Source organism: Gorilla gorilla, chromosome 17, assembly GCF_029281585.2.
Source record: "Gorilla gorilla gorilla isolate KB3781 chromosome 17, NHGRI_mGorGor1-v2.1_pri, whole genome shotgun sequence".
Classification (NCBI taxonomy): domain Eukaryota; kingdom Metazoa; phylum Chordata; class Mammalia; order Primates; family Hominidae; genus Gorilla; species Gorilla gorilla.
Window position 1 is genome coordinate 30906247 of NC_073241.2, and position 121731 is coordinate 31027977.

Sequence of the window (121731 nt, forward strand, 5' to 3'; positions counted from 1 at the left end):
CCCCCGACTGCCTGCCAGTTGGCTTTGTTGCTGACATTGTAGCTCACGATAGCTCACCCAACCCGCCCCCTGCATCGGCCAGTGTAGCAGCTAATAATGCCCCTAACACCCCACCACCCGCCGCTGGCAGTGCACGATGGCACACACAACCTGCCTCCAACCCCCCGCCACCTTAGGCAGTGTAGACTCTGATAGCGCAGCAAACCTGCCCCACTGCCAGCAATTCAACACCTGATAGTGCCACCCACCAGCCCCCCGCGGCAGGCAGTGCAGCTCCAAAAGCACACCAAACCCGCTCCCCCACCACCCCGCAAGCGGGCAGTGCGGCCGCAGAGAGCGCACCTACCCTGCCACCTTTCTACTACTCTAACAGAGATGCAGTCTCCGTCGCCACCACCAACCGCAGCCAGGCGAGCCACGGTGGCCAAGGCTCCAGCCGCCAGCGTTGGGCACGGTCCCCACCTTCTCCTAGACCTCGAGTAAAGAGGGTGGTTAGTGCCAAAAGGAAAAAAGGATGGCGAGCCGGAGAAGGCATTGCATAGAGACGGTGAGGAAAAGATGTTGGGAAAAAAAAATTGGGGGGTAGATGGAGGGGGAAAAACAGGGTGGTGAACAGGAGGGAGAGAAGGTTTCACAGAAAGATGGTGGGGAAAAAGTTTTTGGGTAGATGGAAGGGGGTAAGAGAGGGTTGTGAGGGGGGAACGGGGATGAGCAGGAAGGAGAGAAGGTTTGCAAAAATATGGTGGGGAGAGAAGAAAGGGAAAGAAGACTGTGGGTAAAAAGATTTTGAGTAGATGGAGGGAGGAAAAGGGTGACAAGTGGGAGGAGAAAAGAGGTTGCAGAGAGGGAGGGGGAAGAGAGAGTGGCGAGCAGGAGGGAGAGAAGGTTTTGCGAAAAGACAGTGAGGAGAGAAGCTTTTGGGTAGATGGAGCGGGGAAAGAGGGTGGCCAGTGGGAGAAGGGTAAAGAGGGTGCCGAGCGGGAAAGAGAAAAGGTTTTGCGAAAAGATGTTAGGCAGAAAAGAAAGTGTAGAAAGAAAAGACAGTGGGTAAAAAGTGTTTGGGTAGATGGAGGGGGAAAGGAGGGTGGCAAGCGGGAGGAGAATAGAAAGTGTGGCCAGAGGAAGTGGGGAAAGAGGACTGGGAAAAAGGCGATGGGGAAAATACTTTGGGGTAGATGGAGGGCAAAAAGAGGGTGGCAAGCAGGATAGAGGAAGAAGAGGGCGAGTGGGAAGAGGGGAAGGCTTTGTGAAAAGATGGCAGGGAAAAATTGGGGAGGTAGATGGGTTAAAAGAGCGTGGTGAGCAGGAGTAGAGAAGAGGCTTTGCAAAAAGACAGCGGGAAAATGTTTTTGGGTAGATGGAGGAAGAAAAAGGGTGGCGAGAGAGGGAGCCAAAGACGGTCGGGAAAAAAATTCCTCCTGTTACTGATTTTTTAATACTCTTCCACTCCGGTCAGAAAAAATAATTGATATGATTTCAGGTACATCCCTGTGGGTCTCAGAGCCGCCCCCTCCTTGTCTGCAAAGAAGGAGGTGCGGTACCCACCCCGGGGACCCCCTCCATCCTTGGGTCACTCAGCGTGCGAGTCAGCTTGGCCTTCTCCTTCACAGACAAGTGGCATTGTCACAAGAGAGCGTGGGCCATTCAGAGGACTCTCACCCTCATGAGGCTGGCATTGCGTGACACCGCGTTGGAGCCAGAGGCAACCTCAAAACGCATGGGCCCTGCTTCCCTCTTCTCAGAAATGAGGAGAACCTCTGGTAGAGATGACTTTTGGGGGCTCACTGGGTCGGTGCAGGAGGGGTGTCTGGGGCCGAGGTGGGACCCGGCTCTCAGGAGCCTCTTTACACTTCAGGTTGTCTGTGCCGAGCAGATCCTGGGCTGTTGAATCATGGTAGGCAAACCACAGAACGATCTTTTGGGGTGAAACTTCAGGCTTTGTTCACTCACTGGCGTCGTCAAACCACACCTGCAAAGAGCTGGCAAACTATTCCCTAAGCACAGAAATCCTCACGCTTATTTGCGGCCATTCCGAGACCTGCAGGTGGCTAGGGAGAGAGCCATAAGGTATTTCTTGTGGCGGGGGCGGGGGGCCCTCCCTGGCATTCCCAGGGCTGCCCCCAGGACCTGGAATCAAGCAGGAGAAAGAAGGACATAACCGAGAGAAGGCTTCCTCTCCGTGAGGCCGTGGAGTCCGGCCCCGGAGGAAAATAAACTTCTTAATACGATTGAGATCAACAGACAGGGCTTTTCTCTGTGATACATTTAAGCAAATTGAATGCAATTACCTCAATTGAATTCAGAGCAAGGCCTGCCCTGACCTTCCGCTGAAGCGTTCTGCCCGCTCGGAGAGCAGGCTGGGGCACACATGACATCATTTGGACAATTTGCACATATTTATACAATTTGTCATGATGCCGTCTGCACAGGCTGGAGGCTGCGAGGTTTGCCTCCAGCACCGCTGTGAAATCAGGCCTGTGAGAATCACGTGCTGGACATATCTCTTGTGTGTGCTATTTACTTCGAATTCAAGTGTACCTAGTCACTAGTGGGGGGAGTGGGTTGGATGTGTCTGTGTGTGTGTGTGTGTGTGTGTGTGTGTGTGTGGTGAGCAGAAGATGCAAATCCGTTGATACAAATCAACAAGCAATATTATGGTATAAGGGAGGGAAACAAAGCCAGCAGGTGCTATAATACATGTCAAAAAAAATCTCTTTTATGCTTATGCCACTGTAAGACAACAGACAGCTGTGTAGAGGTGTGGCTTCAGCGACTGCCGAGGAAGGGTTATTTGCAGGTACAGCCATGGGATGTCAGAGGTGTCTCTATTCTGACCTCAGGCACTGAGGTCCTGCCCACGAATGGCGTGGTAGCGTGGGGAATATTCGAAGGAAAACAGAGAGATGTCTGGATGATCTGTTTTGTTGCAGGAAGCAAACCAGCATGATGCAGGCAGCCTGAACTGAGAAAAGGAGGTTTCCGGATTTCCAAAGACACACTGAGTTCGCTGACATGTATCAGGGAGAAAAGCTCATTCAGGGATCTCCGCCGTATTACAAATTTTAATTTCTCCTGGCGTGGGAGTTCACAGCAGCCTTATGGAGGGAAATTCCTCCAAGCCTGCGTGTCATAAACTGAACTACAGGGTTTAGGGTCCTCAGGCTGCCCAGGGATGCTGGAGGTCCACAGGTCAACTGCAGGGAGATGGATTCCCCAAATGAGCAAGAGGGTTCTGATACTCAGGAAATAGATTAGTAGCTCCAGGCAGGTGTGGCTTCATGACCGTAAGGAAATGGAAGCAAAGAGTTGTTGGGCATGTAGAACTTTCATTTCTTGCACATTTATTCAGAGACAGAGCGTATGCATTTTTGGTAGAAAATTCAATATTGCTGTTGATCTCAAATTCAAGTGTAGCTGGGCAAACATGCATACAGCTGTTTACCTTGAATTCAAGTGTACCTGGGCTGCTGTTTACTTTGAATTCAAGTGTATCTGGGCATGCATGCATACTGCTGTTCACCTCGAATTCAAGTGTAGCTGAGCACACATCTGTTCTCCTGTTTATCTTGAATTCAAGTGTTATCTGGGCATGCCTCGTGCTCTGTTCACCTTGAAGTCAAGTGTACCTGAGCACGCATCTGTTCTGCTGTTTACCTTGAATTCAAGTGTAGCTGAGCACACATCTGTTCTGCTGTTTATCTCGAATTCAAGTGTATCTGGGCATGCATCGTGCTGATGTTTACCTCGAACTCAAGTGTAGCTGGGCACACATCGTGCTGCCGTTCACCTTGAATTCAAGTGTACCTGAGCATGCATCCATACTGCTGTTTATCTCAAATTCAAGTGTACCTGGGCACGCATCTTTTCTGCTGTTTATCTCGAATTCAAGTGTAGCTGGGCACGCATGCATACTGCTGTTCACCTCGAATTCAAGTGTACCTGAGCACGCATCTGTTTTGCTGTTTCATCTCCAACTCAAATGTACCTGAGCATGCATCTGTTCTGCTGTTTACCTCGAATTCCACTGTACCTGGGTACGCAAGCCATACTTTTATTGGTTAACTAGAACAATTTGTAAAGCAAACTATCATCATTTTCCCCAAGTTGTAACCCTTGGCAAATCATTTCCCCCAAGTTTCAACTTTGTTGAAATGGAAGCTAAGAAATTCCACACAATGTATATATTCCTGGTAAAGTTTGCCCAGTACCTGAGCCAGCACCTAGGGAGGTAAGAGCAGACAGTGGAGGTTGGGGTACAGACAGATTTGGGTGACCCAGACCAAATCTGATCTTCTAGAACCAAGAAATCCCACAGAGACAGGACAAATTGGCCCGTTTGGGGCCAGCATCCTGTGGGATCCCAGACGCTTATGTTATGTGTATTTTAACACAATTTTAAAAATTGGAAAATAAAACAAAACACCTAGAGCCATGATCTCTAAGGCCATATGTGTTCTGCCCCTATTACTCCTCACTTATTCCATTTCAGCCCCACTGGCCTTTTTCTGGCTCCTCAGACATGCCAAGCACTCCCTGCCTCAGGGTCTTTGCAGTGTCTGTTGCCCTCACATGGAATGCTCTTCCCACAGATCTCTCTATGACTCTCTCTCTCTCACTTGCTCTTCTCTAATGTCTCTTTTTCAGTGAGGCCTTTCCTGATCACCCTACAGAAAAGCACCCAGAAATATTCTCTATTCCTTTTCCTTGCCTTGTCTTGGTAGCCCTTGCTCCTTGCTGACATACAGAAAGAATATGTGTTTATGCAATGGTGAATGTGATGACCACAGATTTTTCCCCAGCCCTGTTCTAGGAAGAGACTGGGAAATGGGTCATTCTTGTCCCCTGTTCCAATTCTCTCCTTCTATAATGGCTTATTTTTCCTTTTTAATGTTCTAACCTAATGTCGAGCAATTTCAGTTGATTTTTTCATAAGCTGGAAGGCCCATGAAATCTTTCTATGGCCATTATTTTCTCAAACACCGCAGTGTATTTTTTCAGTGTTTTCCATATATAATGATATTCCTAGGAATATCTCCTTGGCCTTCCTATCTAAATTCACCCAATGTGGTGTTCTTCATATTTCAAGTGAATTCAATACTGCCTTCATAATTGTTGGCCCCTTTAAACTTTTATTGTCCCTGATAGGTAGGTGCTCATCTTATTGGTTAAATGAATGATTTTGGCAATTTTGCTTTTTAAATTATTTTTATTTTTATTTTGAGACAGGGTCTCAGTCTGTTGCCCAGGCTGGAGTGCAGTGACGTTATCTCAGCTCACTGCAGCCTCGACATCCCAGGCTCAAGCAATCTTCCCACCTCAGCCTCCCAAGTAGTTGGGATTACAGACATGTGCCACAGCACTCCACTAATTTTTTTTCTATTTTTGTAGAGACAGGATCTTGTTATGTTTCCCAGGCTGGTCTGTAACTCATACACTCAAGTAATCAGCCCATCTGGGTCTCCCAAAGTGCTGGGATTGCAGGCTTCAGCCACAATGCCCAGCCTAAAATGTCTTTTTGATAGAGTGATTTTGAAGATTAAGCAGGCTAGTGGGTCAAGCACGTAGTACAACATTTGAAGCCCAAAGGCAGGGAGTGTGAGCCCCAGGTGGTGGTGGCAGGGATGAAAGGAGAAGCAGGAGGCAATGGGGAATGAGACACTTGAGACTGGAACTCAGGGCTCTTCAGAGAGAGAAGCTTCCAGGTCCTGGAGAAGGGGCGAGACCCATGCGAGTCCCCTGGACGCTCAAAAGGAAGGGCCAGGTTTCCCTGACACAGCGGGCTCCGTGGTCTCCTCCCCTCCTTTTCACCTCAGGAGGGAGGGAAAGAGGGGAAGAGAAGGTCCTGCAGAGGAGGCAGGATGGCCGGTTGAGGGGGGCCTTGGGCGCTTTTTCCCAAGGGCTGCCTCCTGCGGCTGCCCCAGGGGCTTCCTTGAATAAGAATTCCCTGCTCACCCGCTGAGAGCCAGGGTGGGTCCTCTGTCCCTCACCATGAAGTTCAATGAGTATTGGAGAGTCCCCATGAGGTGAAGGGGCTTCAGCCCAACCATTGGTCCCTGCTGCACTCACTCTTCAAGAAGGACCACCAGCTGCCTGATGGTGAGCATGGAGCAGGTCTGAGTGGACCAGACTAGGGCCAAGAAACACACAAAATTGAAACACAAAGAAATACAAAACATGAACAGACCAATAACAAATAATGAGATCAAAGCTGTAATAAAAAGTCTCCCAGTAAAGAAAAGCCCCAATATTCTATGGCTTCACTACTGAATTCTAACAAATATTTAAAGAACTAACACCAATCCTACTGAAACTATTCCACAAAATAGAGATGGGGAATACTTCCAAACTCATTCTATAACACCAGAATTACCTTTATACCAAAATCAAAGACACTTTAAAAAAAGAAAACTACAATATCTCCAATTAATATTGATGCAAAAATCCTCAACAAAATGCTAGCAAACCTTTAAGCAATACATTAAAAATATCATTCTTCATGATCATGTGTGATTTATCACACCCTTGTGATTTATCACAAGGATGCAAGAATGGTTGCAAATCAATCCAAATGATACATCACATCAACAAAATGAAGGAAAAGATTATATAATCATTTAAATTAAGGCATTTTAAAAAAAGCATTTGCTAAAATTCAACATCCCATCATGATTAAAAACCCTCAAAAACCTGGGTAGAGAAAGAACATTATTAACATAATAAAAGCCATATATGACATACCCACAGCTAGTATCATACTGACAAGGGAAACACTGAAATCCCCTTCTCTAAGATCTGGAACATGACCAGGATGCCCACTTTCACCACTGTTATTCATAGTACTGGAAGTCCTAGCAAAAGCAATCAGACAAGAGAGAGAAATAAAGGGCATCTAAAGGGAAGAAGACAAATTATCCTTGTTTTGCAGATGATATAATCTTATATTTGTAAAAACCCTGAAGACTACACAAAAACTACTAGAACTGATAAATTCAGTAGAGTTTCTGGATACAAATCAATATATAAAAATCAGTAGCTTTTTTTTTTTTTTTTGAGACAGAGTCTCGCTCTGTCACCCAGGCTGGAGTGCAGTGGTGCAATCTTGGCTCACTGCAAGCTCCGCCTCCTGGATTCACATCATTCTCCTGCCTCAGCCTCCCAAGGAGCTGGGGCTACAGGCACCCACCATCACACCTGGCTAACTTTTTTTGTATTTTTAGTAGAGACGGGGTTTCATCGTGTTAGCCAGTATGGTCTCGATCTCCTGACCTCGTGATCTGCCCACCTCACCTTCCCAAAGTGCTGGGATTACAGGCATCAGCCACCACGCCCAGCAGGAATCAGTAACATTTCTATATGCCAAGAGTGAACAATCTGAAAAAGAATTTAAAAAGAAATACCATTTATCACAGCCACAAATAGAACTAAATACATAGAAATCAACCAAAGAAGTAAAGGATTTCTACAACAAAAACTATAACACAATCATAAAATAATTTGAAGACACAAAAATTGAAAGATATTCCATGTTCATGGATCGATAGTGTTAGTATGTTAAAATGTCTATATTACCCAAAGCAATTCACAGATTAAATGCAGGAATCACATTAACTGACTTCAAATTATATTACAAAGCTATAGTAACTGTAGCAGCCTGGTACTGGCATAAAAATAGACACATAAACCAATGGAATTGAACAGATAACCCAGAAAAAAATTTTATACATTTTCACTGAACTCATTTTCAACAAATGTGCCAAGAACTTAAATTAGGGAAAAGACAATCTCTTCAATAAATCATGCTTGGAAAACTGGATATCTACATGCAAAAGAATGAAATTATAACCCCAACTCTTGCCATATACAAAAGTCAAATCAAAATGGATTAAATACTGAAATCTAAGACCTCAAATTAAAAAACTACTGCAAGAAAACATTGGGGAAAGTCTCTCCAGGTCTTGGCAAAAATGTCTTGAGTAATACCTGACAAGCACAGGCAACGAAAGCAAATATGGACAAATGAAGTTACATCAAGTTAAAAATCTTCTGCATGTCAAAGGAAATGATCAATAAAGTGAGGAAACAACCCACAGAATAGGAGAACATATTTGCAAACTATTCACCTGACAAAGGATGAATAACTAGAACAGATAAGCAGCTCAAACTACTGTATAGCAAAAAAATCTAGTAATCTGATCTTTAAAATGGGCAAAATATTTCAATAAACATTTCTTAAAAGAAGGCATATGAATTGCAAGCAGTTATATTATCAGAAACATGCAAATCAAAACTACAATGAGATATCATCTTACCCCAGTTAAAATGAATTTTGTCCAAAAGTCAGGCAACAGCAAATGCTAGTGAGAATGTGGAGAAATGGGAAGCTTGGTACTCTGTTGGTGGAAATGTAAATTAGTACAACCACTATGGAAAACAGCTTGGAGGTTTCTCATAAAACTAAACTAGAGCTTCCATATAATCCAGCAATTTCACTGCTAAGCATATACTCACAAGAAAGGAACTCAGTATGTTGAAAAGATGTCTACATTCCCATGTTTGTTGCAGCATTGTTGAAAATAGCCAAGATTTGGAAGCAACATAAGTGTCAATCAACAGATGAATGGATAAAGAAAATGTAGTATGTATACACAGTGGAGCCAGAAAAAAAGAATGAGATTCTGTCATTTTTAACAACATGGATGAGGGTTATTATGTTAAATGAAATAAGCCAGGCACAGAAAGACAAACTTTGCATGTTCTCACTTATTTATGGGCGCTAAGGATCCCACTGAGTTGAACTCAACGGAGATAGAGAGTAGAAGGATGGTTACCAGAGGCTGAGAAGCATAGTAGGGGGGCAGTTTGGTAGGGCCATGGAGGGAAGTGAGGATGGCTAATGGGTACAAGAAATAGTTAAAAAGAATGAATAAGAGGTAGAGGTACTATTTGATTGCACAACAGGGTATTTGTGCTGATAGCACAACAGTAGTATTTGTACTGATAACACAGTTTGTACTGGTAGCACAACAGTAGTACTTGATACCACAACACTGCAATTGTCAATAATTGACAATTATTATAATCAATAATAATTTAGTTGTACCTTTTAAAATAACTGAAATCATATAATTCAATTTTTGTAATACAGAGTAAATGCTTGAGGAGATGGATACCCCATTTACCATGCTGTGATTGTTACACGTTGCATGCCTGTATCAAAGTATCTCATGTACCCCATTTATACACACAACTACTGTATACCCACAAAAAATAAAAATAAATGTGATATAATAATCAGGTATGGTTTTGCTGGGGTATATATTACATTGTTGTGTTTTGCCTAGTCTATAGGATTACGGGGAATAGCTGTGGTAAATTCCCACAGAGGCAGTTGCAAAACTCCCTACACTTCTCTCTCCCATTTGCACTTTAGTTTGTTAAAATCTGCTAAAGCTGTTTCTAATTCACTACTTTGTAGCATTCTTTGGCTTTGTTTTGGAGGACTAGTAAATCAGTTAGCTAATATTGGTTTGAAAACCCTGAATCATAGGTCTTAAGCATTATTTGGAATTCCTTGGCAAACCTAAGGTGTCTTGAGTCAGATCAGGAAGTCCAAACATCAGAGCACTTAATTCGGACTTGGTGTAAAGTGTATATCTTATGTTTGAACCCACTCTTCCTGTGGGTTTTGTTTTAAAAGAAATGACTACTATTTTGTCTTCTGTAGCTATTTCTGGACCCTTTGTGGTTTAAGAAGGAATACAGGGAGGAGAAAGAGAAAAAAAAGAAATCATCCAGGCAAGGAAGTTTAGAAAGCAGAGGTTTAGGAGAAGAAAAAGAAGAGACAGTTTCTGGCAGCTTCCTGATTTTAGAAGCTGATTTTGCTACTTTTCTTTAATTCTGAGGTAGTTTCAAATATTTTGTTGTTACCTTTCTGGAAAGAAATAAGTTTGTCGTTTCTACTTTTGGATGTTTTTAGGTGCCAGCTAAAATACAACCCTCATTTATTTTCCTTGATGCGGAAACCTAACTTCTCTAATTTAGCATACGAGAAGACCAGTTTGGGAATATTTAAATTTCTTCACTTTGGGAACCTTAGATGTTGGTCGTCCTTAGTAAAATCCTCCCTTTACATAAATGTTTGCAAGAAGAGGTGCTGTAATTATCACACATAAAACCAGCTGGGGTGCCCAAAGGGGGACACTCTCCTTGCCTGTCCTCGATTTTAGAGATTTTTTTTCTCATTTTTCTTTAAAAGGAGTAGTTGAACTGTGGCTTGTCATTTGGTTAGAGGATCAGAGTGTGCAGATTGTGGATGAGACTCCATGGTGTCTATCACTGAGTCATTTCTGTCCTCTTGTATCTCCCAGTTTCTCTGTCTTGGCGTTTATCACCTCCAGGGAGATGCAAATCAAAACAATACCAGACATTACCTTATCTTAAGTAGAATGGCTATAATCAAAATGACAAAAGAGAACAAGTGTTGGCAAGGATGTGGAATAAAGGGAACTCTTATAAACTGTTGGTTTGAATACAAATTAATACAGCCACTATGAAAAACAAGTATGGAAGTTTCTCAACCTAAAATGGAACTACTGTATGTTCCAGCAATTCCACAACTAGGCATATAGCCAAAAGAAATAAAATCAGTATGTTAAAGAGATAGCTACACTCCCATGTTTATTACAGCACTATTGACAATGGCCAAGATATGGAATCAATCACAGTGCCCATCAAAGAATAAATGGATAAGACAACATGGTATGTAAACATAATGAAATACTATTTGGCCACAAATATATGGCATAATAAAATAAATGGCAGAATACAATTCTGCCATTTAAGACAACATAGATGAACCTGAAGGACATTATGTTAAGTGAAATAAGCCAGACATAGAGAGACAAATAACACAGGAATTTATTAAATGTGGAATCTAAACAAGCTTATCTCTTAGAAGTAGAGAGTAGAATGGTGGTTACCAGAGCCTGCGGTGGTTAGTGGGGAGGACAGGATGGAAAGATGTTGGTCAAAGGAAACATAATTATTATTAGATAGAAGCAATATATTTTACAAGATCTGTTATGCAGCACGGCAGCCATACTTAATTATGATATATTGCAGTCCTGAAAAATGAAAAGGTAGTTGATGTTAAGTGTTGTCACCACAAAAAACAAAAACTTTTAGATCATGCATTTGTTAATTAGCTAGATTTAATCATTTTATAATCTATATGTAATTCAAAACATACATAATAAACTTACACAATGTTATTTTCAATTAAAAACAAATTTTAAAATTATGCTTAAAAAATTTTTTATTCAAGCTAGAATTTGAATATAGCTAAATATCTTCAATAAATAAGAAAAATTAAAATAATTTCAAAAATTAAAACTAAGAGATTTGCTTGCCAATAGGAGCTGCGTAAGAGTGTACTCAAGAAGAAAATAACATTTTCCTGTATAAAGGTAAAATTAAAATGAAGGGGTGAGAGACAGACCTTGAGAATACAAAATCATAGTGGACATTGAATTGAGGAAAGCACAAAGTTCTTGGCACCAAAAAATTAAAAGATATTGAGATATTATAAAAGTACAATTCACATGTTTTATTTAAATCAGAAAGAAAATTATGTGCTTTTTGTATAATTTATTTGATTACAAAGAAATAATTTTTAGAAAATTTTATCACCAACTTGTTAAAAATAGATGGCACTTCCATTGCAACTTTTGCAGAATATTGATGATTCTTTTATCAGATCTGATTAGCACCAGAGGACTGACAGTGGCATGGGCATTGACCAAAAACTTGTGGACACCATAGGTGACAGGGCCAATTACCCATAACAGCATTGCGGATGATGAGAGGATGAAGTCCACTGAGTACATCAGCACAAAGAAATTCACCAGCATCAGGATGGTCTTGGTGGCCATTTTCACTAGAGAGGTCCTTAATATAAGGCTGCTGCTGTGAAAGTGCTGGGAGTGCCTCTGATGCCTGGACAAAAGAATGACCATGTATATAATTGAGAGCAGCGTGATTCCTATGAAGAAGGTATCTCTGGATAATGACAGCATAAGAAATAGCGCCCTGATGAGGACATTCATTGGGAAAAATGTGCAATATTTGCTGATATTCAAAATCATCTGGGTCATTGGAATAACCTACAGTGTAGATTATCATGTCACTACTGAAAGACAAATTGCTAAACCAAAAAACGAATAAGCCCAGGATATCGTATTTTGTAAATTTATGTTTAAATCTCACCAACCAGGAGGTGCTGGGGCTGATGGTAATGGCCTGGAGCATGCTCAGGAGGCAGGTGGTGCAGATTGAGAGGCCCCTCATCACCTTGTGCAAATAGAAGAAAGCTTTAGGCTGGGCGCGGTGGCTCACGCCTGTAATCCCAGCACTTTGGGAGGCCGAGGCTGGTGGATCACGAGGTCAGGAGATCAAGACCATCCTGGCTAACATGGTGAAACCCCGTCTCTACTAAAAAATACAAAAAAAATTAGCCGGGCGTTGTGGCAGTCGCCTGTAGTCCCAGCCACATGGGAGGCTGAGGCAGGAGAATGGCGTGAACCCGGGAGGTGGAGCTTGCAGTGAGCTGAGGTCGTGCCACTGCACTCCAGCCTGGGCAACAGAGTGAGACTCCATCTCCAAAAAAAAAAGAAAAGAAAGCTTTACATCTAAAGTTATTCTGAAAATTCAGTGACTCAAACATGTCTGGAGACAAAAACTCCATTGCAGTGAAGAGCATTACTAGGTGGACAAAGGCCAAATGACAGGTGACCAGGTCATGGGTCTTAGGCCTGTGATCCTGAAAGAATGTAAAAATGTGGAAGAGAAGATGGAAGATGTTGGCTGAGATTCTAATGCTAGCTTGACAATTAAAGGCATTTTTAAAAGATAACATAAGTGAAAACTGTGTTCATCCTAATGGCATAGAAGAAACATATTTTGTAGATCTGAAAAAAAATGACTTCATATCATCAATGTTCTTTCTTCAGTGTTTGAAATTATTACCATCATTATTATTTTTATTTTACTCACTTATTCTTGATTAACCTTGACGCTAAATTCTTGATAATATACCCCCTGCACTCTTTTCTAAGCCAAATAATTATATATATATATATATAATTATTACTCTCTATATATAATGAATACATTTACAATCATGCCTGTATAGGGTGCACACTATCTATATTCCTAATGCCCTTTGCCCTCCATCTTTAGAAATCAATTTTTGTTATTTTGTGTTCTCTCATTTTATTTTTAGCACCCAATTCAGTGACAGGCATATAAAATGAATCACATTTGCACAGTTGAATTGAATAAAATGTATGCTAAAGTGGAAAGACTCACTAAAGCAAACAATTAAAAATATATCCAATTGAGTCTTTCTCATGATCTATCACTTTGATACGGTTTATTCTTCACTCTTCCATGGTTTTTGATGCTTATGATTCTACTGGGCCCACCATGATAATTCATAATAGTCTTCTTATTTTTCATCAGCATATCAGCAATTTTGATCCCATTTGCAACCTTATATTCTCTTTGCCATGAATTGTAATGTATTTCCAGCATCTAATATCTTTTTTAGGGAGTGGGGAACATTATTCTGTTTATCCAAACCCTAATTAACTGTATGTCTTAGAAATGGTCCTGGTGCTTTCCCAGTTTATTTCACATCCCAGAGACTTACCATGTGAACTCTCTTCATCTCAGAACAAAATTTTTAATATTTGCCTCTCAGTTATCAACAAGATAAACACTACTTTTAATCATTTTATTTCAACCGAGGTTGCATTAAAATAGTCACACATGGTTCTTTTTCCTGAGACTTTACTTGATACAGGAATGTCAGTCTCCAATGAGAAAGATAATGCCTCTCAAGTTTTCTTGGGATATCCTCAATACCATAATACCTTGTAAAATTTTGCAGAACAATTTTGCAGTTGCCGTTTCATGTTATTTGGCCAGGATTCAGGTATCATTGTATCATTTTGCTTTAATCCATGGGTAAAAACAATTTATCTTCATGCATGAAATATAAAAAACAGTAAATTAGCACAGATTTGGGGGTGTATGAAGGTGTGTCTGGTTATATATTCAAAGTCATTTATCATTACACTGTCCCCTAAATAAAAATATGAAAGGCAATGCAAACATCTTGACACTTAGTATTCTTGTCTAATAAACACAAGTGACTGAGGTAAAAAATATTACTCTAAAACCACCAGATATGTTTGATTTTATAAAGGAAATATCATCTAGGTGATTAAATGGTTATTACTCTCTCTATAAAACTTTAGTAAGTGAATCCATGTATCATAAATGTCAGAATCAAACAATGAAAAGTTCCCACCAACATGTGTCTGCACCATCAGCATGGTTGAGTTCTGCTGTTAAGTTGAAATCAGAAAAAAAAAAAAAAAAAAACAAGGGGAGGCACCAAGATGGCCAAATAGGAACAGCTCTGGTCTACGGCTTCCAGCACTATCAACACAGAAGACAGATGATTTCTGCATTTCCAACTGAAGTACCTGGAACTGGTTGGACGGTGGGTGTAGCCCACGGAGAGGGTGAGCTGAAGCAGGGTGGGGCATCACCTCATTCAGGAAGTACAAGGGGTTGGGGGATTTCCCTTTCCTAGTCAAGGGAAGCCATGACAGATGGTACCTGGAAAATTGGGACACTTCCACCCTAATACTGCGCTTTTCCAACAGTCTTAGCAAATGTCACACAAGGAGATTATATCCCGCACCTGGCTCGGAGGATCACACGCCCATGGAGCCTTGCTCACTGCTAGCGCAGCGGTCTGAGATCGAACTGGGAGGCAGCAGACAGGCTGGGGGAGGGGCATCCGCCATTGCTGAGGCTTGACTAGGTAAACAAAGCTACCGGGAAGCTTGAACTGGGTGGAGCCCACCACAACTCAACGAGGACTGCCTGCCTCTGTAGACTCCATCTCTAGGGGCAGGGCATAGCTGAACAAAAGGCAGCAGAAACTTTCTACAGCAGAAGTTTCTACAGCCTTAAACTTCCCTGTCTGACAGCTCTGAAGAGAGCAGTGGTTCCCACAGAATGGAGTTTAAGCTCTGAGAATGGACAGACTGCCTCCTCAAGTGTGTCCCTGACCCCCAAGTAGCCTGAGAGACACCTCCCAGTAGGGGTCAACTGACACCTCATACAGCCAGGTGCCCCTCTGAGACAGAACTTCCAGAGGAAGGATCAGGCAGCAACATTTGCTGTTCTGCAATATTTGCTGTTCTGAAGCCTCTGCCAATGATACCCAGGCAAACAGGGTCTGGAGGGGACCTCCAGCAAACTCCAACAGACCTGCAGCTGAGGAATCTGTTAGAAGGAAAACTAACAAGCAAAAGCAATAGCATCAACATCAACAAAAAGGACATCCACACCAAAACCCCATCTGTAGGTCACCATCATCAAAGACCAAAGGTAGATAAAATGACAAAGATGGAGAGAAACCAGAGCAGAGAAGCTGAAAAGTCTAAAAACCACCGCACCTCTTCTCCTCCAAAGTGTCACAGCTCCTCCACAGCAATGGGACAAAGCTGGATGGAGAATGACTTTGATGAGTTGACAGAAGTAGGCTTCAGAAGGTTGGTAATAACAAACTTCTCCAAGCTAAAGGAGGATGTTCGAACCCATCGCAAGGAAGCTAAAAACCTTGAAAAAAGATTAGATGAATGGCTAACTGGAATAAACGGCATAGAGAAGACCTTAAATGACCAAATGGAGGTGAAAACAATGGCACAAGAACTACGTGACACACGCACAAGCTTCAGTAGCCGATTTGATCAAGTGGAAGAAAGGGGATCAGTGATTGAAGGTCAAATGAATGAAATGAAGTGAGAAGAGAAATTTAGAGAAAAAAGAGTAAAAAGAAATGGACAAAGCCTCCAAGAAATATGGGGCTATGTGAAAAGACCAAATCTACTTATGATTGGTGTACCTGAAATTGACGGGGAGAATGGAACTAAGCTGGAAAACACTCTTCAGGATATTATCCAGGAAAACTTCCACAACTTAGCAAGGCAGGCCAACATTCAAATTCGGGAAATACAGAGAACACCACAAAGATACTCTATGAGAAGAGCAACCCTGAGACACAGAATTGTCAGATTCACCAAGGTTGAAATGAAGGAAAAAAGGTTAAGGGCAGCCAGAGGGAAAGGTCGGGTTACCCACAAAGGGAAGCCCATCAGACTAACAGCGGATCTTTCAGCAGAAACTCTACAAGCCAGAAGAGAGTGGGGGCCAATATTCAACATTCTTAGTGAAAAGAATTTTCAACACAGAACTTCATATCCAACCAAACTAAGCTTCATAAGTGAAGGAGAAAGAAAATCCTTTATAGACAAGCAAATGCTGAGAGATTTTGTCACCACCAGGCCTGCTCTACAAGAGCTCCTGAAGGAAGCAGTAAACACGGAAAGAACAACCAGTACCAGCCACTGCAAAAACATGCCAAATTGTAAAGACCATCGATGCTAGGAAGAAACTGCATCAACTAATGGGCAAAATAACCAGCTAACATCATAATGACAGGATCAAATTCACACGTAACAATATTAACCTTAAATGTAAATGGGCTAAATGTTGCAATTAAAAGACACAGACTGGCAAATTGGATAAAGAGTCAAGACCCATCAGTGTGCTGTATTCAGGAGACCCATCTGACATGCAGAGACATATATAGGTTCAAAATAAAGGGATGGAGGAAGATCTACCAAGCAAATGGAAAACAAAAAAAAACAGGGGTTGCAATCCTAGTCTCAGGAAAAACAGACTTTAAGCCAACAAAGATCAAAAGAGACATAGAAGGCCATTACATAATGGTAAAGGGATCAATTCAACAAGAAGAGCTAACTATCCTAAATATATATGCACCCAATACAGGAGCACACAGATTCACAAAGCCAATCCTTAGAGATGTACAAAGAGACTTAGACTCCCACACAATAATAATGGGTGATTTTAACACCCCATTGTCAACATTAGACAGATCAACGAGACAGAAAGTTAACAAGGATATCCAGGATTTGAACTCAGCTCTGCACCAAGTGGACCTAACAGACATCTACAGAACTCTGTACCCCAAATCAACAGAATATACATTCTTCTCAGCACCCCATCTCACTTATACTTAAATTGACCACATAGTTAGAAGGAAAGCACTACGCACCAAATGTAAAAGAACAGAAATCACAACAAACTGTCTCTCAGACAACAGTGCAATCAAATTAGAACTCAGGATTAAGAAACTCACTCAAAACGGCCCAACTACATGGAAACTGAACAACCTGCTCCTGAATGACTACTGGGTACATAATGAAATGAAGGCAGAAATAAAGATGCTCTTTGAAACCAAAGAGAAAAAAGACACAACATACCAGAATCTCTGGGACACATATAGAGCAGTGTGTAGAGGGAAATTTATAGCACTAAATGCCCACAAGAGAGATCAGGAAAGATTGAAAATCGATACCCTAACATCACAACTAAAAGAACTAGAGAAGCAAGAGCAAACACATACAAAAGCTAGCAGAAGGCAAGAAATAACTAAGATCAGAGCAGAACTGAAGGAAATAGAGACACAAAAAGCCTTCAAAAAATCAATGAATCCAGGAGCTAGTTTTTTGCAAAGATCGACAAAATAGATCGACCACTAGCAACACTAATAAAGAAGGAAAGAGAGAAGAATCAAATAAACACAATAAAAAATGATAAAGGGGATATCACCACCGATCCCACAGAAATACAAACTACCATCAGAGAATACTATAAACACCTCTATACAATAAACTAGAAAATCTAGAAGAAATGGATAAATTCCTCGACACATACACCCTCACAAGACTAAACAAGGAAGAACTTTAATCCTTGAATAGACCAATAACAGGCTCTGAAATTGAGGCAATAATTAATAGCCTACCAACCAAAAAATGTCCAGGACCACATGGATTCACAGCCAAATTTGACCAGAGGTACAAAGAGGAGCTGGTACCATTCCTTCTGAAACTATTCCAATCAATAGAAAAAGAGGGAATCCTCCCTAACTCATTTTATGAGGCCAGCATCATCCTGATAACAAAGCCTGACAGAGACACAACAAAAAAAGAGAATTTTAGACCAATATCCCTGATGAACATTGATGCAAAAATCCTCAATAAAATACTGGCAAACCAAATCCAGCATCACATCAAAAAGCTTATCCACCAAGATCAAGTTGGCTTCATCCCTGGGATGCAAGGCTTGTTCAGCATATGCAAATCAACACACATAATCCAGCATATATACAGAACCAATGAAAAAACCACATGATTATCTCAATAGATGCAGGAAAGGCCTTTGACAAAATTCAACAACGTTTCATGCTAAAAACTCTCAATAAATTAGTTATTGATGGGACATATCTCAAAATAATAAGAGCTATCTATAACAAACCCACAGCCAATATCATACTGAATGGACAAAAACTGGAAGCATTCCCTTTGAAAACTGGCACAAGACAGGGATGCCCTCTCTCACCACTCTTATTCAACATAGTGTTGCAAGTTCTGGCCAGGGCAATCAGGCAGGAGAAAGAAATAAAGGGCATTCAATCAGGAAAAGAGGAAGTCAAATTGTCCCTGTTTGCAGATGACATGACTGTATATCTAGAAAACCCCATCATCTCAGCCCAAAATCTCCTTAAACTGATAAGCAACTTCAGCAAAGTCTCAGGATACAAAATCAATGTGCAAAAATCACAAGCATTCTTATACACCAATAAAAGACAAACAGCGAGCCAATTCATGAGTGAACTCCCATTCACAATTGCTTCAAAGAGAATAAAATACCTAGGAATCCAACTTACAAGGGACGTGAAGGACCTCTTCAAAGAGAACTACGAACTACTGCTCAATGAAATAAAAGAGGATACAAAGAAATGGAAGAACATTCCATGCTCATGGGTAGGAAGAATCAATATTGTGAAAATGGCCATACTGCCCAAGGTAATTTATAGATTCAATGCCATCCCCATCAAGCTACCAATGACTTTCTTCACAGAATTGGAAAAAACTACTTTAAAGTTCATATGGAACCAAAGAAGAGCCTGCATTGCCAAGTCGATCTTAAGCCAAAAGGACAAAGCTGGAAGCATCACGCTACCTGACTTCAAACTATACTACAAGGCTACAGTAACCAAAACAGCATGGTACTGGTACCAAAACAGAGATATAATCCAATGGAACAGAACAGAGCCCTCAGAATTAATGCCGCATATCTACAACCATCTGATCTTTGACAAACCTGACAAAAACAAGCAATGGGGAAAGGATTCCCTATTTAATAAATGGCGCAGGGAAAACTGGCTAGCCATATGTAGAAAGCTGAAACTGGATCCCTTCCTTACACCTTATACAAAAAGTAATTCAAGATGGATTAAAGACTTACATGTTAGACCTAAAACCATAAAAACCCTAGAAGAAAACCTAGGCAATACCATTCAGGACATAGGCGTGGGCAAGGACTTCATGTCTAAAACACCAAAAGCAATGGCAACAAAAGCCAAAATTGACAAATGGGATCTAATTAAACTAAAGAACTTCTGCACAGCAAAAGAAACCACCATCAGAGTGAACAAGCAACCTACAGAATGGGAGAAAATTTTTGCAACCTACTCATCTGACAAAAGGCTAATATCCAGAATCTACAATGAACTCCAACAAATTTACAAGAAAAAACAACCCCATCAACAAGTGGGCGAAGGATATGAACAGACACTTGTCAAAAGAAGACATTTATTCAGCCAAAAAACACATGAAAAAATGCTCATCATCACTGGCCATCAGAGAAATGCGAATCAAAACCACAATGAGATACCATCTCACACCAGTTAGAATGGCGATCATTAAAAAGTCAGGAAACAACAGGTGCTGGAGAGGATGTGGAGAAATAGGAACACTTTTACACTGTTGGTGGGACAGTAAACTAGTTCAACCATTGTGGAAGTCAGTGTGGCCATTCCTCAGGGATCTAGAACTAGAAATACCATTTGACCCAGCCATGCCATTACTGGATATATACCCAAAGGATTATAAATCACGCTGCTATAAAGACACATGCACACGTATGTTAATTGCGGCACTATTCACAATAGCAAAGACTTGGAACCAACCCAAATGTCCAACAATGATAGACTGGATGAAGGAAATGTGGCACATATACACCATGGAATACTATGCAGCCATAAAAAATGATGAGTTCATGTCCTTTATAGGGACATGGATGAAGCTGGAAACCATCATTCTCAGCAAACTATCGTAAGGACAAAAAACCAAACACCACATGTTCTCACTCATAGGTGGGAATTGAACAATAAGAACACATGGACACAGGAAGGGGAACATCACACACCGGGGACTGTTGTGGGGTGGGGGGAGCAGGGAGGGATAGCATTAGGAGATATATCTAATGCTAAATGACAAGTTAATGGGTGCAGCACACCAACATGCCACATGTATACATATGTAACAAACCTGCACGTTGTGCACATGTACCCTGAAACTTAGAAAAGTATAATAATAATAATACATTTTAAAAAAGAGAATTTCTTTGTTAGTTTTCATCACAATGATTGATCTGTCTAAAGCTGTCAGTGGGATGTTCAAATCCCCCACTATTTTTTTTTAAATTATACTTTAAATTTTAGGATACATGTGCGCAACGTGCAGGTTAGTTACATATGTATACACATGCCATGTTGGTGTGCTGCACCCAGTAACTCGCCCCCACTATTATTGTGTGGCTGTCTAAGTCTTTTTGTACGTTTAGAAGTATTTGTTTTATGAATCAGAGTGCCCTAATGTTGGATGCCTATATTTTCAGGATTTTTATGTCTTCTTGTTGAACTAAATGCTTCATCATTATGTAATGCCTTTTATTTGTTTTTTTTTTTTTTACTGTTGTTGGTTTAAAGTCTGTTTTATATGACATAGCAATAGCAACCTCTGGTCTTTTTGTTTTTCATTTGTATGAGAGATCTTTCTCCAACCCTTTCCTTTCATCCCATGGATGGCATTACATATTAGATAGGTCTCTTGAAGATAGTATATGGTTGAGTCTTCCAACTTACCACTCTGTCCCTCTTAAGTGGGGTGTTTGGACCATTTACATTCAAGGTTAATATCGATATGTGAGATTTATATCTTGTCATTGTTTTGTTAGCTGGTTGTTTTGTAGATTCAACTGTGTAGTTGCTTTACATGGTCTTTGGGCTATGTATTTAAGTGTGTTTTATGTTAGCAGGTTTTATTTTTCATTTCCCTAAAGAACCTCTTGTAAGGCTAGTGTAATGATAACAAATTCTCTTAGCATTTTCTTGCCGGGAAAGGATTTTATTTCTTCTTTGCTTATGAAGCTTAGTTTGGCAGGATATGAAATTATTGGTTGGAATTTATTTTCTTTAAGGATGCTGAAAATAGGCTCCTAAGATTTTAAGGATTGTAAGGTTTCTGCTGATAGGTCCACTGTTAGCCTAATAGAGTTCCCCTCGAAAGTGACCTGACCCTTTCCTCTAACTCCTGTTGAGGCTTTTATTTTCATGTTGACCTTGGAGAATCTGATAACTGTGTCTTGGTGATTGTTGTCCTGTATAGTACTTCACAAAGGTACTCTAAATTTCTTGAATTGGCATGTTGGCCACTCTAATGTGATTGAGGATATTTTTGTGTGGATTATATGCCCAACAACTTTTCCAATTTTTTTTTTTTTAGATGGAGTCTCGCTGTGTCCCCCAGGCTGGAGTTCAATGGCACAACCTTGGCTCACTGCAACCTCCACCTCCCAGGTTCAAGCAATTATGCTGCCTCAGCCTCCCAAGTAGTTGGGACTACAGGCATGCACCACCACACCTGGCTAATTACATACTTTTAGTAGAGACTGGGTTGCTACATGTTGGTCAGGCTGGTCTCGAACTCCCAACCTCAGGTGATCAGCCTGCCTCAGCCTCCCAAAGTGCTGGGATTAGAGGCATGAGCCACCATGCCCAGCCTGTTTTAACTCTTTGATTATCTGAATCTTCCAATTCCCCCCAACCACCAGTGAATTATTTCTGCTAATTATTTTTTGTTTTTGAAAAGAGAATGATGAAAACCCACCCTGTTCCAGTGGGAGAGTACAGGAATTCCCTGGAAAGACTCTGGCTTAGAGCCCTCAGACCAGAGTTTAGGTCCAGGGGTCCACTTGGTGACTCAGGAGAAACCCTGGACCCCACCTCAAGGAATCTTGGATCCCCTGGTGGGGGTCTCAGAAGCAGGAGGCTGCTGGGCCACAGCAGGGACAAGGCTTTCTCCGGCACCCCCATGCAAGGTTCCTCCATAGAAAGAAATCATGTTGCCCGTTGCACAGCAGGCATGCCATCCCTGGCCTCTGAGACCCCCAGGGGACATCCCCGCTCTGCCAACTGTGTGAATACACTCTACCTCCCAGCCTCTGCCATGTCACAGATGACTTGAGGCTTCAGATAAGTGACTCCCTAGAGTCACATGGGCCTATGCTTGGGTCCCAGCCTCTTCTATGACCCTTGAGGTGGCTCTCAGCACAGGAGGCTGATTTCTAGGCCTCTATGTGCTGTTCTGTGAATGGGACAGGTAACAGACCTCTATGGCAGGCATGAAATGCAAAGCGCCCACCACAACGCCTGGCAACAAACTCTCAGGAAATTCAGGTCATTCTCTGGAAGTGGCCACAGATGCTTCTCAGAACCCCAACCCCTGGCACTGCTCCAGCCCATGCTGGACCCTTCATCATCCAGGTGTCCCAGGCCCACAAGTATCTGACACCTCAGGTGGCACTTGTGGCCCACTGTGTGACCCTAAGCATACCTCCATGTTCTCTGGGCTGAGTCTGAGCCGCCACAGCTCTGCAGAGCCCAGGCTGTGGGCTCCAGCCCCTGACCTCCAGCTTGACTTACTAAATGTAATCTCCAGGGCTAATTTTAATCCTGGGCAGGAATTGGACACATTCCCATGGCTAGGATGAGTCCCTGGAGGCTGGAGATGACACCATCCCACAGGACCCAGTGCGAAGATAATCCCCCAAATGACCCCTATGCCTGTGGTCTCATGAGAGCAGGGACTGGGGCTGAGCTTGGGCCTGAGTCTCTTGAGCATAGAAGGCTCAACTAAGCCCCTTCTCAATCTGTCTCAATTTTAGTTATAGGGACACTATGGCTAGTGCAGAGGTCACGTAACAGGGGAACCCCGAGAGGCAGGAAGTTGGGGGCCTTTCTGGACTGATGTCCTACAGCTGAGACAGGAAGTGAATTCCATGCAGAAGAAACAGCAGTTACAAGGATCCCAAGGGGGAGAGAAACAGCAGTGAGGTTGGAGTGGGTGGGGAGGGCAAGAGGCCACAGAGGCTGGGCCACACTGGGCCTTCTGAGCTGCAGGAGGCTCTGGGTTTTAGTCTAAGAGCAAAGACGAGCTATGAGAGGGTTTTGAGGAGAGAAGGGATGGGGCTGATTTATCATTTTAACACGCAGCTCATGGCTACCATGGAAAGCAGGACTATCAGGGCTGGGGTGGAGATGGCAGGAGGCTGGAGATGAGGTCAGGGCTGTGTCCATCTGAGCAGAGCCTGTGGCGGTACCCTCTCTGTGCTGGTCTGTACCTCACACTGTAAGTCACTGGATCCCACGGCTTATTTGGCCCTCCAGAACATCAGGAGGTCCCCCACCAACTCTGGTGCGAGGTGACAGGTGCAGATGAGTTGATGCGGGGCTTAACTCTCCTGACCCCCTATGACACTGGAACTCTGCTAATCCCATCACCAAAGAACCAAGCTGTCCCCTACTCTGCCCCTGAGAGATCAAGCTCTAATCATGGCCTCCCTTGCTCACACATTCTCCATGGTTCCACATTGGCCTTGTAAGAAAATTTCTGCATCCAGCCTGACATTCAAACACCTTGCCCTAATCAGCTCCTGCCTACTTCTCTCTATCTTTGACAAATATTTCTGTCTAGAAGGTCCTTTTTTCCCTTCTTCACCTAGCCAACTCCTATTCACACTTCAGAACTCAGCTCAGGTCAGACGAGGTGGTTCATGCCTGTAATTCCAGCACACTGAGAGGCCAAGACAGGAGGATTACTTGAACCCAGGAGTTTGAGACCAGCCTGAACAACATGATGCAACCCCATCTCTACAAAAAATACAAAAATTAGCTGTGTGTGGTGGCATGTGCCTGTAGTCCCACCCTGAAGTAGGAGGATCAATTGAGCATGGAAGGTCAAGACTGCAGTGAACAGTGATTGTGCCACTGCATTTTAGACTGAGCTACAGAGAAAAAAAAAACTCAGCTCAAGAACAAGCATTCCTCCAAGAAGCCCTCCCTGTTGTTCCTCTGGAATCCCACAGTCCCCATCCTTCCCCTGTAGTTCTGACCCCATGGGGCTGGCAGTAGATATATCCAACTTTGTCTCCCCTAGACTAGACAGCCCTCTAGATCAGGCCTAGGAGTGGACAGTAAAATTTAGAGAGTGCAACAGGTGAAGAGAGACGTGACTGACTCCCTCCTCTTTAGCTTCCCTTGACAGCTTCCTCTCAGACTGCCCCAGCTGATATCCTGCCCAGAAACACACATGCTTGCAAATCCAGCCACTAACCATTGACCTGTCTTGGACTCAAGTGTGAAGAGCCAGCCAAGGAATGCAGACCTGGAAGCCTAGGGTGTATGTGTGTGTATTTGTAGTCAAGTGACAATCCCACCCAAGCTCCAGACAGACCCTGGCGGCCCATTCTGCAGATGTTGGTGAGGTTGGTATTTCTGTGGAGGTGTCAGCAAAGGTTGAATGTGCCAGGCATGAGGCAAAGGCCAAGGTTTAGGGGGACTTCTACACACCCACCTGCCCCCTTGCCTTGTCCAGCCAGAAAGCAGAGAGCAGTGGCATCTGCCCAGCACAGAGGCAGATGGGTGGATCCACTCACCCGAGGATAGAGCAGGGAAGATGGGACAGGAGAAATCCAACAGGGCTTCTCAGGGGAGGAGGCGTGTAGTTTGGCTTAGATACAGAGGCTAGACAGGGGCCTGAGCAGATGAGTAGGGGACTGGGCATTTGAAGCCAAGAGTCTTGCACCTCCCTACCCCTTTCTTTGCACCCTCATACTCGAGCATTTATTAGCAACTTGTGCTAACCACTGAGCTAAGCTGACCTCCAAGTAATTAGAAAGCTTAAGTAAACCAACATCTGTAGATGAGAAAGGTGAATGAGGACCTACTGTTACACAGGCAAGGTAATTTGAGGCTGCAATGAGCTATGAGCAACTGTGTTCCAGCCTGGGAGACAGAAAGTAAAAAAATAGTAATAACGGAAAGTATACATCAATCTCAACTTTTTTTAAAAAGGCAGATGGTTTTACAGTTGTTTTATCAAAACTCAAAGAACAGGAAAGCCCAAATTATTTCAACAAAGTCGGACCTTTTAAACAGATGATAGCTGCCCAAGTCATTTTTATGAAACTTCTTTATATCAAAACCTAAGTCTAAAAAGAGAAAAGTGTTGACCTTGATACGGGCTGTGTTAGGCAGAGATTTCAATGAAGTCCTCTCTGAAGAGGTGACATTTGATCTGAGACCTGAAGCACCAGAAAGAGGCAGCCAAGCCAGGAAGAGGCAGGAATGGGAAGGTCTAGGGAAAGACTGGTCCTGGCAGGCGGAACTACAGTGGCAAAGGCCCAGCGGTGATCAGGAGCTTGGCATTTGGAAAAATAAAGAGTGTGTGTGACTGGACAGCGTGAGCAAGTGGGCAGAGGAGGGGATTGTGATAGGGTGTGCACTGGTCAGGCCACCTAGGTGCTGGAGTCCACAGTGAGAAGCATGGGCTTGACTCTGAGGGCAAAGGAGAGCCACGGAGAGTTTGGGTAAAGGGGAAAGTTGGCATTTAATTTTATAGCTTTTTGAAGTTTGTTTTGTTTTCTTAGAAACAATGTCTCAGTCTGTTACCCAAAATGGGGTGCAGCTCAAAATATTTTCCAATTTATCTTGTGATTTTTTTTTTATCCAATGATTTAGAGGTGGGTTGTTAAATTTTCACATATTTTCAGATGTCCAATATTTCCTACTGTTGTTAGTTTCTAATTCTGTTTCAGTCAGATAACTTACTTGTTTTCCCTGTCTCTCCTGTCTTCTGATCCTGTTTTTCCATTGACTACCATTTTTAAAAGAAACTTATTTCAGTGTGTCATTTACAATCCTATTTTAATTTTTTGCTCTATCTCTGAAGTGGTTGTTCCAGGGATTATAATGTGCTTTTCCATTTTTCCAACGAATGAAGAACGAAGTGATCGACTTCTTGCCTCTGCTGGGGCTCTGAAGCGCTGCCCCGAGGCGGTGGATGGAGGGTGTCAGGCGTGACATCAAGAGCTCTGCAGCCAGGGCCTGGGGCAACCTCCCGCTCCACCTCCCCGGAGCCTCGCAGCCAGCATCCCCAGCGGCCCGTGCGCCCCAGCCAGGCGGGACCTCAGCGCTGTGGCGGCCGCAGACCTCACCTGGGCAGGCCCCGGGCTGCATGCGGACCGCCGGGCGCCCAGGACCCTAGAGGCAACCAGCGGTCTGGATCCGCACAGCGGCCCTGGGGAATGGATGGTGTACAGGGGACAAAGCTACACATGTCTTTCATTTTGGAGTGGGGAAAAAAGAAAAAACGGAAATGAAAGATAGAAAATGTGTGGGCTCTCCATCCTTTCCTTTGCTCCTGAGCGCTCTCTGGGGTGAGGGGCTCAGCAAGCTTCAAGAGGTGGCCGAGATTCCCCCACCTCGCCCCCAGATCCCTGGGAGAGGTCAGCACGGCCCCTCCCGTGGGTGTCACAGAGACCGATGCGGGTCCCGCTCCCCGGGAAGGAGTGGGTCTGGGTCCAGTCCGCACGACCCCCTCGCGGACGCTGACGCAGAATGGAGTTGAGGTGGGGGCAGCGCTGGACCCCAGGGTCCCTGCCTGCCTCCTGGGGAGCCCGGCGACCCAGGCAGCCCTGGTGAGGCCGCAGGAGTCTGGGCCCTAGCGACGCCCCCGGGATCCCACAGGACGAATGTAGACGGTGAGGCCAAGGACGTCCTGCTGCCCTCGGGACTGTCCCTCCAGCCCCCAGCTTTCCGTGGCTATTGGGCCCCCTCTGCAGAGAGGCAGGGGAGCCCACCCTGGATCCTGAGGCGCCGAGCTTGAGGGACCCCAGAGCTGCAACCAGGCCGCTTTCTTTGCGGATGTGAAGCTGAGGTCCCGAGGAGGGCAGGGGCAGGTCCCGGGCGCTCATCAGGCAAAGGGAGCCGATTTAGGGGCTGGGGTCACAGGAGGGGCTTCTGCGACCTCTAGGGCCCTAGTGCCCGGGAGGATGAGAGACTGGGGGCCTTTCGTCCACCCCTGGGGCTGGGCAGACGCTCAGCCTGTGCAACCCGAAGCTGCTTCTGCCCAGTCCCAGCCGCGGCCCCTTTAAGAGGGGGTGGTGCTTCAGCCTGGCGCCAGGGACGCTGCCAGCACGCAGGCCCCGACGGAAGCCGAGACTGCGCTTCGTGCGAGGCCTGGGCAGCATCGGCGGCGTGGTCAGAGCGAGTCTCGGAGAAGATGTGGTGGCTTCCGTTTGTTGGTGGAGGAGGTGGCAGGCCTCGGCGGTAAGTGGAGGGGGATGAACCCCACCTGGAACCCTCTGGGTCTCCCTACTCCTTCTCGGCCGCTCCCTGCTTTCGGGCCCTGACTTCTAAGTGGGCACCTGGGCCCGAGTCATCAGCGTTGGGGCGGTTGTGGGATCCTGGCCTCGGCAGCGTCCACACCCCCGCGGGGAAGGCTATGCCCCTGTCCGACCCGTGTCCAGCCTATAGGAGGGCCCTGGCCCAGAGCCGGCGGTGAAGCGCTGGGCTGGGTCCTTCCGAGCCCCACGGGCCTCTGAGCTGGGGTGTAGGGTTATTTTTTATGCCTCAGGACCTTTAGAAAGAGACCTCGCTAGAGCAGGGGACATCTGTAGTTTCAATTCTTTGAGGAGTTTCCAGCTATTTAACTGTTTTCCATGGTGTGTACCCTAATTTTCATTTCCACCTACAGTGTATGAGTTCCCCGTTCTCCAAAACCAAACCCCCATTCCAATTTGTTTTTGTTTTTGTTATTTTGAGACGGAGTCTTTCTCTGTCTCCAAGGCTGGAGTGCAGTGGCGCCATCTCGGCTCACAGCAACCTCCACCTCCCGGTTTCAAGGAATTCTCCTGTCTCAGCCTCCTGTGTAGCTGGGGCTACAGGCGCCCGCCACCACGCCCGGCTAATTTTTGTATTTTTATTTTTAGTAGAGAGGGGGTTGCACGATATTTGTCAGGCTGATCTGAAACTCGTGACCTCAGGTGATCCGCCCGCCTTGGCCTCCCAAAGTGCTGGGATTACAGGCGTGAGCCACGGCTCCCAGCCCCTCCTATTTTTAAAAAATTTGTCTAGGAATATTCAATAAGTGTGAGATTATCTGCTTGTGGTTTTGAATTACAGTATTCTAATGAATAGTTAATTTTGAGGACCTTATCTCTTATCTGTTGTTCAATTTTATATCTGTGCAGAATTGTCTGTTCAGGTTATTTGTGAAATATTAGATTGGATTCTTTTTCTACTTTGTAGTGTTTTTTGTGTACACGTTAGTTGACAACTCCTCGTGAATTACATGATTGCCTGAAATTTTTGCGTAATCTATGGGATGCTTTTTTATTTGGAAAGTAGTTTTCTTTGCTATGCAGAAACTTTTCACGTTGATGTAGTCCCATATGCTTTTTTTTTTTTTTTTGCGTTTTATGCGTGTCATAATGGTCACCCATATTAGAAAATATGCATCAGTAACAAAGCATTTAATTTTCAATGAGGTTTTTCTTCCAGGGTGTTTGTTTCTTTTCCTCTTTGCAAAGGTTAGCAGAGATTCAAGTGACCTAAAATATATGCTCAACCTGTGTTTTACTTAAAAACATTTTGTGGTTTATGGTATTTTGTTTTGGCCTTCAGTTGATTGGGGTGCGGTTGATTTTCATACATCGTGTAAAATAAGGGTCCTGTTTCTGGCTTTTGCATCCGGATATCATTTTTCTCAAAGGTATTCATTGATCAGACTCTGCCTTCCACGTTGTGGTGTTCTTTATCAAAGTCAGTTGACTGTGTCCATATTTGTGTTGTTTTTGTCCTCCCTGTTTTTGTCCATAGTTCTAGATATTTCTTTTTATGCAAGTACCATATATCTACTGCATAACTACAACTTGGCAATTTAATTTGATATCAAGGATTGTGGGTTCTCACTTTGATTGTATTTCTCAGGATTCCTTTAGATATTCATTGCTTTTGTGGTTCCCTGTGATTTTTAGCACTATGTATTTATTTCTGTTAATTTTTTTACAACATAAAGGGCCATAATTAGGGGTACATTTTTATACATATAAATTGGGTAATGATCAAATCAGGGTACTTAGGATCTCTATTCCCTCATACAGGTATTATTTTTGTGTAAAGAGAACATTCAAAATTCTCCTTGCTCTTTAGAAAAATGTAATACGGTTAAGTCCAGTCACCAGGCTGAGGAGAACACTCAGATTTATTCCTTCAATGTTAAGATAACTTTGTTTCCATAACCAATCCTTCTCCATTCCCCTTCTGTCTCCCAGACTCTGGTAACCAATATTGTGCTTTCTACTTCCTTAAGATAAACATCTTAAGATTTCACATGCGTGGTATCATGCAGAGTTTGTCTTTCTAGGCCTAGCTCATCACATTTAACATAATGTTTTCCAGGTTCATCTGGGTTGCTCTAAATGACACTGTTTGATTATTCTGATAGCCGAAGAATATTCCCCAGTGTATGTATGTGAGAGTTTCTTGATCTCTTTATCTGTGGGTGAACAGGTAGGTTGAATGTATAGCCAGTAGTGGGACTGCTAGATGGTATGGTATTTCTTTTTTTTCCTATTATTTGCAGGACCCCCAACTGTTTTTTATAGTGTTAATACCAATTTACATTTCCACAAACAGTCCCCCTTTCTGGAAATTCATACCAGGAATTTTCTTTTTAAATATTTTAATCTTTTTGTGATGTTCATTCTAGTTGGAGTGAGATAAGATCTGAGTGTGGTTTTGATCTACATTTTTCTCATGAGTAGTAATGTTAACCACGTTTTTATAAATGTTGAATCTGTTTTCTGTCTTCTTTGCACAAATATCTACTCAGGTTATTTGCCCAATTTTGGTCTGGTTATTTCTCTGTTGTTTTGGTTTTTTGCCGGCTGTTCGTGTTACTGGCTTGTGCCTTTTCAAAAGTAACCTGTTATCCACTGTATGTTTGCCCAAACTTTTCTTATAAGTTTTAGTATGCCTTTTCATTTTGTTCGTTGTTTCTTTCCTTTTTTGGGCACAAATTCTTCGGTTTGATGTGGCCCCACATGTGTATAATTTCTTGGTTAGTGTGCTACTGGTTACTAATCAAGAAAAAAAAAATCACTGCCAAAGCAGTCCATTGTCAGTGATTTTTCCCTTGTATTTTTGTTACTTTTTGCAAACCATGAGCATACATCCAAGTTTCCCTAAATATACACACACTCGAGGTTGTGTTTATAAGAGCTTTATGGTTGCAAGTCTTGTGAATTATTTCTGTATTATTTAGTACCACACTTTTTGTATTATTTAGTACACTAAATATATTTTGTATTATTTAGTATAAATACAAAATAATACAAAATAAAAATATTTTTTATTATTTAATACACACTATTTGTATTATTTAGTACCACACTTTTTGCAAACTGTGAGCATACATCCAAGTTTCCCTAAATATACATACACTCGAGGTTGTGTTTATAAGAGATGTATGGTTGCAAGTTTTGTGAATAATCTTTAATCCTTTTGAGTTAAAGTGTTTTTTTTTTGGTACCACAAGAGTCCTGTATTATTTAGTACAACAAGAGTCCTGTATTATTCTTTTGCATATGGATATCTAGTTTTGGAAACCTTCCCCATTGTGTTGTGTTGGTAGTGTTTCGAAAAATGTGTTCACTCTGTGTAAATTTGTGTTTATTATTGAGCGCCCTCATTTTGCTCACTGGTCTGTGTTTCTCTGTGTATGCCAGTAACATATGGGTTGGTTAACTAGGGATTTTCGTTTAATTAGAGCTCAGGGAGTGTGACGCAGCCCATATGGTTTGTATTTCTCAGGATTGCTTTAGAAATTCAGGGTGTTTCATATTCCCACATAAATTTTGGCATTGTTTCTTTGTATTTCTTAAAACACTATTTGCTGTATACTAAGTGTATATAAGTAGAGGGTACAAGGAAGATTTCGATACATATATATGTTGAGTAATGAAAAAATCAGGTTATTTAGCATCTCTTCACCTCATAGTTACTACTTTTTGAGTGGTGACAACATTCAGAATCTTTCCTTCTAGCTACTTTGAAATATATGATACATTTTTATTAAGGCTAGTCACTCTGCTGTAGAATAGAAGACCAGAATTGATTACTGTCATCTAAGAGTAACTTTGTACCCATTACTGATTCCTTCCCAGACCCTCTCCACCTCCCCAGCAGCCTCTGGTAATCCCTATTGAACTTTCTACTTCTAGGAGATAAAGCTTTTTTCAGTCTACATGTCTGAGATCACGTGGCATGGGACTTTCTCTACCAGGCTCATTTGTTGGACCTGATGTTCTCCAGGTTTCTTCATGTGGCTGCAGATGGCAGGATTTCCCAAAGCTTTATGGCTGAAACATATTCCGTGGTGTATCTGTATGGCAGTTTCTTCATCCCTGCAGCTGTGTACGGACAGGTAGGTTGGTTTTGTACCTTGGCCACAGTTCGGAGTGCTTTAGTACCCATGGGAAGGCGGGTAACTCTCTTCAACCTAGGGATTTCAAGTGCTTTAATTGTGGAACCAGTGATGGGGCTTCTAGCTGACATGGTAGTTGTACTGTGAATTTTTTCAGGAGCCTCTAGCTGTTTTTCATAGTGTGTATACTAATTTACATCCCCACCAATAGCATTTAAGAGGTTTCTCTTCTGTAAGTCTACACTGGCTGTCACCTTTAAAAATTTGTGTTTTGTTTGTTTTTGGTAGTATTCATTCTGAGTGGAATGAGATGGACTGTTAGTGTGGTTTTTGTGGACATTTTTGTGAGGATTGGTGATGTCGAGAAAGTTATTTGAGAAATCCCCACATCGTTTTCCGTGGTGTCTGAACTAGTTTGCATTTCTACCAACAGCAGACCAGCATCCTCTCCTCCTCTGCCTCGCTGGCATTCATTCTTGTGGACTGTGTCATAATTGTCATTCTGACCAGTGTGAAATACTATCTCATGGGCCTTTTGCTTTGCATTTCTCTGATGATTACTGAGGTAGAAAAATGTCCTGTCCGTTGGTTGCTATAAACCTTCCTTTGAGATGTGTGTTTTCATGCCCTTTGCCCTTTCTTCACTGAGTTTTCGTTTTGCTGATTTATTTGCTTAACATTTTTGAGGTAGATCCTGGATATCAGACTTCATGAGATGCATACGTGGGGACATTTTCTCCCATTGTGTAGGCTTTCTGTTTACTCTGTTGGTAATTTCTTCTGCTGTTCAGCAGCTCTTTTGTATATTAGGTCCCACTTGTCAATAATTGTTTTAGTTGCACTTGCTTTTGGGGACTTAGGCATATCCATGCTGTGCCAAATCCTCTGTCAGAAAGTGTATTTCCTAGGTTCCCTTGCAGGCTTTTAATAGTTTGAGGTCTTGCATTTACAGCTTTCATTCATCTTGAGTTAATTTCTGTACATGGTGAGACACAGGGGCCCACAGTTTTTCTTCTGCAACTGGCTAGCCATTTTATCCCAGCACCATCTATTGAGAGGAGGGAGTTCTTTCTCCAAAGCTTGTTTGTGTGGCTTTTGTTGAAGATCAAGAAACAGTGTCAACCTGGTGTTTGATGTCCAATGTTCACCAGGCTCCAGGTGGACACCTCTAGAAATAGATCTTTACAGATGAGAATCTGGAACTGGTTTGCTGACCTGTTTTAGTCAGAATGAATTCCTGACCTTCTTGTCAGGAGGAGACAGAAACCTGATCATCTGTAGTGTACGGTGGTATTGCGATTACTTAAATCATCAAATGTAGTTATCGGGAATGATGTGTTTTTTCAAGTGGTATATGAGAGGTAAAATTGCTATTGTAGTTGACTGTTGCAGTTATAATTTTGTCAACATGGTCTGTAAGAGTGCAATGGAGTCGGCCCGGCGCAGTGGCTCACGCCTGTAATCCTAGTACTTTGGGAGGCCAAGGCGGGCCGATCATGAGGTCAGGAGATGGAGACCATCCTGGCTAACACAGTGAGACCCCGTCTCTACTAAAAATACAAAAAATTAGCCACGCGTGGTGGCACACGCCTGTAGTCCCAGCTACTCGGGAGGCTGAGGCAGGAGAATGGCATGAACCTAGAAGGCAGAGCTTGCAGTGAGCCGAGATTGTGCCACTGCACTCCAGCCTGGGCGACAGAGCAAGACTCCATCTCAAAAAAAAAAAAAAAGGAGTGCAATGGAAAGCTGGTACAAAATGAACATTGTTTAAAGACCAAAACAACCACACTACTTTGCTAATCCCTATCAGCTAAAGCCTAGAGAATATATGAGGCATAGGTTTACATGGTGTTTGACTAAGGCATGCAGAATATAATCTTGACATAGGCTAAGTTTATCAACATGGATACATAGAGCTTCTGAAGTTAAAGTCTTAGCCCAGGAAGTTAGAAGGGGTGCTCAAGTTTGTCTGACAGAAACTGTGAATCTACACTGGCCTGCTTATTTTGAGGTTGTGTTGCCAGAGCTTTCCTAGCATAATAAAGAGAGGTGCATACAAAGGAATAGGAATAGTAGGAGGTGGGGGTAAAAATATCAGGTGTGATCCACATGCCAAGCCGACCCCCACTGTGTCCCACAGGAAGCCCCAGAAGATATTTCTCTAAGAAATCAAGGATTCGTTTTTTGGGGAGGGCTGCTGGCATGCTTGAAAAGTACTGTGACGGCTGAATTTTGTGGGCTTGGGGAGATTGAGGGTTCTCTGATTTCAAGGGGAATGATGTGATCCTAGAGTTGCAAAGAACAAGTGACAGTGGAGGCGCTTATGCTTTGTGACTGCACTAGAGACAAGGAAGGCACAACTAGAATAATGGGGAGCGGGAATGGAGTGGCCAACAGAATATCTGACTGTTAGGGATCTTTGATGAAGGCTGATTCTCAGGGAGTGAACTAGATCAGTGACCAACCATTTGTCTTTATATAACTGGCTAATGTGGATGGATTCTAATAAAGGGACTACTTACAGCACAGCAGGAAAGACACAAAGGAACCAGACAGAAGAGTGTAAGTAGTAAGGGGCCAAGCAGTCACCTGACTAGAGACAGTGCCAGCTTGCCAAGAAGGCCCCAGACAGAAGCTGTGATCTTCAGCAAAGGGACACAGTCTGCCTGTGCTGACCCTGCAGAGGCAGAGGTGGGGGATAAACACACTCTTCTCTCACCTATCTTCTGTCACCCCCTCCATTAGCTGAACCCCAGTAAAAGCATGAGGGTAAGGGAGATCTCTGCAGTATCCAATTCAGGTGAGTCTCCTAAGGAAAAAAGCAGAACGTAGAAAAATTAAGAGTGGGTCTAGGGAATAAAATAGAGATATGCACCGGAGTATGATGATGTGTCTGGGAAAGAATATACAAATACTTTTAAAATTACTAGACAATAAACCTGAGATGACACTAATACAGGTAAATCTCATTTAATGGTAACATATTCCAAGAAATGCATCATTACGTGATTTTGTGGCTGTGCGGACACCATAGAGTGTAGTTTATACAAACCTAGACAGTGTAGCCTACTACATACCTAGGCTATATCGTACAGCCTATTGCTCCTGGGCTACACACCTGTGCAGCATGTCACTGTGCTGAATACAGTAGGCCAGTAGTCCCCAACACCCAAACCATGGACCAGCACCGGTTCGTGTCCTGTTAGGAACTGGGCACAAAGCAGGAGATGAGTGGCTGGCCAGCCGAGCATTACTGCCTGAGCTCCACCTCCTATCAGATCAGCAGCAGCATTAGACCTTCACAGGAGCGCAAACCCTATTGTGAACTGCACATACAAGGGATCTAGGTTGTGTTCTCCTTATAAGAATCTAACTAGGCTGGGTGCTGTGGCTCACGCCTGTAATCCCAACACTCTGGGAGGCCGAGGCAGGTGGATCACAAGGTCAAGACAATCCTGGCCAACATGGAAACCCCGTCTCTACTAAGAATACAAAAATTAGCTGGGTGTGGTGGCGCATGCCTGTAGTCCCAGCTACTCAGGGGGCTGAGGCAGGAGAATCACTTGAATCCGGGAAGCAGAGGTTGCAGTGAGCCGAGATTGTGCCACTGCACTCCAGCCTGGCGACAGTGGGAGACTCAATCTAAAAAAAAAAAAAGAAAAAATAGAATCTAATGCCTGATGATCTGATGATCTGAGGTGGAACAGTTTCAGCCCAAAGCCATCCCCACTCCGTGGAAAAATTATCTTTCACAAAACCAGTCCCTGGTGTCAAAACTTTGGGGACCACTGCTGTAGGCAGTTATATCACAATAGTAATATCTAAACATGGAAAAGATACAGTAAAAACATAGTACATTGGCAGACCGAGGCGGGCGGATCACCTGAGGTCAGAAGTTCGAGACCAGCCTGACCAACATGGAGAAACTCCATCTGTACTAAAAATACAAAATTAGCTGGGCGTGCTGGCGTGGGCCTGTAATCCCAGCTACTCGTTAGGCTGAGGCAGGAGAGTCACTTGAACCCCAGAGGCAGAGGTTGCAGTGAGCCAAGATCGTACCATTGCACTCCAGCCTGGGCAACAAAATAAAACTCTTTCTCAAAAAAAAGAAAGAAAGAAAAAAATATATATATATTACAAAAGTTAGAGAGAGTGGTACACCAGTATAGGACACTTAGCATGAACAGAGGTTGCAGGACTGGCAGTTGCTCTGATGGGTCAGTGAGTACTTGGTGAGTGAATGCGAAGGCCTAGGATATTACTGTACATAACTATAGACTTTATATGCACTGTACACTTAGGCTACACTAAATGTATTTAAAATTTTTCTTTCTTTAACAAGTTCATCTTAGCTTATTGTAACTTTATAAACTTTTAATTTTTTTAACTTTTTGATTCTTATAATAACACATCTTAAAACAAAAACACATTGAACAGCTGTACAGAAATACTTTATATCCTTATTCGATAAGCTTTATTTATTTTTATTTTTTATGTTTTAAACTTTTTTGTATTAAAAACATACAAACACACACACTAGCTTAGCCCTGTAAGGGTCAGGATAATCAATATCACTGTCTTCCATCTCCAAATCTTGTCCCAGTGAAAGGTCTTCAGGGTCTTCAAGGGCAATAACATACATGCAGCTGTCATCTTCTATGATAACAAGGCTTTCTTCTGGAAGAACTCCTGAAAGACCTTCCCGACGCTGTTTTATAGTTATTTTTAATGAGTAGAAGTACTACACTCTAAAATATGAATAAAATGTATAGTATTGTAAATACTGTTGATCCTTGAACAGTGCAAGGGTTAGGGGACCAGCTCCTGTGCAGTTGAAAATCCATATATAACTCTGGGCTATCCCCAAACTTAACTACTAATAGCCTATTAACTGCAAGCTTTGCTGATCAAATAAACAATTAATGCATACTTTGTTAATTGTATACTGTATTCTTATAATAAAGAGAAAAGAAAATTCTATTAAGAAAATCATAAGGAGGAGAAAATATGTTTACTGTTCATTAAGTGAAAGCGGATCATCATAAAGGTCTTCGTCTGCATATTCATGTTGAGCAGCCTGAGGAAGAGAAGAGAAGTTGATCCTATTGTCTAAGGGGTGGGAGAAGCAGAAGGAAATTTGCATATAAGTGAACTTGTGCATTTCAAATCCATGCTGTTCAAAGAGCAACTGTACATAAACTAGTCACATGGTCATTTATTATCATTACCAAGTATGACATATGGTACATAATTAGATGTGCTAACCTTTAATGCCACTGACAAATGTAGTGGGTTTGCTTATACCAGCCTCACTGCAAACACATGAGTAATGCGTTGTGCTATGATGTCATCATGGCCACAGTGTTACTAGATGGTAAGAATTTTTCAGCTCTGTTATCTTAAGCGACCACCATTGTTTGCAGTATAGCATTTACCAAAAAACCATTATGCCACACAGGATCATATTTGGGGCTTTTAGTGTCCCCTGTCCCCAAGATCCTTCTATTCAAAATGTGAGCTCATGCATGGTTTAAAATTTGTGATGCTGTGCAGTGGACACATGGGGGATTGACATATTTTTTTCTTTACTTTTGAATAGTTGGATTTTTTTTTTTTCAAGACAGAGTCTCACTCTGTCGCCCAGGCTGGAGTGCAGTGGCGCGATCTCAGCTCACTGCAAGCTCGCAAGCTCTACCTTCTGGGTTCATGCCATTCTCCTGCCTCAGCCTCCTGAGTAGCTGGGACTACAGGTGCCCACCACCAGGCCCAGCTAATTTTTTATATTTTTAGTCGAGACTGGATTTCACCGTATTAGCCACGATGTTCTTGATCTCCTGACCTCGTGATCTGCCCACCTTGGCCTTCCAAAGTGCTGGGATTACAGATGTGAGCCACCACGCCCAGCCGAAGATGACTTGTTAAAATAGACACAAAGTATGAAAATACTTGTAGCCCAAGTAAATTCTTATTAGAGGGAATCCACTGAAGAGGAGTAATCATATGCATACAATGACATGTTATATAATAGATGTTAGTCAGCTGATACTTGTTCAATGGGCTCATGGACAAATGCACATAATATTAAGGTTAGAAGGTATTCACGACTTTACATAATCAAATTGTATCTGGACCAATGTAGAACAACTAAGGCTAATATGACAGCCTTCCCTCAGGGGCTACCCAGTCAACTTGCAGATTGACGACATTGAAACCCATCCCTCAGGGATTTTGTTCTCACCGAAATAGACACTTATTCTGGGTACGAACTCACCCCTTACATTTGCAATTGTTCTGCTGGTACTACCATGAGTGAACTTAAATAATTTGTTATTCACCATCATGATATCCCATACAACATTGTTTTTGACTAAGGAATTCATTTCACTGCAAAAAAAAATAGGGTATTAGGCTCATGTTTGTGCAATTCATTGGATTTACAACATAATCCCCATCACCTAGAAGAATCTGACATGATGGAATGGAATCATGTAACTCAGTTAATGCTCCCAGCTGGTAAACAACACATAGTGAGGTTGGGATGTTGTCCTACAGTGTGTGGTATAAACTTAGAGTCAGTGACCACCGTGTAGTGTTATTTATCTTACAACAAAAACACATGAATCTGAAAGTCAAGGGGAGGGGGCTCCCTGCACTATTATGCCTAATTTGCACTTGCAGACTTTTTCTTCCCTTTTGTGAAACTTTGGGTTCTCCTCATTTAGAGATACTGATTCCCCAGGGAGGAAACAAACTTCTTTTTTTTTTTTAATTTACAAAAGGTAGGCTACGTTTATTAGAGTCACACACAGTTGACTGTCTCAGTGTGACTCAAGACCACAAAAAAACCATTTTTCCTTCACTTCTGAGTCCTGGGGTTAAGACCTAGACCAGCAAGCATACTGCTTGGGGTCCCTTCACAGGTTTACAAGTTTTTCATTGAGGGCAATCTGTGACTGTGTGAGGTTGGCCAGGTAGGTCACCATCAACAGGTCATTGATGTTGCTGTGGAGCATGGTCTCGAAGTCATCGGGAACTATTTTTGGTACTTGGTTAACCAGGCTCATCAGGAAGTGGCCCACCTTCCTGATGGTATTGTCAGCTGACACCTTTCCAGATAGTATATCCTCTGCATATTGCAACACTATGCTCAGGGCATCCTGGATGCGAGCTGATGCCCCTGCTACTTGCTGCAAGTCACTTGAGAGTCCAACCACTCTGTTGGGGCTAAAGCAGGTCTTCATGATCAGGTCAACTCTGATGCATTCCGTGTCATAGTATGCGTATTTCACTGTCAGAGGTGTGAACACTCCCACGGTCCTCCCAGGGACACCCATTAAAGTGCTGACATAGGCTTTGATGCTCATATGGCCGTTCTGGAGACTTGTGTCCACAGTGAGGTGGATGGGGTTGGGGGCCTCTCGGCTGTAGTACTCATGGATCAGCACAGAGTGCTCTGTGATGTCATGGCCTGCAGTGTACCACCCCAAGATGAGCTCATTTGGAGAAACTTTTTTATGCAGTTCATACATGTTCTTAGCAAATTCCATGTCAACAGCCACTTCATCTGACTCATTGTGTGACACTGAAAAGAAATTGGTGACCTCCACTGAGTGTTTGTTGACAGTTCCCAACAGGGTCCCGATAACTCGGGCAGCACCCTTGTTGCGTCTCTCGTAGCTGTCCACAGTGGAGGCCAAAATGACTGGATGCAGCCTGACCACACGGCCACCAGGGAAGGGCCCTGGAAGAGCAGGACCAAGCAGAGTGGGTGCTGGGGTCTGTGCTGGAGCTTGCACTGAGGCCAGGGTCTGGCTTTAGATTACAGGTTTCATTAAGTGGAAGCTGAAATACCATTTGGGGATATTTAGTTCTTCTGGAAACTAACGGTAAAGAAAACAGCAGGCCTATTAACAGGTAATTGATCTAGAGATAGCCAAGGTGAAATTGGGTTTCTCTATTCAGTAGGGGCGGGGAGGACTATGTGTGGAATACAGGATTATCTCAGTCATTCCATGTGTGATTGTACATGAAAGAGATGAGCAGTTGTAGTGCTGTTCACTGTGCAAAAGTATCCCTTCTTCCTAACGTGGGAGGGCTGCTTTTGCAAATATGTCTGTGCTATTTCTCACTGGTCCTGCCTCTTCTGTTCTTGGAATCAAGCTCAGTCCATGACAGATCGCACTACTAGCTGAATTTCTTTATTAGTCCTATCACAAATGAAATTTTGTATTAGCACCTCAGGGGATTTCTTTAATTTTGCAAAAGTATGTCATCCTAATTTATTATTTTTTTCCTAAGATCTGGCAATGAGCATCGGTTCTCTGCTTCCTATCTTACCCTGCTCACTCACAGCTGCTTCAGGTGACCTCCTTTTTAGGTTCAGAGTTATGGCTGACCTCTGCTTTAATCAAAATGAATGTATTTTGGTTTCTCATTTTGTTTATTGCTTCTATCTTCAAATTAGAAATCCTAGAGCTCATTAGATTTACTTTTATGTTTATTTTTGAAAGAGCATCCTGCTCTGTCACCCAGGCTGGAATGCAGTGGTACAATGACTGCTCATTGCGGCCTTGACCTCCTGGGCTCAAGTGATTCTCCTGCCTCAGCCTCCCAAGTAGCTGGGATTACAGGCACCTGCCACCACACCTGGCTAATGTTTGTATTTTTAGTAGAGACAGGGTTTCACCATGTTGGCCAGCTGGTCTCGAACTCCTGATCTCAGGTGATCTGCCCACCTTGACCTCCCAAAGTGCTGGGATTACAGGTGTGAGCCACCGTGCCCAGCCGATTTTTATGACCATGAATGGGGACAGATTTCTTAAACAGATCACAAAGAGCCATAGTTCTAAGGGAATAAATTGATAAATTAGACTATATTCAAATTAAGAATTTCTGTTTATTAAGAGACAACACTAAGTGACAAGACAAGTTGCAGAGTGGAAACAGATCTATGAACACATAGAACTGACAGAGGGCTCACATCAACAATATGTAAAGAGCTCTTAAAAATCACTAAGAGAAAGAACAATGGGTAAAACACTTAAATGTGTAATTTATAAAAGCAAAACTTGAATGTGTTCAGCTTTCTTAATATTCATGTAAATGCAAATTAACATCACAACAGGATAACATATCCTCCAAAATGGCTAAAATGTAAAAGATAGAACACCAAGTGTTGGAGAGAATCTGGAGCAACAAGAACTCTCATCACTGCTGGAGGGGATACTGTGTTTGGCATTGAATAATGGTTCTAGAAAGGAGCACATTTAGGACTCAGGTATTTCACTCTTAGGATAACAGAAACGCACACACATCTGCATCAAAAGACATCTATGGAAATGTGTGTGGCATCATTCTCTGTCATTGGAAAAATATCTTGAAACAAAACCCAAATGTGACTTCTGTTTTCCAGCTTGGAAGCTGTCACTCCTGTCCTCACAACAACAACAAAAAACACCTTGAACAAACTGAAAATTACAACTTTTCTTAGATCCATCAGAGACTTGAGGTTAACGGGGCAAACCGTTATCCCCCAAATTGGAGAGGCAGTGAGTCCTAGCCTAACAGGATCGGAGGCTGGCCACTGGAGCCAGAACCACGGTGGGAAGACTTACATGTAAACAACAAATCGCTGGAGGCTCCATGCGCATAAACTTGAGAATTAAGAATTAAGGGAGCCCAGTCTTAGGGGGCCCTACACTTTCGTGAACCTCCAAGAGCTCTGCCAGACGCTGTTATGCACATCACAGAAAAATTCCCTCCTGCTTCCCACAGGGAAGGCGAAAAGTAACTACTTTGAAATACGCCCTGGGTGTTCCGTTCTCCTTAGCAAAAGCCTGCCCCAGGGAAACTATTTCACAAGAGTCTAACCACCTTGGGCTTTAGCAGGGCCTAACACATGTTAGAATAAGAATAAAAGTTGCATCAAACTTTTCTTCAGAACCCATGCAAGCAAGCAAGAAAATTCCACCAACCTAAATTTCTGTATCCTGCAAAATTATCTTTCCAAAGTGAAGAAAAATAAAGACTTTCTCAGACAAACACAAATTTGCTGTCAGTAGATCTGTCAAAATATTAAAAGAAGTTATCCAGAGAGAAGAAAATGATATAGGCTAAAAACTTGGATCTACATAAAGAAAAAAGGTTTTAGAGAAGGAAGAAAGGGGCTTCCTGCCTCCCTCCTCCATGGGGCACTGGTGCTATGCCCAGCACCCAGATGCCCCTACCCAATGCTGAATAAGAACACAGAGCACCGTGAATGGCTGGCTCTAAAAGGAAAAGTGGAAGACTTGTGTTCTCAACCCACAGCTGCTACTGCTACATTTAAAGACACTGCAGTGAACATTGTAAGTTCTCTGGCTCATGGAGGGAGGAATCTATTCCAAAGACTCTGAGAAAAGCTGTAAATTAAACACAAATATGGTGAAAGCTGGTTCCAGAGCTTTATTGATGTTAATAATGCACCTTATTGGCCAGGCACAGTGGCACATGACTGTGATCCCAGCACTTTGGGAGGCCAAGGTGGGAGGATCACAAGGTCAGAAGATCGAGTTCAGCCTGGCCAACATGGTGAAACCCTGTCTCTTCTAAAAATACAAAAATTAGCTGGGTGTGGTGGCACGTGCCTGTAATCCCAGCGACTCAGGAAGCTGAGGCAGGAGAATCGCTTGAACCCACTGGTGGAGGTTGCTGTGAGCTGAGATGGCACCACTCCACTACAGCCTGGTGACAGAGGAAGACTACCTCTCAAAAAACAAACAAACAAAAAACAAAAACAAAAAAACAAAAAACTGGTCACCTTTTCACCATATACAAAAATTAACTCAGGTTGGATTAAAGATTTAAATTTAAGACCTCAAACAACAATAATCCGAGAAGAAAAACTTCAAAAGTACCATTCTGGATATGGGCTATGGGAAATAATTCATGACTAAGTCTTCAAAAGAAATTGCAACAAAAGCAAAAGTTGACAAATGGGACCTAATTAAACTAAAGAGCTGCCACACAGCAAAGGAAAACATCAGCAGAGTAAACAACCTACAGAATGGGGGAAATTATTCACAAACTATGCATCCAACAAAGGTCTAATATTTAGAATCCATAAGGAACATAATTCAACAAGCAAAACACAACCCCATTAAAAAGGGGCAAAAGACATAGACACTTCTCAGAAGGAGACATACATGCAGCCAACAAACATGAAAAAAAGTTCATCATCACTAATCATGAGAGAAATGCAAATCAAAACCACAATGAGATATTATCTCACACCAGTCAGAATGACTATTTTTGAAAAGTCAAAAAAAAAATAGCAGATACTGGCAAGGATAAGGAGAAAAGGGAATGCTTATACACCTTTGGTGGGAATGTAAATTAGTTCAGCCACTGTGGAAAGCAATTCGGAGATTCCTCAAAGAACATAAAACAGAACTAACATTCAACTCAGCAGTCTCATTACCGAATATGTATCCAAAAGAAAACAAATCATTCCACCAAAAAGACATATGCACTGGTTTGTTTATTGCAACACTATTCACGTTAGCAAAGACATGGGATCAACCTAGGTGCCCATCAACAGTGGACTGGATAAAAATGTGGTACATATAGACCATTGAATACTATGCAGCTACAAAAAAGAATAAAATTATGTTCTTTGAGGGAAAATGGATAGAGCTGGAATCCAGGAAGTGAACTAATGTAGTAAGAGAAAACAAACGCCTCATGTTCCTATAAGTAGGAGCTAAATTCTGAGTACCCATGGACATGAAGATGGTGACAATAGACACTAGGGACTGCTAGGAGGGGGAGGGAGGAAGGAAAGGTTGAAAAACTGCTGAGTACCATGTTCAGTACCTGGATGTTGGGATCATTCATACCCCAAACCTCAGAACCACACAATATACCCAGGTAATAAACCTCCACATGTACACCCTGAATCTAACATAAAAGTTGAAAAAGAAAAAACAGAATGGAATCTCTGTTTATTCTCGACGTATCAGTTGTGCCACTCTTCAATTTGAAACTCCCACTATTGGCTATATTTGGGGGTGCCCTATTTCCCATCTCATAACTTATTTTAAGAAGCACAGCAAAATAATGAGTGCGCTTGGGATTCAGTTTTTGAAACAAAACACTGAGCCTTCAATGACCTTCCTATACATGTAAAAGCACACCTGTCTACATGGCAGCAGTTGGACTTCACAGTGTGGATTGTGCCTTCACCCTGGAATGTTTATGCCCTATCGCCATCGTGATGGGATTAGGGATCTCCTGCCCTTGGGGCTAAGTGCCACTGTCTGTGCTGAGTTTTTCAAAGGTCAGAGCAGATTGAACCTTCGTGGTTTCATTTTCCCTGATTTTGATTTCTTATGGGGAATCTGTGTGCTGCATTCAAGGTATGTTCATACTGGCCTGTCAAATGCGAACTCTTCAAATTAATAGTTAATGCTTTCAAAATATGTTATTTAAAAAATTATCCTCTGTATTTTCCATATGCAGTTATAAATATGTTTCATGGTTATGTTTTATTCCTCAATTTACATATTTGATTATTGTACCAAGCAGAGTACCTTTGAAATTTTTCTTCATTTAAAAAACATGTATCTTGGCTAAGGCCTGTAATCCCAGCACTTTGGGAGGCCAAGGCAAGAGGATCATAAGGTGAGGAGATCAAGACCATCCTGGCCAATACAGTGAAACCCTGTCTCTACTAAAAATACAAAAAAATTAGCCAGGCATGGTGGCAGCTGGTGTAGTCCCAGTGTGGTGCAGTCCCAGCTACCTGGGAGGCTGAGGCAGGACAATTGCTTGAACCCATGAGGCAGAGGTTGCAGTGAGCCAAGATGGTGCCATTGCACTCCAGCCTGTGCAACAGAACAAGATTCTGTCTAAAAAAAAATTATATACATATATAATATATATGTAAGATATAATATATTATATATGTAACATATAATACATATTATATGTCATAATATATATGATATATAAAATATATTATATGTCATATTATATATAATATATAAGATGACATATTATATTACATGACATATATAATATATATTACATATTATAATGTGCTATATATTACATATATAATATATAATATATATGATATATTATAATATATAATATATAATATGTAATATATTAATATGATATATTGTATATTATATATCATATATAACACATATATAATATATTTCTTATATAATATATATAATATTATATATATTATAGAAAATATATGATATATAACATAAGATATATAACATATATGATATATAGTATCTAAAATATGATACAAAATATATCATATAGCCACACCCAGCTAATTTTCATATTTTTTGTAGAGGCAGGGTCTCGCCATGTTGCCCAGGTTGGTCTTGAACTCCTGGGCTTCAGTGATCCACCCACCTCGAACTCCAACAAAGTGCCAAGATTACAGCCATGAGCCACCATGCCCAGCGTAACTATTTTTAATGAAGTAGACTTTAAGAAGAAAAGTATTATTAGCAGTAAGAGACACATCACGGAAAAGAAGAATTTACTAGGAGCCAGGAGCAGTGGCTCATGCCTGTAATTCCAGCACTTTGTGAGGCCAAGGCGGTGCATCACCTGAGGTTGGGAGTTCAAGACCAGCCTGACCAACATGGAGAAGCCCTGTCTCTACTAAAAATACAAAAATTAGCCAAGCATGGTGGCACATGCCTGCAATCCCAGCTACTCAGGAGGCTGAGGGAGGAGAATTGCTTGGACCCAGGAAGTGGAGGTTGCGGTGAGCTGAGATTGTGCCATTGCATTCCAGCCTGGGCAACAAGAGCAAAACTCTGTCTCAAAAAAAAAAAAAAAAAGTTACTAGCTAGTTTCAGTAATTTTTAACATCCAGGAAACTGGATGTGAAAGCTTTTCAGAGAAACTAAACCAATAGATTATACATAGAGAGAGATTTATTTAGGAATTGGCTCACATGATTGTGGGGACTAGCAAGTTTAAAATCTGTAGGGCAAGCCAGCAGGCTATAAATTCAGGTAAGAGTTGATCTCGAAGTCTGGAACCTAACATCTGTAGAGCAGTCAGGAGGCCAGAAACTCAGGCAGGGTTTGTGTGTTACAGTCTTGAAGCAGAATTCCTACTTCTCTGGGAAACCTGTTTTTGTTCTTAAGGCCTTCAACTGATTGGAGGTGGTCCACCCATATTATGGTGGGTAATCTGTTTTACTTAAAGTCAATTGACTGTCAGTATTAACCACATCTATGAAATAACCTCCCAGCAAGATATTGACAAGTATTTGACCAAACAACGGGGCACCATAGCTTAGCCAAGTTGACACATAAATTAACCGTCAGGAACGAGTAGAATATCCAAAAAACAACATACTAGGGGTATTATATCTTATATAGCTATTATAATTATATAAAACATATAATTATAGAATGAAGATATTAAGATAACCATTAGAACAAAAATATAAACTTTTCTTTCTTTTTTTTTTTTTTTTTTGAGACCAAGTCTTGCTCTGTCATCCAGGCTGGAGCGCAGTGGTACAATCTTGGCTTACTGCAACCTTTGCCTCCTGGGTTCAAGTGATTCTCCTGTCTCAGCCTCCCAAGTAGCTGGGATTACAGGCACCCGCTACCATGCCCAGCTAATTTTTGTATTTTTAGTAGAGACGTGTTTTCACCATGTTGCCCATGCTGGTCTCCAACTCCTGACCTCAAGTGAGCCACCCCCTCGGCCTCCCAAAGTGCTGGGATTACAGGTGTGAGCCACCACACCCAGCCAAAAATCACCTTTTTCACAAGGATCAAAGCAGTCATTATGCTGGAGATGACAGACCTCACTGTCACCATGCTCCTTTTGTATGTCTACTAGGCACGGTGCTGGGTCCACACTCACAGAAATCTTAGGAGGTCGCACCCAGGGGCTCCGGCTGTAGCAGAATCCTAAGAATAAAACCTGGTGCTGAAACAGTAGGAGATGAGGCCGGGCGCCATGACTCACTCCTGTAATGCCAGCACTTTGGGAGGCCAAGGCGGGCTAATCAAGAGATAGAGACCATCTGGCCAACATGGTGAAACCCCGTCTCTACTAAAAATACAAAAATTAGCTGGGCATGGTGGCTGGCACCTGTAGTCCCAGCTACTCAAGAGGCTGAGGCAGGAGAATCATTTGAACCGAGGAATCAGAGGTTTCAGTGAGCTGAGATCGCGCCACTGCAATCCAGCCTGGTGACAGAGTGAGACACCGTCTCAAAAAAAAAAAAAAAAAGCAGGACACTGAACTCTGGGAGGGCCTCCTGGTGAGAGGTGAGCACAGAGGGGAGAGATGGAGGCAGGAGCATGGGCTTCTGGTGGCCCCAGCAGACCCTGTGGCAGTGTGGCCAGGGTCCTCTGCAGGGAGGAATCTTGGCCAGGATGACGCTGTAGCAGGCCTCTTCCTGAGGCCTCCAGCCAGCCCGGCCAGGGTCCCAGCATCCAGTGACCCCTGTTTCACAGCAGCAGCTGGGGCCAGCCCCAGGCTCTCTTCCACTCTCAGCTTCTTAAAACTGGAAGTGGAGAGAGTTGTTTGATAAAACACTGGGGCAAACCACATCCTCTCTTCACCAAGGGACAGTTCGAGGGGATGCCGGCAGAGGGAGCTTTAGAGTAGAGACCCCTACCCAACCAGTGACCGTCACGCACACAGCAGGGCATGCTATGGAGACCCCCAGACAGTCACTCGGTGAGACCCAGCAGGTCCAGACTCTTCAGAGATCTGTGGCAGCAGGTCCCCACTCCCAAAAGCCACGTGCCCACGGGTGATCTCTGGTGCCTGATACCCCAGTCTCGTTTGCATCTTTGCAACTTCGAGTTTAAGTGGGTGTCGCATCCCTGTATGTCCTCCTGAGCAGAGGAGGGGCACAGCCCGGGGTGGCAGCTGGCGTCAAACCCTCAAATCCCCTGAGAGCCACTGGGGAGACTAAGCAGTCCCCAGCCCCCACTTGTCCCTGAGCTGCCATTCTCAGCCCTGTGGGAGGAGACAGAAAGCCCTGCAGAGAAACCAAAGGATCAGGTCAGGAGGGGCTAGGGGGGTGGCGTGAGCAATCAGGACAGGGAAGGATGGACAGATGGGGGAATGGAGGGAAGAAGGAATGAATGAAAAGGTGAATAAATGAACAAAGAGAGAGAATGGCCACTCCTCCCTTGCTTTAGTTTACAAAGTACTGAGATCCTCCCAACAGCCTGCAAGACAGAATTTCTGGGAAGCAGACCAGGTGGCTAGCAGGGAGGGGAGGCTTGCCCTGGCTTTTGTGGGCCCAATGGGAGGCAGGGGGCAGGAAGGGGCATCCTGTATGTGTCCTCCCTGCAGTGGCAGCAGCACCTTCCTGAAAGAGGATCAGGAAACACCCACTGTGGCCCCTCTCCATCACGACCTCATCCAGGACACCAAGTATCAGTCACTCAGCTCACGAGACCCAGGCCCTGACTCAGGAAGAGAGGATGTGAGGGGTGGGGCACCGGGCTCCTCAGGACTGAGAGACCTGAGATGTGGCCCCGGGCTGGTTGTTGGGGCAGACTGGCTATGGCAGCATTGTGTGTACCCCAGCAGGCCAGTACCACGCAGGGAGCCTCCAAACCCCTTCACCCATGACCCTGGGAGAAGACCCCAGCCTTGGAGAATTGGCCTCACTGAAGGGGCCTGCGCCAGCCAGCAGGGTCAGGCGGGGCCAGACAGGTTCCCACCTGGGATATGCAAATGGGCCTCCTGAATCCTGGAGCCAGGTATGGACTCACACACCACCATTGTCCCAAAGTCCCCATCTGCCCCACGGGCACACCCTGCCACCTGTTCTGTGCAAGGGCCCTGAGGCTGTCTCCTTGCGCTCAAGCCCTGCAGGTGCTGAAGCCCACACACACAGCTCCTGCTTCCTGGGCCAGTGCACGTGCACACACACACACACGCACACACACACACCCCCACACATATACATACCCACACACAATCACACACATTCACACATACCCACACCCCCCATACTCACACTCACACACACACACCCACAAACACTCACACATACACTCACACACACAATCACACACATTTACACACACCCACACACCCACACACTCACACTCACACAGTCACACACACCCTCCCACAGCAAAACACAATCACACATATTCACACCCACCCACACCCCCACACACTCACACTCACATATACTCACACCCACACACTCACACATACACAAACACAATCACACACATTCACACCCACCCACACCCCACAAACACACTCACACATATACCCACACACACTCACACTCACACATAATCTCACACACACACACACATGCTCACACACACACGCCTTCTCCAGGAGGGGCTGGCTGCCAAGGGCCACCCAGCTTCCTCCCACGTCTCACTCACCGTACAACATTTGAGCAGACCTTGGAGTCAGCAGCAACAGCAGTGTGGACAAAGGCCTGGGGGCCACTTGGGGCCTGGTGTCGAGAGAGGAACACAGCCAGCACAATCACAGCCAGCGCCAGCCCCAGCCCCAGCCCCAGCAGGACCAGGTCAACCATGGCTCCGCAGTCCTGGGCCATGGCTCTGCGGCCCAGAAGGAGAGGGGAGGCCGGTGGGCAGACAGAGGGACAGATGGTTGGGCAGATGAATGGGCAAGAAGATGCATAGATAGACTCACAGGTAATTGGACAGATGGACAAACAGGTGGGGGCTTAAGACAGACACGAAGATGGATCGACAGACAGGCCAGATAGCTAGAAAAAGAGGACAGTAAGAGAAAGATGGTCAGATAGACAATGGGACAGAGATGGGCTTACAGATGGGCGGACAGACAGACAGGTCTGAACAGCAGGCTGCCAGATGGACAGATGGGTGAATGGACAGATGGCTGGCAGCTGTGGTGAGCTGCTGCCCTCACCAAGTGCACACTACGGAGTGGCCAAACTCACGCCTCAACTTCTAGTTTTCAGCTCCTGCTTGTTCCTGGCAGGAGGCCAGGCAGCAAAGCGTCTGAGGGGAGTTTTCTTTGCCTAGAGAAGTCAGCTGCTGTGTTAACTCCCTCACTGCTGGTAGGTCCAAAGGCCCCACCTACCGCCTGCCAGAGCCCATGGTCACACTGTCGCAATGTGCAGGAGAACTTGGTGCCTGCTGCACTGCTGTTGCCAGGTAGGGGCAGGGCTCCCTGGAACCTCCACACCATTCCCCATGTTCTCAGCAGCTCTGGGAAAGCAGAGCTGGGGCCGCTTAACTCTGCCCTGGATCCGGCAAGGCTGCCCCCCTCCCAGAGTGGAGCCCTGCTCCCCAGCTCCCATCTCTATCCCCTAACCCTCTCCGCATGGCCCAGCCTAGTCAGCATCAAGGTGGAGCTGAAGAGAGGCAGAAGGAGGAGGACCCAAGGTGGTGTCACTCGGGACCCGGGTTCAAGTCCTTATGCTTCTGTAGCCTGGCCTGGGTCCCCCAACCCCCCCAGGGTGGCCAAGGGCTTCCCAGTCTGCACAGAGGACAGGGGGACTTGACAGCATCAAATGCTGGTGACTACGAGACACTGACGTGGGAAATGCAGACAGACCATGCCTCTAGCCCTTGGTACCCGGCACCATCCATCCCTGGGACTTGCTGTCCTGGAAATGCAGCATGGACCTCCAGGGAGGGGGGCTGTGCCATGTGGGGGCCCCACCCCACCTGCAGCTCTTTCCCCACCCTGGCTGCAGGTCTGCTTCCCTGAATCCAAATCCGCTACTACTGTGCTGGCAGCGCAGCCTCTCTGGGGACACTGTCCTGGCTCTGTTCTCCCCAGGCCTCAGGGTGCCTAAATGGGAGGCAGCCAGGGGAGTGAGGACCCACTGAGGGGCTCCGTTGACCAGCCTCAGCAGGGGTGCAGGTGATGTGGGGTGGAATCCTTCCCACATGGCCCCCACAGTCCTCCCCGCTTCCTCCCTAGCTGAACACTGCCTGCTCCAGATGTCTACACCTGGAGTCCGGGCGCCTCCATCTGGGTAGCAGAGAAACTGAGGCACAGAGACAGACTGTGTCCTTACAGGCCACACAGCCTGCCAGGCCCCTATGTCTGGCCAGAGCCCCTGGTCAGCCTGGGCTGCAGTGATTGTTTAGAGGTAGGCTGTTCCCACGGCTGCCTCTCTCGGTATGGGGGCCTGTGGACGCCTCCTCCCGCCCCCACCCGACTCCCAAGCCTCAGTGACATTGCTCAACCAGGAGCTGAAGTGCATTCCTGGGCTCAGGCCAGCCCACCCATCGACCCGCTGCAGTCCTGGAAGCCCAGAGGCCTGGGCAGCAGGAACAGTGGAGACAGCAGTGTGGGGGACGTCCTCCCTCCTCTCCCCACCATCCTCGTCAGGCAGAGGCCAGGGTGCAGGGACCACCCGAGCAAAGGCCCAGGGAAATGAATGGGTGTCATTCTGGTCCTGACCCGAGGCACAGCCAGGAAGGTCCCTGTGGGGGAAAGAAAGAGATATCAGACTGTTACTGTGTCTATGTAGAAAGAAGTAGACATAAGAGGCTCCATTTTGTTGTGTAGTAAGAAAAATTCTTTTGCCTTGAGATGCTGTTAATCTGTAACCCTAGCCCCAACCCTGTGCTCACAGAAACATGTACTGTGTTGACTCAAGGTTTAATGGATTTAGGGCTATGCAGGATGTGCTTTGTTAAACAAATGCTTGAAGGCAGCATGCTTGTTAAGAGTCATCACCACTCCCTAATCTCAAGTAAGCAGGGACACAAAACACTGCAGAAGGCCACAGGGACCTCTGCCTAGGAAAGCCAGGTATTGTCCAAGGTTTCTCCCCATGTGACAGTCTGAAATATGGCCTCCTGGGAAGGGAAAGACCTGACCATCCCACAGCCTGACACCCATAAAGGGTCTGTGCTGAGGAGGATTAGTAAAAGAGGAAGGCCTCTTTGCAGTTGAGATAAGAGGAAGGCATCTCTCTCCTGATTGTCCCTGGGCAAAGGAATGTCTCGGTGTAAAACCCGATTGTATATTCCATCTACTGAGATAGGAGAAAACTGCCTTAGGGCTGGAGGTGGGACATGCTGGTGGCAATATTGCTCTTTAATACATTGAGATGTTTATGTATATGCACATCAAAGCACAGCACCTTTTTCTTAACCTTGTTTATGACACAGACATTTGTTCATGTGTTTTCCTGCTGACCCTCTCCCCACTATTACCCTATTGTCCTGCCACATCCCCCTCTCTGAGATGGTAGAGATAATGATCAATAAATACTAGGGAACTCAGAGACTGGTGCCAGCGTGGGTCCTCCATATGCTGAGTGCAGGTCCCCTGGGCCCACTTTTCTTTCTCTATACTTTGTCTCTGTGTCTCTTTCTTTTCTCAGTCTCTTGTCCCACCTGATAAGAAACACCCACAGGTGTGGAGGGGGCAGGCCACCCCTTCAGGTCCCTGAATGTCCTTCCTCAGGAAATGATGGGGGAAGGGGTGATAAGAATGAAGGAGAGGATTTAAGTCCCTCACCTCCCGAGGTAGTCCTGGGCTGAGCCCCATGGGACCTGGAGAACCAGGCTGTACCCCACCAGCATGTCAGGTCCAGGAAGTCTCATGGCCAGCTCCCACTTCTCTTGCTGCTGTGCAACCCAGAGCAAGGCCTGCCCCTCCAGCTTCAGTCTTCTCCCCTGCAAATGGGGTCACAGCCTTTCCTCTCAGGCCAAAATAAGGATTGAGGCCGGGTGCAGTGGCTCACCCCTGTAATCCTAGCACTTTGGGAGACTGAGATGTGGGGACTGCTTGAAGTCAGGAGTTAAGACCAGCCTGGTCAACATAGTGAGACCCCATCTCTATTGGTTTAATTTTTTTTAAAAAAAATTAAATAAATAAAATAAGGATTGAAGAGTGACTTGTACACCAGTTGAGCCTACCTCCACCTCACCCTTGCAGAGCCCCAGAGACACAGCCCTCCAGAGCTCAGACCCAGTGGGACTTGACTCCACAGGCATAAAACCCTGTTTGTCTATGGGCCCTTTGGAATCACCAGGTTTTCGGGGCTCCTGAAGGATAGCCCTGACCTGGCCTCACCTGGCCCCTGGCCCCAGTGCCCCTGGTGATATCCAGGTGCTGGGCTGTGATCACCGCCTCCCACCAGCCCACCTCCACCAGCCCTTCCCAGAACCCTGCTCCAGGTGTTGGAACTGTGCACAGAGGAGGGAGCAGGCCCCGAGGGAGGCCTGGAGGGGCTGCCAATGGTGAAGGCTGCTGTGTCTAGCTGTTTCCTTCTGGACCCACTCCCTCTGGGCTGCGTCCCCGGCTGGACCAAGCCCTGATCCCTGGGATCTGGGGACATCTTCCCGTTTGCTGTTCCCTGAGAACCAGGCCTCCCTCTGGAGAGGATCACAAGCTTGGGTTTCACTCTGGGCTTGCTCTTGGGAACCCCCCAGGGGCGTGGCTCTGACCGAGATGTTTTCCTCCAGCCTGTTGCCCAGTCCCCATTCCTCGGACCTCAGCTTCACCGCCAGTGTCATCGGCAGGGTGAGCTGGAGGCCTACGGGTCTGAGAAGGCGCCCGGGTTCCCAGCATCAGCTGGCCACCCTCTGCCTAAGAAAGCGCCAGGGTCGTGACACCCCCTGGTGGCTGCTCCTAGGTAGTGTCACTGCCCAGCCCCAGTAAGGGAGGGCCTGGCCCCAAAGTCCGAGGGATCAGGGTGGGAAGGGGCAGGGCTTGGTGTGAACCTTCCCCTGGCCCCCAGCCATGTGCCCCGCTCTCCCCATGCTGAAGATGCTGAGGCTAGTTCCAGTGCCCGCATTGTGAAGATCTCCGAATCCCACCTCTCTGTTCCTCCCCAGCCAGATGGCTCCATTTCACACACAATACACTGAGGCCCAGAGAGTGGGGAGACAGGCCAGGGAGGCCACCTGGAGCCTGGCACAGTGGCCTCATTTATTACGCTGCTCTGCTGCTCACAGGGGAAGCCCGTCCCCCAAAGTCCTCTTCCTTATCCTCGTGAGTATCTTGTCCCTGGGTTGCTTGTCAGCCTTGTCTGCCTGGAGCAACCAGTAGCCAGCAGGTTCCCCGCCTTTCCTGGAGTCCGAGGCAGCTGCCCAGCCACCAGCCGTGCGGACGATGGCTTGCACCACAGCGATGAAGGTGGACGCGATCTGGGTGTGATGGTGCCGGGTCTCCAGGGCTGCAGTCACTGCCTGGGGGTGGGAGGAGAGGGGAAGCCTGAGCAGGGCTCCAGATGCCACCTGAACCACGCCTGTGTGGTCACAGGCCTCAGCCCAGGTGGTGCCATTTCAGGCCAGGTCATCAGGAAGAGCAGGTTGGGGCATTCTGGGTCTCATTGGAGCAGGGGATTTGGCCCTCATGGCACAGGGGCTCCAGATGGCCCAGACACTAGAGAGAGGACACCAACCATTGTCCACTCTGTGATGATCCAGGCCTCCAGCCCAGGATGCTCTGGGGCCCCACACCGTGACTCAGTTTCTCCAACCCCTGGCCCACCTGGTCAATGTTTCTCTCCACTGTCGTGATGTTGGGCAGAAGCTGGTTGTGCAGCTGGGGCTCCTCCACGGCCCGCTTCACGTCATAGCTGAACCAGAGGTTGTAGATGATGGTCTGGGGCATTGGGAGTGTGATCAGCATGGCTTGGGGGCTGTGCGGAGTGGGAAGGGCCAGGGAGAAAAGGGGTGACGCATACCAGTGCAGTGGCTGTGGTGATCTGCGTGCCCCCAGCAGCTCCCACCACCATCCGGACCTGGCCGTCCTGGCCCACCGTGATCGTTGGGAACATGGATGAGAGCGGCTGCTTCCCTGCGGCTGATGGGAGAAGACAGGGATGCCCGTCAGCTGCCTGCCCAGGACACCCGCCCCTCTCCACCCCAGTCCCCCCACCCCCGGACTTCCACCCCATACCTGGCTGGATGAAATTGGCAGGTGAGGGGGGTACCCCAAACTCATTGGTGATGCTGGGAGAGCTGACGTCGTCCATTCATTATTGAACAGGATCCCGCTGACCAGGGAGCAGACCTTGGAGCCAAAGCTACCACCCAGCCGGGTCAGACAGCGCCCGACCTTGCCTGGCCCAGCCTGGTCCCTATCCACCCACTGAGGCTGAAACATACTCACTGAGAGGCCCAGGATAAGCTACCAAGATTGGGCCTCAGTTTCCCACCAGGAAAAGAGGTGACGGAGCCACCTTACTGGATAAGTGGGCGGTCCCTGGGCCACCCGCCTCTGGCACTTTCCCACCCAGGCGGCCCAGCAAACCCTACTAGAGGTTGATGGTGCTGGTGGCGGACACAGCACTGCCGTCCTCTGTGATGACAGACAGGTGAGCAGTGCCCCTGTCATCCGGCGTGTAGAACTCGGGCTTGTAGTAGGAGATCGGGTGAGTGGTGTTGTCAGAGATCTGGGCCCGGAGCTGGGCAGCGAAGAACTCAGAGTTCATGTTGCGGACCACCTGTCGAGGCCCCAGAGCTGGCCTGATGAGGTGGGGAGGGAGGGTAGGGAGGGGGCACAGGTCTCAGAAGGCCCCTGACTATGACTCTGACCAAAACCTTCTAGCACCCACAACCTTCCGTGGCTCCCCAGGACCCAAGGGCAGGCCCAGGACCTTGCACGACCAGTCTGACTCCCTGTCTTTGTTGCGTTTCAGTAACTCTGAATGTCTGTCTGCCTGGTCCTGAGCCTCCAGACCCTTGCCGCATTCAATCACTCATTCCTTCATGCAAAAAATATTTCTAGAGTTTGCACTGCATGCCTGGCACTGGGGAATCAACAGGGAACAGACACTTACGTCCTACCCTCATGCCAAGAAAAACAAACACACACAGGGAAAGTGCTGAAACCACAAGCCAGGTAAGGGGAATCAAGAGGCATGAGGTATGGGCAGAGTGGTCAGGGAGGGCTTCTCAGAGGAGGCAACGTGTGAAAAGAGCCTGGAATGCAGCCTAAATGGTCAGTGCAAAGGCCCTGAGGCAGGTGGTATAGGCTGGTGAGCGATAGGCAGAGAGTGAATGGAGTGGGGTGGGGAGAAGAGGATGAAGATGCAGGCTGGGGCCCAACCCACAGGACCTCCTAGGTCCCATAAAAACTGGCTTTTGCTCTGTGCCATGCAGGCTTAGGGCAGAGGAATGAGCAGGCTGGGGAGTGTTTTCACAGGGTCCCTCTGGCAGCTATGACAGGGATAAGGATAAATCCCAAAGGGGAGGCTGTGGGTATCAACCAGGCAAGAGATGATGGCCTGGGTGGGAGAAAGAGAAGAATCAAGGATGGTGCCGACTAGCGAGATAAACCCTGCAGAAGGGGCAGGTTTGGGTATGGTCAGAAGCTTGATATTGGACACTTCATCAGACCTGAAGAGCATGGGTGCAAGTATAAAAAAAATAAATAAATAAGCATGGGTTCACAGGCAAGGGCAGGCTGAGAGATGAACATGGAAGTATTGACATTGAGTGGCTGCTGGATGCCATGAGCCTGGCCAAGGTCCCCAAGGCAGTGGCGAGGAGGAGATGAGGAGGTCAAGGAGGAGACAGAGAGGATGGACCCAAAGGCCGAAGAAAATGCCTCAAGAGAGTTTCAACATCAGGCGCGGTGGCTCATGCCTGTAATCCCAGCACTTTGGGAGGCCGAGGCCTGAAATCCCAGCACTATGGGAGGGCGGATCATGACGTCAGGAGATCGAGGCCATCCTGGCTAACACAGTGAAACCCCGTCTCTACTAAAAATACAAAAAGTTAGCTGGGCGCAGTGGTGGGCACCTGTAGTCCCAGCTACTTGGGGGACTGAGGCAGGAGAATGGCGTGAACCTGGGAGGCGGAGCTTGCAGTGAGCCGAGATCCCGCCACTGCACTCCAGCCTGGGGGACAGCCTGGGGGACAGAGCGAGACTCCGTCTCAAAAATAAAATATAAAATAAAATAAAATAAAATAAAATAAAATAAAATAAAATAAAATAAAATAAAGTTTCAGCAACACCCCACAGATTAGTTGACCAATCCCAGGGAAAGGTGTTCTGTCTGAAACTGCCCTCAAGGAAACAGAAAGGCAAATCCACGATGTGGGACATTTTCCAAGACTACTGCCCTGGGCTTTAAAAATCAACAAAACAGGCCAGGCACGGTGGCTCATGCCTGTAATCCCAGCACTTTGGGAGGCCGAGGCAGGCGGATCACGAGGTCAGGAGATCGCAATCATGGTGAAACCCCGTCTCTACTAAAAATACAAAAAATTAGCTGGGCGCAGTGGCAGGCGCCTGTAGTCCCAGCTACTCGGGAGGCTGAGGCAGGAGAATGGCGTGAACCCAGGAGGCGGAGCTTGTAGCGAGCTGAGATAGCGCCACTGCACTCCAGCCTCCGTGACAGAGCAAGACTCTGTAAAAAAAAAAAAAAAAAAAAAAAAAAACACACACCTGTAATCCCAGCAATTTGGGAGGCTGAGGTGGGAAGATAGTTTGACCCCAGGAGTTTGAGACCAGTCTGGGCAAGACCCTGTCTCTAAAAAAAATACAAAAATTATCCAGGTTTGGTGGCACGTGCCTCTGGTCCCAGCTGCTCAGGGGGCTGAAGTGGGAGGATTGCTTGAGCCCTGGAGGTTGAGGCTGCAGTGAGCCAAGATCACACCACTGCACTCCAACCTGGATGACAGAGACTCTGTGTCTAAACAAAAACACAACAAAAACAAAACAGCCAAGGGAGCCTACTGTAGGCAAAGAGAAGGGACAGCAGGTTGTGTCACCCCAACATCCTGCTGTGCTATCTTCAAGTCTCACTTTTGAGACACACCCTGAGGTGTGACATCAGTAACCTACTGTGGAATCCTTCAGAAAAACACGAATCCCAATAGATGTGGGTGGAGACGGAGAGAGTTAGGAAATCTGGCAGAAACGTCCACACTGCAGACTCCAGGAAAAGGGAACATTGATGCTTGGGCAGTTTTGGGATTTTTTTACATTTTTGTAGGTGCGAAAAATTTGCAAAATGAAAACTCGAGGAGAGTGTGGTGAGCTGTGTGAGATGCTGCTGAGTGGGGCCTGATGGGGAAACTGAGGCTGGACATGGAGATCTGGTGGCATGGGGATAGAGCAGGGGAGGGGATACCCTGAAGGGAGAGAGGACATAGCCCAGCCATGTTTGCTCTAAGAGGAGCAAAGGACAGAAGGAGGCAGCAGATAGAAATTTCTAGAGCAACAACAGCTGCCTTTCTTTCGGGAATAATCCGTGATAAAGAAGTAAATCGTCAGAGGCAGAAAGGAGCATTGTGGGAACAGCACCCCGAGCCAGCAAGTAGATGAAAGAGCTGGCCTTAGCCAAAAGGGAGGGCAGAGGGACACGCTGCAGTGGCTCTGTCCCCTCAGAGAGACAAGACACCAGGTCACTGGCTGCAGCGGGAGTCAGAGGTGCAGAATGCTCACGGGGAAAGAGAAGACACCACCCGGGCAGCTGACGCCCCTCCTGGGAGGTCACTGGTCAGTGTGGTGGGGTCTTCAGATCCACCCAGGAATGCCAAGGACCCAAGTAGGTAAGGAGGAATGTGAGGATCCTCAGCGGGAAGGGATATGACAGGGTCTTATAGGGACCCAGCGTGGAGCTGGGGCAGCTACTGAGTGAGTGGGTCAGGTGGTGCAGGGCTGAGGGTGGCATCTGGGAAGCATTAGTTTGGAGTGACAGGGAGTGGGTGGCCGAGGTCTCTGTTCACCTGGCCGTCTCCCTTTCACCCATCCATCTCACCATGCCCGAGGGCTGCAATGCCCCCATGTGTTCCTCATCTCAGCACTGAGCACTCGAGAACCACAGCATGTGCAAAGGACCTGAGGTAGGAGGGTGGCCACTAATTCCCCACACTGTCAGTTCTGTGGGGCAGAAGCCAAGACTGGGGGTCACCCACCAGTCCATCTGAGCACACAGTAGGCCCGCAATCAAAGTTTGTGGCAGGAATGGATTCAGAAAGCATATGTGAGGCTGTAGCCACCCTGGGGAGCCCACCCGATGCCTCTACAGCAGGCCCCACACCCACAGTGGGCCAGCCCCTGCCCCTTACTTCAGTCACATCCACAAACTTGGGGTTCCCAAGCAGGGTCCTCTTGGCGTAGGCAAACCGGAAAGCCTCTATGATGCGGTGGTACGTCAGGCCCTTCTGCTCGGGGGTCTCCACGCTCTCCCGGGAGAAGCTGTACCCTGGTTGATCAGAGCCAGGTGCATGTTGCTGAGCCCCAGAGACTCTGAGGGGCTCAGAGGGTTAACAACTGCCTGAGCCACTTTGCCCACCTCAAGGAGCGTTTAATAACCAATAGCAGCAGCTGCTTCAGAAGGCTGTGGTGAGAGTGAAGTAAGGTGAGGGCTCCTGAGCCTGGGCCTCACGTCACGCATCAGCTCTGGCCATTCAGTGACCAAGTGGCAGGGTCACCCACTGGACCAGGGTACCCTCTGGACCAGGCCCTGCAGCCCTGAGCTCCTGCACCTCTCTCCCTCCTGATGACTCCTGTTCCTCCTCCAACCCTTGAGCATTGCCCGCTTCAGCCCTGTCGCTCTGCACTGCCTCCTTCAGGACATGGTGAGCTGTGATGCAGGGACACACCTCGGGAGCTCAGTGATGGAAAGATGTGGCATGGGGGGCGAGCAGAGATGCAGCAGGGGTGGGGCGTGGGGAGAGAGAGGCAGTGTCATGGGTCCTACCACACAGCTGTGGTGCAACCACTCAGCTTTGAGGATGTTGAGGATGAGGGCCAGCACGGGCCCACTGAGCTGCGCACTGGGCATGTACAGCACTGCGTCTCCCAGACTGATGTTCAGCGGGTGCTCGATCAGCTCAGCACAGTAGTTATTCAGGTCCTCAGCTGTCACAATGCCCCCTGCAATGGGACAGCAGCTCGAATGGGCACTGGGATGGGGCTGCACCACTGCGTGGAGGATGGAGCTGCCCCAGTGGGGTTGGGGGCAGGCATGGCTTCACCATGGTGGTGGGGAAAAGCCTGTACCTACCAGGGAGGACAGAGTGCACTACTGGAGGGGTGAGACTGTGCCCTGGGAGGGGGCCACAGGCAACCTCACCTCCTTGGGAACCTCACCAGCTCTGGCACTCCTGTCTCCCTGACACTGCTCACCACCTGACAGCCGGTCTGGGGCCACCTGCCCTCTGCCTGCTTGGCTTAGTGGCTTCCTGTCTGCCTTCTCTCATCTGTGGCCAGAGAGTGTTTTCTGTTTTTTTTTTTTTTTTTTTAGAGATAGGATCTTGCTCTGTCACCCAGGCTGGAGTGCAGTGGCTTAATCACAGCCTTGAACTCCTGGGCTCAAGTGATCCTCCAGCAGACCCTCCCCAGTAGCTGAGACTAAAGGCACAACTACACCCAGCAAATTTTAATTTTTTTTGTTGTGTTTTGCTATATTTCTTTTTTTTTTTTTTGAGATGGAGTCTCACTCTATCTCCCAGGCTGGAGTGCAGTGGCGTGATATCGGCTCACTGCAAGCTCCGCTTCCCAGGTTCACGCCATTCTCCTGCCTCAGCCTCCCAAGTAGCTGGGAATGCAGGCACCCACCACCACACCTGGCTAATTTTTTTGTATTTTTAGTAGAGACAGGTTTCACTGTGTTAGCCAGGATGGTCTCGATCTCCTGACCCTGTATCCACACGCCTCGGCCTCCCAAAGTTCTGGGATTACAGGCGTGAGCCACCATGCCCGGCCGGGTTTTGCTATATTTCTTTTCACTATGCTTTGAATTTTTTGTTTTCTTGTTCCCCACCCCCACCCCCACTATATTTATGTAGATTCTCAATATTTTTTTTGTAGACTCACTATGTTGCCCAGCCTTGTCTTGGACCTCCTGGCCTCAACTTCTACCTCAGCCTCCCAAAGTGTTGGGATTACAGGCATGAGACACCAAGCTTGGCCTCAGAGGGCCTTTTCTTTCTTTTTTTTTTTTTTTGAGATGGAGTCTCACTCTGTGGAGTTCAGTGGTGCAATCTCGGCTCACTGCAACCTCAGCCCCCCAGGTTCTAGCGATTCTCCTGCCACAGCCTCCCAAGTAGCTGGGATTACAGGCACAACCCACCATGCCTGACTAATTTTGCATTTTTAGTAGAGAAAGGGTTTCACCATGTTGGCCAGGCTGGTCTTGAACTCCTGACCTCAGGTGATCCACCCGCCTGGGCCTCCCAAAGTGCTGGGATTACAGACGTGAGCCACGCACCTGGCTCAGAGGGCCTTTTCTAACTGGAGAATTCCTGCCGGTGTCCCTGCTGCTTGGCCTCTTCTCCTCACGATGAATGGATAGAGGGAGGGAGGGAGGCTCTTAATTCTCCTGGAGTCAGCTCCAAACAGACAGGGTATTGGCATGCCAATTTCCAGCCTCAGTGGTAAAGGTCGACAAGCTAATCACCCTCCTCCATGAAACAGTGACAAAAATTACCTGAAGAAAGCCACAGCCAAGCTCCAGGCCCCTGCCCCACAAATCCCCTTCCCCATGCCTCTCTCAAGGCGACCCTCATCCCTTGTAACCCTCTTGGTGAATCAAAGCCCCCTCTACTGGGCCTTAGCCCAGCTGTTCCTCTGCTAGGAATCCCTTCCTCTCTCTGCCTAACGAAGTTATCTGCAGCCCAGCCACCACCTCCTCCAAGAAGTCCTCCTGGATCTTCAGGCTGTATTCTAGTGCTTCCCCAGCCCTGGCTCTTGCCTACACCTGCATTTACCCCAACAGGGACTTGCTCTCCTGGACTGTGTGGCCTCTCTTGGTTTTGATATAAGCAGGAGCTGTGGACCCACATGGCCAGTCACTGACCCTCCTCCACCAGGAACTTCCTGCGGGCTCAGGCAAGACAGGAGGACCCCATGGCTCTGGGCTACAGCTCAGGGTTTCCACTGCAGAGTTCCTCACCCAGGCCCTTGAGGTTACCCACTCACCGGCCGCCTGGATGTCCTTCACAATCTGGGCCGTGAGGCTGCCGTTGTAGAAGGCCTGGACACCCTGAATGGCCAGCGTCTCGTAGGTGTCAGCCAGCCGTGGCAGGGTCAGTCTCTCCCCCTCCCGAAGCACCTTTCTATCCCGGCAGAACACCTCACTGGGGCAGAGGGGGCTCATGTGAGGCAGCAGGTGGGGTGGACTTAGCCAGACCACCCCACACACCTGCCCACACAGGAGACCAGCACAAAGCAGGGGCAGCGCCTGTCACAGGTGGGTGGCCCTGTCACTCAGCGCTCATCCTCCTAGTGTCCCTTCCGGGAACCTCCTAGTGTCCCTTGCCACTCAGGACACATGGCCAGCCACAGTGGCCACTGGGACCCCACGCTCAGAATGTGTCCCCACACGTGGTGGGAAGGGTCTGTATCTCCTCATCCCATTATCAGCGCAGGGTCCTGAAGGCAGAGGGCCGCTCCACTGCTGCTACAGCCTGCAAGGTCCTTGGGCTGTGCCTGCCCTGCCTGTGTCAGGGGGCCACACCCACAGACATACCACAAGACAGGCTGCTGCTCGATGACCGTCCGCTTGTTTTCCAGGGCTACTGCCAAGCCCTTGCCCATGGGGAAGCCCTGGCGGGTCAGCTGGATGCTGGGCTGGAAGAGGCGAGCCCAGGGCAGCCGCCCATGCCGCTGGTGTGCCAGCTCATAGCCTCGGATCTCCCCAGGCACCGCCACCGACAGCCCTCCTGGGGAGAGAGAGCCACAGTTAGTGACCCTGAGTGGGGGACATCGGGATCTCTCGCAGGCAGCATCCCAGGCACAGTCCCTGACTCGTTTTACAGATGGGGCAATGAGGCTTAGGAGGAAAGATTTTTTTTTTCTTTTTTGAGTTGGGGTCTTGCCATCTTGCCCAGCCTGATCTCGAACTCCTGGATTCAAGCAATCCTCCCACCTCAGCCTCCTGAGTAGCTGAGATTACAGGCTTGAACACCACGCCCAGCAGAAGGGGATTTTTTATTTTTTTATTTATTTTTTAATTTTAATTTTTTTTTTTAGGAGGGGATGTTTAATTTTTTTTAAGAGGGGCTCAGCAGGTAGGAGTGTACATGGACCAGGGATGTCTGAGGAGGGCACAGGAGGGGAAGCAGTAGCATGCGGCTGGGTTTTGCTGTCCCAGGATGAGGTGTCTGTCTGTGCAGGTTCCTGCATGTCTAAAATCCTGTGCCAGGCCAGACCCCCTCCCATCTCGCTGACCACAAGGGCTTATCCTGTAAGACTCATGGGCTCCACCAGAATGTGCCAAAACAAGAGCAGATCCCACCCTGACCCAGGTCAAGCACAGGCCACCTTCAAGACACAGCCAGCCCTAAGAAAGGGCTCCCTTCCTCTTTTCTACTGCCCCAGAGAGGCAAGACTGAGCCTTAACCTCCATCCTGTCCCCTCTCGCAGCCTCAGTTTCTCCATCCAACTATAAGGGTTTTTGTTTGTTTGTCTGTTTTGAGACAGGGTCTCACTCTGTTGTCCCAGCTGGAGTGCAGTAGTGCAATCATGGCTCACTGCAGCCTTGGCTTCCCAGGCTCAAGCGATCCTCCCACCTCAGCCTCTGAAGTACCTAAGACTACAGACATACCCCACTACACATGGCTTTTTTTTTTTTTTTTTTTTGAGATGGAGTTTCACTCTTGTTGCCCAGGCTGGAGTGCGATGGCACAATCTTGGCTCACTCCAACCTCCACCTCCCGAGTTCAAGTAATTCTCCTGCCTCAGCATCCCAAGTAGCTGGGATTACAGGCATGTACAACCATCCTTGCTAATTTTTGCATTTTTAGTAGAGACGGGGTTTTACCAGATTGGTCAGGCTGGTCTTGAACTCCTAATATCAGGTGATCCATCCTCCTCAGCCTCTCAGAGTTTTGGGATTACAGGCGTGAGCCACCACTCCCAGCCTAATTTTTTATTTTTATTTGTTGTAGAGACAGGGGTCTTGCTACGTTGCCAAGACTGGTCTCAAACTCTGGCCTCAAGCAATCCTCCCACCTCAGCCTCCCAACATGCTGGGATTACAGGTGCACCCAGTCTATAAGGGGTTTTGCCTTCCAGTTCTGACTTTTGAGGAGGTCATTGGAAACAGACCCCTGGGCCTGCTTCCCCCCGAGCCCCACTGCCCATATGGACACTACAGACACTGACCCTTTGCCCAGAAAGGTACAACTATGGCCTCTGCCCCCAGGTACTCTCCTGCTCTTGCGAGAGATGTTGGGGCCATTTGGCTTGGCTTGGCGGCTGCTGCTCTAGAACTGCCTCTCCCACCCTGAAGCCTAGCACAAGTTTCCAAGAGCTGGTGGTTTCAATTCCTAGAAGCTGCACATACATCCCAGAAGGTCTGACACCCAGCACATGATTCCTTCCACCTTGTAGTTAGACAGAAGTTCTTTTCTGTTTTGTTTTGTTTTTTGTTTGTTTGTTTTTGAGATGGAGTCTTGCTCTGTCTCCCAGACTGCAGTGCAGTGGCATGATCTCAGCTCACTACAACCTCTGCCTCCCAGGTTCAAGCGATTCTCCTGCCTCAGCCTCCCGAGTCACTGGGTTTACAGGCACAGGCCAGCACACCAGGCTAATTTTTGGATTTTTAGTACAGATGGGGTTTTGCCTTGTTGGCCAGGCTGGTTTCAAACTCCTGACCTCAGGTCATCCACCCACCTCAGCCTTCCAAGGTGCTGGGATGACAGGCGTGAGCCACCGTGCCCAGCCAAGACAGGAGAAGTTCTAATCTTTGATAGCAGACCAGGGTGATGATGCTTAGCAACAGTATTTTGTATATTTCAAAGTAACGAAGAGAGGACTATGGTGCTAACACCCAGAAATGAAAAATATTCAAGGTGACGGAGACTCCAAATACCCTGCCTTGATCATTATACACTCTATGCATGTAACAAGCACTCACATGTACCCATAAATATAGAAAATATCATGTATCAATATCAGAAAAAAATCTTCTCCTGACCTCAGGCCAATCAGACTCTCATGCCGCCACACTTGCCAAGTTCTCTGGTGACCCCCACACTGCCAGACCCAGTGCCCCTCTCAGCTTTACTGGGCTCATCACTCTCCCTGGGAGCCGCCCCTGCATCCCAGCACCTGGCTCCACCCGAGTCTCCCCCGCCTGCCATCCTAGCTCCTACTCTCCCCTCTGTCTTTGCTCTCTCTCCTCGTGGTCTGCTTGACATCTGAGCTTCAGCCTCCATTTATGCACTAACTCTCAAATTGACCTGCTGGCCTGGACTGCTCCTCTGATCACCAGACCTGAGTATCTACCTGCCTGCTCGAAGAAAACATCTCAAACTTCACCGTGCCCAAAACCGAGCTCTGAGTGTCTGCTCAACCTGCGTCCTGAGAACTCTGCCTGTCTCCATTAGGGTCACCCCATCCTTCCAGGTACAGACAAAAGATCAGGGGTCCCCGGGGACTCCCTACACAAGCATCACACCCAACCCATCCTCAAATCCACAGGCTCCACTTCCAAGTGTGTCTGTCCAGCATCAGCCACTTCCCAGCACCCTCTCCACGAATTACTGCAGTGACCTCTGGACAGGTCCCCACATGCTCCCTGCCCCTTACACAGCAATCCGTAGGCCAGATCCATCCCCTTCCACTCACACACTCCACGAGCCCCCACTTCCCTCAGACAGGAAGCAGAGGCTTCACCATAACCTAAGAGATCCCACACAACCTGGGCCATTTCCCTTGGGTCACTTGCTGCAGCCTCCCTAGCTCCCCACAGGGCTCTGTCCCTGCCATCACACCTGGATAGCAGACCAGGAGATAACTCCCCTGACCCCATCTCTGCCTCTGGGTCTTTGCTCAGATGTCTCCTTCCCTGACTGGGTCACCCTCCATAGAGTCCCAGATTTTGAGGCCCTCCAGGTCTGTTTTTCTGCAGCCCGTAACACACCCGCACCTGCCTAGTTTCTTTTCCCACCTGGAGTGTCACAGATTTCCTCTGCCATCTTTGTTTTTCACCCCAGCTTCAGGAACAACAGCTGATTCTTTAAGACAATGCTCAATACATTCTAGTTAAATAAATGATTCTAAGCATCCACAAGGTGCCAAGCCTATGATTCCCGCATTCTCTTACCCTGAGCAACTTCATATCTATAGATGCTGAGTTTCTCAATGAGTATTAAAAACAAATGAAAGATTGGCGGGGCACAGTGGCTCACGCCTGTAATTCCAGCACCTTGGGAGGCCGAGGCAGGGGGATCACGAGGTCAGGAGATCGAGGGACCAGCCTGGGCAACATAGTGAAAACCCGTCTCTACTAAAAAATACAAAAAATTAGCCGGGTGTGGTGGCAGGCACCTGTAGTCCCAGCTACTCGGGAGGCTGAGGCAGGAGAATGGCGTGAACTCAGGAGGCAGAGCTTGCAGTGAGCCGAGATCGCACCACTGCACTCCAACCTGGGCGACAGAGTGAGACTCCATCTCAAAAAAAAAAGAAGAAAAAAAAAATCAAAGCTTGAGTATGTTGCAGAAGACTCCAAAGGGCGCCACCCAGGACCCCCACCTGAAGTCTAAGGCCTGCTATGGTGAGTGTGTCCTGCCCCTCCATCCTCCAACTTGTTTTTTTTTTTTTTTGAGACGGAGCTTCGTTCTTGTTGCCCAGGCTGGAGTGCAGTGGCATGATCCCGGCTCACTGCAATCTCCACCTCCTGGGTTCAAGTGATTCCCCTGCCTTAGCCTCCTGAGTAGCTGGGATATTACAGGCCTGTGCCACCATGCCCGACTTATTGTACTTTTAATAGAGAAAGGGTTTCACTATGTTGCCCAGGCAGGTCTTGAACTCCTGACCTAGGTGATCCATCTGCCTCAGCCTCCCAAAGTGCTGGGATTACAGGCGTGAGCCTGTGAAAAAAAGGCCCAGCCTTTTTTTTTTGACAGGGTCTCACTTTGTTGCCCAAGCTAGAGTGTAGTGGTATAATCATGGCTCACTGCAGCCTCAACCTCCTGGGCTCAAGTGATCCTCCCACCTTAGACTCCCGAGTAGCTGGGACCATAAGCACACACCGCCATACCTAGCTAATTTTTTTTTCCCATTTTTTGTAGAGATGGAGTCTTGCTATGTTGTCCAGGCAGGTCTCCTGGGCTCATGTGCTCCTCCTGACTTGGCCTCCTAAAGTGCTAGGACTAGAGGCGTTGAGTTGTTGAGACCCTCCCATCCTCCAACTTTTATCTCACAATCTATTGTGCCTCCTTTGGGGACAGACAGTGGCTTCCTGGATGGACAGTGGCTTCCCTTCAGGTACCTGGGGAATTTGGGGGCCTCCTCTCCACTTAAGACCAGATTAGAAAAGAGAGACTCCACCTCACATTCTAGAGCGCCATCCCCACAAATGAACAAATGAGTGAATGGGATGCCTGTTGAAAAGGCAGGATATAGACAGCCTGGGTTCAATTTTAGCTTCACCACCTCCCAGCTGTGTGACCTCAGCTGATTTGCATGACCTGTCTGAGACTCAGCATCCTCACCCTGTAAAATGGGAATCCACACAGCATCCCCTAGCCCAAAGGAGCAGGGAGGGTTGTGAGAGGCTCGTGGCTGAAAAGCGCAGAGCAGAGCGTGGGCCCCAGTGAGCCCTGGTCCATGAGGTCTGCTAGCATAATAATTATTCTTTCCATGTGCTGCACAGAGTGGCCCCGGAGGCCTTAGCAGAAATAACAGAAGCTCCCGGCCCTTTACCGTGGTGATGGTGGTCCTGACCACTCATTGTGGGACGGTGCTATGGGGCCAGGAAGGGATGGGGGGTACTAGAACTGCCCCTGAACCCTGACGGGAGCAGGCTCCTGTGGGCAAGGCCCCTTCCCGGTGGCTCAGCCAGCTCTGCACCCATGCCCCAAGTCTGCAGCATGGCTTACCCTTCTGGGACTGCTCCGAGCTGTTGAACATGCTGGCAAAGGCCAGCCTGGGGGCCACCTCGTGGGCATTGATGACCTCAGCTTTTCCTAGAAGGAGAAGCAGGTAGGCAGGCCCACCCACCCAAACCCTTTATGCCACGTGAGCCTGGGGGCCACCGAGCTGTGCCTCGGCCCAACCCACAACCCCTGCCCCTCTCCCTCTCCTCTTCCGAGGCACTCATGGGTGGTGCTGTTGTAGATGGTGAGGAAGAGGCCACCCTCGATGCTCATGCTGTGGGCATTCATGAGCCCCACACACAACAGGGCTGCAATGGCTGCATCCACTGCAGAGCCAGCGTCCCGCAGTGCATCCCTGCCTTGTGGCACATAAAGGCATGAGAACCTGCAGGCTTCCACCCTGGCCCCGCATACACACCCTGTTGCCCACCTGCCCAAAGGAGGATGGAAGAGAAGTCCATTCGAGTTTTGGGGTTTTTGTTTTTAGTTTCTTTCTTTTTTGTTTTGAGATGGAGTCTTGCTCTATTGCCAGGCTGGAGTGCTGTGGCACGATCTCAGCTCACTGCAACCTCTGCCTCCCGGGTTCAAGCCATTCTCCTGCCTCAGCCTCCTGAGTAGCTGGGACTGCAGGTGCATGCCACCATGCCCAGCTAATTTTTGTATTTTTAGTAGAGACCGTGTTTCACCATGTTGGCCAGGATGATCTCTATCTCTTGACCTCATGATCCGCCTGCCTTGGCCTCTTTTTTTTTTTTTTGGAGACAAAGTCTCTCTTTGTTGCTCAGGCTGGAGTACAGTGGTGTGATCTCAGATCACTGCAGCCTCAGTCTCCTGGGCTCAATTGACACTCCCATCTCAGCCTCCCAAGTAGCTGGGACTATGGGCACATGCCACCATGCCCAGCCAATTTTGTTTGTTTGTGTATTTTGTAGAGATGGGGTTTCATCATGTTGCCCAGGCTGGTCAAGAACTCCTGTGCTCAAGTAATCCACCCACCTTGGCTTCCCAAAGTGCTGGTATTACAGGCATGAGCCACTGTGCCCAGCCTTTGTTTTATGAGACAGGGTCTCACTTTGTCACCCAGGATGAAGTGCAGTGGCACAGTCTTGGCTCAATGCAGCTTTGACCTCCTGGGCTCAAGCAATCCTCCCACTTCAGTCTCCTGAGTAGCTGGGACTACAGGTAAGAACCACCACACCGGGCAATTTTTGTCTTTTTTGTAGAGATAGGGTCTTTCTATGTTGCCCAGGCTGGTCTCGAACTCACGGTCTAAAGCAATCCTATCGCCTCAACCTCCCAAAGTGCTGGGATTACAGTTTCTTCTTTTTCTTTTCTTTTTTTTTTTTTTCTGAGACAGAGTTTCACTCAGTTGCCCAGACTGGAGTGCAGTGGCATGATCTTAGCTCACTGCAACCTCTGCCTCCTGGGTTCAAGCGATTCTCCTGCCTCAGCCTCCTGAGTAGCTGGGATTATAGGCGCACACCACCAAGCCCCGCTAACTTTTTATATTTTTAGTAGGGACAGAGTGCACCATGTTGGCCAGGCTGGTCTCGAACTCCTGACCTCAGGTGGTCTGCCCGCCTCAACCCCCCAAAGTGCTGGGATTACAGGTGTAGACCACCTTGCCCAGACAGTTTCCTCTTTATGAAGCAAACAAATGTACATGATTTTTATAATTGGGACAAAAAGGGTAATTGCTATACTTCATTAATAACATTTTTTTTCCCTGCTAGAGATGGTTGCTTACACCTGTAATCTCAGCACTTTGGGAGGCCAAGGTGGAGGATCACTTGAGGCCAGGAGTTCAAGACCAGCCTGGGCAATAGAGTGAGACCATATCTACAAAACAGTCTTTTTAAATTAGTCAGGTGTGATGCATGCCTGTAGTCCTAGCTACTCAGGGGGCTGAGGTGGGAGGATCGCTTAAGCCCAAGAGTTCAAGGCTGCAGTGAGCTATGATCATGCCACTGCACTCCAGCCTGGGTGACAGAACAAGACCCTGTCTCAAAATATGAAAAACATAATATTTTTTCTGTTTAAGTCTTTAGAAGGGAACTGATCTTTATATATAACATGAGATAAGAGTCTAAAATAGAATAAAACAGTAGAAGCCAGGCACCATGGCTCACACCTGTAATCCCAGCACTTTAGGAAGCTGAGGCGGGAGGATCACTTAAACCCAAGAGTTTGAGGCTGCAGTGGGCTATGATCGCTCCCCTATACTCCAGCCTGGGTGACAGAGTAAGACTCCACCTTAAAAAAAGAATAAGCCCTTCATGTCCCTGTTTGGGCAACAGCGTTCCTTGGGGGGAGGGGGGAGGGATGGCATTGGGAGATACACCTAATGCTAAATGACGAGTTGGTGGGTGCAGCACACCAACATGGCACATGTGTACATATGTAACAAACCTGCACATTGTGCACATGTACCCTAAAACTTAAAGTATAATAATAATAAAATAAAATAAAAAAAGAAAGAAAGAAATTGTCTCCTATCCAAAAAAAAAAAAAAACAGAAAAGAATAAGCCGGGCATGGTGGCTCACACCTGTAATCCCAACACTTTGGGAGGCCCAGGTGGGTGGATTACCTGAGGTCAGGAGTTCGAGACCAGCCTGACCAACATGGTGAAACCCCATCTCTACTAAAAACACCATAATTAGGCCAGGCCACAGTGGCTCACACCTGTAATCCCAGCACTTTGAGAGGCAGAGGTGGGAGGATCACAAGATCAGGAGTTCAAGACCAGCCTGGCCAACATATCAAAACCCTGTCTCTACTAAAAATACAAAAATTAGCTGGGCATGGTGGCACATGCCTGTAGTCTCAGCTAATGTGGAGGCTGAGGCAGGAGAATCACTTGAACCTGGGAGGGGGAGGCTGCAGTAAGCCAAGATTGCACCACTGCCCTCCAGCCTGGGTAACAGAGTGATACTCTGTCTCGGAAACACACACACACACACACACACACACACACACACACACACACACACACACAAATCTGTTGAGCGTGGTGGCACACGCCTGTAATCCCAGCTACTTGGGAGGCTTAGGCATGAGAATCGCTTGAACTTGGGAGGCGGAGGTTGCAGTTAACTGAGATTGCACCACTGCACTCCAGCCTGGCAACAGAGCAAAACTCCATCTCTAAATAGATAGATAGATAGATAGATAGATAGATAGATAGATAGATAGATAGATAGATAGGAAGAAATAAGTAAAAATAGCCACCAAACAACAAAACAGTGGAGTTTATCCAAAGAGACAGAGACTCTTAGAACTGAGAAAAGGGGCCCTGTTTGGCTCTAGGAGACCCACATCCTGCTCTCGGAGTCACCATCCCCTTCCCAAAGGCTACTGAGAGAGTCCAAGCAAAGCTTACATGTGGGGAAACTGAGTCTCAGAGGGGTGAAGGTATTGCTCTGGTCCACTTGCCCAGTTTTCAGGGCCCATGTCCCATGCCCTGCCCCACTCACCTCCCAATCTCCGAGCACTGCTTGGCATCCGCAGCCACGGCAGCCCTGGTATACACATGGTTGTCAGGTTCCTTGGAGGCTGAGGGCAGCCAGAGACAGAGGACGACAATGAACAGCACCAGGACCACGGCCAGCAGGCCCAGCACCACTAACTTCTTCTTCATGGCTCTGCTGCTCCCACGGGGTAAGGAGCAGGGTCAGGCCCAGCCTCAGACATTCCCTGGCCCCTCCCCAACAGGGCACAGTCTAAAGTCGGGGCTCAGAAACACAAGGCCTGTGTCTCCTTCCTGCTTCCCAGAATACGTACAGGCTGTCAGGCCCCCAGACCTTTGCGCAGGCCATGCTCTCTGCCAGAAGCTCTGGGCCTCATCTCTGCCCTCCCAAATCCTCCCTGCTTATCTTCAGAGCCCATCCTGGTAAGAACCCCATCTCCAGCAGCGACCCTTCCTGGGAGCCCCCAGATTTCCTCACCCCTCTTTCTGCAGGGCCTTGCCTACCTCCTCACAGTGGCTGAGCCTCCACTGCTTAGGGAGAAGCTCCAGTAGGGATGGGCCTGGCCTGGTTTCTCCTGTGTCCCCCACCTCAGCTTAGAGCCTGGCACTGTCCAGGAGTCCTCTGAAGACCCTCCACCCCACCTGGAGCATGGGGTTTAGCTTCCATAGTGCCCACAATCAGAACACCCCACAGATTCACTGCCACGGGGACAGGACTTACCGTCCAGCAGCAGACGGGGACCCCAAGCCTTGCCTGGGGTGTTGGCCACAAAAGACAGGAGGATTTGGTGGAAACACCTGAGGAAATAACTGGGGTCTCCCTCACACTCTGCTGAAGCCTGCAGCCACAGGATCTTCTTCAGAGACTCTCTGATCAGGCAGCCTTCTTCTCCTGAAGGTCAAGGGAGGTTACCTGAAGCACGCGCAGCCCAGACCTTTCTGGGGGACTCCGTGTTACCTCCCTCTGCCTCTGGCTGGTTTCTCTGTCTCCAGTTGAACTCTGGAGGCAAAGAGGCTGTCAGTAACACATTTGTTTCCATGAATTCTCTCAGCACGTCTCCCAGGCACAGCTCAAAGAGGGTTTTGCATGGAGCAGGGCAGGTAGGGGACAGGGCATTCCTGCAGAAGCCCAGGATGTGCATGTGGTAAGCATGGCAAAGGGGGCTCAGGGGGCACTGCCAGCATGCCCTGCTCTGATGCTGGACTTGCCACTCACCTGCTGTGGGGCCTCAGGCAAATCACTGAACTGTCCAGCCTGGATGACGGCAGCACCTCACTTGCCTTGCTGCTGGGAGTTTTGTGAATAGAGTAGGTTAGACTGTGGGTAGGACTTGGTGAATGGTAGCTGTGATTATCATCATGGCTGCACTGGGGACACCCCCAGGAGGCCTGAGTGGCACAGGTCTCTTGCTCACTCTATGTCCCCTGTGGACTCCCTTCCAGGCTGTGCAGTGAGTGGCAGCAGTGACCCTTGGGAAGTCTCATGGATATGGCAGCAGGTGACAGGTGTGACAACAGGGAAGAGGGATGTGGTGACAGAGGTTGGAGTTCCCCTCTCCCACAGTCAGTTTCCCACAAAGGGAGGTGTCTGCCAGCAAGCCCCTCCAATGAGCCCCAAGCTGGGTTTCCCTCCACTCCACCCTGTCCCAGTGCAGAGCGTCTGACCTCAGAGGCAGACACACTATCCAAGAGGTGGTCTATGAATGGAGTCCCTGTGCCCTCCCCACACACAGGGAACATCCAGATGCCATCGTGGAAGTGTGGCCACCTCCCCAGGCTTGGTGGGCCTGGGGCCGATAGTGTGATACATTTGACCCCCTCCTAGCCCTGGATGCAGACACCAAGAGCAGAGAGACCTGGCAGTAGTCATGCAACAGCACACCACCCCACATCCCCAGCACAATCCAAAGCAGCCCCTCATCCCCACCGTGACCTACCACAGCGTGAATCCAGGTGCCACCTGTTTCTGACCTGAACTCCCTCACAGCTGCTGCCTGCACTCCCTCCCTCCAACATCGCCTGCCCTTCAGTCTTCCAGAAAGCTGCTAGAGGGCTCTGTCTGTCCAACTACAGAACAGGCCCTGCCTCCTCCTTGCCCCGTTGGACAGCTCACACCCTTCACCAGGCCTGACAGCGCTCTTGCCACTCCAACACCCTGGGTCCCAGCCGGGAGTCCGGGTCAGGATTAAGGGTCCCTGATAGAGACACCGATTCCTGGAGGTCCAAAGAGCCTCAGGAGCTGGGCCAGCAATATGCAGCATCTATTATGGACACAGAACATTCCCATCACATGGCCGGGTGCAGTGGCTCACGCCTATAATCCCAGCACTGTGGGAGGTAGAGGCAGGTGGATCACCTGAGGTGAAGAGTTGGAGACCAGCCTGGACAACATGGTGAAACCCCCATCTCCACTAAAAATACAAAAAGTTAGCCAGGCATGGTGGCAGGTGCCTGTAATCCCAGCTACTCAGGAGCTGAGGCAGGAGAATTGCTTGAACCCGGGAGGTGGAGGTTGCAGTGAGGCAAGATTGCACCACTGCACTGCAGCCTGGGCAACAAGAGGAAAACTCCGTCTCAAAAAAACAAAAGCAAAAAACAAAAACAAAAGGACATTTCCACCACAAGTCATGGGGCAGGGGCCTGGCCTGGTGAGTGACCCTGTCCTAGCATGACAGTCCCCTGCACCAAGGAAGCTACCCAGTCCCGTCCACTGGGCCGGGTCATGCTGAGTGCCCTGGAGGGCATGGCCTCATCTCTCCCAGGCTCAGGGTCATGAGCTGAGCCCCCGGTCAGGGTCCTGGGGTGGTCAAACCATGACCCAGCCTCCCCTGTCTGTTAATCTGTCTACCCAAAGGCCCAAGTAGGCACCTGGAGGAGCAGGGGGCACCCAGCCAGGCTTAGACTGCTGGGAAGAACTTGGAGGGGAGTAGGCAGTGCTGGGCCCTGTCCCTTCCTCCCAGGGCAGGTCAGCAAGGGAGGGTGGGCCCAGCCTCCCATAGGCAGATGTCCCCGGCTCGGAGGAAGACACCCTGCTGAGGTCCTGGGCTTCCATTTCCCATCCCTCCACCCTCAAAACTCACTGAAAGAATGTCCAAGCCCAGAGGCCTGGTTCTCACCCAAACAGTGTGAGAGCTGCACACACTAGGGGAAACTGAGGCTAGAAAGTAGGTCAGCTGCTATGGTTGGCCTCAAACCCAGAACCCCTTCCTTGTGACCCTGATGGGCTTACCTGAGGCCTGGGGACAGTGGGGGCCCAGGAGAGCAACTGTTCCTCAGAAGACAGTTCTGGGCTGCACCCGCTGGGGAGGAAGAGACAGACTTGTCTGCCTGGGAAAATCCCAGCCACAGAACTGGCTGGGCCCCCCCACTCTCCAGAGTGGCTCAGAGCCATGCCTGCGGCCCCCTGCAGCACTCCTCAGGGGGCCTCCGAATTGGGAGTGGGATCTGGGGGTGGCCACCTCCGAGGAGGAGCAGAGGCAGGGAAAGAGCAGGAGCGGCCAGAGGACCCATGAGCTTACCTAGTCCAAGAGACCAGCCAGGGGGTGCCCAGCAGCCCTGGTGGACAGTGGGAGGCATCCGCACAGGGTGCAGGACAGGCAGGCCTCTCACAGAGATCCAGCCTGGCTGGGAGGATGGGGAAGCTGACGTCACAGCAGCAAGGAGGCACACAGTGACTTGGCACGGTGACTCGGCCTGTCACCACATGACTAAAGTTCACGCAGCCCTGGCAGGGCCCTGGATGGCAGGTGCTATGAGCCGGGGAAAGGGTTTCCTTCCTTTCAGACTCAGTTCCCTCCAAAGGGCACTGTCTGCCCACGAGCCCCTCCAGTGAGCCCCAGGCTGGGTCCCTCTGGCTCTCCCTGTCCCTGTTCAGAACATCTGAACTCACAGCCAGTGTCCCAGAGATGGCTCTGGAGGTGGTGGAGTAGTGGTGCCCCTGGCACTAGACCAGAACCCAGACTAAGGGGCCTCACCACACGCTGCTGTCAATGCTAAAAGTGTGTTCCGGGAACATGGGCTGGGGCCCTGAGTGCAGACTGGTTCTGCTGCCCATCCAGAAACATTAGCACCCCAGGCCCAAGGAACCACCTGAACAGCCCAGAAAGGCAGGGCCCAGAGAGGGCCTGAGCTGGCCCAAGCTCACAGAGCCCAGCAGTGCAGACTTGGCCACCTGGTAACTGCCCCAAGTTACTGCATGTTTCTGACCAGCCCACCAAGAAGTCTGAGCCAGGAACAGCTGCGGACCCAGCCCAGGGGACTTTGGACAGTGCTGCCCATTCCCCTGTGGCCCTCATCTGCCAGGGATATGGGCCAGAGTCTCCCTGAGTCGTGGCTCCCTCCCCTGATCCTGGCCTGCTGTGTCTACAGTGCCGGAGAGCCCCTGCAGCCTCCACCTGAGGTCTATTTCGTGCCCATAACACCTACCCCACAATCATCCTTCCAGGCTGCCCCAAGCTGACAGAAGGGGACATGAAGGCTGACCCAATATTGCTTCCTGCCTGGGTCACATAGGCCTGTCCTGTCATCCACTGCTCTCAAACGGGCTCTGGACAGAACCCACCAGACACACAACTGTGAGATCCTCAATAGCCCTAGGATGGAGGTGCTATGACCAAGCCCTTTCTCAGGCTATTCCTCCCCCTGAAGATCAGGGTGACTGGGAAGATGACAGGGCAGGAACCAAGGCCCCATGACCTGTCCCTGAAGGCTAGACAGCCAACAGGAACATCAGGGGATTTGGCCCTGCTGAGTGGCTGCATTCCATGACAGTCAGCCGGGAGGGGTCTGAAGTGGAGAGCCACAGGGCTCTGTCCCCTGCCCTGCTCAGCAGTTTCCTCTCTGCCTGAGAGCATATAAGACATGCATGTTCTCACTCATAGGTTGGAATTGAACAATGAGAACACTTGGACACAGGAAGGGGAACATCACACACTGGGGCCTGTCGTGGGGTGAGGGGAAGGGGGAGGGATAGCATTAGGAGATATACCTAATGTAAATGACAAGTTAATGGGTGCAGCACACCAACATGGCACATGTATACATATATAACAAACCTGTACGTTGTGCACATGTACCCTAGAACTTAAAGTATAATTTTATATATAATACTATATATATTTATATATTATAATATATTATATAAATTACATAAATATAATAATTATATATATATATACACACATGTATATGACATACAGGATTCACAGCAGCAGGTGGGCAGGAAGAAAGTCTGAGTGGGTAAAGGATGGCCCAGATCCCTGCAGCTGACCCCAAAAGGAAAACCCTGGGCTGGGGAAAGTAGGGAGACAGAGCTGCCTTCAATAGGGCACAGCTGAAGCCTGGCAGCAGCTGAGGATTCCAGAGAGGGGAGACAGGAGGGGAGTCACTTTATCAAAGGACATGTTAATAGAGGTAGGGCCTACAGAATGAAGGAGGCTTTTCCTCACATGCTGAGTGTGTCACATTCTGTCCCAGTCAGCCCTCTACCCCCTGAATGCAGAGAGGGCACCTAGGGGGAAGTGGGTCCGGGGAAGCCATGTCACCTGAGGAAAGACTGCAGGGGCTGTCCTAGAAGTCTTCTCCAGACCCCACAGCTCTTGTCCTGGGCACATAAGGTAGTGAGTTCCCTGTCCCGAGAAATGTGCAAGCCTCACTCACCCGGAGACACTGACTCTGGTATCAATACCACCCACTTCCAACACACGTGCAAGCACGTGCACACACACACAACTGAGCCTCATCTAGGCTGAGCAGAGCAGCTTCCCAGGATGCAGCAGAGAGAGCAGTACGACGAAGAGGTAGACACGGCAGCCAGTCTGAGGTTTCCTGGTTAATCCTTCAACCCAGCTTGATGGCTTTGTCACCACAACCCCAGAGCCACAAAGGTGAAACCAGAGCACAGCCCCAACCCCATTCACAGGCAGGAAACTGAAGCTTAGACAAAAGGGATTTACCAAGGTCAGCTGGCTCCAGGAAGTCTGCAGACCTGCGGGTGAGCCCAGGACACACCCACCCCTTACCCTGCCAGCCCCCAGCCTGGAGTCGCTATCCCTGGATATCAGAATGTACAGATCTCTGGCTGCTTCCCCAGGACCGTCTACATCCCTGGACTGGATGCTTACTACCCAGATGTGGAGATGGAATCTGTCTCTCACAGTTTCCACCCTTGCGGCACAGAGTTGAGAATCAGAAGAAACACCCCTTCAGTAAGATTTAATAACCACTACCTGCTGGAAACCTGTAGAAAGAACTATATATATCCCTATATATATAGCTGAGAGGTGGCAGGTGCCCCCTGGAGTTGGGCAATGACCCCTCGCACAACCGGCCCTGCCCCACCCCAATCCACAGGCACAAACAGAACCCAGGAGCGAGGCAAGCATGGCCCAAGGACACAGGGTCCCCCAACCCCATCACAGCTCTGGCTCTACTCCAGAGCTGGCCCCCCACCCCCACTCAGGGCTGCCAGATCCTCCAGGGCCTGTTTGTTCATGCTGCACTCTTTCCTCTTAATTCCAAGAAGCCAGGGCTCTCTCAAGAGCTTCTTCGCACAAGTCAGGTGACTCCCCCCAGCCCTCCTTCACCCACCCGCATACCTCACTCAAACTCACGTAAACTCATCAGCCAAGAAACAGAGTCCCCCCCGCCAGCCCAGACCCAGTCGGATAAAGAACCCAGGGCTCTCCCCTTCTGTGGGATCCCTCTGCAGGATGCGCCCACACAAGTCTTGCCCCCTTCACCCCAAAGTGCAACTCACTCCCACGGCACGGGTACACAAACCGAGGCTCGGAGAGGAAGAGGAACTCCTCTAGAGTGCAGCAAGCATATGGCAGAGCTGAGAATGGGACTCAGGACTCCAGACACTCATGGGAGTGCCCTGACCTGAGCTTCCCCACCTATGATGTCCACCAGCTCAGAGAGGGTGAGTGGCGCCTCTGGGTCACACAGCACTGGGGCGCAACCAACTGCTCTCACTTCTGGGCTCACTCGACGCCCGGTCTGGTCGTCCAGCAGCACACTAAAACCAAGCTAAGATTCCCTGCTGTGACCCAGCTCCTCCTTCCCTCCCCCAGTGGACTGGGGGCGGGGCAGGGGGGAGGGGAGGCTTTAAAGGCACAGGAACTGCTGCAGGTGGGATGTGGGCTGGCTCCTGGTCCCATCCCTGGGGCTGTGTGATCTGGGATCGCTGCAGGCTGCAGGTCTCTCTGAGCCCGGTGGGGTCTCAAACCCTGAATGAGAGACCTGAACTCTGAAAGCCTCGGTGGGGCTGAATGAGGCTGGGTTTCAGCGGGAGGCAGATTAGACCAAAGGTTCCCTGGGAGATGGGGCCACAGAGCTGGGCTGCAGCCAGATGCCCATGTCAGGAGGAGCTGGAGATGTAAGCATCTGAGGCCCCACAAGGTCTGAGGAGCCTAGATCACTACTACAACCCCAAGGCAGGGGATGCTTCTCCTAACAGGCCCTCTCCCCAACTTTCAGGGCTATAGGCTGGGCTCTAGGAGCTGTTAATCCAAGGACCCTAGTCACCTGGACTGAACAGAGTCACATGATCCAGGAGGGTCCTTTCTCAACCCCCAGTTTCAGGGGTCTGAGCAGACAGGCTGACCGAGGACCCCAGGCAACGGAAGCAGGGGGATGAGGCCCATCCGTCCATCATGCCCTCACCTGCTCTGCCCCGTTCAATGAGATGAGATAGGGTGGGTGCCCCCACAGGGCTGGCAGGTCGAAGCCTCTAAGCCCTCAGATCAAGGTCCACACATGGTCTGCAGCCTGCCAGAATTGTCACTCTTAGCAAGGCTAAGAGTGGCAACACAGCACCCTCCATGGCCCATCAGGAAGGACAGGCAGAGACAACAACGAATTGTAGGGATGTGAGAATAAGGGATGGAGAGGCCCTTAAGGCTACACTATGTGAGAAGTTGAAAGAACTAGAGATTTTTAACAGAGAAGGGGCATACATTTCATGTATTTGAAAGGAAATGACGCAGACTTCTCTTTGTTTTTTCCATGGGCAGATCTCAAAAGGGAAATTACAGGAAAGTGAACTTTTCAACAATCAGAGCTGCCCAAAAGTGGAACTGAGGCTTGCAGAGTGAGTAGCTCTCCCTCCCTGGAAGCATTCTGGCAGAGGTTGAGTGCCACCTGTGAGGGAGAGGAATAAGGGCTACACCATGGGGTCGAGGAAGGGCCAGAGGAGGAATGATTCAGTTTGGAGACAGGAAAGGCTTGTCTGGGCTGGGCTGGGAGCTAAGGAAGAAGGGGGATGCAGATGCATAAGACCAGAAAATGCCTTCTAGGTAGGAACTCTGGGTGTGGAGCTGGTGTCAGCCCAAGATTCAGGGTGCAAACTGCAAACCCAGAAGAAGATTCAGGAGCTGCCATGAACCCTGCCTTGCCACATTTTGCTAACCACAGCTGCCCTGCTCCTTGGTGAAGATGCTATCCACAGAAGCAGGGTCAAGGATGCTTCCATGAGTCTGCCGTCAGCATCAGGACCCACTGCAGGTAAAATGGATGGGATTGCAGTGTGCTAGGGTGATGGTCTGTGTACCTGCACCCACACTCAGCATGCACCTTGCAGACAGTCTCTCCACACCAGCCCCACAGAGCCACACCCACCCCCAGGCAGTCTCTGCACTAAACCCACTGGCCCAGGACAGCCGTGCCCTGCGGCCTTACCTGGCTGTTTCACAGTGACTTCTGTGCGCCCAGAAACCTCCTCTGCCAGCTTGTACCAGGCGTAGTTGGGGCTCAGCAGCCACTCCTCCAAGTGGCAGTAGTAGCTGCCGCTGTCGCTGACCTTGGCTCTCTGGAAGGTGAGGCTGAACAGGCCCCCCGACACATGCCTCTCAAACTGGAGCCTGGCTCTCAGGCCCTCCTCCTCCGCGTAAGTACCGTATTCGAAGGCGGAGTTGTGGGTAGTCTTCAGGATAAGCTTGCCGTTGGCATCTGAGGGCTTGTGGACGTACCAGAGCACCGCAAAGTGGGAGTTCTGGCTGGTCTGAGACTTGACTGAGCAGTTCAGCTGAATGGGCTTGTTTTCCACCAGGGTGAGGGTCCTCTTCGATTTGCTCACCTGCAGCTTTGTCACTGCAAAGGAAAGGGGAACACAAGAATCACCACAGACTCCCAGAAACGTGGCCCATCCACCTTGAGGCTCTGAGTCAGTTTTCCTCCAGCACAGTTCCTGGGGGATTTAACACCGACTGGCTTCAGTGTGAGGAAGGCAGCACGGAGCCCAGGCCACCGCTAAATACCCTTCCCTGTCTCCTCCTTGCCATGTGCCTGGCTTAGGCCTTCACCATCTCTCCCCTATCCACTGCCTGCACAGCCCACCATCACAGGGCCTCTGAGGGTGATCCTGCTGAAGTACAAATCTAGCTATATCAGGTCTCTGCTTGAAAAGTTTAATGGCTCTGAACTACTTACGGGCTAGAGAGAAACAATTCTTTTTCACAGCACAAAGTCCCTTCAGGATCTGGCCTTCACCCAAGTGTCCTGACTCATCTCTCACGACTCACCCTCAGGCACCCTCCACAGGCGCACACCCCTGGTGCAGTTTCCCTGAGTGCTGGCCTTTGCCCTTGCTGTCCTCTCTGCCTGTCTCCTTCTGCCACCTCCCACCCTCACCCTTCTCTCCACTTATCCCTCATTCCCATCCCCCTGGGCTCCATACCCTTCCTCAGCACCCTCTATATATCTTTGGGCTGTGTGTCCTCACATCTCTCTCCCATATCCTAGATGGTGAGCTCCCGCAGGGCAGGGATCAAGCTCTTTCCACTCAATCAACCAGTATTTACGGAGTGCCCACTCAGTTTCCCACAGGATGCTAAGTGCTGGGGATGCCCTGAAGAGTAAGCCAGAGTCCCAGCCCTCATGGGGCGGAAGGCCTAGCGGACATTCTTATCGCTGCACCCCCAGAGCCTAGCACAACACCTGGGCCAGGAAAGCATTTGATCAGTGTTTGCTGAAATAGGTGAATGAGTGGGTGAGCGAATGAGAGCACATTGGAGAAACACGGCAACAGGTAATTAGAGGATGCTGCGGGGGCGGGGAGAGGCGGCTTCCTCTAGGGGAGTGAGAGAGAAGGCTGAGAAGACAGTAAACCACGGGACAAGGCAAAGCCAACTGCAATCCTCCCTTCTCCTCACTGTCCCGTTCCAAAAACAGACAAGAGGGCAGCCTGTGGAGCGCCTCCCCAGCAGCTAATTAATGACGATGTTCACCTTGCCAGTGGAAAGAAGCCAAGGTCTAATGAAATCCATCTTAGGAAGGTGATTTGAGATCTCACCCACCCTATCATCATTAACCTTGGCTCTGCATTCCCCCACCCATGCCTCTCATGCTACTAAAAATGAAAAAAAAAAAAAAAAAACAATTCTAAGTTCCTCTTAGGGAACTAATAGCACAAGCATTGTTTCACCTCCACCACTCTCTTGACACTTAGTTTTTCCGCCACAGGGACCAAACCACTTCCCAGCTGAGAAAGAAAGCAGGGGCAAGGTGCAGATTCCACCCAGGGACAGCAACCTAGGCCTCCTCCAACCGAGCTTGTGTGGAGGGCAGGGGCAGGGGCAGGGGCAGGGCAGGGATGCCTGGCCAGGCTCCAGCACTCTGCTGGTCAGACTCTTGTCTCTTTAGTCCAGCTCAACCCCAGGAACTGCATCCAGACCCAGGACCCAGCCCACTGGTCATGACCCTGGCCTGCCAGCTGGCTTAAGCTTGGTTTGGCAGCATCAAGGGTTGATTGAGTCCCATGCATCACAGAACCAAAACTTGTGAAAGCCACAGACTGCCACTTGGTCTCCCTGTAACACACAGACAAATGTTCTGAATGGATGGAAGGATTTAGCAAGCCAAGGTGTGGCAAAGTCCAATTCCCAATGCCATGACTGAGCAACACTGCGGAGCATCTCCCGGCGGTGAATCAGACATTCTCTCCAGGAAGACTTGTTGAATTCACAAACCCACAGACCTTCTCACGCCATCAAGAACACACCAGGCACCACTTAGAGAGAAATCCTGTGTGCCACGGCCCCACCCTCCCGGGTTCATCTTTTTTGTTAGCAAGTCCAATCTTCTGCCTTCTCCCTTCTTCAAATGCAGAAAGTCCTCTAGGGCACACTAGGAATCCAGGACAGGGTTTACCATTAAGCTCCCAAGCTCTGGAAGTTAGATTTGCATTCACTTGCCAGTCGACTTTTCAGATTGGATTCCTATAATACTTGAAACAACCGGCTCCCTTTTCATTCTTTTCCAACCCAATTCACCGCATGCAAATGATATCTATATCAGTGCAAATGACACCACCTGAATTATCTGGTACTTGGCCAAAAAAACTGGGTTGTTCAGCATGGAGTAGAATGAGGTTTAAAATGTATTATTAATTGGGACTGGATTCTTTTTGCAACTGTTACTAAAGAAACCTCAATTGCTACAGTAACTGCATATGTTAAACTGGAATCCTGTGAGTAAACTTCTATTCAGTCACATGGTCTGAGAACAAGAATTCAAGGAAGAGAAATGTTCCAAAACATTTCCATTTTTTTTCCTTCCCGTGTCAAAATATTGTGAAGTGTTGAGAAGCTTGAAAGAGAGGCATTTTTTAAATTTGGTGCATGTCTGACAGGTGGGCAAGGGGTCAGCTCCTATTCTATGCTCTGGATTTCCTCCCACATCTCCAGGGCAGGTAGGACCTTTCCTGAGGCACAGGGGAGACTGGAATCTCCACATATAGTTAGGGAGCCCTCCCATGTCCTGCCAGAGCCCTGCCCTGGGTGGTGTAGAGCTTGCGTGCACCACCTTCCTCCACAGAGCTAGGAGAGCCCTGCCCACTTAGAGACCACAGGTGTTTTCATCTGCAAAATAAGAACAATGTCTCTATCTCCATTAGGAGTTTTGTGCAGACTAAAAGCAATTGTCTATAAAAAGAGTTTAGCACAGAACCTGGTATATAACAAACACCCAGTGAATTTTAGCTATTTTCATTCCTTTTTGGTTTCTGTGCCTTGTCCCAAGTTCAAAGTTCAACACTTAGATTGGGAGTTGTCAAGCATAAGTGGTAATCTTCCTGCTCAAAGTGCTGTTCTCAGACCAGCAGCACTGGGAGCTTGTTAGAAATGCAGACTCTTAGGCCCCACCCCAGACCCAGTAAGTCAGAATCTGCACTTTAACAAGATCCCCAGGTGATTCACAAGTAGCTTCAAGCCTGAGAAACCCTGGACTTGGCGTGTGAGTGAACGGGCTTTGAGAGGCCATAAATGCAGACGTGAAAGAAAAGAGTGAGGCTTGGTTAACCCCCAACAGTGAATTGGCAGGAGGAAGAAAGAATCCAGCAAGAGACAGGAAGAGGGTCTGAGAGCTGTTCCTGCTCACGCCAGCAGCTGCCTTCACAGCAGCCCCCAGGGGCCAGGCCCTGCTTTGAGGGAGTGGCCCTTTCTTTCTGCAGCTGGAGAGTTTCCTTCCCAGGCTTGTGATTAAAACTTGGAAGATCTGTGTTTTGTATGGTAGGAGAGGCTGTTGCGTTTGTTACAAGCCAGGGTAGGGTGGTTTCAAGGTGAGACAACAGGAAGAGGGAAGAACTCCACAGCGGAGACCAGCAGCAGCTTTCTCAGCCAGCCTACCCTCCCTTCAGATTCCACTCTGTGCATGCTCTTCTCACTCAAAACTCATTTATTTCTTCAATAAAGGATTCCCTTATGCTCCACTATAGCTGTTACTGCTGCCTTACAACGAAGGTAATTTTTAAAGTCTTCTCTTTCTTACAAAATTCTAAGCATATGCAGGGCAGGGACTCTGACCCAATCATTGTTAAACTAATCAATGAATAGTTGAATAAATGTGGTTACTTTTTAAAAGGAGGGGCAATTCTGATTTTGATAGAAAAGAGAACATTTCAAAAGTTATGTGGCCTCTGAGCTAGGCCCTGAGAAACAAGTGGAGAAGGAGAGTGAAAGGGCACGCCAGAGAAAGGGGACAAGTGAAGAAAGATGACAACTACCCTGTGCACTCTATTCAAGGAGGAGCAAGTGCTCAGGTGTAGTGGATGAGGTTAGAAAGGTAAGCTTCAGCCACACTAGAAGGGGCCTGCAACTTGTACTTGATCCTGACCACCTGTGGCCCTCAGGGTGCATGCCATGGATCTGCAGATCAGCATCACCTGGGAATTTGCCAGCACCTGTTAAGTCAGAAAAACTGCGAGTAAGGCTCAGCAACCTGCAGGCTCATGAGCCCTCCAATTGATTCTGATGCACATTCAAGTTTGAGAAGCAACAGCTGTGCTGCTGAGGTGGTTGCCGGTAAGTCTGGAGAAAGCGGTTTCTGTGCAGTGGTGTGAGCAGCAGCCAGAGTGGCAGGTGCAAAGAGATGGGCACTGAGGGAGGAAGACACTGCTCTTTATTAAAGACAACAGACAGTAATGCTAGAGATAGAGGCGGCCAGTGTCTGCGGCAGGAGAGATGTTTCAAGTGGAGAGAAGCAAGTCAGATGAGAGACAAGGAAAGAATGCAGGGTGAGCTGCATGGGAAGCCAGTGGCACAGGCGCCTGCCAGTCAAACTGTTACTACCCCTGAGTCCCTCTGTCCTTAACACCCCTTGGCTCCCTGCTCTCTCCACATGACCATTCCCTATTTGGGCCCTCAATGATCTCCTTCTCAGGCTCTTATAATTGGCCTGCATATGACACTCCCTCCCTCTCGGCCTAGCCACAGCCAGGGGATTTCCCTAAATGGCAAATGGGGCATGCTACTGCCCACAGCTGCCCACCCCACAGTCCATGACAGCAGTTCTCAATAAGGCAGCTAATTGCAAGCAGGTCTCTGGTTGCCATATTGATTTGGGGAGGGGTATATATTCAATAGAATAAAGCCATTAAAGATGTAAAATCATATATGGGACAACTCCATGCAACAAAACTCTGCCTCGTGTCCTGTGTGACTTTCAAATGACATTCACGTCGGCAAAAATTATGCCTCTGAGCCTAGAACCTACTTTCACTTTACTATAATCACAATTATTTTATTTTGCATGGTTTTAATATATGCCAGGTCAGTCAAGAGAGGATTTTCCTTTGTTTTGTTCAGAATTGTAGCAAGAGTTACTCAGGACTTCAGAAACCCTGTCAGGATGGCAGTCCTGCTCATGGTGCCAAGTCTGATACGGTGACTGTTAGTGTGCATTTAGGGACAGCGTTGACTGTGACTGTGCCTCCTAGCATAGCTGTCCTGAGCATTTACACATTGAAACACATTATTTTACTATGAACTACTTTATAAAAAAAAAATACTTTCTTTATCCCACACTAGGACAGTATAGCAAATTTTAAAGATATGATTAGGAATGTTATATTGTATATGAATTTCATTTCTGGGTAAAGGGAATATTATAAATTATTACAAAAATGGAGTATATGATCTGGGTATGAGCTAAAGTCCTAATTTCTGAGTTTAGGATGTTCTTATTTATTTAGCAAACTTTCATCTGGTCCTATGTGCTCAGCACTATTCTAAGCACTTTATAGATATTAACTATTTGGTCCTCACCAATCCTATGAAATAAATATTATTCCCAATTTTATAAAGACACTTGCCCAAGGTCACACAGCTGGCTTAGTGGTAGAGCTGGGATTCAAACCGAGGCCGTCTGGTCTGTCCTTGCTTTTAGCTATTACATATGCCCACCCTCACCCCATGCTCCCATGTACAAAAGGGACTTCTTGATCCCTGCCAGCTTGCCTGGGGGTGAACCCCTCCCAGACCCCATGCTTTAGTCATCTCAAGATAAGCATGCTGCTCCCACCCTCCATGACTATCTTTATTCACACTCTTCTCTGAGCCTGAAATGCTCCACTCCTCCTTCCCAACCTCCCACCCTCACCCCTACCCCATTCCCTCCTCACGCCCCCTGCCCCCTGCCCCGTGTTCATGCCCTGTGCTGGCTCTGCCTCCACACCTGTAATGCTTTTCTGCTCTCCTCTGTCCCTAGGCCTCCTGCCTCCCACAGAGCCCGCAAGGCAGGAATGTGACACACCCATCTCAGCAGCCTCACCAGCATGGCAACCTGGCACTTAGTAGGTGCTCAATGCATGCAGAGAGACAGGGAGGGAGGGGCAAGGGGAAAGCAGCAAGAGTCTGCAGGTGGAAATAGCTAATGAAGGTTACCCAGATGTGCCCTACCCTGCCTTACCTGTCTGCAGGCAGGGCAGTGACCCTGGCTCGTTGATGCCAATAACAAGTGCCCCGGTGTTACCATGACAACAGGCCTGAGGCATCTGGGAGGGGCTGGGCTCTCATCTTAGGGCTCTTGCACTCATGCCCATTCTATCTTGGCACAGACAACAGGCAGAAGCCACCTGGGATGGAAGAAGGAGAACCCCAGACTCCCCTGAAAGAAGGCAGAGGCCAGTCCTCTGAGGGATGGGGCAGTCATCCCTCAGAATGTGAAAGGAGAGCCAGTGTTCACATGCTCTGGACTCATGGAAGTCAAAGAAAAGCCCTCTGCTATCCCAATCTGCCAGGTCAGCAATAAGAAATAGAAGAAAACCGATTTGGCAACATCCAGAGGGTATTAAATATTCATCCTGAGTGCCCATCAGTAAAATCCCAGCAGAATACACCCTCTGACAAGTCAGCTTTCCACCACTGGAGGCTGTCCTCATGGGAGCTTGTTTATGGCTTTGTCAATTTTAATAGCCAAACCAAGATATTGTCGTAAACATTTGAAAAATGAGTGCTGACATTTCCCTTACTGCTTCTGTATTTAGGGATGTGTAATTGGAGGGCGTTTTGAGCTAAAGAAAATCAGAATGAAGCAAGGCAATTATGCTTTACAATTAAAAGAGAAAACTGATTAAGAGCTAACAATCAAATATGTGAACTGGCTGAAAGTCTTGCCTAAGCACCCCTTGAGGGGTCACACTATGTGATCAATGGGGATCAGACGAAGCTAGATCAATGGCAATATGACAGTGATGGCATTCCTTGAAGATTCTGTTGGGGATGTGCATACGCAACAGGAAGCACACACAGGGCATGGTCAAATAACAGATCCACAAGTCAACTGTGCCATCCAACCAGAGATTCTGATGAATACTGATATGGGGGCAGGATCAGCAGGGACGAGTCTGGGGCACAGACCACAAAGAAGCTTGCTGTGATAAATGATATCACAGCAGTGGAAGGCTGATGGTAAATGGACCAGCATGAGTGAGTCAACAGTCCCTGGGTTCCTATTTGATTCTGATGGAATACGAATATTTAACACAATATTCTTTAAAACGGGGGTAGCAGGGGACACTTCTATGGAAGACACCAGAGCAGGGCTAAGAATCTATGTTTTGAGGGGCAATGTACGCAGGGAGAGCAAAAGAAGAGAGGATAGCGCTGGTATCCCCAGGTCTTAGAGCCACCTTGTGGCAGAAGCTGGAAGAATCAGGAGTTAAAAGAGGCACAAGATAAAACTTCTACACCATCAGCAAACTGTGTCTTGAGGAACCTCTACCAGTGTCTTATGACCCCAACTTCCAAAAAACAAATTTAAGGATTTGCTAAAGGGGATTAGGAAATCAGGAGTGGTTAACCAGAGAGAGGAAACTTTAAATACAAGCATACGGTACCAAAGAAGATTCCTGAGAAGAAAAGCACTTGTCTAGAACATATAATAATAAAATTAGGGACTTGGACTCTGGAGCCAAACTGCCTGTCTGGACTTGAATCCTGGCTCTGCCACTTACTATGGCACACTGGGCAATTTATGTAACTTCTGTGTCAGTGTCCTCATCTGTGAAGTTGGGTAAAACGGTCCCCCTCACAGCACTGCATGGATTAAGAAACAAGGAACTAAGTTATTATGTGTAAAGCATTCCCAGTGGTTTACAACAAATGCTCAGTGAATATCAGCTGCCACTGTTGTTACTACCAGTAACGCTAGTGCCAAAACTCCTCCACATCATCAATCTACAAGGAGATAATTCTTCGTAAAGGACAGCATTAACTGAATGCAGAAAGAAGAATCTCTGATTGCATAGCCTTTAAAAAGGTCAAAGTCTCCCTACCGCAATTACTTTTAAACAAGGCACACCTGGATTCAAATCCCAACTTCCCCCACTCACTAGGTGTTTAATTTGAGGAACTGAGAACCTCTCAGAGCCTCTGTTACTTCATTTATAAAATGGGAAAGCAATATGTTCCTCCCAGGGTTGCAGTGAAGATTAAGTGAGATAATATACACCAAGTGTCCAACAGTCTCCAGCACACAGTCAGCTCTCATGTATTTTTCCACTTCTATTTCCCCAAAATGAATGCACCAGCACCAAAGTATACAGGAAAGAGTAAAAACTCTTATGAAGCTCTCTGGAAAATATTAAGTGCTAAATGCATAAATATTTAATAAAGGAGAGACAGTAACACTTAAGGGGATGCACTCTCCTGGTGCCTCAGCTGCCCTCTGGTAGTCCTGCACGGCCTCAAGCACCCACCTTTGCTCTTCCTAGCCTCCAAAGGGCCATAAAAGTATATTACTGTGCACCTTTAAGTAGAGGCCTCATAACAGCCCAAGTACAGTGATACTCATAAGTCTCCTCTGCCAACCACTGTTCATTCTCATTTTATAGTGAAAACACAACAGAAACCAACTCGAGACACCCAAGACACAAAGACAACCTCAGAGCAGATCTGGGGTCTCCCAACCCTCCAGCTACTTTACCCAGGAGGCAATTATGGTATAAAGGAAAACGTTTGCTCTATGGAAGTCAGAGATACCTGGGCTCCAATCTCAGTTCAAATCTCAGTTTTGCCCCTTAACCAGCTGGCTTGCCTCCATCAAGATTCCTGACCACTTTGAGCCTTGGTTTCCTCATTAGCAAAATAGGGATACAAACACCTACATTATTAGGTTGTTGGATAAATTTAGAAAAGAAAACATGAGTAAAGCACTAAGCACAAACCTGGCATCCAAGAGGTACTTCATACATATTTTTCCCTGTCTGCCTTTAGTAACACCATAAATTAATCCAAATAATTAGAACCTTCAATGAACTCATTCTGTATTCTTCCCTTAGGCACTCCAGTCTTAGATTCCAAGTAGTACCAGAAACAGGCAAATACTAGGGATGGATTCAAAAACGCAATGTCAGACAAGGTCTTCAGGTCAGCATCTCCTCTACCTTCTACAGCTGCAGAACCATGTGATGGGCAATGCTGCTCAGAAAACTGACTTTGAGAGCCAGAGGGGACCAAAAAAGGTGCAATTACAATCCTAATGTCCCACTCAATAACGCAGGCAAGTGGGTACCTCGACATTTTCCACAACAAGGGTTCACATAAAATGGGGTCTCTGCTTAACCTTCCATTAACCTGAAAATCCACTTAAGTAAAACAGCCTCTTCTCTGAGCCTCTTGTCAGTCAAAGTTTAGGCTCTCGTTGGCCAAGGGAACAGTCTCATCATTTATACAACTCACTTGTTCCAAATCTGGTACAGAACAGAACTCTGTTATGGGGTTGGAAGAGGTGAAGGAGAAACCCAAAGGTTACCGTTATTTAACCTCATGTTGATGAAAACAACATTGTGGCCCCAACCATCTTTGCAAAGTCAGACCCTTGCCCTTGCCTGCACAGGTATCTGTTCTAGCCGAGGCATAGGCTGGGTGAGGGAAGGAACACAGGAGCCTACCGCCTGGGCTCCACCCTCCACCAGCTTCTAACCTGGCAGGAGACAAGGACAGATGGAGGAAAACCATAAGAGCTGCATGTACTTAACTCCTCCCGCATGTCAGCGGAAGAGCCTGATGAAGGCGAGAGTGTTTGCAGAAAGCCCTACTGACTAATGCTCCCCAAATTAATGCATCCTGATGATCTGCTTTGAGACAGACTCAGCCTCCATAGAGAAAGGAGCTCAAATTCAGGGCCCATACAACTGGACAGGGCCTGGGTGCAGGCAACATTGTGGGAGAAAGACAACCGGGGTTCAAATCCTGGCTCCACCATTCACTAGGTACATGACCTTAAGCTAGTCACTTAAATCTTTCCTGGGGTTGTTGTGCAATTCTAATAGAATAACTGACCTTCAGCACCTCATGCAAAGAAGATGCTCAATAGGTGCCTATTACCCTCCCTCTTTACTCAGAATTTCCTTGTCTATGAACAGGAGACAATGATATCACTTCCACATAATTGTATGAGGATTACAGGAGATGAGGTTAAGTAAAGAAAAGGGCTTTCTTTAAAACAATTGGCCTGTGCATTTCACAAATGTCCATGTCTACAGACACACACATACACACACACACACACACACACGCAAACAAACAGGTTAGGGAATTGTTCTAGATTAAAGGAGTCTAAAGAGACAGGATAACAAATGTGATGTGTGATCCCTGGTTGGATCCTAATCTGAAAGGGAAAAATAAAGGGCATGATTGGGACAACTGGGGAAATGTAGGTGATAGGACTACACTAACGTAAAACCCCAAGGGTGTGATAATGGTGCAGTGGGTGGGTAGGTTCTTAGGAGTTACATGCTGAAGTACTTAGGGGGAAGTGTCCCAATGTCCACAGCTTTGCCTCCAATGGCTCAAAAACAACAACAAACGTACACACAGAGGAAGAAAACAAATGCCGTCAGACAACAACTGGCTATCAAGGAAAGGAAATACAAGTGTCCACTGCATGATTCTTAAAACTTCCTATTGATTTGCAATGTCTCTAAATGAAGAGCTGGGAAAGGGGGAAGTGATGCTAAGGGCTCCATGCACACTTTTCTTTTTCCCTCACGTCTGCTCAGGCAGCATGGGCACATAGCCCACAGGTCCTCAGCACTCACCTGGCTGCAGCAGCCTGATCACCAGCAGGCTGGAGGTCCTCTCCGCCAGTTGTGTCCCGGTGTTGTTGTAGTTCTTCCGCCACAGCTCTGCCACACACTGGTACTTGCCTGCTTCCATGTCACTGGCTCGGCTGATGCTTAGGCGGACGTTGTTGCTGGACTCAGCCTTCTCGGTGGCAGTTCGGGTTCGGAAGCTGGAGGACCTGTCCCCCCACTGGACCCCTCCATCCCGGGTGAAGGTCACCAAGTCATGGAACTCCACCGTGCCCACCGGCTGGAACCGCCATGTCACTGACACGGGGACCTGGGCAGGGTAGTGGGGTTTGATGATACACAGCAAGTCAAAGGAGTCGCTGTAGGTCACCCCCGGTGTCCGGGAGATGGCTGTGACTGCAAAGCCCATTTCTGGAGAGAAAGCAGAGAGATTCAACCAGAGTAGGCATGTGGCTTTCTCAGGGGAGTATGACATCAGCAATGGGGCAGCTGGCAAAGCAAGCAGTGTGGAGCAGAGGCTCTCGGGGCCCCTTTTGAGTTCTCAGGCTAGTGTTGCTTTTAGTATCCTGTTGAGGCCCAGTCCAAGAGTTTCCAAGACTCCAAAGAAAGGCCCACCACAATTCCCCCTGAACAGCACTAGCCTAACCCTTCCCAATGAGATCCTCGTGCATTTGCTCCTCCCCTGGAATTAGACATCACAATCCTCTCAGGGACTGATTGCATGTAGGCAGGGTTGCTCCTAGAAATCTTGAGATTCCATGAGAAAACAGGAAAAGAAAACCCCAAAGCCAATTTCCTCCATTGCACAGGAGGAAAACAACCACACAGCCCCAACACCTCTTTTCCTGGTCCCTTAGTGAACTGGTGCCGAGAAGGGAAGCAGATGGAGTCGGCCTCCAGTCCCTTTCTCACGTCCCTCATGAAATCCAAGAACAGAGCAGGTGGGGACCTCCAGTGGGGTGGGACAATTGTCCTAAATGCAGGGTTCTGCAGTCTCAGTGGCTGTGGGTCTCTCAATATTCCTTATTGAATGGGCAGCACTGCTAAGCTCTAATACTGACTCCTCAATATGAGTACCTCAGAGTTCCTTCAGCCTGGAAATACTGTTTAATATTCATACATTGATCACAATCATAAAGCTAACAGTAGCCAATATTTATTGAGCACTATCTAGGTGCAAGCATGGTGCCAACTGCTTTGCTCTCATCATGCTCCACTGAATCCCCAAAACAACCTTGTAGAACAGGCAGGCTTGTCATCTCTTCCTGCAGATGTAGAAACTGATGCAGAGAGAGGTTAGATAAATTGCCCAATATCAAGCATTTGGTAAGTCAATGACAGAGTTAGTCTCCAACCACATGTAACTGATTCCAGGGGCCTTTTTAGGTTACTTTAGCCATGGAAAGCATAACACGGTGGTTAAAGGTCCAGACTCTGGAGCCAGCAGCCAAGCCTTTGATACTTCCCAGCTAAGTGACATTAAAGTTACTTAACTTCTCTCTGCCTCTGTTTTCCAATCTGTAAAATGAGTCTCTGTGAAGATTAAATAAATCAGTGTTTATAAATATTACAAATAGTACCTGGCACATGAGATATACTATATTTTGTTAAATATTTTGTTAAAAAATGAAATAGAAATTTAAAAAAAGGTACTTTAAACACTGTAATGTGAAAGACTGGACACAGGATGAATCTTTTGGCTTTCTATGGAGAGGTTAAGTTGGCAAATAGGTAGGTACAATTTGCTGAAAACTCTGGACCTTTGATTTGGATTTCATGGGCTATCTCTATATACCCTTTAAAAAAGTTTATGACACGGAGGCCCATCCTTAAACATGAAGCATCTCTGACAGTCACTGTGCATCTGTGTGTAGTAGGTGTTGCATGAGGGTTGTGTAGGACAGAACCTCAGGGACAGGACCCACACCAGGTGCTCCTGGCCTCACACCTGAAGGGGAGAGAGCTTCCCCAAGCAAATGACTTTGTCTAGTCCTGACACAGACACATGCCACAGTCACAGAGCACCCAAGCTGCTCTAACTGAACAGCCATAATGGCCCATTGTACATTTGGGACCCGCATCTAATTATACTGATATGAAAATTCATGTGTGTCATTGTTAACTTTAGACTGAAAAGACAACCTCAATTAGTCTAGAGTGCCCTCCCATTCTTCCTTGTTCAGTCCTTTGGGCCACCTGATTATGGCTGTAACCATAGGTATCTCAGTGGTGGAGATCAGGTGAACAGTGCTGGCCTCCAGATCACAGGGCAGAGCCCCTCAGTGCCCCTGGCTGTGAGAACCACCAGACATATGGTGAGTAAGAAAAAACTCAGGGGATAACCTGATACCATAAATTACTTCTAGAGAAACAATCCTCACTAACTCTAATCACTCATTGGACATTCCTAACCTTCCAGGATGGTTAAAAAAAAAAAAACAGTACTGGACATCCAAAAGTTGTCCCCCAAGTTCCATCTCACTGGGTCCACATAGTTGCTGAGTATGGACACAGGAACTGAGCTGATCAGGAAACGCAATCACTGGAGGAAGTTTCTAAGACAGAAATCTGAGCCATATAATTACTGCAAAAAGCAGGTCAATCTTTAGGATTAAGCTTTAGAAAACAAATGTAATTCTAATCTCAGAGGGGTAAGAAAATGGAGGACTCTGTCAAGGACAAAAACCACTCGGGGCTGCCGTCTTTACTGGAAGTATCCAAAAGCACCACCATCCCGACCTGCAAGGAAGGTGGTGACACAGTCCCAGGGAGTGGGACATAAAGTTGCTGAGGACAACCGATGTCTCCTGATAAACAGGAAGACCTGACATAACAAATTTCTTTCCCAGCAAAGTCACAGACTGGTCATTTAAAATCTAATATACTGATTATATCCAGGCAGATAAATGTTGATAGAAGCCTCTTTACCCCAGTGAGAAGCAAATCTAATCTTCCTTGGTTTTAGCAAATCTCAAGGCATCTTTTCATTCCATGCTAATGAGGGAATAGCTTTGTTAGGTATGGGCCCCATCAGGTAGTAGAAACTTCTAGCCTTAGGCAAAGTATTTAATGTGTCTCAGTCTCAGTTTCCTCCATAAAATGAAAGTGTCTGTCACTTGGCTAGGTGGGGATTCAATGGGACAACTAAGCTTAAGTGTTAAGGATTAGCCAGGAACATAGTAAATGCTAAATAAATGACAACAGATAATTTTATACCCTTCTCTGCTCTCTTTCAGGAAGGCTGACCCCTGAGCAGCAGGGCAGGAAAGACATGCCACACAGTGCTCAGCCACTGTGCTCTCTTTAAGGTCAGGCTGGCAGTGGCCATGCTCCTCCACCTGGGGCCACCACTATGGCTGGGTGGCTTCACTAACCTGGATGGAGTTCTGATAACATCACTCTCTCCCAGCCAGATGAGGAGTAGTCACAGCTTCCAGCTATTGCTATCCCTCAGGAGCCCCATCATCCACTGTGGGTCCCTTAGTCCCTGCTAGCACTATCTTAATTAATTAAACCCTTATAAGAAACAAAATAGATATAAAGGAAAGTACTTCAAACTGTATAGGTAAAAGACTGGCCATAGTTTCCTGCTAGAACTCTGACAGACAAAAGTCATGATAAGGTGTTTGACACTGAAGCTGTCTCCATGCCAGACCCACTGCCAGTCCCACCGCTCACTCACCAAGAGCTATGATGGAGATGGGAGTGCTGGCCCCACGCTCCCCAACAATCTGCTACTCGCCATCCACCACCCGCACCCATTCAGTCACATGGCATTCATACTGGCCCTCGTCCTCCTTCCTGCTGTTGAAGATGCCCAGGCTGAATGAGTTGGGCTGCACCTGCTCCATCTGGACGCTCCCAAAGCTGCTGCGCTCCCAGTAGGACGAGCCTGGCTGCACGGTGCCATCCCGGTCTAGCCACATGATATTGCTGCGGCGGTTCTGCCTGTCCACAAGCTGCCAGATGACAGAGAAGCGACCCTGCAGCCTGCCTGCCATGCGGACGCTACAGGAGAAGCGCAGGTCCTCGCCCTCAAGGATGACGCTGGCATTGCTGGCCACCTCCACGGAGATGCTGCTCTCTAGGAAGAGGGAGAGAGAAACACCCTGGAGGCTTTATGGTCTCCACAGCACCCTCCCCACAGAGGAAACAGGAGGAGGGGTGCAAATGGAATCATATTCAGGTACGGTGAGCCTCAGAGGGTCAAAAACTCTCTGACACTAGCTGATGTAAGCCCTGGCTGGTTCTGGGCATTGCTCCCTGTGGTTTTAGATCTGATAATCTAGGATGTTCTTTGCTGTGTGCAGAGAACTGTGATAACGAGGTTCTAAGACCTGAGCCTGAATAAGAACCTAAGAAATACAACATAGTGGCATGATGATTAGGGCATAAAACAATTTATTGGGTAATCTATTCAGCTGGAGTTCAGGGTTTTTCAAGTTGAATTTTCAGCAAGAAGAGTAACTCCAAAATCCTACTTCACTTCCCTCTTCCTACCATTCGATACTACAGCAGTCAAATAAAAGCTGAACATCCATAATGTGTCATTTGAGTCCTTCAGGACAATTTAGGAAATACGAAAAAAAAAACTGACAGTAAGTATTTGGATGATAACGTGTGCTTAAGTGTGGGTAATAAGGGAGCACAGATGGTCTAGTTTCGCAGAGTGCATGAGGAGCAGGCTTTCATTCTTTCATTAACACACAGGAAGAAAACAAAGCCAGCAGCTCGTCATCCACCACTCTCCCGCCTGTCCAGTCAGCCCTGGGGCTCCTTTGCTCTCTTTCTAGAAACATTCGGCCAATCAAAAGTTTGGGATAAGGATTCCACTCCCTTCTCTGTCTCATCTAGCCTCTGCTGCTCACTTAACTATCTGAATTCACTCAATCAAATTATTTAAACTCGACATGCCTCAGCCTCTTCTTCTGTAAGACAGGTAGAGAGCCACCTTTAATTGTAGAATTCTTTAAATATTAAAAAGTAAATGAGATGATGCGTATAGATTCACCTAACACATAGTAGGTTTTCAAAAACTGGTCATCATGATCATGATTAATTTTACTATTCCACATAACTCTTTGTTTTTATAAACATCACAGATAGCCTAATATGTTTTAATTATGCCTGTAGTATTTTGTATAATTATCTATATTGAGTTCAGAAGGTCTGTAAGTATTAAAGAACACAAAGTAACTAATTTGGCTCCAATTTTGGGGTACCACCCACATTAAATACATGCAATAATTTAAACCAATTAATTAAATCAAATCCCAGATTTTAAGAGGCACACCCAATTACCAAGAGAAAACACACACGTACACATAACAATGCATTTGAATCAAATCTTTTCTCTCCTTTATTTCCCCAACAAGCAGAAACAAAGACGAGCACTGAGCCTCAAAATGTAGCTCTTATTATAGTGAGGATGCCTGCTAGCCATTCTGGATGTGCTTGTTTTATGTGAAAAATAAAAGGTCTGGATGGGGCAGGGAATAGCAATTTTCCCAGGAGGGCAACCTCCCCCAGGAGTCATACCAGGATGATTCATACAGATAATCAGGCTCCTGAACAGTCACCATCTATAGCACTAATGGTTAAGGGGATGCATTTGGAGACTTCCTAACTCTGTAATCCTGTGGTTCTTCCTTAACCTACCAAAGCTCCAATTTCTCATGTGAAAAATTGAGATACTAATAGTGCCTACTTCTTAGGGCATGACATTGACAGGATTAGATGAGGTAATTATTTTTCATCATCATTAATAACAATAATATTCCTCTTTAGATTAAAGACTCATCCCCACTGTTACCAATTCAAAATAAGGGATTAAAAGGGCAACTGCAGCATCAAGGAAGAAAATCCTTTCACTTGTCTTAAGCAGGAGAATGACTTGCAGGACCTCACTCTCATCCCCTACTGTCATCCCAGTGGACGCTTACGCAAGTCCTGGCTCATTTATTGAAAGGGCTACTGTTTGGTGGTGCTCTGTTGCTTGAGCAAGCCTGGAAACCCACATAGTTAGAATGTGGGGCTACAAGAAGAAATGCTATTTCATTACAGCAGCTGAGGCAAAGGCAACTACAGACCTGGTGCCTCACTGCCCACTAACACTATTTATAAGAATTTCCAGGCCTGAGAAAAGGCAGCCGACAATTTTAAACTCTCTGGATTAAGTGAAAACTAGGACAGAACTAATAAAAATCTGAGTACACATTCGCAAATGAAATTTCAAATCAGGAAGTTGATGGTGTAGCACAGGCTAAGCGCAGGGCGGTGGGTGTGGAGTTAGAAGCAAATATTTCCTAATGCAATGCAAGCTCAACCACTAACTGAACCATCAGCTCTGTCACTTCCTGTGTGGTGCTCTGATTTCTTCATTCATTAGATGGATATCATATTGGCCTCTACGAGGATTTGAGAGGAGGGAGCGGAGAAGGAGATGACATATGCAGAAGCACTTTGGTCTCTTAGGAGGAAGAGTGCCATTAAAATCCAAGGCATTATCACCATTACCGATGTGATTGTTGTTGTTCTTCAGCCGACTTATCCAAGTGGCCTTGGGACAGGATCTGGTGGTGCTGGGGGACTTTAACTACCCAGTTATCTGCTGGAAAAGCAATATAGCAGGCCACAGATCATCAAACCAGTTCTCAGAAGGGGTTGGGGGAAATCTTAGTACAAAAAATATAGGAAGTAAACAGCGTGGCTGCCCTTCACTTGATCCTTAGAAAACAATGAGGAATTAGTTGCAGATTTAAAAGTAGAGAGTCCGTGGTTAAGGCAAGCACAGACTGACAGGAAAATAGTAAAGACAGTGGGCATTTAATTCAATAATTTCAGTTGTACAGTATTCAGCGAGCACCTACTCTATGCAAAGCACCATGCTAGGCATTGCAGGGTGGAAAAGGCTAAGAAACAAAAGAATTTCAAGATAATTAGGTGGAGCGGGCGGGCGGGCTGCTGAGGACGTGACGCCTGTGCCTCCCTCCCTGCGTGCCTCACCCCGGGTGGCCCGGGGCTGCCGCGGTGCGCGGGTGCCGGGCCCTGCCTTGCCGGCCATGGGGGACGGGGGCGCCGTGGGGCGCCGCCGGCCCTTCCCCGGGGCACTGCGGCAGCGCTGGTGGCAGCGGCAGCAGCAGCAGCAGCGGCAGCGGTGGTGGCCCGGTAGCGGCGGCGGCGGCTAGGGCGCGGGGCGCGCTGCCATGGGCCTGGCCGGGCTGCAGGCAGGAAGTTGTCCAAGCCCCGCGCGGTGGAGGCGGCGGCGGCGGCGGCGGCGGCGGCGGCGGCGGCGGTGGCAGCGACGGCCCCAGGCCCGGAGATGGTGGAGCGGAGGGGCCCAGGGAGGTCCCGTACCGACGGGGAGAACGTATTTACCGGGCAGTCAAAGATCTATTCCTACATGAGCCCGAACAAATGCTCTGGAATGCGTTTCCCCCTTCAGGAAGAGAACTCAGTTACACATCACCAAGTCAAATGCCAGGGGAAACCATTAGCCGGAATCTACAGGAAACGAGAAGAGAAAAGAAATGCTGGGAACGCAGTACGGAGCGCCATGAAGTCCGAGGAACAGAAGATCAAAGACGCCAGGAGAGGTCCCCTGGTACCTTTTCCAAACCAAAAATCTGAAGCAGCAGAACCTCCAAAAACTCCACCCTCATCTTGTGATTCCACCAATGCAGCCATCGCCAAGCAAGCCCTGAAAAAGCCCATCAAGGGCAAACAGGCCCCCCGAAAAAAAGCTCAAGGAAAAACGCAACAGAATCGCAAACTTACGGATTTCTACCCTGTCCGAAGGAGCTCCAGGAAGAGCAAAGCCGAGCTGCAGTCTGAAGAAAGGAAAAGAATAGATGAATTGATTGAAAGTGGGAAGGAAGAAGGAATGAAGATTGACCTCATCGATGGCAAAGGCAGGGGTGTGATTGCCACCAAGCAGTTCTCCCGGGGTGACTTTGTGGTGGAATACCACGGGGACCTCATCGAGATCACCGACGCCAAGAAACGGGAGGCTCTGTACGCACAGGACCCTTCCATGGGCTGCTACATGTACTATTTTCAGTATCTGAGCAAAACCTACTGCGTGGATGCAACTAGAGAGATAAATCGCCTAGGAAGACCGATCAGTCACAGCAAATGTGGGAACTGCCAAACCAAACTGCACGACATCGACGGCGTACCTCACCTCATCCTCATCGCCTCCCGAGACATCGCAGCTGGGGAGGAGCTCCTGTATGACTATGGGGACCGCAGCAAGGCTTCCATTGAAGCCCACCTGTGGCTGAAGCATTAACCGGTGGGCCCCGCGCCCTCCCCGCCCCACTTTCCCTTCTTCATAGGACAAAGTGCCCTCAAAGGGAATTGAATTTTTTTTTTTTACACACTTAATCTTAGCGGATTACTTCAGATGTTTTTAAAAAGTATATTAAGATGCCTTTTCACTGTAGTATTTAAATATCTGTTACAGGTTTCCAAGGTGGACTTGGACAGATGGCCTTATATTACCAAAACTTTTATATTCTAGTTGTTTTTGTACTTTTTTTTGCATACAAGCCGAACGTTTGCGCTTCCCGTGCATGCAGTCAAAGACTCAGCACAGGTTTTAGAGGAAATAGTCAAACATGAACTAGGAAGCTAGGTGAGTCTCCTTTCTCCAGTGGAAGAGCCGGGACCTTCCCCCTGCACCCCCGACATCCAGGGACGGGGTGTGAGGAAGACGCTGCCTCCCAATGGCCTGGACGGGATGTTTCCAAGCTCTTGTTCTCCTAACGTCTCTACAGGCGCTCACTGAAGTGTATGAATATTTTTTTAAAAGGTTTTTGCAGTAAGCTAGTCTTCCCCTCTGTTTTCTTGAAAGCTTACTGAGCCCTTGGCCCCAAGCACGGGCCGGGCATAGATTTCCTCTTCCACAAGCTGCCGCTTTTCTGGGCACCTTGAAGCATCAGGGCGCGAAATCAAACTAGATGTGGGCAGGGAGAGTGTTGCTTACCTGCCCTGCTGGGGCAGGGTTTCCTGACACTAGGTTAATTCTTTATAGAAATGTGAACACTGAATTTATTTTAAAAATAATAATAAAAATTAAAAATAATTTTAAAAAAACCACGAAAACAACTTACATGTATATAGGTCTTGAAGTGATTGAAGTGGCTGCTTTTTTTTTTTTTTTTTGCTTTTTTTTGCTTTTTGTAGAAGAGATTGAGAATGGTACTCTAATCAAAAATAAAGTTTTGTAGTGGAACCAGAAATTACTTACCTGACATCCACCCCCATTCCCCCTCATCCTGCTGGGGTTGAAAGTTCCAGACCTGCTGTCGAGGCCTTGTGTTTGTCAGATACCCAGTGTCCTCCTGCAAGGACGCAACTGAGCTGAAGTGTGAGCCTAGGAGCCCAGGACCCCTGACCCCAGCCGCTGCTGCCAGCCTCAGAAAGGCACCCAGGTGTGCAGGGGAGCACACAGGGCCCGGCAGCCCCCAGGAATCAAGGATAGGGCTAAGGTTTTCACCTTAACTGTGAAGGCAGGAGGAATAGGTGGCTGCTTCCTCCCGCCCTTCACAGAACTGATTCTCACACACTGTCCCTTCAGTCCAGGGGGCCGGGGCTCAGGAGCCATGACCTGGTGTCTCCTGCCCACCCTGGTCCCAGGTAAATGTGAATGGAGACAGGTATGAGAGCCTGTCCTCATCTTTGATTTCCCCCCAACCCCACCTCAGGCCTTACGACGGTGTTACCTAAGAAAGTCTTCCCTCCCAAACCCCCCACCCCGCTAGCCTGGTCAGTGGTCAGCAAATTGGAAGAGGATCCGATGGGAGTATAAATGTGAGACACAATGTCTTGATTGTACCTGTTTGTGGTTTAGCTTTGTATTTAAACAAGGAAATAAACTTGAAAATTATTTGTCATCATAAAAATGAAACAAATTAAAATATTTATTGCCAGGAAAAAAAAAAAGATAATTAGATATGTGTGTGCATGGTTTTTAACAAAATAATAATAAGCATAAAAGAAAATAATCCAGTTGATGGGAAAAGAAGAAAAGACTGACAAGAGGACCCCTATGGCTACTTTCTACTTCACACTTGAAGAGAAATATTTTAAATAGTAAAACATATAAATGAAAAGTAAAGGAAATTATTACAAGCCTCAGAGAAAGAATAGTTTTAGCAGCTGAGAAAAGGTTAAAGGTTAGTCTTAAAACTTTACCACTTGTTTAAAATTAGAGCATCATAGGTTTTTATTCTCTTTACTAAAAACAGAACTATGGGAGAATGAGATTAATAAGAATATCTTGATACTGTGAACGTTTAAACACAACACAAGCAAACACCGGTAGTTTCTGGAATCCCTAGCAATGGCCACTACCCACCCACACAAGGCCAGTCTACATGAAGGCTGGGAGCCCACTGAGGCAGCCTCAGAAATCAGCTAAGCTTAAAAGGCTATGCTCCAGGAAGATGTGAGAGGTCCTGTCCACTGACTTTTAGAAACACAATTTCAACAGGGAAAAAGCCATTTAGGGAAATGCCAGCCTTTATACCTGAAAAACCCAGATGGCAAATCCTTAATAATGCACTTTATGATTTAAAATCCTCCCATAAATGACCTGCTCTCCTTAAGTGAGATTTCAAGGCAGGCATCTATCTACCCACTTCTTCTGGGACTTGATTCCCACACAAGAGCAAACAGCTTTCTGGGATTCCTGGTTTCCCTCCAAGCTGAGCTGGCACTGCTTGTGTATGCACAGGGCTGCTAGCAATCAGATAGGCCTATGCCCAGCCCTATCTGGACACCCTGATCCTGGACACCCCTGATCCTGATCCTCTGCTATGGGGAGACTGCTAAATGTAGGCAGGTGGGCTACAACAGGGAAGAGAGGCTCAACGGTTTTTCCCCCAGCTCTGCATTAACCTCGAGGGTTCCATCTGTCTCCCCTCACCCTCACCACACTATTCTCTCTCCCCCTACCTCTCCTAAATGATGCTGAGCCAAAGGAGAAGAAAGCAGCACATCTCTCTACTTACCGAGGGGGAGGACTATGATGGGGATGTTCTTGGGACGCTTGCTCTCCTTATCAATGAATTCCCCCGTCACGGTTTTCTCTCGCTCAGTCACCCGGCAGTTGTATTTCCCTCTATCTTCCTGGCGGAGGTGGTAGATCTTCAGCACAAAGACACTGTCGCTCTCTTTGGCCACGTTAAGCTGTCCCCTGGCTTCCCGGTGAGCAAATTCGCTGTTGAGGACAGGCACAGCGTTAGGGCCTATGGTGGCGATGAGCGAGCTGTTGAAGGCTCAGGGGACAGCAAAGTAACGGTCGGGAACATTCCGAGCCTCCAGGATGCATCTGAACTCCACCGGCTCGCCCACCGTGTGCAGCCGCTTCTCTGTTTCCAGCCGAACAGTGAATTCTTTGTCTGAGAGAATAATTAAGAAAAGAGACACATTCTGGGTGAATGAGGGCCCCAGCCAACTAAACCACATTAGCACATTCCCACTATCCTTCCTCTTCTTTACAATACTAATTGCGGGGAGGACCACAGCACTTGGCTTGAGAGTAAAATCCAACTCAGACCCAGGTTATCTGAGGTCCAGAGAAACGCCTGAATATCACAGACAGAATTCAAAACTACTTCAGCCCAGACGGTCTAAGCAAACTGTTACCCCAGTTAAACCAATGGGGCTCAGTCTGAAGCTTTAGATGTCTTGCATGAGACCCCCAGTTCAGTGAGAAGCTACTAATATCACTCAAATGGTGGATTACAAATATCTAGCCTTGATATATGCACCCAGAACTCTATTTAAGCAACAGCATTATAAACATTTTCAGCAGATATTGTAAGACTTACCCCACTGAGGTCTGTGGGAAAAAATTACAGAGTGGCCTAGGTGCTGGCCCAATCCTAACAAATGCTCAAAGATTAAAATTCCCTCTCTACCCCCCGCCATGTGAATACTAGAAATAAGATGTAGCTATGACAAAACCCTAACAGAATTACATAGAAAAAATAAAAACTAATGTCTGTTCACTAGTTTACCACCTGTCAGATCAAATCTTTAGGCAGATTTCAATGGAAGTAGGTACTTTCCCACTGAAGTACCTACTAAGTACTTACGTTAGTAGGAAAGTACCTACTTTAGTGGGAAAGTACCTACAAAGTACTCACGCCTGGTTAAACCTTAGTAGGTACTTTCCCACTTAGGAAGTACTTAGTAGGTACTTTAGTAGGAAAGTACCTACTTCTGCTGAAAGCCAGACAGCCTCTGAAATTATTACTAAACCCAAGCAGCCTCCAAAGAGCTAGGTGTTTTTTAAATTTTTATTTATTTACTTATTTATTGTGACAGGGTCTCGCTCTGTTGCCCAGGCTGGAGTGTAGTGGCATGATCATGGCTCACTGCAGCCTCGACTTCCCAGGCTCCAGCCATCCTCCCACCTCAGCCTCCGGAGTAGCCACCATATCTGGCTAATTTTTGTTGAGTTGGGTGTTTAACCAGGCGTGAGGGGGTGACCAAAGAGGGGCTCATCACCACTAACAGCATCACCACAACCGGTGTACCAGTGTACAGTGGCTATTAATCCCATTAGATAGCTATCGTATCTCATAGGCACCCAGGGCAGAAGTCAGGGGGAAGAAAACGGAGTTAAGGGTTAGGGACTGGAGCTGTGACCACTGCCCAGTTCTAGCTCTGTTCCTCTAAAAAGAACACTGAGGTGGAAAAAATCTCATGGCAGAGATGTTTGAATTCCATGTAGATTCATTAGCTCTGACCTTGTCTGCCTTCCCTAGACTGGCATGTCTAGTCTTTCCCACTATCTTCAAGATCTTGCCCATTCATCCCGTCCTAGGCACTCTTCAAGCGGACGAGGTTTCTGTTTCCCCGAGAAAACATAAGAGTCACGAATGAGCAGCATCCACATTCCTCTTTTCCAGCCCCAGCTCAGCTTTACCCCTCCCACTCCTCAGGCTCTCCAGCCCCTCCCCCCGATATAGGCCAGTGTCCTGCTGCAAACACCCCTTCTTTCCAGTGACCTAACTACTTCCTCTAGCAGCCAAACTTCCTGACAGGGAAAACCACGTCATCAACTCCAGGGCCTCCCCTCCAATGAAGTAGCTGCCGTCACAGCTTCCAGCTCCCAAGAGACCAGTCTTAAGAGGCATGGATTGAAGGAAGCACATTTCACTCTGCCACCATCTGCCTGGATGAACACACCCATATGGGACAGTCCCCGTGTTATCTGCTGGATATTATCTCTCACGTCAACCCAATTAGTCATTTATAACCCGACATCAATGGCAGAAAAGCACTCCTTCCACATAAACACCACTGGAGCTGTGCAAGGGGTACCCTAGACCTCAGACCTTTCCATTGCTCCAGGTTAGCCTGGCTGTAACTCTGGCTTTCTTCTTTCAGCGGCCAAAGACTCTGCTTATCTCAGGGGAATCCCCCCATGCCTTGGTGACACCTTCATGTTCCCAGGTTGAAGACACAAGATTTACCCGCATCACCCCCGTTTCTGCCCTTGGTTATGCCCAGTCAATTACATCTCTAGAAACTGACCTGTGCTTTTTCCAATACCCCTTCCACTTCATCTCACTGAAATTAGGCTTCACTGACTTAGCAAATGTCACGAATGATCCACCCTACCCCTACCCCTACCCCCATCCTAACCAAAGGCTTTCCTTAAGCAGGTTGAGGCCTCTGAGCCTGCTCTGTGATCCCTTCTCTCCTGCTCTTCTTCTTGCTGGCCTGCCCATTCTGTTCCACTCTCTCACCTGTTTCTCTGGTCACCTCTTACTGCTGCTGTTCTCCCAGGCCCTTTCCCATTTTAACCCCATGGGCTCTTCCAGGGCCCTGATCACTCTCAGGCTCGGTCTCTGAGCCCCAGACCCCTATGTCTGAGGACCCACTGGGTGTTTCGCATACTGAGCATCTCTATCAGAGTCTATCTGATGGATGGGCTCTTTCATTAGAATTTACAAAAAGAAAAGGCAGCCAATGCTGCCACAAATGCAAAGGTCCCGCATGTCCTCATTATTGTTCCTTCCCTCCCACAGTTCAAGGAACCCCCAGAGCCACAGCCCCAGCCCCTGGGCTTCTAGACAGTTGGACCCCTCCTTCCATTGTGCTCTTTATTCTTTCACCTCTGGCACCCACTGACCTAGCCTTGGCTCTTATTAGCTCTTTTCTACCTGGTCTCTTGGCTTCAGATGCAACGGATTTAATCAACCTCCAGGTGGCCTCCATAGGTTTTTCTTTCTGAAACCCTGATCTGATTGTCTTACTCCCTGCTTAAAAATCTCTACCTCCTCTCCAGCTGTCTGCAGCAGAGGTCTTCAAACTTCATGAAGAAGAGGACAAAGGAAGGGGACTTTTTATTCATATAAAATCTTCTGCTGCCAAACATAGTTGAAGCAAGGGGGGACCACCCAGGCCCTCGCATGCCTTCTCCCTGCACTCCTGGGTATGCACACATGCACATGAAGACCAACACACACCCATGTCTAACCTCCTAGGCACCTTTGAGGGGCTTCCAGGGTTCCAAGAACAGCTTGAAAACTCTTGGCCCACAGAGTCAAGCCCCGGCTCTATATCACTGCATTTGGGGCTTTGGGCTCCCTTTCCTCTCATCACACACATCTGGAACTCAACATCTGGAACTAGTCATACTTGACTCCTTTCTGCTTGCCAAACATATCAAACACTTTTGCACTTTTATGCTTCTTCTACTGCTGACTCCTCAAGCTTCCAGACTCAGTTCAAGTCAAGAAACTTATTGGTGTTCCTGGATTTGTCTTATCAACCATCCCATTCAGAGAAAACTATGGTGGCAAGAACACTTCCTATTTCCGGTATTCCCAGAGCACTCTAAACAAATGCTATCAATGCACTTAGCACATTTTACTTGTCCATTGGTTCTCAGGTCTGCCTAAGTGCAGGGACCAGTGCTAGTCATCTTTGAAGCCCTTAATGCCTATCACCATCACACCTTCAATGCTGTGGAGACTGGCTACATGTTTACTGAAATAAACTGAGAAGGGTAGAGTTGGAGATGCAACTGCTGAACCTAAACAGCACAGGAATGCAGAGTGAAGTCATCAAATTTTTTTCACTTAGTTTTCCTTTTGATGGCTTAGTCTAGATACATTTTCAGGGTAAATTCAAAAAGTTCTAATTCCAAATTGGTAAGATTAAAATAAAGAAGATTAACTGATGCAACCTAATTTAAAAGCATTAAGACTCAAAATTTGGCCCAAATTTTTGAAGTTGATCTTAAAACTATCCAGGAAGGGAAAGGATAAATATAAAATAAAGCCCCATGGATAGATTTTTTAATACTGAAAAATCCAGAAGCAGCTAAATGTCCTACAGAGCAGATAAAGTGCTCCCTATCCCTACCAACCCCTATGGTAAAAGATTTCACATCCATTAGATGACTTATTAAAGTGATGTCCAGAGAATTGCTTCTGCCCTAGAAGCTTTGCTTGAAAAAAATGTAGATAGCAGAAGAATCACCTGGGAAGCATGCCAGAAATCCAGCTTCCCAGGTCCCATCCCAGGAGCCTCCAATTGAAGACTTCTGGGAAGAAGCCCCAAAATGTGTACTGTTAGCTGAGTCTGAGGCATTACTCTAGAATGGCAGAGAAAGTATGCAAAGACCCAGACAACTAACTGCAGCAAATGGGACAGGGAGCCCAAGAGACAGGTCCTGAAGAAGGACCCCACCTGTACTGCAACTCACCAGCTCATTTCCCACAAAGCCACACTCACTCACCAGAACCACCACAGTCCTCACTGGAAGTGAGCATCCGCACAAGGAAAGGCTTTCAGGCCACTCATCACCAACTTAGTGATGGCACAACAACCACGCTCCCATCAAAGCTGGGGGAACTGAAGGCCCATGTGAGAACCTGCCCTCAGCCCAGCAGAGGCAGCCAGCAACAGCTGTCAGCTCTGGCCTGGAGCCTGGTGGGCTCATGAGACTGGGGAGTAGAGTCTGGGGCCACAGGAGATACCAAGAGAAGTCAGGGAGGGTTTCAGCTGGCTGTGCCACCATCATTTTGCCTCAAGACAAATGATGGTGTCTAAAGACATCATGGAACCTCTTAAGGACCGCTTCCAGGCCTTCACTTAAGAAAACATCTACAGTGGAACTTGGTACTCTCAGACTGGCCTCATCAACATGCCCTATGACTCCTCTTGAGCCCCAACATAAAGTAATCTGCATTCAGCATCCTCACCTGCAAAATAGGAGTACTACCACCTACTCACCTCACAGAACGTCTGGGGGATGGTGAAGTAATACGTGATAAAGCATTTTGGAAATTACAAAATATCACCAAAGACTATTATTAGATAAAAAATAATAATTTAAGCCAAAATTTCTCTAGTTCATAATGTTAGACCTTGGATGGAAGTCTCATTATCTCAAATGGCTTCTGCAAATGAAACCAGATGGGTACCCAAGGAAGGCAACATCATTAAACGGGGCAGCAACTGTGGCTAATGGGAATGAAAGCCCAGAGTTTTAAGATACAAATGGTTTCTCAGAAATCTCCCAATTTTTAAAATGAGTTTCTAATTCAAAAAAGTGTAAACACCACATAGGTGGAAGAAAGCATGTCTCTAAGCAGGATTCAGTCTGTGTGGCACCTGCCTGTGACTCAGGTCTTAGGATACCTATGTCCCGCACATCCCTCAGCTCCCTCCGGCCGCACACAAGACCTGCTTTAACTTCACATGAAAACCTGCCGTCCTGGTAGAGGTGCCCAAAGAAGGAGTCTCCACATTCTCCCAGTATCTGACAGCTTTCACCACCAAGTAAAGGACAGGACAAGAGGCTCAGAGGGACTGACCAGTTGGCTGGACGTTGACCACGGCTCCCTCGGAACGCTTTCGGGTCATAGCATACCATGACCCATCCGGATCCTGGATCCACTCGGCGGCCTCGCAGTAGAACTCGCCCTGGTCAGAAGGCTGCAGGTGGAAGATGGTGAGGCGGAAGGTGGTCCTCCCCAGCTTGTCCAGCAGCACCTCCCCCAGGCTCTGCCTCTGGGCATATTCGCTGCCGGAGTGAAGCATGAAATCTCGGCTCAGGGAGATGACCTCCACGGGCTTCTCGCCAACTTTCTGCCAGAGCCAGGCCACAGACAGGTGGCTGTGCTGAACGGTCTCCGAGGCCACCTCACAAGTGAGCTCCAGTGGGTCCTGCTCCACTCTGTGCAGAGTCTGGGGCATGGCAGTGGTCTGCAGGGAGTCTGGGATCACTGCAACACAGAAATGTCCTGAGACTGCAGTCACAAAGCCACAGAATCTGAGACTCCCGGGGCTAAGCTCCCATTCCACGCAGGTGTCACTGCACTGAGTCCCTAACAGTCATCCTTGAACCATCGATTCAAGGCCACAGACAGCCCCAAATGCACATAAACAGAAAGTTTTCTGTTCAGATTTGGAAATGCATTATTTGGTGCTTACACTTACCTGTCTCGAATTTTAATAACACTTGGATAAAACATGGGGTGTATTTCATATTACATAATAAATGAACTCCCTGAAAATACTGTCTTTAAACAATTGTCTTATAGGTCAAATAACATTTGTTGTTGATTCTGGCACTGCTTTGAGATACTTTAACTTCACTTCTGACTGATCCTGTAATGGAAATACCTCCTGGAACTTTTAGTTTTACATTTCTATACAACATCCTTTCTTTCCTTCCCACATCCCCATCCTGTAACTTACTTCAGCAATGCAGCCCTAGGAAGATGATTTTTTTAAAAAACCATTTTTGGTAGAAACAATAATCATCATACCCTATTTTTAGTGGGTTTAATTTTCACGTAATTCATCGATCAAAGGGGTCCTCACTGGAAGGAAGCCACAGTCTGGAGAGATTCAGGCAAGAGAATAGATTTTCTCCGTGATCCCTTGGTCAGAATCATACCCTGATCCTTGCTTGCACCTTTCTGGAGATTAAATAGCACCACCTCTCTGTATGATGAGAGTACCCTAGTCACAACTAGTATGTGTTTTCTCCCTGTTCTCACCCAAGGATTGGGTCTTACAGGTCTCCTGCTGGGAACGGCCAAGTGCAGTGGCTCACACCTATAATCCTAATACTTTGGGAGGCTGAGGGAGGCGGATCACCTGAGGTCGGGAGTTCGAGACCAGCCTGACCAACATGGAGAAACCCCGTCTCTACTAAAAATACAAAATTAGCCGGACATGGTAGTGCATGCCTCTAATCCCAGCTACTCAGGAAGCTGAGGCAGGAGAACTGCTTGAACCAGGGAGGTGGAGGTTGCAGTGAGCCCCATTGCACTCCAGCCTGGGCAACAAGAGTGAAACTCTGTCACACACACACACACACATGAAAAATAAAAGGTCTCCTGCTGGGACACAGACTAGTTAGAGAAAGGAAAAATAAACAAATGATAGTATGTGTATTAATAAAAGAACTAGCAACACCCACTGCTTAGTTGTGATAATAAAAACTGGACATTAAGATAGGCAGAAAAACAGAACAGCCTTGATATGGTTAACCCTTTGACACTGGCAAACACTGTGACCAGTGCTGCCCACACTGGAAGCTCCTGCATCCCTCTTCCTCATGTTTCCTTCAGCATTAAGGAGCAACAAGGGAGACAGCCAGTTCATAGTTCCTTACGCATGGAGCCAAAGGACCTTCAATGTACAAGGTCTGAGCAAGGACCCGCAGCCACATGTGCTTCCTGCTTCAGCAGTGCCCCGTGGGTCTCAGAGCTACCCAAAGGCCTATCCTTCCGAGAGGTTTCTCCTCTCTTCCAACTGATGTCATAAGTCTCACCTTCCTTGTCATTCAGATCATCAACCACAAACGTCCTTGCCTTATATTTTCATATCCCTTTTCACCAGTTACAGAGTTAGTTAACTTATGAAATTCTTAACATCTGTATTAGATCTTTTTAAAGTTTCACCCTCAACCACCTATTATTTAGAAGTGAACACAGAAATTTAGTTTCCTTGTGCTATCTGTTGACCCCTAAAATATGTTGGGAGTTTTGGGATTTTTTTTAAAGTCAAATGCATGGCATAAAGCAAAATTACACTACTAAAGAACTGAGTCAGGCCAGACGCTGGCAACGTGAAGACAGCTTCTCCTTACCCACTAGGTTCATCTTTGCACTGTAAATCCCAAAGTATTGCTTATCGGTGCTGGGTGTGTGGCATTCATATTCTCCGGCATCCCGGGCCTGAAGATCTGTGATGTGCAATAGGGTTGGGTTCCCCTGGACTCTTTCTATGAAGATCTTCCCTTCGCAGATGCGCTGGGTGTAGATGGCATAGGGGAAGGAAGAGTCCATGGTGCTGACGATCTGCACCTCTCGCTCTGGCGACGAAGGCAGGTAAATGGACCACTGGAAATTCTGCTCAGAAGGTCCCTGGTAGCCACTCACATTGCACCAGATAGTGATGTGGGAGCCCTCCGTGCGGTACAAGGGTCCTTCCTGAACGGTGACCTGCCGCTGTGCTGACACCACACCTACAAGGGAGAGAAACACACGCAACATGCTGACTTACTTCTCAGACCAAAATGCAAAGTAGACAGCAATCTCCAAAGGGTTTGTTATTTGTGTGACATGATAATAATATAAACAGCTTACTGGCCCTTTCAAAGGCACTCTGTGACTTATAAATATTAATTAAAACACTCTGTGGTAAAGCACTGTCCCTAATTTGCATATATGGGAATTTGATCATGCCAAGATGTGCTTTTGTTACTTACTCAACAGCTGACCCTTGGGAATTTCATTTAGCCCCTCTGTTTGTCATGTATATGGCAGTTTATATCTATTTATTAATGCTGTGTATAAAGTTTTTAATAAAATAAGCAGGAAAAGTTGAATCCTTGGCACAAATTCAGATGAAAACAAATAAAAGCAACCATCTAGAAATCTGGCTGAAATTAAATGCTTCTTCCTTGGTCCGAGTGCTGTTGGGAGGGAGTCCTGGGAGCACCTTTTTACTGGTGCTGCACCCTTCATTTTCCCATGTAGCTGCTCCCCAACACCACCCCAAGGAGCATTCCTTAGTTTCTCTTCCCTCCATAAATGGAGGCAGAGCTGAGCTCCTGCAGGCTGCTATCGTTTTAAGCTGAGCACACCCAAATACAAATGTGAAGGGCTGAAACAGATCCCTGATGCCCAGATTCCCACAAACTGACAAAGGGGGGAACTAACAGTGCCCAGCTAAACCTGTGACAAGGACAGTCAGGCTACCCTTGAGTTTCCCACTCAAGACTCCCCCGCTGACCTCCTGCCTTCTGGCTCAGATACTGTTCTCCAAGGTCACTTCTGCCTGCCTTCTCCATGTTCTTCTTAAAGTGGCATGGTGAGTTTAAGTTCTCATTTCATGCCAACTCAACACTGATTGTGCCTGAGCCACTCAGAAGGTGGGAGGGGCACACCGCTGCCTCTTCATTTCGGCAGTGCTCACGTACTGCAGGTTGTGAAAAGCGCAGGTGAGTTATAGGCGCAGCTTTGCCACCAATTAGAGCTGGTTGTGTCATCTCAGACAACTTGCTTTTCTTCTCCAGACCTTGATCTTCTCATCTATCACATGATTTCTAAGAAGGCTTTAGAGAGGACTAGCATGGGTTCCGATGCTGGCTTTGTCACTTATTAACTGTGGTCTTGTATAAGCTGCTTAACCTCTCTAAGCCTCAGTTTTCTCATCAGTAAGATTGGGATAATAATGCCTGTCTCATAGGGTTATTGAGAAGATTTAGTAACATCTGTAAAGACCGTAGCACAGAGCCTAGCCCACAATCAGTCCTCAATAAAGAGCTGCTGGCTAAGACATATTTCTGCTGGAACATTCTGTGGCTCTGGATCCATAGAGGACAGGATTTGGCCAATGACTGCTTAAGGACATTTCAATGGCCCCTTGACAATGACACCATCGCTGGGCTGCCCACCTCATCCCACAGCTGCAGCCCATTCTTGTGATAGCTTCCCTTTTCCCCCACAAATGGGAATGGCGGCTGCCCTGGCTATGCCTATCTGAAGTGGATCCAGCTGGTGAACAGCTGGGACAGCTCAAATACTAGTGGAGTGCAGCTCTCTGCCCAGCCCAGCAGGTGACTGTGCCTCAGTGTAAGCTAATCTAATCTGCAAGATGACAGACCTCAAAACGGCCCATACAATAAAATGCCCATGGCTTGCAAAACTTTAATTCATGCAGAACCTTTCCTCACAAACAAAATCTTACACAGAACCCCATCTTGGCTTCAGCAGAATCAGGAAAAATAAAAAATTGGCAGGGGAAGGAAATAAACAGAACAAGTGGTATCTGAATTTATTTGATATATTTTGGTTGATGGCATTAATTATGATACTTAAAGTCACCATGAGGACAACTCATTAGTAATATCAGTATGTTAAAATATGCTGCATAACATTTTTACTATATGTACAGTCATGCACTGAATAACATTTCAGTCAATGAGGAAGCACATGTGCAACAGTGATCCTGTAAGATTATAATGGAGCATATATAGAGATCTAATATATGGCACTTAATGTTGGCGTGGCAGATCAAGTAGGGGAAATGACTGCTATTTAGCAACAGTGCTGGGACATTTGATTTTCCATAATAAAATATATAAATGAAAATATATATCCCATCTAGGTTTGTTGAAATACACCCTATGATGTTCACACAAGAATGAAATTGCCTAACGACACATTTTTTAAAACATGTCCCCATCATTAAGTGACCCATGACTGTATACACACACACATATGGTGACATTTGAATCAAATGATTGCAGTATTCCTGAAACACAGAACATTTTGCAAACCTTTTACCTACATTCATAACATTAGGTATCCTTTGAATTGCAGTGTTGTATGACAGAGCAACTACAACCAACCCCCATCCATCTCCTGCAAAGAAGGCTGGAGGCAGGTCAGGGTACACCAGCATCTTCAAGGACTGCTTCTCAGTCCTGGACCTACACTGGAATCACCTGGGGAGCTTTAAAAAAATAACAGTGCCTGGACCCCACCTGACATAACTGGTCTTAGGATTAATTAGGATTTTTTTTGAAGCTCCACAGATGATTCAAATCAGGTGTAGCAAAGCACTGTTACTTTAAAGTGTCTCTACCTACATGGTGCCGGCCAAGTGCTCAAATGAAATATCTTAAGGCTCTCACTAGCTTTAAGTTTCTCTCTTTGGTAGAGACCCAATCACTGGTTCAAGGAAGTTTCATTCTCCTCCAGTCTTCCCCAGTGCAAAAGAAAAGAGCTGAGACCCATCAGATACTGGCTTTTGTGATGCAATAATGAGTTTAACCAGAATGCATCCTATTTACAGACCTTACAAAGGCACTCGGCCAGCGGATCATGCATGTCCTCCCCACCCAAAGGTAAACAGTGTTAAGTGGCCTGAATGAGCCAGGACAGCAGGGTCAAATCTACTTGTCTAGGCTGGAAGCAGGTTATAAACAATCCGGACAAATAAATAACTACTGGATTGCACTTCAACCACACACATTCAGCTGCACCTGTTTATTAAATACCTCCTTAATTTTCCTCTGCCCCACAAAGGGCTTCTGACCCCTGAAAATAATGCTTCTCAACATAAAAATAATTGTTTTCTTCTTGGCAGTTTAATTCCCCTTCCACACATCCCACCCCCCCCCCCATTTCCCTATAATGGTAATACACTGCTGTGCAGACCTCTGCTGTCTCCAAAGAGACACAGGCACCCAACCCTGACCAGGGCATCCTCTGACCCACAGCCCCTCTATCTCCCCTCTCAACCTACAATAGAAAGTTCCTCCCAGGCAAGGATCATTTTTTTTAAATAACTTTTTTAACTTTAGACATTCTGTACTCTTTGGATTACTCTGCAATAAGCAAATATGACTTCTGTAACATAAAAAGAAAGATCAAAATGTTATATATAACTGCATGAAAAGAACTAGAAAGAAAATACTAGGTGACAGGATGGCAAGTGATTTTTATTTTTTTCTTAATATTTTACTCCTTCCCCTAGTCCTCTGCAATGAGTGTGTACCAGTTTTATAACTAGAAAAAAATTTTAGCCGAAAAGAAAAATAATGCATGTTTGCTATATAAAATTCACTACTGTAGTATTTATATATATATATACATATTTGGTCTTTGTCCCCAGTTCCTGGCACTGAGCTCCTAAACCCCTTGGAACTTCCTAAGCAATGGGAATACCTTTTGTTATTTATAAGAAACCCCTTTTGGCCATCCCAGAGTTTATGCTAATGAGGTGACTGAAGGTGAGCACGGAGGCAGTTTCAAGGAAGGAGCTGGCCACGCTTAGAGTTGTGGAGTTTTCAGCCCCACCCTTAGACCTCCAAGGACAAGAGGGGGACCGCAGATTGATCCAATCAGCATTGGTCAGTGATTTGATCAGTCATACCCATGTAATGAAATCCCATATGAAAACCCTAAATAACGGAGTTAGGAGAGCTTCTGGGTGCTGGAAGCGGCGTGCACCAGGAGAGGGCATGGGCAGTCAGCACTACTCCCCTCTCAGACCTTGCCCTATGCACTAAATAGGACTGACCTATGTGACCAATAGGAAATGCACAAATGGTGGAATGTGACTTCCAGGGCTAGGTCATAAAAAGACAAGCACGATGTTATGAGGACATCAAAGCAGCCATATGGGGAGGACCGCATGAGGCCTCCTGCCAACAGCTAGCACTAACTTGCTAGCATGTGACTGGAAGTAGATTCTCCAGCCTCAGTCAACTCAGTTGAGCCTTCAGATAATGTCAACCCCAGGCATCTTTTTGTTGTTGTTGAGACAGGGTCTCACTATGTCACCCAGGCTGGAGTGCAGTGGTGCAATCATAGCTCACTGCAGCCTTGACCTCCGAGGCTCAAGTGATCCTCCCTCATCAGCCTCCTGAGTATCTGGGACCACCAGCACACACCACCATGCCTGGCTAACTTTTTTATTTCTTATAGAGACGGGATGATATGGTTGGGGTCTGTGTACCCACCTAAATCTCAGGTTCAATTATAATCCCCAATGTTAGAGGTGGGGCCTGGTGGGAGGTGACTGGATCACAGGAATGGATCTTTCATGAAAGATTTAGCATCACCCTTTTGGTGCTGTGCTCATTAGAGTTCTCACAGTATCTAATTGAAGTGTGTGGCACCTCCCCCCTCTCTCTCTTGCTCCTGCTTTGGCCATGTAAGGCGTGCCTGCTTCCCCTTCACCTTCCACCATGATTGAAAGTTTCCTGTGGTTGCCCCAGAAGCCGAGCAGATGCCAGCATTATGCTCCCTGAACAGCCTGTGGAACTGTGAGACAATTGAACCACTTTTCTTTATAAATTCTCCAGTCTCATGTATTTATAGCAATGTGAGAACTGACTAATACATAGGGTCTCACTGTGTTGCCCAGGCTGGTCTCAAACTCCTGGGCTCAAGTAATCCTCCTGGCTTTGCTTCCCAGAGTGTAGAGATTACAGGCATGAGCCACTGAACCTGCCCCTTTCCCCCCAACAACATCTTGATTGCAACCTCCTGGGAGACTCTGAGTCAGAAGTATCCAGTTAAGATGTTACTGACTTTCTGAACCACAGAAACTGTGAGATAATAAACATCTATTTTTCCTTTAAGCCTTAAGTTTGGGGCTTTTTTTTTTACACCAATATATAACTAATATCCCTAAGATTGGATGCAAAATTGTGTTACATACACATGAGAGTGTTCTTCTGGGAAAAGAGTCCATAAACTTCAAAAGATTCTCAAAGGCCAAGACCCAAAAAGATTAAGAAACATTGCATCAGATAATAAATTGTCATTGAGCAAGGTCCTGTCCTTTTAGACTGGGTTTTGAAATCACCCATCCCACAAATATATGATACCACTTAACTAGTTTTTCAAGATATTTCTTGTTCAAAGATGCTCCCACTTTTTCTTTGTGCTCAAGTCCTAGATAAACCTGGCTAGGGGCAGGAGGTATGATTCGGGAGTTAGTGAGCTGGGAGGGCTCACTCTGCCTGGGAAAGCCAGCTTCTCATGCAATTTTTGGAATATGCCTTGGCTCAGAAACCTACCTCTCTAGGCACAGGATCCAACTTACATGTTCAAGATGCGTGACTGAGCATGTGAAAGTGTCAGAGGGATCAACCTCACCATTTTACATCTACTTTTCCAGTTGTGGCCCCTACAATCATCAAAGCCCATTCAGCACCATGCTCCTCCAAATTCTGCATGCGACTCAGCCACACTAGTATCTTTCTTCATCTATAAGATGAAAGTAATACAATGCACCATGTAGCAAACTCACAGGAGACCCTAGAGATCAAATAATACTGTGAAAGCCACCAAATGAATATTTTAAAATTTTATCTCATTTCTGTCAAGGTGAGATATCAATCTAAAAACAGGATAAATCTTTGTAAGTACAAGAACATTAAAAAGAACATTAAGTTTGGGTTAAAAATGCAAAACTGCATATGCAGGAAAATTACGTTTAAAAAAAAAAAAATCCTACACCTACAAAAACAACCAAACAAAACATTGATGATACTGGGCTGAATCACTGAATGGTGAAAATGTGAGTGATTTTCTCCTCTCCTATTTTTCTCAATACCTTTTCTCTATTGCCTCCTTTTTTAAATAAGCAAGTATATATTGTTCTAAACTGAAGATAAATGATCATGAGTAGCACTTTCCCAGACACTGTCCTAGTTGCTCTGCATACATCATCTCATTTAATCCTCACAACAGTGAATGGGGTCGATTTCATTACAGCCGCATTTACCAGACAAGGAAATGGTTTTCAAGGTTAAGTAACATTCTCATGACACAGAATGTGACTAAGAGTTTTCTTATTCCGTGGCAACAGCCCTCTGAGGTAAATACTCCTAGTGACCTCACTTTATGGATGCAGAACCTGAGGCAAGGAGTTAGGGAGTAAGTGAAGCTGGCTAAAGACACTTGCACTGGCCAGGCACAGTGGCTCATGCCCGTAATCCCAGCACTTTGTGCTGGCCAACATGATGAATCCCCAGCTCTACTAAAAATACAAAAATTAGCTGGGTGTGGTGGCACATACCTGTAGCCCCAGCTACTCGGGAGGCTGAGGCAGGAGAATCCCTTGAACCCGGGAGCTGGAGGTTGCAGTGAGCCGAGATTGTGCCACTGCACTCCAGCCTGGTGAAAGAGTGAGACTACGTCTCAAAAAAAAACAAAAACAAAAACAAAAACAAAAAAAAACTAAGCATCAGTCAATAAATCAGACAAAGAACAAGTTAAATTCAAAGAAAGAAAAAGGAAAAACATAACAAACAAATGAAATACAAAAGAAACACACAATAGAATCAGCCAAGCTAAAACTTGTGGTTTTTTTGGTTTTCAGATAGGGTCTCATTCTGTTGCCCAGGCTGGAGTGCAGTGGCTCAATCACAGCTTAGTACAGCCTCCCCCTTACAGGCTCAAGCGATCCTCCCACCTGTGCCTCTCAAAGTGCTGGGATTACAGGTATGAGCCACCATGCCCTACTAAAACCTGGTTCTTTAAAAATACATTATAAAATTCACAGACCTTTAGCAAGATTTGTCAAGAAAAAACATTCAAAAAACAATCTTGCACAGGAGGACTGTACTACAGATAGAAAGACTCTGAAAGGAAGTCATAACTTGCAGGCCAAGAACGATGGCTCGCACCTGTAATCCCAGCACTTTGGGAGACCGAAGTGGAAGGAATGCTCAAATTCAGGAGTTTGAGACCAGCCTGGGCAATATGGCAAAACCCCGTCTCTACCAAAAATACAAAAATTAGCTGGGCATGGTGGCACGTGCCTGTGATCCCAGCTACTTGGGAGGCTGAATCAAGATGGTGGCTTGAACCTGGGAGGTGGAGGCTGCAGTGAGCCATGATTGCACCACTGTACTCCAGCCTGGGCAACAGAGTGAGAACCTGTCTCAAATAAACAAATTCATAATGTAAAATTATGAATACCTTTATGCCAACAGACTTTAAAGCATAGATGAAAAATCTTTTTTTTTTTTTTTTGAGACAAGGTCTCATTCTGTCGCTCAGGCTGGAGTGCAGTGGCACAATCACAGCTCACTGCAGTCTCGACCTTCCAGGCTCAAATGATCCTCCCACCTCAGCATTCCAAATAGCTCACACTACAGGCACCCACCACAACACCAAGCTAATTTTTATTTTTTTTGTAGAGATGGAGTCTCACTATATTGCCCAGGCTGGTCTTGAACTACTGTAGTCAAGTGGTCCTCCCACCTGAGCCTCCCAAAGTGCTGGGATTACAAGCATAATCCACCATACTTGGTGAGATATGAATTTCTAGGGAAAAAAATCAAAATTGACTCAAAAAGTAGAAAAAAACTTACATAGATTAACTATATTGAATCAGTAATGAAAAAACTTCCCATAAAGAAATTTCCAGGCCCAAGTGCCTTCACTAAAAAGTTCCATGAAACATACAAAAGAAACAAACCAACCAACCAAACAAAAAAAAAACTCTGCCACCAACACAAACAGAGAATAAAAAAAGAAGACTCCCCAGTTCATTTTACAAGGTTAAAATAAAAATAACCTTGATATCAAAACCCAACAAGGCAAGTGCAAGAAAAAATATTTACAGGCCATCATTATTCAACATGGATCAGCAATTATTTTTAAGATGTACTGGCCAGGTGTGGTGGTCATGCCTATAATCCTAGTATTTTGGGAGGCCCGAGTGAGAGGATGGCCGGAGCTCAGGAGTTTGAGACCAGCCTGGGCAACAAGGCAAAATCCCGTCTTTATAAAAAATACAAAAATTAGCTGGGCATGGCAGCACACCTACAGACCCATCTGTTTGGGAGGCTGAGGTGGGAGGATCACTTGAGCCTAGCAGGTTGAGAATGCAGTGATCCCTGATCATGCCACTGTGCTCCAGCCTGGGCAACAGAGTGAGACCCTGTCTCAAAACAACAACAGAAAGATATGCTGACCGCCTGTGATGCTGGCCAGGATGGCGTATGCATGCTACGGCCTGTCATTTCCACTGATCACAATTTGAAACTCTGGACAAAATATAAATAGCAATGACCCAAGTACTCTGAAAAGTAACCAGCAGACAGGTTGGGAAACGTCAAAACCTGAAGAATTATCTGGATGGCGGTGGTGAGAGATCATATTCTGGGTCATAAAACAAACCCTAAAGTTAAACAATTAAAATTCAGTGAATTATTTTCTCTGATGACAGAATTAAACTAGGAATCTAGAACATTTCTAGAACATCCCCAAATATGAGAAGTTAAATGGCGTACTTCTAAATGGCCCATAGGTCAAAGAGAATATCTTAAGACAAACTGGAAAACAGTTTGAACTTAATAAATATGACATCATCTTATCAAAATATGTGCTTACAGGGCAATTTATAGCACTAAATTATGAGAAATGAAGCATCAAATCAATAATGTAAGCATTTACTTTAAGTAAAAAAAGAACCAAATAAACTCAAATCAGGCATAAGAAAAACAGAGTAAATCGGTAATATTTAAACAAAGACAGTAAAGGAAAAAAATTCAACGAAATCCAAAGTTGGTTCTTTGCAGGGGTGGTGGGAGGTGGAAATCAATCAAATGAGGAAGCCTCTAGCAGACTGACAAAGGAAGAAGAGAAAACACAAATTGCCAATACCAGAAATGAAAGGAATATTATTCCAAATCCTGTAGACACTAGAAGGCTATAATGGATACTACAAAAACAAAACAAACAACTATATGCTTCTAAATTCTACAAATTAGGTGAAATAGATCAATTCCTTGAAAGACAGACTACCATAACTCAAGAAGAAACAGACAGCTTGAATACCCCTGTATTTATTAAAGAAACAGAAGTGGCACAGCACTTTGGAAGACAATTTGGCAGGTTCTGATAAAGTCAAACGTACATGGACCATGTGACTCGGCAATCCTACCCTTAGGCATTTGCACAAGTGAAATGAAAACCTATGCTCAGACAAAAAAGCACTTTGTGAATTCCAATCCACTTATAATTTACCAAAAAGTGAAAATAGTCCATATTCCTCCAATGACAAACCAATAAGCAAACCATGTAGTATTTATACAATGGATTATTATTTGGCAATAAAAAGGAATAACTGTTGATACAGTACATGAAAGTAGCCAGACTCAAAAGGCTACATCCTGAACGATTCCATTTGTATAAAATTCTGAAAAAAAAAGCAATGCTAGAGGAACACAGATCAGTGATTGCCAGAAGTTTACAATGGAAGGTTTTACTATAAAAGGCAAGGTAATTTTTGGAGTGATCATATAATTTTGTAATCTACCAAAAACAAACATAATAAATGGGCAGATAAGTAAAGTTCATGGATTGGAAAGTTCAGTATTGCAAAGGTCTCCCAAAAATGACCTATCAATTTAATCCCAGTGGAAATTCCAATCAGCTTTGTGAAGGCTGCTAAGTCAACTCTAAAACGGCCAAGAATAGACAAGATCACCGGAGAGGAAGCAGGGAGGTGGACACAAATATCTTCTGATTGATGAGTGAAATCATTAGAAGGCCAGCAAAAATACAAGTAAGCCAGAATTTCTAAAGCACCACAAAAGAACACTAGTTAGTAGTGCATATAGGTATCTCCCAAATTTGTTGTAAACATAGGCCTTTAAAAAAATATTAGAAACTGATATTTAAAGAGATATAAACTCATATTAAGCTTTTAAAAAATTCTAAGCAAAGGCCTCACCTAATTTCATAAAAGGTTGTGTAGAACCAACCATTGCTGCAAACGATGTGCTGCCCTGAGATGTGAGGATCCCAGTGGTCCCTCTGGGTCAACAGCAGCTACCACGGCTGAGCCCAAACTCTGATACATTATCTATCTACAATCTTTATTTTTAACAATTTATATCAATGCTACCCATAAGGCACAGAGAAGCAGAAATGTTTATGTGGCCTCCTGCCAAAAACAATCACTTGCACTTATTTCTAGTACTCCAGAAGACAGTAATAGAAGTTTTTCAATTTAGAAAAACATTTACAGCAAAGAAAAAAATCTCTGTAAACTTCCTGCTTAACCAATCTAGTGAATTGTGATGAGCCATATAAATTCATTTAGCCACCTTATGAAAGACTTAATCCAAAGTCACTTCTAACTTCTAGAAGAGCTAATGTATTATAATCACAGTTGTGAAAGACTCAAAGGCCAGAAATGTCAAGGTGTGGTCTATATCCTAAGTCCAGAAAAAAAACAAAAAGCAACATGTACAGGCCAAATGATTGCCAATTTCTTCTGCCTACGTCATCTTTCTTCACTATAGCCTGAAGTTACATTTCATGTTTGACAATTCTCAGCAAGGAGACAAAACAAGCTTATGAGTAAAATAATAGAAAGCAGAGCCACAGAGAGGATGACAGGCAGGAGTCATCTCCCAAGTCCAAGTTCCACTTCTATATTATTAGACAGGGCCTCAGTGTTTTTGAACTGCAAGGAATTAATATTGATTGTAGCATGAGTAAAACCTATCTTCTACTCATCATGAAAAGTCACAGTCGTTTTGTTTAAAGACTCCAGAATTATTATAGGCAGAAACAAGAAGGTTACACACCTATTTGGTGAAACGAGGAATCAGGAATGAGCATTCCCAAGAGAATACAATTACAAAAGTAAAATCACCTAGAGTTTTTGGGCTGCTTAAAAAACCCAGAAAGAAGTGCCAAATGAGAAAATAATCAAATTCAGTGGAAAAACTCACTTGAAGGTATCATGGTCAGCTGCGTTTCCACCCCTTTGTTGCACTTCAAATCCTGTGTATTCCACA

General features: G+C 46.8%; 3 protein-coding genes and 2 pseudogenes across 3 annotated transcripts; 1 reads left to right on the forward strand and 4 right to left on the reverse strand.

The window, feature by feature from the left end:
• Nucleotides 1-11684: 11684 nt before the first annotated feature.
• LOC129528160 (putative vomeronasal receptor-like protein 4) lies at nt 11685-12913 on the reverse strand (annotated as a pseudogene).
• A 25734-nt stretch (nt 12914-38647) lies between these two features.
• On the reverse strand, nt 38648-41165 carry LOC134757415 (eukaryotic translation initiation factor 3 subunit F-like). Its single transcript, XM_063699359.1, has 2 exons — nt 41146-41165; nt 38648-39647 (listed from the first exon to the last, which is right to left on the reverse strand). The coding sequence occupies exons 1-2, from the start codon at nt 41163-41165 to the stop codon at nt 38750-38752; spliced, it is 918 nt and encodes a 305-aa protein (XP_063555429.1). The 3' UTR covers nt 38648-38749.
• A 12517-nt stretch (nt 41166-53682) lies between these two features.
• LOC129528162 (glutathione hydrolase 1 proenzyme-like) lies at nt 53683-71165 on the reverse strand (annotated as a pseudogene).
• An 824-nt stretch (nt 71166-71989) lies between these two features.
• On the reverse strand, nt 71990-111435 carry LOC129528464 (immunoglobulin superfamily member 3-like). Its single transcript, XM_063699380.1, is given in 10 exon segments — nt 71990-72086; nt 72303-72371; nt 74316-74385; nt 79766-80176; nt 90903-91307; nt 94579-94980; nt 101912-102301; nt 107744-108154; nt 110032-110409; nt 111363-111435. Coding segments are annotated over 10 exon segments (2655 nt in total). The 3' UTR covers nt 71990-72040.
• Nucleotides 98203-99201, forward strand: LOC129528161 (N-lysine methyltransferase KMT5A-like). The gene has a single exon (XM_055367974.2). The coding sequence runs from the start codon at nt 98218-98220 to the stop codon at nt 99184-99186; it is 969 nt and encodes a 322-aa protein (XP_055223949.1). The 5' UTR covers nt 98203-98217; the 3' UTR covers nt 99187-99201.
• Nucleotides 111436-121731: the final 10296 nt, after the last annotated feature.

Excerpts from the sequence above, each read along its gene's own strand:
- LOC134757415 (XM_063699359.1), bottom strand. The coding sequence starts at position 41,165 with ATGTCTTTTGATGCAGATGT. Across the intron at positions 39,648-41,145 it reads ATGTCTTTTGATGCAGATGT|CCAGACCCTGGCCTCAGTGC; the intron begins GTGTGCGTTTCT and ends TGTAATCTAAAG.
- LOC129528161 (XM_055367974.2), top strand. The coding sequence starts at position 98,218 with ATGGTGGAGCGGAGGGGCCCAGGGAGGTCCCGTACCGACGGGGAGAAC.